General features: G+C 33.3%; 6 protein-coding genes and 1 long non-coding RNA gene across 14 annotated transcripts; 4 read left to right on the forward strand and 3 right to left on the reverse strand.

Moving 5' to 3' along the window:
• Positions 1–2,172: 2,172 nt before the first annotated feature.
• Positions 2,173–14,526, reverse strand: LOC105346449 (universal stress protein in QAH/OAS sulfhydrylase 3'region). The gene is made up of 4 exons (XM_034451428.2): positions 14,367–14,526; positions 8,312–8,389; positions 5,035–5,147; positions 2,173–2,680 (listed from the first exon to the last, which is right to left on the reverse strand). The coding sequence occupies exons 1-4, from the start codon at positions 14,428–14,430 to the stop codon at positions 2,486–2,488; spliced, it is 450 nt and encodes a 149-aa protein (XP_034307319.1). The 5' UTR covers positions 14,431–14,526; the 3' UTR covers positions 2,173–2,485.
• Positions 14,527–18,432: 3,906 nt separating this feature from the next.
• Positions 18,433–25,912, reverse strand: LOC105339575 (betaine--homocysteine S-methyltransferase 1). Of its 2 annotated transcripts, none has more exons than XM_011445161.4 (7): positions 25,754–25,912; positions 24,381–24,571; positions 23,815–24,009; positions 21,608–21,722; positions 20,240–20,415; positions 19,067–19,148; positions 18,433–18,927 (listed from the first exon to the last, which is right to left on the reverse strand). In XM_011445161.4, exons 1-7 carry the CDS (start codon positions 25,764–25,766, stop codon positions 18,665–18,667), a joined length of 1,035 nt encoding a protein of 344 aa, XP_011443463.2. In that variant the 5' UTR covers positions 25,767–25,912; the 3' UTR covers positions 18,433–18,664. The 2 variants fall into 2 exon arrangements, with proteins under 2 accessions (XP_011443463.2, XP_065938377.1); XM_066082305.1 differs by lacking the exon at positions 25,754–25,912 and adding an exon at positions 25,420–25,474.
• Positions 22,036–23,952, forward strand: LOC117682854 (uncharacterized). Its single transcript, XR_004597113.2, has 2 exons — positions 22,036–23,379; positions 23,781–23,952. It is a non-coding gene; the product is annotated as an uncharacterized lncRNA (long non-coding RNA).
• A 4,033-nt stretch (positions 25,913–29,945) lies between the features above and the next one.
• On the reverse strand, positions 29,946–44,006 carry LOC105339804 (betaine--homocysteine S-methyltransferase 1). Of its 5 annotated transcripts, XM_034451392.2 has the most exons (8): positions 39,644–39,881; positions 35,990–39,342; positions 35,449–35,639; positions 34,860–35,054; positions 33,944–34,058; positions 33,486–33,661; positions 30,588–30,669; positions 29,946–30,415 (listed from the first exon to the last, which is right to left on the reverse strand). In XM_034451392.2, exons 2-8 carry the CDS (start codon positions 36,000–36,002, stop codon positions 30,147–30,149), a joined length of 1,041 nt encoding a protein of 346 aa, XP_034307283.2. In that variant the 5' UTR covers positions 36,003–39,342; positions 39,644–39,881; the 3' UTR covers positions 29,946–30,146. The 5 variants fall into 5 exon arrangements, 3 of the variants coding, with proteins under 3 accessions (XP_034307283.2, XP_011453307.3, XP_011453306.3); XR_010713166.1 differs by lacking the exons at positions 29,946–30,415; positions 30,588–30,669; positions 33,486–33,661; ... (2 more) ...; positions 35,449–35,639; positions 39,644–39,881 and adding exons at positions 40,544–43,571; positions 43,842–44,006 and having other exon boundaries at positions 36,504–39,342; XR_010713165.1 differs by lacking the exons at positions 29,946–30,415; positions 30,588–30,669; positions 33,486–33,661; ... (2 more) ...; positions 35,449–35,639; positions 39,644–39,881 and adding an exon at positions 40,544–43,752 and having other exon boundaries at positions 36,504–39,342.
• A 2,836-nt stretch (positions 44,007–46,842) lies between these two features.
• Positions 46,843–72,981, forward strand: LOC105346447 (protein O-linked-mannose beta-1,2-N-acetylglucosaminyltransferase 1). 2 transcript variants are annotated; one of them, XM_066082313.1, is made up of 27 exons: positions 46,843–47,004; positions 48,328–48,410; positions 49,860–49,943; positions 51,884–51,949; positions 52,343–52,369; positions 54,188–54,290; positions 54,452–54,510; positions 55,405–55,455; positions 56,056–56,140; positions 56,425–56,551; positions 57,207–57,276; positions 57,922–58,090; positions 58,803–58,912; positions 59,463–59,547; positions 60,083–60,209; positions 60,705–60,774; positions 61,344–61,442; positions 61,938–62,033; positions 62,462–62,538; positions 62,846–62,939; positions 63,331–63,377; positions 63,991–64,117; positions 64,457–64,589; positions 65,133–65,276; positions 68,997–69,152; positions 69,254–69,382; positions 70,317–72,981. In XM_066082313.1, exons 2-27 carry the CDS (start codon positions 48,368–48,370, stop codon positions 70,405–70,407), a joined length of 2,469 nt encoding a protein of 822 aa, XP_065938385.1. In that variant the 5' UTR covers positions 46,843–47,004; positions 48,328–48,367; the 3' UTR covers positions 70,408–72,981. The 2 variants fall into 2 exon arrangements, with proteins under 2 accessions (XP_065938385.1, XP_065938386.1); XM_066082314.1 differs by lacking the exon at positions 52,343–52,369.
• Positions 72,982–76,428: 3,447 nt separating this feature from the next.
• On the forward strand, positions 76,429–79,896 carry LOC117682284 (E3 ubiquitin-protein ligase TRIM71-like). Of its 2 annotated transcripts, none has more exons than XM_066082306.1 (2): positions 76,429–76,527; positions 77,847–79,895. In XM_066082306.1, exons 1-2 carry the CDS (start codon positions 76,525–76,527, stop codon positions 79,545–79,547), a joined length of 1,704 nt encoding a protein of 567 aa, XP_065938378.1. In that variant the 5' UTR covers positions 76,429–76,524; the 3' UTR covers positions 79,548–79,895. The 2 variants fall into 2 exon arrangements, with proteins under 2 accessions (XP_065938378.1, XP_065938379.1); XM_066082307.1 differs by having other exon boundaries at positions 76,435–76,515; positions 77,846–79,896.
• An 11,527-nt stretch (positions 79,897–91,423) lies between these two features.
• Positions 91,424–96,643, forward strand: LOC136274736 (tripartite motif-containing protein 5-like). Its single transcript, XM_066082312.1, has 2 exons — positions 91,424–91,456; positions 94,922–96,643. The coding sequence occupies exons 1-2, from the start codon at positions 91,454–91,456 to the stop codon at positions 96,641–96,643; spliced, it is 1,725 nt and encodes a 574-aa protein (XP_065938384.1). The 5' UTR covers positions 91,424–91,453.
• The last annotated feature ends 21,152 nt before the right edge of the window (positions 96,644–117,795 follow it).

Here is a 117,795-nt window from a genome sequence, read left to right on the forward strand (position 1 = left end):
TTTATGAATTCCGTTTATTCATGAAGCATTTAGATACCATCTTACCTAGTAAAGAGTTTCTGATCCGTTTCACTACTCACAAGAGCATCTAAACCCTTGACTTGGGAACATAATATGATACAAAGCTCAATTCATCTTGGCTTGTGTGTGATGCATGGGGAAGATTTCGCCAATCTTTGATGAGACCTCTTGGTAATCCTGTATTACAGACTTAGTAATTCATAAATGATGCATGTTGCAAATACATACCATAAGTTATTTTTGCTCACCCTAGAATGATATTTTTATCTCTGCCAATTCTAGCTAATAATCATTTTTGCTAATGATCCTAAATGATATATTCCATATCTTTGCTCATCCTATGTGATATATTCCATATCTTTGCTCATCCTATATGATATATTCCATATCTTTGCTCATCCTATGTGATATATTCCATATCCTTGCTCATCCTATATGATATATTCCATATCCTTGCTCATCCTATATGATATATTCTATAGCTTTGCTCATCCTATATGATATATACCACAGCTTTGCTCATCCTAGATGATATATTCCATATCTTTGCTCATCCTAGATGATATATTCCATATCTTTGCTCATCCTATATGATATATTCCATATCTTTGCTCATCCTATATGATATATTCTATAGCTTTGCTCATCCTAGATGATATATACCATAGCTTTGCTCATCCTAGATGATATATACCATAGCTTTGCTCATCCTAGATGATATTCCGTATCTGATATATATTCCACATCTTTACTCATCCTAGATGATATTCCACATCTTTGCTTGTCCTCGCCCAAGATGATATTCATCATCAAAATGTTTTCCCTGTTTTAAGCTTCTAAAAACTATGATTAAATACAAGTAAAAGTTTTCTTAATTTGCTTTTCAATGATGTTTTAAAACATACAAGAAGTCGACACCCTTTAGCCCACCTTAACACTGAGCAACAGGTAATTAAAAAAACAACAACTGCCGGTATCTGGGACATCCTTTTATTGACTATCACCTACAAAATTTATACACCAGTGTGCTGTTCACATGTGTTTGAGATTCAAAAAAGATTCATGAAACAAAAGTTTTCGGTGTCAAGAGGAATACAGCCTTACACTTAATCAATAAGAGCTATGTGTATATAAACCTACAGTCTACAGAGAAAATACTTCTGATGGGTTGTTAAGAGAGTCCACCAGTTTATAAGGAGTGCTCATTGTGTTAATTATTGATTTAAAAAAAAAAATACGCATTAAGAAAAAATCGTTGTTATTTACTCTCAGAAGAATTAGTATTTCCCCTCTTTATTTTTTTTTTGTTTTTGTTTTCACCACATACATGATATATGAATGAGAAAACCGGAATGAAGACTTTTTATCCAAGAGTATTCTAAACTTCTACACATCCTTGTACAAAAATGGTGACAGAATGGAAATCTTTACATTTTACAAATGCAAACAAAATTTTAAAAATTCAAAAACAATGAACACAAATAGAGAAATAAAATGGCATTTGTTAATTCTTTTGTTGAAAATAAAAAAAAATATCCTGATATCCCTTCTTAGAATGACTGTTAAAATTCTAGATTAAATACCCAGTCGTTGTATTATACAGCCTGCAAAGGAAAACTAGTTTCAAACTTGTACAAGTAATGTTTAAATTTTCAAGTCTTCAATCTCATTTGAAAATGGACAGACCACATAATGATGACTTTTTCTTTCTCCTTTCTTTACAAGAAGGCTGTATAATACAATGACCAAAAAAAATGATGAAAATAATGCAACAATCAAAAATGACAAAATGGCTGACAAGTTAGTGTTACAAAAGTAACCATTGATGTTGGAAAAAAAAGTACAATTTCATAAACCAATGATTTTAATTTACCAGCAGTTGGTATGATAGACCATAATAAAGTAACTGAAAAATAACTTCCAATATACCTTTGTATACAAAAAAATGTGAGTGTATATAGATTATGTATAAAGATTGATATATAAAAGAACGGTCCAAAAATTAAGTATTTTATGAACAAAATCCCTGCACGTTGTGTTTGTTTGTTTTATTAAGCAAAACTTTGATGAAGTCTGCAATGATCCCTAATGAACATCCAAAAACATTACCTTACTAAAATTACTAAAAATTATTTTAGGGAGAAGGGGGGGGGGGGGGGGGGGGGGGGGGGGGTTAATATTTTTTTCTAGCACTAATGAAATCTACTGTTTATACAAATTATTTTTTTTTTGGTTTTACACCAATTGCACTACCATAAGAAGAAAAACTTCAAATCAATTGTTCACACTAACTTCTGACAGTGTACTAAAAAAAAAAAAAAAAGACAAAAAAACAAATAAAAAACACATTGACGTTCACGATGAAGAGAAAAAGCTCCTAGGTGATAGGACGAATCTTCTTGTACGATTTATTGCGGTATTCCTTGCTTTGTTAATCTATTTGATATATCCTAGAGTTGTCTAATCATGAACGGACTACAATCACGGGAATTCCGGCGTGGTGGACGACGTAATCGCTCACGCTTCCCATCAGCGTGCGTCGAATGGTTCCCAGTCCGCGGGTTCCCATAACGATCATGGCTGCCTTGACCTCTTCTGCCTTGGAAATGATGGCTTCTTCCGGTTTCTTGCCAGTAATGGGCACAGCCTCTCCTTTGATCTGAAAAAGCAAATAGAGAAAATTAAGAGATTTGTACAATTTCTTTATACATACCGGTACAAGAAAATAATTGATCTACAAATATGGTTCCTTTTTATGTATGCAATTCAACTACACACGTCTGTATGATTGAAATACACAGCAAGCAATGACAGTTTATTCCTTTTTTGTCTGTATTTTCAAAACAATGTGTTTTGTTTAGGAGTTTGCATGTATGTGTATTATAATTACTTAAGGAATGAATTCAATATTTATTTGTTTTATACGATATAAAATGGTTTGGGGCAGTTTACGCTTTATAAACCTCGAAGCTGTTTCAAATCATTTTATATCGTATAAATCTAATAAATATTGAATTCATTGCTTATAATTTAATTTTTTTACACTTCATTGTAGATAAAAAACGGTCATTTGACCTTTAAAATGAAGTAAAATTGTACAAAATTCAAACGTAACATCAGGGGTATCGATACATTTTTGACGTAAGTGATTAGTCTTACTATGACGTAGGCAATATTCTTTATACGATATAAAATAATTTTTTAGCCAATCAGAAAGCGCGTTACAATCAGAATTAAATTACTATGCCTTCAAAGTAAATCAGGGACGTCTGATAAACAGTCTGCTAGCCTATTGTTGTAAAGTGCCCCCAATTAAAGGTCACTTTGTAATTTATTTCTCAAAAATGATACCTACACCCTTTCAACAAAGCATTTTTCCAAAAAACAATGTCCCTGTTTTATTGTATCATTCCTCTTAAGTGTGCCCCGGATGCTTTGAAGATTGCATAAAAGGGAGTGATCGACAGTGTGTTATTCATAAGAATTTGACTTCATTCAAATCATTCTCAAATGCTTTTAAATGTGGGGGTTGTCCTTATTCTCAGGCATCAGAACAAGACTTCAGAGACTGGGTTTTGTTGGGTTTTTTTTTGGGGGGGGGGGGGGGGGGGCACTAAATATAAATATGGGAAAGTGCATCTTTAAACACAACATGTCACATTTGTGATACATGACAGCCTATATCAGTGATAGCTTGTTCTTCTTTGGATACTACAGCAAGGCTGTTTTATAGCAACTATAGAGGTACTACAGTCAATAATAGTTGTGAAGCTACTTAAAAGAGACTATATAAGTACTATTACGTGACTGCATGTTTTACAGTGCAGACAGTATAAGTACTAGTGAAATACTTATACAAGTAGCCGTAATCATGATATCATCTTCTTATTTGTATTAACGAACGGTGCTTTGACATGTACATTGTTAATATGTTAATGGCACACTGGTATACCGTATATACTCGCCTATAAGTCGGATTTTTGGGAGTAGAAAATTGAGTAAAAAGTGGGGGTCCGACTTATAGGTGAGACATAGTAAAAAAAAAATTCAAAAGAGAGAAATAAGTTATATTTCTTTTTAAATAATATAAGATAAATGCATTGAACCTTTGTTCATAAAAAGAAACTTCAAGCAGTCAGTTTTTCACACCTAAGGTGATAATAGATATAGGGGTCATGTCACCTAAAACAACACAAGCCAACACCCCAGTTCAAGGGGCTAATTACCAACCTAATCAGTCAGTAAGGAAATCAATCACTATCATCAAATTTTCAAAAGGACTCTATTTAAATACCTGGTAGTTTTGAAGCTATTACCAACTTGTAATTAATGTTATAAAAAATAATGGCATTTAAAATCAAAAGTTATTGTCATCATAGACCCATGATAGAAATAGTCTAGAAGCAATTATGGGGTGAAAAAAGGACAATTTTTTTTTAGAACTCAAAACATGTATGATAAAATGTGGTATTTTATTGAGAGTACCTATACATCAATTGTCCTGAAAAAGTAACCCGACTTATAAGGGAGTCAACAGCAAAATCTTCAAATTAAAGCTGGAAAAAGGCAATCGACTTATAGGCGAACCGTACTTATAGGCGAGTATATACGGTAAATGCATACGCAGGATTTATCCAGCTGCTGCATATTCATATTCATGTATTTAGAGGACTATTTTTTACATGAAATCTCAAACTTACGAATATCTCTCTAATAATTGTAAACATGTATGCCCTCTGGGTCCAAACTTGGAAATAAATTATCTAATTACTGTAGATTCCTTATTTTACCCACGTAATTAATTCCGCAATTGAACCGTTTTGCATCACATTGCGAGAATATAAAATTACGAATGCAGAAGAACTTTTATCATAGTTACATTTAGTTTACATCTCCTCGAAAAATAAAAGCGAGATTTTAAAATCCGCGATATTTGTTTCTCGCAATTTTATGAGGATATCAATTCCTCAATTAAATTAGGAATCTAGATATTATCTACTTTTCAGTACTTACGTTCTTCTCCCTCATCTGGGCCACGTATTTGTTGGTCAGCCCGTCCACCCTCTGTTGTTCCTTGGACATCTCATCCTGAATTTCCTTCAGCCTAGATTCAGACACCTGTCCAGCTGTCAATAGATTACACAACATTTTATCCAGGGCACACATTTGCAAATAAACACTCGGTGTTTGTTTGTTATTGTTCATCTTCTCTTTTTTTTACAAAATAAAAACGCCTTTTTAGCTCACCTGAACCGAAGGTTCAAGTGAGCTTTTCTGATCACCCGTTGTCCGTCGTCCGTCCGTCCGTCTGTCCGTCCGTCTGTAAACTTTTCACATTTTCAACTTCTTCTCAAAAACCACTGGGCCAAATTTAACCAAATTTGGTACAAAGCATCCTTATGGAAAGGGGATTATAAATTGTTAAAATAAAGGCACAGCCCTTTTCAAAAGGGAGATAATTGCGAAACAGTGAGTATAGGGTGCATGTCTTTAAAAATCTTCTTCTCAAGAACCACTGCACCAGAAATGCCAATATTTACACAAAAGCTTGTATATATAGTGAAGATTCTAAATTGTAAAAATCGTGACCCTCGGACCAAAACTGGGGCCCCAGGCGGGGTTCAAAGTTTAACATAGAAATACATAGGAAAATGTTTTAAAAATCTTCTTCTCAAGAACCACTGCACCAGGAATGCCAATATTTACACAAAAGCTTGTATACAAAGTGAAGATTATCAATTGTAAAAATCGTGACCCTCGGACCAAAACTGGGGCCCCAGGCGGGGTTCAAAGTTTAACATAGAAATACATAGGAAAATGTTTAAAAAATCTTCTTCTCAAGAACCACTGCACCAGAAATGCCAATATTTACACAAAAGCTTGTATATATAGTGAAGATTCTAAATTGTAAAAATCGTGACCCTCGGACCAAAACTGGGGCCCCAGGCGGGGTTCAAAGTTTAACATAGAAATACATAGGAAAATGTTTTAAAAATCTTCTTCTCAAGAACCACTGCACCAGAAATGCCAATATTTACACAAAAGCTTGTATGTATAATGAAGATTCTAAATTGTAAAAATCGTGACCCTCGGACCAAAACTGGGGCCCCAGGCGGGGATCAAAATTTAACATAGAAATACATAGGAAAATGTTTTAAAAATCTTCTTCTCAAGAACCACTGCACCAGGAATGCCAATATTTACACAAAAGCTTGTATACAAAGTGAAGATTATCAATTGTAAAAATCGTGACCCTCGGACCAAAACTGGGGCCCCAGGCGGGGTTCAAAGTTTAACATAGAAATACATAGGAAAATGTTTAAAAAATCTTCTTCTCAAGAACCACTGCACCAGAAATGCCAATATTTACACAAAAGCTTGTATATATAGTGAAGATTCTAAATTGTAAAAATCGTGACCCTCGGACCAAAACTGGGGCCCCAGGCGGGGTTCAAAGTTTAACATAGAAATACATAGGAAAATGTTTTAAAAATCTTCTTCTCAAGAACCACTGCACCAGAAATGCCAATATTTACACAAAAGCTTGTATGTATAATGAAGATTCTAAATTGTAAAAATCGTGACCCTCGGACCAAAACTGGGGCCCCAGGCGGGGATCAAAATTTAACATAGAACTACATATGAAAAATGTTTAAAAATTTTCTTCTCAAGAACCACTTCACCAAAAATAACAATACATACACAAAAGGTTGTATATATAGTGAAGATTGTAAAAATCGTGACCCCCGAACAAAAGTGGGGCCCCAGGAGGGGTTTAGATTTTAACATATATAGGAAAATGTTTTAAAATCTTCTCAAGAACCATCGTGCAACTGTTTGGGATATTACTATGCATACATGTACATCCTTAAATAATGTAGATTCAAAAAATTGTAACTCCCGGACAATTGATGGGCACCAAGAGGGGTTCAAAATTTAAACATTTTAAAAAACAAAGGAAAAGTTTAAAAATTTTCATCTCAAGAACTACAATGTTTTAGTTAGTGGAATATCTATGCATGCATCCTTCGCTTATGTAGATTCCTAATTCGTAAAATCGTGACCCCCGGACCAATAATGGGGCCCCAAGATGGGGTCAAAGTTTATTATAGAAATATAAAGGTAACAGGTTAAAAAATCTTCTTCTCAAGAACTACAATGCTTCAATTTGTGAGATTACTATCATGCATACAACCTTGGATAATGAAGGTTCGACAGTTTTAAAATAGTGACCCCTGGACTAATACTAGGGACCCAAGATGGGTTTAAAGTTAAATGTAGAAGTACCGGTATATATGGAAAATGTTTAAAAATCTTCTTTTCGAGAACTACAATGCATCAATTTGTCAGATAACTACGTAAGCACCCTCAAATAGTGTAGATTCGAAATTATAAAAGCCGTGACCTCAATCTAATACTGGGGCCCCAAGAGGTGTTCAAAGTTTAGCATAGAAATATAGAGGGAAAATGTTGAAAAATCTTTTTCTAGGGAACTATAATGCTTCAGCTTGTGAGATAACTATGCAAGCATCCTTAAATAATGTAGATTCCAAATAATTAAAACTTTAGCACTGGACTAATACTGTGGCCCCAAAAGGGGTTCAAAGTTTAACATAGAAAGATATATTGAAAATGTTTTTAAAAAGTTCTTCTCGAGAACTATAATGCTACAGTTTGTGAGATTACTATGCAAGGATCCTCAAATTGTGTAAACTCTAATGTAGTGGAACCAAGAGTTATCTTTCTTAATGTTCTGTACAGTCTGAGAGTTATTCCTCTTGAAGTGGAACTCTTCTACGTTCAGTTTTTCAGGTTGTGTACGTGCGGTCCCACCGCAGTGCTACACATTTTCATTCCTATGTTACTATTTATGTTGTTCAAGCCAACCATAAACCTCGGACCATTACTGGGTCCCCAGAAAGGGGGTCAATGTTTAAAATAGAAAAAGCATATGCTACGAAATGTAATGTTACAAGGAACTGCTGTTCAGGTGAGCGATGTGGCCCATGGGCCTCTTGTTTCTATTCCTATGAAATGTAAGTAAGAGTCGCGAGAGATAAACCAGCAAAGCTAGCCGAACCCACAAGGATTATGGGACAGACTGAGAGAATATGGAAAAACTTGGCTAAGTATGGAATTCAAAACCTGCTGTCTTCAATTCTCTCTGGATATTTGAATGTGTAAATGTTGTCTTCCAAATTTTAGTATTTAACTTTCAACAATAAAAAAAAAACCCCAAAAACCACAAGTAGCGCAAGAAAAGTTTTGAAAAACATATTAAGCAACTCACGCATAAAGGAAACTTTGTATTCTGCTCCAAAGACAACGATAACATGGTCGCCGGGGCGGTTAACATTCTCACAATACCCTGAAAGACAAAAGATAAAAGCATGAACACCAATGCAATGGGTTATTGATTGATTGCATTAATGCTTCAAATAAAATGGATGTCTTCACTTGTGAAATATTTTCTGCAAACATTAATTGGATACAGTAGAATGAACATGTACACTGTCAGTGAAGTAGAATGAATAAGCTTGTTTCTAATTGACTCTTCCTTTATATAACTAGAGTCCATTTGTTGTCTCCCCCCACCTCTTCCCACATTAACTAGACGGACATTAATTGAAAATCGGTGTTGATTAAAAATAAGAAATAGAGTGTTCATTATATTCTCTTTTATGCGACCACCTCAAAAACACCAAAAATTCAAAGAAAAATTTGGAAAATGTAAACAAAAAAAAAAGGTAGTTAAGGTACTGTACAATGTATTTCAACTAGAAACACTTAAAAATAATTGTTTGGAGCCACATCAAAGTAGTAATCTGAACATATTCCAAATACGCAGAAAGCCAATTTAACATTCTAATATTATCTACGAACAATGACGAATAACAAACTCTGTCAAATCCTCAACAATTATTGGACTTTTAAATGTATTGATTCTTTAAAAACTTCAGTCTAGCTCTTGGACAGAAAGACACTAGCATTAGCAGGTTGTACGTTCATATATAAACATCTAACTGCAATCAAAGTACAGTCCCTCAGGCCTGAAACATTCTACTTTCCCATTTTTCCTTGTGTTCACTGTGCCCTCAATTGTGCTCTGCTCCGATCACGCTCCCCGTTCACAAAGCACTCACCATGCGTTTACCTTGCACTCACCGTTTGTTCAGCGTTGACTTATTGTTCAGTCAGATAATATTATATTTAAGCAAATAATAATAGATAAATGTAGTTCATATGTTATTTTTTTCTGATTACTGACGAAACACAATATAAGAATAACTCTTGAAGCAATCTGCATAAATCGTTTCTCTTGCGTTCATATATTGTTCACCATGCGTTCACCGTTCACTCTGCGCTCGCGTTTTCGCTCTTCGTTGGCTCAACTTTTACCGTTCATAAGTGCTCACCAAATTCTGTTCACTCAGAGTGAGCTCACCGTTCAAGTGGGAAAGTAGAAAGTTTCTGGGACTGTACCATGAAAACACCTCAAAGCACAAAATTCTATTTCATAACATCCTATTTATCATAAATTTCTGTCTGACTGCTAATTGCTGGCTATAACTTTGATGAATATAATACCCGGTAGTTCAAAACTAATGGCTGTCTGTGTATAATGTTTGTCTATAAAAATATGTTTGACGAAGAACAGGAAAGGACTTTAAATTCAAGTTTGAAAATTTCTCAACAGGATTTGGCAGCAGCCAGAGTTGATGATTTTGGCTCTCTCAAAATTACGTCAACATGGTAGCCAGAAGAAATAAATACAAAAAAACCCAAAAAACTAAAGAACCCTTGTATACAATTCTCTGCAGTTTACATAATGATACGCCTTAATATTTGAAGAACGATATTAATTACAAACATTTAAACAGGTTTTGACTGGTGCACATCTGCAGCGCAGTGGTGTAAATGCATGCAATATTAGGTTCTGCTGCAATGGATGAATTTCATTAAAATTCTAAGAAAACCATTTTTTTGTCTCTGTACTGGTGTCTTATTTTCAAATGTTCTTAATAATGACTCAATAAGATTATGAAATTGAAATACATCCCTTCCCCCTTTTTTTTTCTTTTCACTCAGAAACAACTCTGTTGATGGATTACACTTCATAGTCAACAAACATAACAATGTCTGAAATCAATGGGAAAAAAATAATGATGTGCATGAATTCTCTGTGACTTAATTGGCCAAATTATTCATAATTCAGAACTCTAAAGCATGAATTTAAATCATTTTGTAAATATCTTCTTTTCTTTTCCTTTCTAGAGAGACTCATTATTTAAGAGACGCAATGCATCATGGTATCAAACCCCATTAAAATTCCATCCCTGTAGTGTACCCTCTGTCCAGAGGTATTCACTGAAGAACCCCCCCCCCCCCTCCCCATCCCAACCTGACCCAACCAATACAAGTCAAGTTATACTTTACCATGTACTTGAAGCATAAAGAACAGAAATTAGAATACTAATGAATGTTAAAACACCTCCTAGAGGTCGTGCTACATCGGTGCAATTATTTAGATGTGTCTGCCTTCGGGGCTCTGACAAAGTGAAAGTCAAGAAGGACATTCCGAGTGACAGTGATTTACAACGTCGCTACGACACTCTACGTTGCTCCATAAAATGTCGATTCAACTTTTTTTTTTCTTTAACAAGATAGTTAGCTCCATTTCCTAGTGAGTTTAAGAAGTGTTTAAAAACGAGGAATTTCTTGGGCGATCTCTTAAAAAATTTCACCATTCATCAATTGAAGAAGACTACGTAAGGCCATTCAATGAACAAAATAAGGCTTTAAAATAAAATAGCATTGTGACCCTTTCACCTTCAAGGTAGGCAGACTTACGAAGCATGCTTTGGAATATATATGTGTCAATGTGTTACAAATCTGGACGTACATTAAATTCACCCCGAGGGATATTTATCTAACCTGTTCCTTCACCAAGGGAGCATGAATTACAGATACACACACTCTGGTATGGTCCTGACCAGTAGAAAGTTCTGCCCTATGAAATATTATCCATAAAAATAACACAGATTCGCCATTGTTTGTGTTAAAAATTTGTACTGAATTTTATGGCCATCAAGCTACAATGTAGGTACATGTAGGTCAACTTAAGGTTACACAACTGTCTGAGTGTATATACTTCCATGTACCTGAATTTCATCAAGTTCCTTTTCCAGAAAATAAACTGTCTACATTATTACAAAACAACAACACAACAATGATTAATAATGAAGAGAAATTTCAGAATCAATATGTACAGTTACATTTTGTCTGTGTATTGGCTTATATAATACAGCTACTGTCTACTGTCTTCACCAGTAATAAATCTTAATAAACTTAGGCAAAGAGGATGGCAGACATGCCAGACAAGGTTTAAGTATCCTATTAATAGATCCTGAAGTGAAAGTATCCAAACTATGTACGGTACACCCTCAAACACAAACACTGTTAGTCTACTACAATTACTGGGTTTATATACGGCCAATTATAGATTTGTTTACTGATCATATAGTAGCAAAAGGAGACCTGTGTAACATAACAGCACAAAAGAGATTGAAAGTATTGATTTCCTACGCTTGATATGTACTACCCGGTAATCAAAAGCTTAACCTGCTGCTAAGAAAACTATGTTTGATGATCCTTAATTTAGACATGTATGGTAGTCAAAACATACACACATGTATTTATGTGGCTCCATATATATGTACTTTTGGACGTGAATGTACTACCTCTTTTATGGAAGTAAAAAAATATTTCTGTCATTATAATGCACAGAGAGAGAGAGAGAGAGAGAGAGAGAGAGAGAGAGAGAGAGAGAGAGAGAGAGAGAGAGAGAGAGAGAGAGAGAGAGAGGAAAGCCCCTGTGAGTAGATGAATTACAGGTATATGCTTAGCTTAGCGACATCTGCTTCATCCTCTCTCTCTCTCTTTTGACAACTTTGTTACCAAATTTATATCAAGGCATTATAGAAGTAAAGGAAAGAGAAATTAATTATCCACCATTTATATATATATACTTACATGAACAACATTGTATGCAGGCTACTGCTAGCTGAAGCCAGAACAATGTCAATGAACAAAACTCATAGAGACATTCAGGTCAACAACCAGAAGATAGACAGAAGATAGACAGGTGACACGATTATGGACACAATTAATCTAAATTGATTTAGGATGGGGTGGGTAAGGGACGTTTGTTAGGGAGGGGTTGGGATTAAGTGTGGGGGGGGGGGGGGGCATTTACATGTATTTGTCTGTTATCAATTATGTTTATTTTAGTTTGTATTCTAAAAGTGCATCCTTTTTTTTCATCATATGAGACGTCCTAGCTAATTGTGCTTTTAATGTTTACTGACCACAATTTAAAACCCCCTTTAATACAGAGATAATCTCAGTGTAAATAAAGGTAACAAAATGAATCAAATCTAAATCGGTCTGATGTGAATTGTTGGGCAAACTATGCAGAGTTGGCTATTGATCAAAAATCTCTCAAGGGGGTCAGCGACCTTACTTGACCCAGAGGGATCGATATCTGAGACAGTGTTCATACCACCCTATCTTTACCTGATTTAGTCACAGGTGAATTCTTTTACTAATTAAAATTCAGAATAACGATTGAATCATTTAGTGTTGTTATCTTACAAAGTATCTCTCTCAAAAATTTGTCTCTTTACAATGGTAGCGATAAAGTACACTCAAATTGAAAACTTTAAAACATTAAGTTTCATATTACATGTATTAATACTTAAAATAATGGTAAAAATGGACTAATGGGCTGCTGACAGTCACATGGTGTTACAATACACGCAACTTAACTTGCCTACACTCTCACAGTTTCCTTTCTGACCTGAGGGGATCTCTTCTACTACAACGACTCTTTGATCTTTATATAGTCTTGGCATTCTACAGGTAAATATCCAAGACCTATATAAACCCCGCTAGACATGGATACACAGGTATCAGACTGGACAGGGATTAACACCTGTGTGTTTATATGGATTACACTGATAACACTTACTGGTCAATAGGGGGCACTGTACTTGTACCTTGTACATGTATACATGCACACACTGTGTATTGTGCTAACAGGTCAAAGGAAAGGGGGGTGGGGGGGGGGTCAAACACACATCGTGTTAAGTGGTCAGTAAGTGTGTGTGTGTGTGGGGGGGGGGGGGGGGGGGGGGCAGATACACAGCGTGTGTACTGGTCAGTGGGAAAGGGGTCAGATTTACGCATTGTGATTGATTCTCCTGAACAGTGAGCACTGGGGTGTTAGCACTTTCCCCATGTCCCCACACATGTATTCTACACAGCTTGGTGGATTAAGATTGATACACAGATAATTACTGCCAATTTTCACAGATGATCAATCATTTGCCAGACTGTCCTGAGCCAGATGTAGATCATCTATGTGATTGTTGTTGTCTGTACATATGTAACAGCTGCCTTACTTATATACATTTAATACTGATTCATTTACATTCTTTGACCCCCCCCCCCCTTCAGTAATCCCTATTACCACCCTCCCCTCCCCCCTAATTATTTTCATGTTTATTGTTTCTCAAGACAATTCATTAGACGAATTAACATGTTGAGAGAGAGAGAGAGAGGAGAGAGAAAGAGAGAGAGAGAGAGATCATCTTAGACAGATACTTGTTTACTTTACAAGACCCACACTAAGCAATGACGCTGTCAAAGTTATGTTACCCTAACTGACCCAATTTCATTATCTGGGTCAAATACCGATGGGTCAACAACACTGAAAAAAAGGTTGGGCGATGACATATTTAATGTACGACGATAGTCGAAGCAGTCCCGTAGATATCTAGTCCCGGGTTACCTGCCTGAAACGCGTGAATTTTCTCCTGGTACGGCGCTATATATTATGGTTATCCAAGCCTCAAACATTTCATGTGTAAACAAACTTTTTTTTAAAAACACCCACGTTTCGTAAAAAGGTCGATCGATGAAATTTGAGAGGTAAAAAAAAAGCCCTAGAATGTTCTATTCTGTTGAAGCGCAACGCCTCCAAAAAGACCCCTGAAGGTCAAATTGACACACCTACGGAACTCGAGACTTCATCACTTCAGATAAAAGAAAGGTTAGGTTAAAATCAAAATCAGGACTAATAGATATTATTACAAGAGCTTTTTTTCTTTAGACTATACAAAACCCATTCAACCGTGGTGTATTTATTGGGAAACCCGAACGAAATACAACCCGGCGTGTATCTAACGCCATTTAACTGACAGAAACATTTCATCCATGTTGTTGCTCAAAATAAATGGGCGGATAAAACCCCACATAAATGTATAATATACAGAAAGACTTACAGTTAAAGGCTTTATCGGCCTGGTCGCTCCCATCGACTGCTACTACAACAACTCTTTCTGCCATTTCTGTTCGATGTGTAAGTCAAAATGCTCCCAAACTGAATGAACTTTACGGTCAGGACTCAACACTAGGGCAGGTAAGAAGCGACTTATAAGCTGAAACCAAACACGTGCGCAGTTTCCGGATTATATATTTGGCGTCGCATTCCAGAACAAAATCAAAGGTTACCGCTGGTGACTAGTATATTTATTAGTTGATGCCAGCAACCCCATTTAATGAAATGAATTGAATAAAACTATGAAAGTATAATTTGGTTTAAAATACATTTTGAGGATTCCTTCACTTGGTTAGGCCTATTCGTCAGTTTACATGTATCAAATATTTATTACATCATAACTATATCTACCTTTTATCTCTTTCTGAAAAATTGACGTCGATATTTAGATTTTTTTAAATTGCATATGTAGATGTATAAATTCCACGTTAACAAAACGGAACGTTTGAAATACACCGTCTCTGGCACTGTGCATTGTTAAATTATCCTGACCTTTTGGTTGAGGCCGGGTATTCTATTTTGAGAACTGGACAAACATGAATTAGAAATAAATGATTTATCTATCTATGTATATATATAGAAGGATATACCTCTCCACTTCTGAAAAAGGAATAGGTTAAATTGAGAATGGGCAGCACCCAAATGTAAATGGCAACAATTATCTACATGCAATTTTCAGTACGATTTTTCCACACTAACTTAAAAAATGGAGGTACAAGTTTTTAAAAAAATCAAAGTGATGTTGAACTTAATGAATCAGTTGGTGTCCAGCCTCTTAATTTGCTCTCTCTCTCTCTCTCTCTCTCTCTCTCTCTCTCTCTCTCTCTCTCTCTCTCTCTCTCTCTCTCTCTCTCTCTCTCCACCCCTAAACATTATGAGATTTCCTTTTGACACAATAGATTTTGATGCAAAATGCAAAATATTATAGCAACAGATGTCCAATGTCAATTGTCAATTTATTGAATCAAACTCTTGCATGTTGATTCAGCAGTTAGCACGATAACGAGCAGAGCAATAAAAAGAACACGTTTTGCAAAGAATCTGTTCATCTGTTATTTTATCAATAATAAAGGTAATGCAATTCGTTGTTGAGAGGGTGAGTGCCTCTTTGCAAAAATAGAAAAGAAAGAAAAAAACCTTATAGTGCATAGAATTCATTAATGTGAGCAATTATATATAAAGGCGTATAGCTAGCGACATAATGGAAAAGTATTTTGCAGGGTTCTCATATCATTTGAAGTGTTGCACATTGCTCAAAATTATTTACTAAATCATTTATTCAAAAAGAATTTTTTTTTAACTTTTTAAAATAACTTTTAATGCAGGATGCGGATTGAAAAACAAGGTCAAGTAATTGAAATAATCACGTTTACAGAAAGTAACTTAATAATAAATGATTTATTAAGGTCATCCCAGTGTTAAAAATTAGTAGGCCTATCATAAATCTAATATGCAAACACGAATTATATATTTCAATCAAAAGTTAAAAGCAGTTTTGATAGGCAAAATATTTTCAACTAATTGGATATTAAGAATCGGGGATGGGGGGATGGGATGAACCTTTTATCAGTTCACGGAAGGGTCAGTTAAAGGTCACTAGAGTATATTCCACTGATTATTACGTAATACAGCGGTAGCGTTCTTTGTGTACTGGCCATTCTCTGTCAATGAGTTGACAATGTATATATATAACCGGAGGGCCCATTTTAACATGTTTATAAATAACAACAGCCCATCTAGCTGATACACAGCACTAGTAGTGAGTGTATTAATGGTTTCATCTAGAACCATTTTAACAAGGCCTTGGACTTTTGGTAGGACATAACTAGAACCATTTTAATAAGACCTTGGACTTTCAGTAGGGTGTTACGATCTATTTCTTGCGTCAAAACAAGTTAAAATCACGCTGGTTTCAAGCGAAATGTACACCGATTGCGTAGTCTTCGCTCAAAATCCAGACAAATCCTGTTAATTTCAAAGAGCCATAGCTGAGTGGCCTACAATAAAATAGACAGGCCTACGACACATTGCCGCTTGACACAAGTACCCAAAGTCCAAGCTCTTGTTAAAATGGTTCTATCTATTTCTTTTGTCAAAACAAGTTAAAATTGACGCTGGCTTCAAGCGAAATATACACCAATTGTGTAGTCTTAGCTCAAAAGCCAGACAAATCTTGTTGATTTCAAAGAGCCAAGGCTGAATGGCCAGCAATGAAATAGACAGGCCTACATCACGTGATTGCTGTTTAACACAACTACCCAAAGTCCAAGCTCATGTTAAAATGGTTCTAATTAAGGACTCTGTCATATACATGCAACATATCAACTATATGCTATAGTTAGTTTTGCTTGGACGTGGTGTATATGGACACCCCCCGCCCCTTACCATATATGCTTACATATATTATATACATGTACATGCATCATGTTTGAAGTGTACGTGTACATAAACCTATGAATCTTTTTTTCTTTTCTGTTTCTTTCTTTTTTTTTGGGGGGGGGGGTGGGGGTGGGTGGGGTTAGATTGCGTTAAATCCTTTATGGAAGGAGAAAAATCCGCGTGACAAACATTTCGATAATGTTCCGTACTATAATATCTACATGTACATACATAGAACATGTACATTTTTTTCTGACGTTAATTGAATTTTAAAGAATCAACTCTACCAATAGTCTGCGATAATAGGAAAAAAATTGCACATTTATCAACCAACACTCATATGTACATGTAATTACTGCTATGACGTCAAGTATTATGGGGGAGGGGTGCATGGGGGTGGTAAGGTGGTGAAACGCTAGCTAAGAGGGTAAAGTATCATTCTTGCCCTTGTCAGCAAAAACAATTGCCAAATTCTGAATTCAGTTTTCGGAGTTTTCTGCGGAGGTTGGGGTGGGTGATACAGGGAGGGGTGGGGTGGGGGGGGGGGGGTTATTCGATAAAGAAGTAAATGTGACGTTTGGCATAAATAAATCAAACCATTGTGTTAAAGAGGACACAGCAATGACGCGTACATCGTTCAATCACCACCCTCTCTCTTACTCCTCACCCAAGATTGATAATTGTTTTACTATTAAAAAAAATGTTTGGTTTTTTTAAGGGTAAAAAATAAGCTATGTACACAATGCGGTCGTGTGACATATGTACCGGTAACTCAACCTCTAATTTATCAACGTAGAGCGAAAAATGAACTCACGGGGAAGAAGTTAATTTATTGAAGAATGCCGTCTTATGAGGAATTAAAATTTTATACAGTACACAGAGGTACGTTATATGTGTACATTCAGATTTACTTATCTTCTTATCGGGACACTGCGCAGTATCCATATGAAAAGACAAGATTGTGAGTGACCCTTGCCACGATGATATATTAGCTTTAGCTGTATAATGAGTTCAGATAACTGAATTACCGTACGTAAAATAAATTGTGTGGGGTTTTTTTGTACGTTTAATTATTGATGTCATTAGCATCGAGAAAAGATAAAGAGTGTAAGGGCTTTTCAAAATATAAATTTATTAATAATCCCTCCATTTGAACTTGACGAGAGAGAGAGAGAGAGAGAGAGAGAGAGAGAGAGAGAGAGAGAGATCTGTACTACAAGCTTTCCGGACTGTTAGCGAGAGGGAAGCTTGTGGTCATTCATAGACTTAGTACATACATGTACTGTATATATTTAGTTCAAATACTAGTATTTATCTGAATTCGGCGATGACTGTTTGATATTTCCAAAGCTTATAGAACTCGTTATCGGCTACAGCAGATACGTAAAGTATTGTTTTACAAAGGTTAGGTAAAGTGGGTGACTTAGATCTACCCTTTCAATAGTCTAACCAAAATATTTCAAGAACAATCGTTCTGTTAGCAATGCTTAAAGAACATTGAATAGTTTGTGTCATCCTCTGTTATACTGTTTAGTATTCCTTAAACAAAATTTATGTTTTAATAATTTTTTAAGATTCAATAAATATTTTGTTATCAGAGAACAAAGAAGAATAAATATAACATTATATCATAAAAGGTTCAAATTTATCTTATAAACACATAAATCAACAAAATCATTGCAAATTAAGTATACAAAAGCTACTGAAGATATACAAATAGGCGAGTTATATACACGAAATACATCAATTTAATTTAATTGGTCTAAAACGCCAGTGAAAGTCTTACGAGTACGTAAAATAATTGACGTAATATCAAATATTCAATTTCGTTTGATTAAGATGACTCTCGGTGGTTTCTGCTATCTAGTCTTGCTGGCCGGGGGTGTGATGCTTCTTCACAAACTCTTTGTTCCCAAATCTGTAGTGCTTAGACATATCTGGGGCGTATTTACTGGCGGGCGGTTTTCTACCGTATTCCTCCGCCAGTAACCGGGTGTAGTGTGAAGCGTTCCCGCAACAAAGTCCGATGTATTGGACACCTATCTCTTTGGCCTGCGCCGCGAATTCGGCAATTTGGGTCCTGCTACAGAAAAAGCGTGGGAGATCAACAGGAAAAGCTGGCATACCTGAAAAGGGAATGGAATAACACACTAATTAATTCGTACCAATGTAAATATTCAAACGCACTTAATTATAAGATTATCCAAATACTTCTGTCTATTTTCAAACTAATATTGCAATTTGAGGTCATCATGGAGGATCTACCTGTGTCCGGATCCGTCAACACCTCCATGGTTGGTTCTTCAGATGTCGTTCGAAAAGGAACCGGAAGTGCTGCTATAGGTCCCTGCAAAGAATGATGTTCACAATAAACAAGTTTAGCTTTTAAAAAAAAGCTTACCGTCTTTAGAGCAAACTCTTAACAGCAATAAGATATCAAAGACAATTTAATTATTTTTTATATACATGTCGACTTTTTCTCCATGCAATAGCGTGCCGAACTTTTTAAAAAAAAAATATGTGCCTTTTAAGCGTGCGTGCTTAAAATTGAAAATTATTTACAGCGTGTTATTTATTTGAAATCGACTGTAGTAGGTAAAAAGAGATCTTAGGAAGGGTGGTATCTCTGTAGTAAAATTAAAGTTAATACAACTGCATCCAGTATCATTCATTTTTACTGATATTAGTTTCATCGTATCTAATATACAAAGCTGTTTACTGATATTAGCCATACCGTATCAAATTTCATTGGTATTTGTATAATCAAAACAAAAAGAAAAGAACAAATTATTTCAATTGATGTTACAGAATATTGCTTTCAACTAGTTAACAGAAAAATGAAAGCCTGAATTTCACAAAGAGCCATTTTTATTGTTCTTTCGTTTTCTCACTTTTTAAGATTTGAAATCTACGAAAGTTGTTAAGTCGTACGTAAAATCGATCATCTGAAAATTATCTCCCTTGTGCCGAACAGTATATCAACCAATGAAATAAATGTAAATTTTCACATCATGTATTTTCTACTAATCACAAAGGAGAGGAAGTGCACAGCCCGGAGACTGTAAATTATTTCAACTCTTTATACCGTCTTCCAAGGAAGACGGTAAAAAAAAAATGAAAGAATGTACATTAAAATTTAAATTTGTTTTTTCCTTTTATTCATTTATAATATCCCAAGCACATAAGTATTATGCAATTTCATAACATTTTGGATGTTTCAAACTGTTAATTGATTCTCAGTACTTTGAACAATGCATACCGGTAAGCTAATCAAAGCATCATGCAATTCCTTAAATTTTCTTTTCAAACCTTATAACATAATATTCAAATGTTAAAATTAAAGTTAATAAATCGATATTCATGTAATAATAATAAAATAGAAATTGACGAAAAATACCAATATGGTACAGATATATAGTATATGTAATATATGCTCACTTTGCAAACTTTCTTTATTTCTTTCAGTAGAGGAAGCATTGTGCTGGGTCCTCTACAACAGTTCAACCCCACCACATCCGCCCCCGCCTCCTCCAAACGCTTACAGGCCTCCGGAAACGTCAAACCGTCTTTGGTTTTATCTTCTACGTGTGGTGCAATTGTCACGACTGCAGGCACTGTAATGTTAGTTAAACAAACGTATTTTATTTTAGGAAAACTGTTTAAAGATTGAACACATTTACATCATTTCACAATTGTTTTGTGTCTTAGATCACTGCATGTTCAAAATATTTGTGTATCTCTAGCTCTTGGTCCTATACCGTATATCCGGTAATTTTCGCAGTGTTCTAATTTTCACTTTTTTTCCCGATCCCTATTATAAATCGCAAAATATTCAATACGCATCAATTAAATCCGGTAAAGTTTGGTATAAGAAATTAACTTGTGAACTCGCAAAAAAAAAATGACTGACGGAAATAGAATTATGTACACATTTTCTCCTGTTTCGCAAATTTTGTGACACGCCAAACAAATTGGATATAATTATATTTTTTTTCACTTGGCTGTATATGAGTTACGGTCGACCCCTTTGGAGATGTACAAACAAACAAGATGAGTCTGCATGTGAAACAATATGAGCTAGACGATGACAAAGCGTATTGTTATACTTTCATGTTAAATACTGAAATCTGATTGGTTAAGACGCAGTTAATAATATTTTCTATTACCCTCAGCGTTAGCAACGCACTTAGCAACGGGTAACATTAAAAAATGTTACATGCGCGAAAATTATGCGCCTACGGTTCGCTGTAGAATTCACGTTATTCCTATTTAAAAGCAGTAAAATTTTCTTAAAAATTAAGACATTCAGTATAACAAAATAAATAGTGCCTGTTTGGGAGGATAACAGTTGAAATTGACACCCCTCGAAAACCATTGTCAACCTCCGCTTCGCGTCGCTTAACAATGGTTTTCTCGGGGTGTCAATTTCAACTGTTACCCTCCCAAACAGGCACTATTTATATAATGACAGCAAGTCTAACCTTTGATTTTTTTTTATCAATCACCTTCGCGAACGAACAGATGAAGAAGACAGAGACACAAGAAGAGAGACAGACAAAACATAGTTACCATAGTTACGCTAATTCCCATCCCTTCGATACAATGTATCAAAGAACAAACAAAGGATAACAACAACAACTACTGCAATGAATCATCCTCCAACAACTTCAAATTAAGGTTTTCGATCAAGTCGTAGTAGCTCTTAATAAAGGAATACACAAACGCTTTTGTACCCAGGATAATTAAAAGGTTTACTTATTATGAAAGGAGCATCATTGTCTAGTAATTAATTAACGAGCGACTTACGGCCGTTTCCGAACTGTTGGATGCACTCCAGTGCTAGTTTTGCCTCCCCAAACTCCTCGAAGCGTTCTGCGATGATGTAGTCCGCCCCACTCTGAACAGCCCACTCAATTTGCTCCTACAATTATAAGGTAAAACTTTGCCAATCTTAAAAATATAACTTAATGTTTAAAGGGACTTGGACACGATTTGACTTAAAATTTTCTAATTTCATTTTTCCATTTTCTATGTTTATACTGATAAATATAGAAGTTTATAATGCTATATCAAAATTTAAAAGTCAAATATCAAGTAACAAGCAAGATACAGAGTTCATAATTCTTTGTTTTGTAAACAAACCTCGAATATTGTCATTTTTTACACATGTAATGTATTGGAGTAAGTTTCAATCAAATGTATCTTTCTTTTGTTGATAATAGTACTAATGAAGATATTGAATTAGTTTAAATTGTTTTTTACATGTCATTTTGTCTAAGAAATAGTAATTCTCTATATTACACTTTTTGTAAACAACTATAAGACTCGAGCTTTGTTTACATTACCATCAATTCTTACCTCTGTATCTCGCTTGTAACTTGACTTTAACATTCAATATTTTGGTCAATCATTTAAAATGCACCAGTAAACCATTTTATACATAAAAAATAAAAATAGAATTTTTGATCTCAAATTGTGTCCAAGTCCCTTTAAAAACAGATACCGGTATCTCACTCACCCGTATCAACGTTAATTTTAAAAGGAATGTATGCAGTGAAAGTCATTTTAAAAGGTTCCAAACAATTTGTCTTATTAGTTCTGCCGGAATTTAGAACAAGAGGCCCATGGGCCATATCGCTCACCTGAGGAACAATAGGTATGATAAAATCAGCTTAATGGAGTCATAATACAAACAATCTGGACAATGTACAATAATACATGTAGATCCTGTATGAATAAAATCCATTTTCCCCCTGGATAATCTTATGTTTATCATCATTAGTCCCTTTCCTAACAGGATGATTTTATAGTCATATCACATGTTGAGTATTGCAGTTCTCAAAAAGATCCTTAACAATTGTTTATATATGGGATATAAAGCTACATCAAACTCTGAACATTCTTGTGAGGCCGAAGAATTGTCCTGGAGACAAAGTCTTAACAATTATAAAGAATCATCTGGCTGATTAGTTTCTGAGAAGAAGATTTTTAAAGATTTACTCTATATATTCCTATGTAAAACTTCGACCCCCATTGTGGCCCCACCCTACCCCCGGGGGTCATGAATTTCACGACTTTGAATCTACATTACCTGAGGATGCTTTCACACAAGTTTCAGCTTTCCTGGCTTTATGGTTCTTGAGAAGAAGATTTTTGAAAATTTCCCGAAATTTTTCATTAATTTCTAATTATCTCCCCTTGAAAAAGGGTGTGGCCTTTATAATTTTCACAACTTTGAATGCCCTTTGCCTAAGGATGATTTGTGCTAAGTTTGGTTAAAATTGGCCCAGTAGTTCTTGAGAAGATGTTGAAAATGTGAAAAGTTTACGGACAGACGGATGGGCAGACGGACGACAGACAAAATGTGATCACAATAGCTCACTTGAGCTTTCAGCTCAGGTGAGCTAAAAAACCTTTTCTTAATTTTTAAGGTGTATCGTCTCAAGACTACTAGCTGCGATGGTTTCTAAACGTGTAAAATGAAAAAAAAATTTAACCAGAAAGGCTTTCAATTCACTATGGAGATGCAACTCTTCTTTAATCACAGTTGATTCCTTCAACCTAGTGGTCACTTCACCGTAAGTTTGATTGGTTTCTGACTTAAATTGATATTATTACAATAAACACTGAAAATGAAAATCAAATGGAAGAAATATTGCCATTGTGCCAATGACGGGTAAAATTAAACCCACCTACAATGTCACAGGGACACAATTTTTTTTTTTTTTTTTTTTTTATATATATATTCTTTATATACTTCTATGGTAGAATTGATCATTCCAATGAAATACCCTATAAGGTAACTTTATATCTTTTTTTATTATCTTTTTAACCATAAAATGAAAAAAGAGTAAATAATTCAATGATAAAATAAGAAGTCTGAACGAATATGACGATAAGTAATGAATAATTAGCGCTCGATATCCGTATTTCATCGTATCACTGTCAATGTGCTAACCATTATGATTTTTTTTTCAAGTCGCTGACTTACACGGAATATTTCCCGGACTTACACGGAATATTTCCCGGACTTCCTCCACGGAGCTGGGATCGTCTCCGTGGTATATCGTAGTGTTACAGATGTCCCCCGCCATCAGTGTTCCGGTCTTGACCGCCACTTCTTTGGCCATTTTTAGAGCGCGTAAATTCAGCTCCATTAAATCATCCTCACGACCGATGACCTTCAGTTTTGCCCGGTGTCCGTAATACTGTAAACGAAAATATAAATCGTTTTAGACTATCCTTACCACGCAAAACAGTGTCATGCACTTACTGTTCTTTGTCAAAGCGTGATTAATAGTTGCTGAAGCTACAATACAAATACGTTTTATATTGGGATGCAATTTTTAATGTGTATGTTTTAATTAATCAAAATAATACTGACAATTTCAAATACCAAATTTATTTGTAAATTAAAAAAAAAAACCCAAATCATCTGTGTTGTGTCGCATAATTGATACCGCTATGATCTTCTTACGATCTGTAGAACTATCAGCGCAGGAACCTAACGCTGTATTACATGTAATGTTACGTACATTGTAGTGAATGTTATTTATACACCATAAAATCTCATTCTTACTGTGAAAGCTACGACAACGTCACTTCCGGCATGTACAAATTCTTCATGAAGAGCCTTGACAACTTCCGGATGTTCCAACACTACTTCCGGGATGAAAGCGCCGGCTTGTAGATGGCCTCTTCTCTCCAACTCCAGAAGATATCCTTCCGCAACAACCATGTTACCCCCATTCTTCAGCCGGTCTCTTAACCCTGTTATACAGGAATCAACGCATGCACACAATACCAAATCATAGACTCTCGATCTTTAACTAACGAGTCGGATACTATCACATAAGGTTCAAAATTAAACATGTATACATTAGGGCTAATCATTCAATTCTGGTTTATTGATCAAATTTTCGTTATTTTTAAATACTAGTACAGAGTTCCATAAACCAGTAAACAATTCGATTTACATGTATTACTAAGTAATGCGTTTATTTGGTTTGAAAAAAAAATGCAAATGCCGAATGAGGGTAGTAAAGTACACGTGTACTGAATATACCAAAAAAAAAATAAGTATTCATACAGTATGAACTAAATACACTGGTTGAGTTTCTATATTTGTGCATGATGTCTTAAAGTGGGGAGAGGCACTACATTTATAGTTGTTTCCCCTAACAAATACTAGTTTTTTCCTGCATCCATAAAATAATACCTTAAAATTTTAGATATATATGATTTTACTAGCCATTAACTAATATTATTTGGTAAAGAAAGAAGCCTCATATTTTAACTTTAAAATCTTATTACTGCTATATATTTACACAGAGGTTTTATATAGGAGATTATACATGATCTAAAATTGGCCACGACAATCTTTAGCCCTCTTAAGATTATCCCCAATGATGATTACAGATACAATGTACGTCGTGAATATCGTCAAAACTCAGATAAACTTTATCTAAAGACACTGGAAAAATCGTACATGTGTGGACGAGAATTTCGAAACAGCTCTAAATTACGTAACGTTCCCTTTAAATGATTTGGATGCTAGGATTACAGATTACATAATTTTGCCGAACTAGAACGTAAAGCTTATGCATGCGTTCACATACGTGTAGTTTGAGCCAAGTCGCAGTTGTCTATTGACCTCATCAAGTTACTGTACAGATAAGAAACAGACGTCGCCTCATTGAAAAATTCTGTTTTCTATCGATCAAAACATTTATATTGTCAGTCAAACACCCGACCTTTTCTCCATACAAAACTCTTACGTAAACAATTCAATGACCATCGGTCAAATGCTAATGGCATTGCTCATTAAAATATCCCTTGCGTGGACGACTTAGACCAAAATGTATGCACCAATTTGCAGACGTTAAAAATGCAGGCGTTTATCGCGCGGCGTTCTTTAAATGATTCTATTATACAACTACGTAAAAATTTTACCTTTCACGTCCATTGCGTTGCGTTCCGACGAATTTTCTGCAAACGGTATTATGGGACCCCGATTTTGTCAGTAGTAGTTAACATATTCATGCTTTAAGTACGTGGTTGGTGAAACTTGTACCTCGAAATGATAACTAAATATATACAATCGTTATCTACTATAGGATATTTATAGATGCATGCATTTGTTTATTGTAAATTTATAGTTTTTTTTTTCATTGCTGTGTGCGTCTATATTGATCTTGCGATAAGCTGTTGTAGGCCTACAGGGTTAGCATTTTAAAATGCTAAAGGAAGTCAGCAAGCGGAAAGTTAATCTTAACTCAAACGTGAACACACAATCTATAATTAAAATACGAGTTAAATAGTTTCTAGAGCAATAATAATATGCAAAGTGAATATTTAGTTTGCATGCTTATATTTATGACTGTATGCGCATGTGCGGAGACAAGCTTGTACATATAGCAGTGTACATACGATGTATGACTGACTGCAAACCTACTAATTACTTAAAATTGTAACTTTGAACAGATTGCTCTCTGAATTTCATGGTCCCGTCGCAAACCACTGCCAATACATTTTCTTCAATCTCACTTGTACTAATATGCGGACTCCTGCCCGTGGCAGCAAACGATACCCATGGGCAATCTTTTAAAACGACGATGCGCAGATTGACCGAGAAACTGGCCAGTTTTAGCTAGGGAATAAGGAATCATTCTTTGAGTATTATGAGGTGATAATTTCGGTCGGGGCGTGGTCAAATCAATTAAAGCCCGAAGATCTTTATGATAGATTTGACCACGCTCCCGCGACCGAAATTATCACATCATAATATTAAAAAAATAATTGCTTATTAATTACTCATATTAATATTATTTCCAATTTGAACACTTTAAAACAACATTATCTTAAAACCATTATTTTTAGCCGGGCTCTGCTGAAAGCAGAGTCCTGGCTGTAGGCAGGCAAATCGCCAATATTACTATAAATAGCACAACTTCAAAATAAACAAAAAACCAAACAGCGTCAAAGTAAAAGCTTCCGCTATACTAAATAGTTACACAAAGAGCCACGTTTTGAGGAAAGGTTGTTTCTTTTTTTTTTAATTTCGAGAGAATTGTCTATCTTTTTTAGTTTTCTTATCAATAACTTGTTTTAAAAACAAGACTATGCATTTTGGACACATACAATGCGCATGAATTTCCATGAACTACTTTGCTGCGCGTTGAAGAAATGGGGATTGAATATATAACGCATGTTGCAAAATTAAAGGCAGCAACCGTTGAACTTTTTTCTATTAGACAGACATATTTTTGTTTATAGCCGCTTACAAAATTTGGTCGCTCTCTGCCGACATTAAAAGCATGAGAGAGAGAGAGAGAGAGAGAGAGAGAGAGAGAGAGAGAGAGAGAGAGAGAGATTCCAGTCTTTATCACACAATATGCATAAAGATCCACCAAAAGAGCCCGGCTTGTCAGTACTTCAGTACTTTGATTTAAGGAAGACGCACTTGCTATGCTTTACTATGAGGCGCAGCCAATACCTTTTTTCTGTTATGATATAAAACACACCCATTTTGTGTCACTCATGTTTTATGAAGTTACTGGGTTTTAGGGGTTCAAAACTGATTCGTAATGTTATCACAGACAGTTGAAAATAAGGAATAAGGAATCATTCTTTGAGTATTATTAGGTGATAATTTTGGTCGGGGCGTGATCAAATCCAATAAAGCCCGAAGGGCTTTATGATAGATTTAATCACGCTCCGATCGAAATTATCACCTCATAATATTCAAAGAATGATTCCTTATTACTTATATTTATATAATTTTAAGCCATCGTACGATTTAATATTTAAATGTAAATAAGGTGGCAGGGTATAGTTTTTTTGGTCGAGGAAATGTGAGGCAGATAGTGCTCATATATGAGATTTAATTTTTCAGTGGGTTTTTAAATTTGCTAAAATTGGTTTGCATGCAGGGGACACATGGTCCCGACTCTTGAGAATTTCTAAACATTTCAGAATACAACAAGTACAACTTACATATAGCACTATAAAGAATAGCCTAGGACGGTCTCAAAATTTTCTGAAAAATTGCCCTTTTTTCACATTTTCACGGGTCCAGAACCACGCTCCAGTCCCGAGCAACTGCCATAAACTACCATAGGATTGGTAGCTTAATGTATACCCATGCAAATAATCATCAATTGATGGGGGGGGGGGGGGTCAATCACCTTCTTTTCGAGTGACATTTCGTGTTCTGAACCCACCCTACTTTTCAAGAACAAAACCGAAAGTGAAAATTTTGGCCACAGTTTCGCATTTTCATTCCATATCTGATGAAAAGTGCTACCAGTATTAAAGTGTCATATATCAATGAAATTGACATGAGCTCCTCTACCCACAAAATGAATGCAACAAATATTCTACCAATTTATACCCCTCAAATAACCAGCCAAACCCCAGGTTCTCCCTTTATTTCAAAATTTTGACCGATACTTTCCGTCGAAACTATCCCCTGCCACCTAAGCAAACCCCGCTGGCTTCTCAATTTGGCGTCATTTGTATTATGGGTTAAATGGTACAAAATCGATACGTAGTGTTATCACAGGCAAAGACACTGGAAAATGTAATTATATGTAAATATAACATTTTCGATTTTCTCTAACACGGTCTGTCTTATTCCTTCCCAGAATTCGCAAGCGCAGCCATATTCAGTAGTTGTATCTTGTTTAAGTCCGAAATGTCCTTGTAAAAGATAACTCAGGAATCAAAGTACCCAAATGAAAGGTCCTCGTATCTGACTGCGATAAAATTTTACCCCTGGTTTGATATTTAATTACGCTGCATGCTGTAATGTTTAACACTGGATTTTTGTGTTTTATGCCTTTAAGCGCGGATCAAGAAATTTTGGATTGGAAATTTTTTTTTACTGTTTCTCCCTTCGCCAAGCAAAAAATGTCTCCGTTATGTTAATTGTACCTTCTTTCTGTGACTCTCGTACTCATTCCTTCGAAAAAGATCTGATCAAGAGATGACCGAACTATTAATAATTATATACACAGCAATGTGTCGTTGGTAACCGTCCTTATCCCGTAAGCAAACGTTGATTACGTTGATTTGCTTTCAAGTGCACTCTTAAAATTGAATTGATCAATAACATGTATACATAATGATAGTACATAATTTACTTTTCATTTCAAGTTCACTCAGAATGCTGCATATTATAGTCTTCGTGTATAAAGATTGTTCATGCGCATATTAATTTTCGTTTTAAGGATGTTGGCACCTGAAATAATAGTAATGTCAATCATCCGAAAACCACTTGGATATAAAGATGGGTACCTAAAATGTTCATTTATTTTATTTGTGACCAATGTCACTTGCCATTTTTTGGAAATATAGACCTCAAACAGAAATAATAATTTTCCTGAAATTTTTGCTAAAATTTGACCTGGAAATTGATTATTTGAAGAAATCAAACAAATATTTACAGTTTGAACTATCAATTAGTTATGATTTTGATACAGTATGAAGTTGAACACATGTAGTGACTATAAAAGTAAATCTAAGTCAAAGTTTAAAAATTCTTGCTATACTGGTGGCTTCAAAGGCCAGTACATAATGAACACAACAACAGATGTTACAAAATTCTGGAGTAATCAAATTATAACGCAAATGAAAAAAGTTATTGTAATGTCATCTTTCCAAAACTTTGCATACAAATAGACATACATTTAATGTCTCATTTAAAAGTAAATCAAGGAGGGGTCACATCTCTATTTAAAAGTAAATCAAGGAGGGGTCACATCTCAAAAATTTGAGATATAGCATGAAATAAGCTAATTTTAAGCCAAAATTGGAGTTCATTTTTTCTTAACTTCTACGAAATATAAGCTAAATATGCCAAAATATATCGATAGAAATATCAAAATTTTCTTTAAATATGTGGGTTTTTTTTTTAGAACATCATGAATATATCGTAATACACAAACTATCTAGAAGTTTGGTGTACGCTGAAAATTAAGAAGCTATAGTAAGTCTAGAGTACTCTTAAACTAGTGAGTTATGAAAAGTGTTCACATTTCCTTCTTGGAAACCTTCCACTACAAAATATAGTCCCTTTATAAACTCTGTAAAAATGTATTTAAAAAAAAACAATTTTATTCCATAAAGTTTATTTGGCATTTAAAATATAAATATACCACTAGAATCAATGTGTGATACAGAATTTTCAGACTAGAGGTGACCCAAAATGGCTACCCAAAACCTAAGGAGTGAACCTCTTTAAGAACTTTTTACGTGTTATTTTACGGTATATGATAAAGCCCTTCCCTTTCAGAAAAAGAGAAAATACATAAAGAGAATCCAAATAATTTATTCATCAATAACTCTACATATTCGGGAGAAGTGTTGTAGCATGATATTCCTTCACGTGTGCTTTGTCCCCAAAGATAAAATGTTCCGACATGTTTGGCGAGAATTCGCTGGCTGGTGGTCGTCTGCCATATTCCTCCGCAACCACCCGGATGTAGTGAGACGCGTTTCCGCAGCACAGACCAATGTACTGGACGCCGGCTTCTTTGGCCTCTCGTGCAAATTGTGCTATTTGTGTGCGACTGCAGGCAAAAGCGGGAAGGTCGAAGGGAAATGCTTGTTTTCCTGTTAACAAACCCAACTTGAAATAATCAAACAAAAAAGGATACATTTACGTTTACAATACTCAAGCATTTCCTGAATGGATACTCTCTCTCTCTCTCTCTCTCTCTCTCTCTCTCTCTCTCTCTCTCTCTCTCTCTCTCTCTCTCTCTCTCTCTCTCGTTTAATTCCGTACCTGTCTCAGGGTCCATTAGTGACTGCATGGTGGGTTGGTCGGGCGTAGTCCGGTAAGGTACAGGCAACATGCAGATTGGTCCCTGATGATAGGCAAAAAAAAAATCCCACATATAAATAGCAATTAATATGGCATACATCAAAATATCATTTTGTAATATAGTTTTAGTAAAATAATACATCCGTTACATAGGGGCTAAAGTAACATATTGCAGTTGAAGGGGGATGGCCACGATTTTGGTCAAATTCTATTTTTCTGTTTTTATCATAAATTACAATGCTTAAGAAATTACATCTCTAATGATCAAATGAAATTTGAGAGTCATGCAGCCATTAAGTTATGGGCAAGATACAGAGCTCACAATTCTTTGTTATGTAAACAAGAACACTGTGCCGGATAATTATGCCAATGCCATGGTGGCATTTTTGCATCCGCTTAAGATAAAGTTTCGGAAATATCCATGCATACCAAATGATAGACCATTGTCTAAAGAGTATATAACCACTTTTGTTTTTAGTATGTTTCACCTGACAGGTGAGATATTTACCTCTGAAAATTAATATCCCATCGGAAAATGATAATTCCCATAGGGGAAATGATCCTCCTACAGGAAATATTGACAATCCTATAGGATTTTTTAAGTCCTATAGGAATTATATTTCCTATAGGAGAATTGTATTTCCTGTAGGAATTTGATTCAGACATGTAGTTTTCCTATAGGATATTAAGTTTTCCTATCGGATTTTATCAAATCCTATCGGAATTGAAATTCCTATAGGAAGTTCTTGTATTCCGATAGGAAAAATTACCTACAGGAATATTGTTTTTCCTATGGGAAAAATTATTTTCCTATAGGAATTTATTTTTGAAAGGTAAATATCTCACCTGACAGGTGAGATACAATGATAACAAAGGTGGTTGTTAACTCTTTAAACAATGGTCTATCATATACAGCTTAAGCGGGTGCAAAAATGCCACCTTGGCACTGGCATAATTATCAGGAACGGTGTTCAAGGCTCGTGTCCTGTTTTTGTTTACATGGGTTCAATATACAGGGAAAAGATCTTTTTCAAGCTAATTTGTCTATCTCCTTGTTCATAAGCATAAATAAACAGTTCCTTTTAACACATTCATTTAAGGTCTAAAATTGGACTTTTCACTTCAACATTCAAAATGAAAATCAAAGCTTTTTTTACATAGTAAAGAATTGTAAGCTCTGTAACTCGCTAATTACTCAACGAATGACACTCATATTTAGGTCGCATATTAAAAATGCCTTACTTAAGCATTGTAAGGTTAACATTAAAATCGGAAAAATAAATTTTGACCAAAATCGGGACCATTCCCCTTTTAAATAACATGCACTTTGTTGTGACTGAAATGACTCTTTTGTTATATAGAGAACCAGACCTTAGGTACATCTATACTACTATATTAAAATAATAGATTCGAATTTTTGGTCTTTAATACCGATAAATCGGAAGAATACTGTCTTTTGTTTTATATATTCTAAACGCCATTGGTACTTGAAGATTGCCAATATGTTTTTATTTTTTTTTTCAATTATGTTTCACTAATTAATAATCAACGAAAATTCTTTTAAAAATCCCGGAAATCATCTGGATTTTTTTGATTTTACAATCTTGCGCTTGCGCAATACATTCACGCTAACGGGATCTTTAGTTTATGCTTCCACAATATCATATTTGCATGAATAAACTCAGGAAAGATAATACAAATACGGGTTAATTTTCATTAGAAATTTGCTTTGTATTCTGTATTCTGTTTATATATATATATATATATATATATATATATATATATATATATATATATATATATATATATATATATATATATATATATATATATATATATATATATATATATATATATTAATGATTTCTTATGAGAGAAAGTACATGTATAAAATTACAAATATACATTTCAACTAAGTACATGTACTTACTTTTGTCTTCGTGATTACAAAAGATATTTGATTACATGTAATAAAATTCACATTATATTTCTTAGGAGAGTGAAGATAGAATATGTTTTATCGTAAAAATGAATAATGTCCTACAGACCCAGTTTTACGATAGAATGAGTTCCGTGTATTGTCTCTGTAGGAAAGAAAATACGTGTACGTTGGTGAAAAAGTGTTGAATTCTTCCATTAATTGGATTAAATTTTTAATTAAAAGGTATTTACAGTCTTAAAAAGGTTTATTATGATGAATTTGACTGTTATTTTCAAGGCAACCTCATTGATTTTCTCCAAAATCGTTCCAGAGCGATTCTGCAATTTTCTGCTACATTACGGGTATATGGAAGGCATTCTAACTGTGATGAAGGCCTTTTCCGAGACGCGGTTAGATTATTCAAACTAAGGAAAGTGTAGTGAAATTAATAGCATTATTTTACGCTTAAAACTTTGTTATGTAAATGTCAATAATACGGGGTGTCGATGTATCTATTTTGTAAATGTCCGATATGCAATGTCAACCCGTGCACGCACGGGTCAAAGTCTAGAACTAAGTTTTTTAGGTTGTGGGTTCGATATCACCAAAACTTGAGGTAATATTTTTTCTCTTATTATTTGTTTAAATGTTCAAAACTGAAAGTGGTTATAAATTGTGTTTTTGTAAACTTGTATGATCGTAAAAAAAGATATATGATCAATAGATTTAAATAAAAAAAATTTTAATTTGGAATTGTATTTTACGATAAAACCTATGGACATTTGCGCTACCGTATCCCCATCTTGTTTATAATTATATGGTATTGAAGATCATATTTTGCATACTAGTAAAATGCAAGAATATAATTCAATATCGTAATCTTCATTTTCAAAATGATCAAAATGGATTTAGTCAATAGACTTCAACAGAAATAATACCTTGCAGACTTTTCGGATTTCTTTAATCAGTGGCATCATGGTTTTGGGGCCTCTTCCGCAGTTTAGTCCCACCACGTCTGCTCCGGCTTCCTCCAGTCTCTTACAAGCCTCGGGGAAAGTGAGACCATCCGCCGTGGTGTCGGTGCCATGAGCAATAAAGGAAACCACTGCTGGCACTAAATGCATGAAAATACAAAACGAGTTAAATTTTCCTTCATCAATTAATAATGTAAAAGTTAAATTAACATGTTTTATTGGAACTAATGTACAATGCTTGAAAATATTGATGTGATGTGTTTAAACTTAAGTTAACTTTATATTCAATATACTCATGAACGGAGGGTTTATATAGTATTCTATCAAACTTTATCTTATTACAAAGTTTTGCTTTTTTCAAATACAATTATAGAAAATGAAAATCTCCAAAATCTGAAAAGTTTCTCATTTTGTCATCGTACATCCATTTCCATACAGTTTGATGCACTGCAGGGCCAGTTCTGCCTCCGCGTAGTCACTAAAGGTCTCCGCCACAATATAGTCCGCGCCCGATTCCACAGCCCACTCGATCTGTTCCTGAAGTTGTTCCAAGCAAACATACAAAAACTTTAGTTTACCATGTGTAGTTAAAACAATCTCACAAACCATTCTTTAATTTATAATTATTTGTAAATGTCAATTTTTGCGGTTTAAATGAAAATCTATTTCAAGGGTACTTAAATTGCTGGATAAAAATTGACCCTTTCAGTACAAAGTGTTATTAGAAATAACACTTTCATAAACATTTAATTTGGTGGATCAATATAACTAGCTATAGTATTGTGGTTTCATCAATATTCGTTGAATACCAATTTTCGTGGATTTCGTTGTTAAGTTGATCCACGAAATTTAATGTTAATTGAAGTGCATAGGGTCATTGGCCACGAATTTACGTATCCTTGAAACTGTGATGTTCACTTTATCCACGAAAATTGATACCCTTGAATATTAATGAAACCACAGTATTCAACGAACATAGGAGAAACCACACATGTATTTGTTGCATCATCTATACGTGTATTTGGAGAGACATTTTGAAGTCTTCTAAAGTTAAAATTTAGTTTTGCTAATTTTAACTCAATGGAAACTTATGAAAATTAAATATACGCTAAAACAAAACTCAAGTGACTCGACTGGTCAAAGTTATAATATTTTTCTGCATCTGGCCATGGTATGCAAATGTTTAGGTAAATTGCATTGTCGTAAACTCGAAAGCATGGGTGGAAAAGAAAAGATTCTATGTCCATGAAGTTGCTGACTGCTTACGGTCGAAGAATAGAATTAGTAAAAAAAAAAATTTCAACATAGTAAAGAAAAAGATTGCATTAGATACAGTACCTTGAACATGGCGCGTGCCGCTTCGATTGCCGTGTCGTTCCCCTTTTGAAACACCGTAGTATTGCATATGTTTCCCGCCATCAATGTTCCTGTTTTGACCGCCACTTCTTTGGCCAATTTCAGGGCTTTTAGGTTCAGTTCCTTGACTTGCTGTTCTCTGCCTATCACCTTTAGTTTCTCCCGATGACCGTAATACTTGAATAATTCAAGAAATACATAAAAGCCCTTTATTCCAGTTTAGGAATTCTTTTAGAGTACGTAATTTTTTTTTAAAGTTATTCATTTAAAGAGATGAATTTCATGGTAGTTGATCTTGACTGTAAAACCTTTTTAGAGCTAACTTGGTGTTAGGGCATACATGTATCGTTATTTTGAGGTGCTTTATTGGCAAATGGGTTGTGTGACCTTATGGGAATGGTGTCATAATGAGATAATTTTGAAAAATATGATTTTTTTATCTACCGTAACTTAGAGAAATACATGTAACTACTGTATACTACAGTATACCTAGGAGATCTTGTGGATTTTAAAGAATGAAACCGAGACTATAACTGAGAAAGATATTCCTGCTAGAACTATCCCCACTCACTGTAAATGCAAGGACAACGTCACTTCCTGCATGGACAAACTCTTCGTACAGAGATTGGACGAGTTCCGGGTGATTAAGCACGACCTCCGGTACGAAACACCCAGCGCGTAGGTAGCCTCTTCGCTCAAATTCAAACACATATCCTTCCGCTACAACAATATCCTTCTTATTCCGTAAACGCTCTCGCAATCCTGTTCGGTAAAACTATATTCTTATTAATCAATATACATCTATATTAGGTACACTCTTCTACAGTAGAATTTAAAAATATAAATCATTAATGTTTAACTTTAACGAATGTTGATAAATGATGCAATTCTCTTATAAGCTGGCAGGCCATTTGAAAAACAACGACATCTTTATTTGATAGATATTTATAAAGTTTTACTGTATGCATGTTTACCAATACTAAAATAAGTCCATAGTAGGTTCTGTCAATGCATAATAATTAAGTTATCAGTTTAGCAATATAGCAAGCTATGAGTGGATGTTAATTATAATCTAAATTAGACTACATTGTTATTTAACTGTAATTTCTTACCTTCTGCAGACATAACTTTTTGTTTGAAACTAATAAAGTGTAACGTCTTGAAGCGATGCAACTCAAGGAACTATCATATAAATGGAACGTTACGAAACGTCGTAAGGAGCATTATAAAGGAGAAGGCGATTTTTACGTTTGAACGTTTTTATATCGCTCATGTTCAATCATGATGACCATTCACTGGTACTTGATATTCAGACATTTTTTTTTTAACATGAATCTAGTAAAGTTAAGGTAAATGTATGTAATAATTATTTGATTTTTTTTATGCCCCAAGTTTGTACAAATTCTAGCATGACTAGTAACACGTTCTCATTATGTTACGATTTTATTTTAATTAGAAATGTATGTAGTAGGACTGAAAGATCACTTGTTTAAGAAATCCAAAATACCCGGCCGTTAGTAAGTACAATCATATTTTTGATTAAAAAAGAGATTTGAATAACTGTATGCAGATACAAAATACAAATTATTGATTCACTTGACTCTGGTACTGAATAGGCATACAAAGTTCAAACAAAAAGTTGTAATTTTATTTTAAAAACATGAACTATGTACATATACTTAAAATAATATAACATTTTTCGATGTTTTTCCAAAAACAGGTGATTATGACAGAAAGAGTCCACCTTCAATACTTTATCACTCATACATGTATGAAATTGGTGACATTGCATCAGTCAGAGATCTCAGGTGTATAATCAGTCCCTATAGTACTTGATTAAAATGTCATACACACGACATACTTAAGGTAGAATTGGACGAATGAAAATACAGTGCATACGAATCACAAAATACTGTAGATTCCTAATTTTTACGCAAGGAATTAATATCCACGTAAAATCGCGAGAAGCACATCAATTTTAAAACTTCGCGAAACTATGATAAAAATTCGGCATTTGCGTTTTTTTTTCTCGCGATTTGATGGAAAACGGTTGATTTCGCGGAATTAAGTACTCGCGTAAAATAAGGAATTTACAGTAAACTCACAGTGAATGAATTACAAAATATTACAAGATGTCATATGGATTAACAATGTTTTTTTTTTGGTCAAAAATTGTTCAATATATGTATATTACATCTGGGGTCAAACTCATGACGTACAGATCACAAGTTGATGCTGTAACCAACACCGCTATACTATATTACATGTAAAATACTGAATTATGAATTATATCAAATTATACAAACTCGTTTAAGTTAGAATTGATTTATGGTTTATTTTGAAGTGGGTCGAAAAAATCAAGTCTTATTCCTCTTTGATTTTTTTTGTATTTCTCCGTGCCTTCCATGTGCCTTTCAAGAAAATATGCCATCACTTATGGCTAGCAGTTAGTAGAGTGGGCATTTTCAAAATAGAACTAAAAGAATTATATTTATTTATAAATTCGAAGTACGTATATTAATAAAGGCGACAGTCGGTAAAAAATACTAATAAAAGTGTTTTTTTTTTATTTATTTCAGGCAGGCTCCCTTGTGATAGGGTGAATCAGATGGACGTGATAGGTCTGCCGTTCTTTGGTTGACACAGAAAATTTTACTTCCGTTAGACATCCTTGTTGGGTGCTATAATTTGCAGAATCAAGTAAAGGCAAATCTACAATATGTACGTTAGAAAATGTTTCATACTTCACGAAGCATCTTCATTTCAAGTGCTGTATCTGCTTAATTTTGCCTGTGCTGTCACCGATGTAAATGGTATCGTAATTGCAGACAGACACACTTAGGGGCAGATAAATGCCGTGTCCTTCGATGTTACGTAACAGTTCTCCATCCTTATCTAATACGTGCACGCGACTGTTGAAATAATCGGTCACCAGAATATGACACTGGCTATCTGTCGCTATGCCCATTGGACGAAACTCTTTCTTTCCAGACTTGTCGCTGTATTTGAACCTGACGGCCCCTAATCCGTTTAACACGATGACCACTTGCGCAGAGCTTACCGCCACGCAGACGTCCCAGTTCCTGTTCTCTGTCACGTGAAGAGCTGTGTCTCCCGTGGGAAACAATGGCCGACCTCTGAGATCATGATGGTACTCTTTCAAGGCTTTAGTGTTTCTGTACTTTACAATTTTTGCTGTTTTCTCGTCATCACTGCTCATACTGACCAGCAAATCCCCTTCCAATGTCGCACAAACGTCCCTTGGTTTCCATCCTGACAATCTTATAACTGCATGAGTCTGTGACTTCTTCAAGATGTTCACGCTTCTGTCTTCAAAATCCGTGTATACAAGTTCTCCCTCTTGTTTCAACGTTATCCCAACGTTTCCATCAAAAGACATTGTTTTGATTCTTTCTAATTTCCTGTGATTTCTGTCTATTCGCATAATCGAATTGTCTGTTCCATGGACCCACAACTCGCCGTTTTCCATGCATGACAATGAATAAACTGCGCTTAGGGCAGTTTCAATGGAACTTAACAGGGTCATTTTTTCCATAAGTTTAGGAAATGAGTGCTCCAAGAATGTTTGCACTACATGTAGTTCTCTAGAGTTTCTTCTGTCGTCATCAATGGACATCACCTTAGTTTTTAAAACTCCAAAATTTTCATGCACTATTTTGCTTTCAGCGACTTCAAATTCAGTAAACGAAGGGTTTGGAACATTGATTTCAGGAATTTTACTTCGAATATCATCAGCTTTGGTTTTGTACTTCAGAATTTTCTCGGCTTCGAATACTTTTAACATTTCTTTGTTTAACTTCACACTTCTCTCTGTGTTGTATATTAGATTAACTATTTCCATTGTTAACTGACGCAGGGTATCTTTTTCTCCAGTTTTCATCTGTTGGATTTCAGAGACGTACGTTTCTATGACCTTTTCAACGGCGTCGTGCCATTTTTTACCATGTTGGACTACAATCTCTTCTAAATCTTCATATTTTGACGAACTGGTTGAAACAAGCACTCCAAGGCGTTTGCGAATGTTTATCAGTTCAGTTTCAAGAACATTTTCCATTTCCTTTGTGTCACGTTCTATTGTTTTCTTCTTTTCATGCAGTAAGTCTTGAGTATTTTTCAGCTCGTGGTAGTTGTGATGGCCGGTTGTAATGCACTCTTGACAAACGGGAGCCTCACAGTCTTGACAAAAAAGCTCACACATTTTGTCGAAGTGAATTCTGCAGGAAACGGAAGTACTTTTAATTTCACCTTTATCGGTCAAATAGGGTGCAATATTGTGTGTTGACTCCTGCGAATGGTGTTCTTGTGAGCAAGACCTGCACAATTTGATTTGACATTCACTGCACCGGCAAAAAGTGGGTTCATCGCACAAATCACATTGCTCTGGAATATTAACCCAAGTAGTTGAGCAATCACAAGCCATCTTTGTTACTGTTTAATTCACAAACTGTCAAAAGAGAAAATAAAACGGTGTATAATGTTTATTGAACATAATCAGATAGCGGGCTCAAAATAATAGACATACATGTACCTGAAAAACGTTGTTTCAATCGAATTGCACAACATCGTGCACATCAAAAATCAAACTTCTTATAGTCATAATTTGTTTAGAAACTTAAAAGGAATCGTTCAATGCGAAACATGATACCAGTTATTATATTCTTATTAATAGAATTTGAATATACCGACATCCTGAAAAAAATCTTAACATAACAAAAATTCACTAAAAAAAACAAAAATATCTATACCTTTGAGGCAGAAAATAAAAGCAGCCAGATCCTTGACATTCCAACAGGCAAACAACAAATTTTGATGTGAATAGGAAATAAACGATGCAATGTAAGTAGGGCATGAATGTCATTAAAACACAATGTACAAGTAGGTTTGCCTCCAAAACACAACCACGTTAACAACACGTGTATGCTTTTTTTATGGGATACTTCATTAGACTCAATTCAGGCGAAATCTACTCATGCATTGAAAGACATGATGCTGATTTCTAAGACATTACTATATTTCCTTGTTTAAGATTTTGATAGGCACGCTGTTGAAAATTGAAAAAAGGAAACTTTGCATTAATTTCGTTTCCTTCCTTATTGTTTAGTTTTTAAATAGAATTATGTGACGTTATTCTTCTTCTTTCAAATCAATGTACAATCTATTCATTTTATGTGACTAAAAAAAGCCTTATCTAGAGTATGATTTAGTTGACATCATACAGATGCAAGTACACTGTACATCGATTTAAATAATTTCGTTCTTAGCGTTAAAGTGTTTAATTTCTCAGATTTTTGTATAATTTTCTGACCATTTGTATACATATTTCATATGAATTAATGAAGCATTGACTTATTTCTCAGAGCTTATATGAATACATGTAGTATTCATTTTTTTAAGGTCTTGCGTTACGTCTCACTGCATGGTGTACGTTATTTATTTATTTATTTTTTTTGTTTCAATATTTATATTTAGATATAATGCATCCCTGACTGTAAATTGCATAAGAAGTAAAGGTGGTCATTTCTTCTTTAATCTTTGGACATTTATGTCAAGTATTAAAATAGGGTTGTACATATGTACAACAAGGAGAGAAATCTTTTAATATCACAAAGAAAAATTGCTTTACTGAAACTTAATCAATTGCTTACCTTGGATGTAAAATGAGTTTGATAAACTTGAACAACTTTCATATAAACGTGAAACCAATTGCAATTGTCCAAAAAAAAGAAGAAGAAGACAACCAGTTCCCCTTTAATATTAAATGGCCTCCTTCATTGCCATTTTTACATCGAGGTCGATTTGACGCGTAGGATAATTATCAATATCGTACTTGGCGTCAACAAAATCTTCCGCTTTGACGAGCAACAGATGGTTTATCGAACATCCTTGTTCACGCAAAGTAATAATGTTTTGATTTGAAAATCATAACTTTACCAAACATTATCTTTGTGTTTATTTTTTGAAAAGAATTCAACTGAACGGGTATATCTATCTTTGATTTTTATGTGTTGATACTGTTGTGTGCAGCCTCCAATGATAAGGAAATCCATTTTTCCACGTTAATGTCCTGGTTTATTATCTTCGTAAGCACAATAGAACCATTTTAACAAGACCTTGGACTTTCGGTTGACGTAGCTATCTATTTCTTGCGTCAGACAAGTTCAAAATAAAACGGTTCAAGCGAAATGTGCACCGATAGCGAAGACTTAGCTCAAAAGCCAGACAAATCTTGCTGATTTCAAAGAGCCATGGTTGAGTGGCCAGTAATGAAATAGACAGGCCTACCTCACAATACTGTTTAATTGACACATCTACCCAAAGTCCAAGCTCTTGTTAAAATGGTTCTAATACAATAATACTACACGTAAGTTTTGAAGACAACATGTTTTATTATCATTGTTTATCATGTCAGCATTAAAATAATTTCTTTTTTAATAATTTTTTTAGTCATTCTTTAACTCTGGCAGTAATAACCTTGCTTAAGTAAGTTATTACTACCATAAAATTCAACTTTTTATATCATGGTAGATGTACCGGTATACTGTTTATATATGCCAGAACTCCATTTTCAGATTTTTAAAAAATCCACTACAGTGAAACTTGAATAACAAACTTCAATTGCATTGGACCAAAAACTGAGTTGCATGGGGGAAAAAGTACTATCTTTGTTTACAAAATAACAATGAACTCATTATCAAACATTGAATCGGAATGGACAAAAAGCAAAACTTTTTCAGGTGTTGGTTTAAATCCAAGTCTGACTTCCTTGATTCAAAGTCAATATGGAGATGTGAACCATAAGATATTGATATTATCTTTCATTCCTTTGTTGATAAACTCAATAACTAGCCAATTGGCTGTTGTTTGATATTCTTGCTTAGAGATATTGAAATCTGAAGAACAGTGGAATGATCGAGTGGAAGGAGGCCTGGCTAGTTGGCAAAAGTTTTCATATAACAAGTCTTCATTTCAAGTGCTGTATCTGCTTAATTTTACCCGTGCTGTCACCGATGTATATGGTATCGTAATTGCAGACACAGACACTCAATGGCAGATAAATACCGTGTCCTTCAATGTTACGTAATAATTTTCCATTCTTGTCGATGACTTGCACGCGACTGTTGAAATAATCGGTCACCAGAATATGGCACTGACTATCAGTGGCTAATCCCATTGGACGAAACTCTTTCTTTCCAGACTTGTCGCTGTATTTGAACCTGACAGCCCCAAGCCCGTTCAAGACCACGACCACTTGCGCGGAGGTAACCGCCACACAGACGTCCCAATTCTTGTTCTCTGTTACGTGAAGAGCTGTGTCTCCCGCGGGAAACAATGGCCGCCCCTTGAGGTCATGATGGTACTCCTGTATAGACTTCGTACCCCTATATTTCACAACTCTTGCTCTGTGTTCGTCATCGCTGCTCATACTGACCAGCAAATCCCCTTCCATTGTCACACAAACGTCCCTTGGTTTCCACCCTGACAATCTTATAACTGCATGAGTCTGTGACTTCTTCAAGATGTTCACGCTTCTGTCTTCAAAATCCGTGTATACAAGTTCTCCATCTCGGTTTAATGTTATTCCGACGTTTCCGTCAAAAGACATCGTTTTGATTCGTTCTAATTTCTTATTTCGTCTGTCGATTCGCACGATCGAATTGTCTGTTCCATGGACCCACAACTCGCTGTTTTCCATGCATGACAAGGAATACACTGCACTTAAGCCAGTTTCAATAGTTCTCAGCTGGGTCAGTTTCTCCACCAGTTTAGGAACGGTTGGTTGATCAACATACATTTGGACCATCTCTCTAGATTTCCTCCTTTCGTCATCAATAGACATCACCTTAGTTTTTAAAACTCCAAAATTTTCGTGCACTATTTTGCTTTCAGTGACTTCAAATTCAGTAAATGAAGGGTTTGGAACATTGATTTCAGGTATTTTACTTCGAATACCTTCAGATTTTGTTTTGTAACCCAGAATTTTCTCAGCTTCAAATGCTTCAATCATTTCTTTGTTCAATTTCATATTGTTTTCGGTGTTGCAAATGAGATTCACTACGTCTTGTGTTAACTTATTCAGGATATCTTTTTCTCCGTTTTTCATTCTTTGAATCTCAGAAACAAACGTTTTCACAACTTTTTCAACGGCATCGTGCCATTTCTTACCATGTTGAAGGACAGCCTCTTCTAAATCTTCATATTTGGATTGACTTGTACAAGCAAGGACATCCAGGCGTTTCTGAATATTTACCAGTTGAGTTTCTAGAATATTTTCCATTTCTTTCGTGTCAAGATTGATAATTGTTTTTTTTTCTTGAAGTAGATCTTGAGTATTCTTCAGATCGTGGTAGCCATGGTGACCAGTTGTGATGCATTGTTCACAAACCGGAACATCGCAGTCTTGGCAATATAACCCACACATCCGGTCCACATGGATTTTGCAGAGGACGGAAATGCTTTTAAGTTCACTTTTATCGCTCACGTAAGATTTGATGTCGTGTTTCGACTCATGTAAATGGTGTTCGTTTGCACAAGAACTGCACAATTTGATTCGACATTCGCCGCATTGGAAGAGGATTGGTTCGTCACACAAATCGCACTGCTCTTGTACATTTATCAAAATAGTAGGGCCCTCAGAAGCCATCTTGATTTGTTTTGTTTTGCTTTTTGACAACACTGTCAAAAGAGAAAATGAAACTAGTTATACTAACGATCAATGGTTCATGAATCCATGTTAAAAATTCAGCAGACGTTTCCATTGGACAGGCATGAATATATACTACATTTTTGAACGCACAAAATGTACTTGTCTTTAGATTGACAACCTTCGAATCAATGACCTACATTCAATGTACGTGACGTTTAGCAGTATCTAAAACAGTAATGTTTGATAACTCTTGCATCGAGAAAAATAACGAAAAATCATCAACATACAAAATTAAGTACCTTTTTGGTTGCGGATAAAATCACTGAGTCCTTGATTTGGGATAATTATTTACGCACAAATTTCCGGTTTATATTGACGATTTGGGAAGAAATATATTATGCAACGCGTGTTGCGCAGTTTGTCGAACACATGCAATGTGCCACGGTGTCCTTTAAAAAAAAATGTAAAGACACTTTATTTCTGCCAAGTTAGCATGCGGCTTGCGTGTGCCATATGTTATATATCGCGTCTTGGTTCTCCTAACTGTGTGTGTACTAGTCTGATTTCATTAGTGTATAGGCTTTCCGAGTATATAAAGTTTGATAAATGTTTATAAAATAATTGAGTTTGCTTAGTCGTGTCAGAAATAAAATGTTAAATTAATTCCGTCCCAAATATATTAACATGCCATGCTGTTTTAAATTTGCGTTTAATAAACTGTGCTGTGTGATTTGTTTTGGCTACAGAAAATTATATATTTCCTACTAAGTAGAAAATCGGTCAATGAAATGCCGCAGAAAAATTGTGTCATCTAGGCTATTTTTAGCAAAAGAATGTAACCAAATTACGTTATATATAATAAGGGGCACTCATCACTGGGCAAACAAAATGATGTTGTGTGCTCTAATTTAACAGGATTTGTTCAGGATTCAGGGCAGATGGTTTTTAGTATCGTGAAATAAACTATATATATAAGGTCGGATAGATGCAAAGAATCATGGCAATGAATTTTAAGTATGTTTAAAAACTTTATGTACTCACTGTGAGCAAAAAATAATGAAGTTTAATTCACCGGCATTTGAGGAAGAAAATCAGGTTGAAAACATAAATAAACATAAATGTAAAACCTTCCTCTCTGTAATGGGATTCATAACATTTATGCTTGAATTTCAGTATTATGCATGTAATATTGTTAACACGACAATGTTTGTCAATTTAAACTATCTCGAGCTAACATGTATTAAATAGATTATTTATTAAATTGAATTTCACTCCCCAAATGCATTTACATAAATCCTTATAGTCGTATGGAACTTAAATAAATTGAAACAAAAAATCAAAATAAAAAAAACAAACAAACAAAGAAACAAAAACTTTATATAAGCATTACGACTGAATACTTATTCTATGTACACAAATTATTATTAATTATTCTTCTCATGGATAATTTTAAATAAAATCAAGAAAAGTTGAACTTTTTTAAAGAAAGAACCTCGGACATGGACTATGGACCAATCTCTCTCTCTCTCTCTCTCTCTCTCTCTCTCTCTCTCTCCCCCCCCCTTCCCCCGTCCGTCTTCCTTCGTCTCCTTGAGCCAACTATCCACGTTTAATTCATTATATGTATACCACAAATAAACAACTGCCAGTATTATTAAAACATATGCACAATGTTAAGGGCGCGGATCCAGAAATTTAGGAACGGGGGGTGGGGGTGGACGGGAAAAATTGTTTGTGGCACATGATTACGGGGCACTCAACATAGCCTGTGTGGGGAGGGGAAGGGAGGACCATACTTCCCCAAAAATTGTTGAAAAGCGTTTTGTTAATTCATAGATTATTTAAAACTATCAACTTTGGGTACAAACTTTGATAAATAAAATTTGCCGACTTGCATTATTTGATATTTTCCGAGTCCTTATACTAATTATTATATAAAACAGGAAGGTATCGAGAGATTTTCAACGAATTATGAAGCATGTAATATTAACATTAATATCTTTGTTTTATTCCCATAGCTAAAATTAAAAAATAAAAAAAAATCACTTTAAAGAAAAAGTTATGTAAAAAACAACAAGACTTTTGTATATATGAAAAAAATAGGGATTTTTATTTTTTTAAAAACCATTGATGTTTAACACGTTACAAAATTTTATTAATTGTCAACTTTCAATCTTTAAATGAAGAGGAGAACGAAATTGGTTTAGGAATTCAAACGTGTTTCCTTTTACATGTAAATATTATAGGTCAAAACTGGCCAAAATGTAACTGGATCTGTGTGTTACTTGTAATACAGTATATATCATAAAGTTCTCTTGGTCACATTGAAATCGCAATGGATCACATCGAAATCGCAATGGATGACATTGAAATCGCAATGGATCTCATTAAAATCGTAAAATATCAAATACCAACTTAAAGGGACCTAGACACGATTTTAATTAGATTAACATTTTCAATTTTTTTTTCCATTTTTAATGTTTGGAATGAAAATGTAGAAATTTATAATGCTGTCAAAATTAGAATGTTACAAGCAAGATACAGAGTTCAGAATTCTTTGTTTTGTAAACAAAGCTTGAGTCTTGTTATTGTTTACATATAGGTTGTATTGGTATAAGTTTCAATCAAATATTGCTCTTTTTGTTAATGATGGTATTTATGAACATATTGAATTAATTATTCTATATTGTTTTCCACGAGTCATTTTGTCAAAGAAATAGTAATTCTCTACATTACATTATTTGTAAACAAACATAAGACTCGAGATTTGTTTACAATACAATGATATCTTACATCAGTAACTCGCTTATAACTTGACTTTCAACATTTTGACATTTTAACATTCAAACATTTTGGTCAAGCATTCAAAATGCACAAGCTAGTAAACCAATTTATAAATAAAAAAATAAAAAATAAAAATTTTGATCTCAAATCGTATCTAATTCTCTTTAAAACTATCATATACATGTATTGTCAGGTAAATCCTGTTGCTTTTTTAAGTATGTAAACTGTGATGATTCCCAAAGTTATCATCACTACTTACTTATCATCTCCGAGCCCAGTTTATCGATTGAAAAAATATTCTCAGATGATTTTTTAAATATTTTTTTCGAAAGTTTGACTTCATGCTACCCAAAAATGGGGGAGGGTCAGCTTTAACAATTAACTTTTTTAAATTGTAAACATAATACAAAAAAATTGTCTATTTGGAAAAAAAAAATGCAACGTGACTGAGACCAACGCAAAATGTTCCTTTAGTCTCCGGATTATTACGGTCTCATCGTTACATTTCCTTCTTTTTCGCTTCATCCCATCATTTCCGATGCAGGAGGCGGATAATTTTGGACTCCCCGTGTTTAGATTTTTCGATCGGTTTAAAACTATAAAAGAAAATCGATATCTTCCTTAAACTCTTCATTGTTATCTACAAACAGTCGTCAATTGTTGAATTTTACAGCTGAGGTAAGGCATATCAATTTCTCTAGAGAACAAATTTGTTAAAAGTAGTTTGTGTCTACTCTACATATAGATCAGACCCGTGAATTTTACTTCCCTTTATTATATAAATATTTAATTCCAAAGTTTGCAAAATAATTTTTATTGATTCCTTCAAGTCAATGTTTGTGTTTTTTATAAAGATTTTTATGAATTTTTTCCACTTCTGGAGAATGGCAAGGGATTATCATAATGCACCAGTGTACATGTAAAAATAAGAAAAAAGAAATTGCATACATGTATGCCTTCTACATGTTCTATAACACGTGTATATAACTACGGCAAGTGTCTATACTTTACATGTATTTACATGTAGTGAATGTAAGCAAACAATTACTTACCTCTTTTCGTTCTTTTGTGATAGTAAATGTAAGTGTATCAACCATGTCAACATCAATGGTATCTATATTTACATCCACTGAGAATTATTCCCTCTATTTTTTATGGAAATTAATTGTAAATCAGAGCAGTGCAGAAACTGACAGGACTGGAATCTCCATGATCTAGTTCTAACCAAATTATCAATCTGCAGAGACCTTTTGGCAATCTTAGAAAAATCATTGACTGCATGAAATAATCATGATGATGTCAGACTCAAATTCTTATATGAAACGATTTTGTTATTTCTTTTATTCAATGTACTGAATCACGTATATATTAATTATAACTTTACTCTTTCCTACTTTTTCTGACCAATTCATTAATTTTATAAAAAGAAAGATGTAAATATAAACAACAAAATGCTCTCTTTGATTATTCATGAAAGTTTAGAAGGTAGGGATGCAGAATACCCACTAACGGTTAAGCATTTTATTGTTTAAGTTTTTGCAGTCTGATTTGATGATATGACATTGCCAGACAAAACTGTTATGTTATCATTGCCAAAAAAGAGTTTTGCTATCTAAGACCTCCTAAGAAAAAAATTGTTTGTTTGCCCTATAGCTCTCACAGCAACCTGACAAAGAAGTACCCAACCCAAGATTTTCACAATCTAAGCTTATCTTCCTTGTTAAAATCTAGGTCACCATATGATTCATAGCATATGTATCCTCTTTCTGTTTCATTTTCGTGTAATCCTCTTTCTATTTCATTTTTGTGCATCTTGAAAAAAATATCTTTACCCTATTCCAAATCAAAGGTTTAATTACCACTAAATCAGAAAAGGACAAACAAACTTTTATTTTTGAATTTTTTTCATGTTTAAAGGTGACCAAGGGAAGTGTAAAATGCAATGTTAGATAAAAAAGTACCGGTAGATTTGATTTAAATGTAATTTCTACTTGATTGCAGGGAAATGTTGGATTACTGCAGCTGACTTTTGTTTACTGGAATGTGGAGAAAGAGTAAAAGATTTGTCACAGCCAATTTTGGAGGTATTTCTCAGAGAGAGAGAGAGAAAGAAAGAGAGAGAGAGAAGAGAGAGAGATTCCATAACAATTAATTTTAAACCAACTGGGTTTGTTCAGAGTCTTAGGGTAGTATTTCTATAGGTAACATCACCTGTTTGCAGCAAATGGTAACAATTGGACTTGTGTCTACTCTGAACTGCTTTTTGGGTGCAATTGATAGGAAATTCACGATTATTAACAAATTGCACCATTGTTATACCATTGTTGACATTGGCTGATTATTTAGTAAAAAAAAATGTCAAACCAAGAAGTGATTATTGCTATATGCATCATTTTGGAGCTAGAGGATGGGTTAAGAAATACATTTTCTCCTACAGTAAAGTACTTTTCCATCATAGATTATTTTCTCCTGCATAATGTGCTTAGATCATAGGAGGAAATGGCTTGAGAGAGTCGTTATTGTTAGATAACTATACCAACATATTCACTTGATGATTTTAATACCCATTTCCGTTTGTCCAGGGATAAGTGAAGTATATATATGCTAGAGATTGTCTACAGTCTGTCAATACCTAAAATAATCTAAACTGAGTAAAGGGCCCCTATATCCCTAATACTGAAGGCTCCTTATTTTACGCGAGTACTTAATTCCATGCTTCCACTGTTTTGTATCAAATCGCAAGAATATAAAATCGTGTGAGCCCAATTTTTTGTTATAAATAATTTCCAATTGTTCAAAACTGCCTGAAAAATAAAACACGAGATTTGAAAATCTGCGAGAGTTGCTTAATTCCTTGCATTTGATTTAGAATCTCTACCCCTAGAATATTGCAATGCTATTGAGAGGGCTTGATTGTCATGGCCGTATTTGGACTGTATTGGTCTCCTTTAAAAGGAGAGCTCTATATACCAGAATATAGAACTCTCAAGTACAGCAATATTTTAAGGGGGAAAAATGTGAGGAAAAAGTTCTGTTGCCTTCAATGCATATGCAGTACCCGGCAATTTTTTGATGTCCTAAAATTAAAAAAGTTACCATCTCTAACAGAACTCTTGTTCATCTCCAGAAATGTCTACCTATGGTAAATTTTGTCAGCAAACATTGGTACCTTTGGCATACCAATGATAAAAAAAAATTTACTTGTGGTACACTGTAAGTTTTGTCTGCCAATGGTAGTACTCTGAACACACCCACTATATATAATCGTGTTTAATTTTTTTGGGGTGAAAATTGAAGGCCACAATGTAGCTGGTACATGCGTGTACCTGTACTTAAAACACGTGCTTGAGCATAGTTTGTATATAGCGTTACATGTAACTATATACTAGACAAATTATTTGTAAGGGAAAGAAATTTTGGAAAAATTGAGATTGATATACAAATCATTACTTATTAATATTATACATGTATAATTAAAAATCTCACTTTTAGAATACTTTAAACATTTTAAATCAGATTTGACTCTCTTGCAGGTTGGAAACCTCTAGCGATATGGATTCTTATTGCTTTAGGCATATCCTTTCTCTTGCTGCGAATAAACCAAAAAGACTCAAAAGGTATTGTGCACATGTTGTGTTTACCTAAGGAAGAATATTTTTAAATACCATTTCATCCCTCACACCATTTTCTCTAAGTTGATTTTGTGTTTAGAGATTCCTGTATTACATGTTCTATGGTAATTATACCCCCCGCAAACAAAGTTTAGGGGGGTATATAGGAATCACCTTGTCCGTCCGTCCGTCTGTCCGTCCGTCCGTCCGTCTGTCCGTCTGTCTGTTCGATTCGACTCCGGTCCATATCTTTCTTATGGAGAAACATTAGAAGTTCTTACTTCACACAAATATTGCTTATGACCTAAGGGTGTGTCATGACCTTGAACCAAGGTCATTCGGGCAAGGTCAAGGTCACTGGCAGAAAAAGTGCAAAATTCGTGTCCGGTCCATATCTTTCTTATGGAAAAACATTAGAAGTTCTTACTTCACACAAAGATTGCTTATAACCTAAGGGTGTGTCATGACCTTGAACCATGGTCATTCGGGCAAGGTCAAGGTCACCAACAGAAAAAGTGCAAAATTCGTGTCTGGTCCATATTGTTCTTATGAAGAAACATTGGAAGTTTTTACTTCACACAAAGATTGCTTATGACCTAAGGGTGTGTCTTGACCTTAACCCAAGGTCATTTGGGCAAGGTCAAGGTCACTGACAGAAAAAGTGCAAAATTTGTGTCCGGTCCATATCTTTTTAATGGAGAAACATTGGAAGTTCTTACTTCACATAAAGATTGCTTATGACCTAAGAGTGTGTCATGACCTTGACCCAAGGTCAATTGGACAAGGTCAAGGTCAATTGCAGAAAAAGTGCAAAATTCTTTTCCGGTCCATATCTTTCTTATGGAGAAACATTGGAAGTTCTCAGTTCACACAAAGATTGCCTATGAGCTAAGGGTTTATCATGACCTTGACCCAAGGTCATTTGGGCAAGGCCAAGGTCACTGGCAGAAAAGTGTAAAACTCGTGTCCAGTCCATAACTTTCTAATGGACAAATATTGGAAGTTCTTAATTCACATCTAGAATGCTTATAACCTGAGAGTGTGTCATGACCTTGACCAAAGGTCAATTGAGGAAGTCCAAGGTCATTGTTAAAAAAAAATCGGGCTCAGTTTACCAATAATTCAAAATGTTTATATTAAGTGGCTGCTTGACATGTGGAATTTCGTTTGATTCGAGTCATGTTTGTTAACATAAGGATGCAAATGTCCTCATGCATTAACAGTTAACTTGAACTAAAATGGAATTTAAAGAATAGAAATTGGTTTGTGTACTCATATAAGCATTAACAGTTTTAAAAAATAGAGCAGTTGTTATTTATAGAAAATGGACGATGAAATAGATTCATCCAATATTTTCTATAATAGAAAAAATACATGAGTTATGATTTTTTCTTAGCGGGGGGTATCAATTGTGAGCTTGCTCACAGTACCTCTAGTTGTAATTAACATTAAAGATACTCGTATACATGTAGTGCAAATTTCAAAAAAATCATTTCTAAGTTATGTATATTGTTGGACTAGTAAAAGAAGAGATTTGTTTTTATAAAAAAAATCAAATTTAGGATTTCAGGTGAAAAAATGGCCCTTTCTATACCCATTCCCCTGGAAAAAATAGAAGAAATAATTAAATCAAAGCACATGTACTGCAGTTGAAAAAATGGCTTTTAGTATACTTTGCCATCTTGACTAATCAATATTTTCAATTACACTTACAAAAAATTAAAAATACCCACAAACCAGTTGATGACATACAGCTTTTATAGAGGCAATTAAAAGGAGCTAGCTGTTATGAATTAGTCTCCGGTCTGTTCGATTACAATGTATGAATTTTTAATTCTCCATAACGCACCACCAATTAAACACCAGCTAGCTCTTCAATCTCTCTCTCTCTCTCTTTCTCTCTCTCTCTCTATATATACATGTATATATATTTTTTTCGTTTCTAGATGATCTAAATGGAAATTTAAGAGTATGGGATGCCAGCGGTAGGAGAGATAAGGCCATACATAAAGGTGAGAAAACCAAAATGAATGCACGAAAACCAAAATGTACGCAGATTTTTAAAATTCTTTTCAGATTTCAAATGAAATCCATCCAACTGCCTTAGAGTGTGCCTTTTCAGTAATATAATGTATGTTCTGTAAACGTATTACATATGGCTGTGTACATGTATTCTCTTTAGGGTTTTTGGACAAAAGCCCATTTGCTAAATTAAGTTCATTGCTTAAATGTCGTTCATACATGTATAAATTTTAGAATAGGTGCATTCAGAAATACAGTGAATTAGATTCACTCCAACTTGTTGAAAAATCAATTTCCTTAATTACCATCATCGTACTTGCTTATTATAATAGTTTTTCAGTAATTCAGAATAAAATCTGAAAAATTTATGTGTTTTGGTATAGAAATTCAAACATATATTCCTGAAGCCGGTGAGTATTATAATTTGATGAATTCACTTAGCATTTGATAAACCCTAAAAGAGGCAGTATTTGTCAAATTGTGTGAAATTCAATGTAGTACCTTAGATGTGTGCATATATAGAGATATATATATATATATATATATATATATATATATTTTCAAAATGCAATTAGAATGAAGTGTAGTTCTAATGTAATAAGAATTACATGTACTCGTGCATCACATCAAAATTATCAAAACAACTTTTAAATCAACCAATTTGAATGTCTAAAATCTGTCTTGGCTTCTTTAAAAATAGTCATTTTTTAGCTGCTTATATTCACACTTAAATATAGATGAAGCATCATTGATACAGAAATCCAGGAACAAAGGAATTAATTTGTCGAACATATATAGACCAGCTTGTGTATTTTTATTTGGATAATACTGTGGAATCATTTCAATTTCGTGGGGGCCAATTTTTGTGGAATGTACTAGGTATTTTGCATATTTGTGGGAATGTTATTCTGTGGATGCGTCGGGTTTTAGTAGGGAAGCTAAATCTTTTATAAATAGTTTTCGTGGAGGATGTAAGTTCGTGGGTGAGGGCTATACCTGCAAATACCTCGAAAATTGAGCCACCACGAATTCTAATGATTCCATGTATATATTCAGCACAATTATTAGATTTTTCTAGCTGGCTTTTCATTTCTTTCAATGCCACATGACAAAGTAAACTAATGCTAATTTTCTAAATGCAGACAAGTATGAGATAGATAAAATAAATATATTTGCATGTTAACAAAACTAGAAATAAAAAAAATATAAACAATCTTCCATTTCATGATTGGCAGCAGATTTGAAAAAAAAGTATTTATTTCAGTAAATGGAGGGAGAAAGCTGTACAGAGATAGACATTCTTGAAAGTTTTTAAAATTGATCGTAGATTCAAGACACTATTTTCATTTTAATCAAATGATAATTATTAATAGATTGTTTATTTAATCATGTCAGGACCGGTAGTCACAAATATACCTGCAATGTGCCTGAAGTTTTAAATATACGACAGTATAAAGACAATAAAGTCGTAGGCTTTACCACAGAGCATAATATCTGGTATAAAAAGGCTGACATTTTTAGAACTTTGCAAAATTTTAATAATTTTCTATGCTTCAGTTGTTACAAAACAAACGGTACCTGAAAAAAGTGAGTACTGGTGTGAAAAATAGGTGTGAATTTTTCGGAATCATCATTTAGCAGCTAGCAGTAGATTGAGGTGTGCCCCTTTAGTTGAATACCCGGGGGGGGGGGGGGGGGGGGGGGGTGATGATGTGTGAAATCCATGTTTCTTTGGATCTTCCATTGTAATTGCTTACGTAAGATGTGTGCCCAGTCATGCATTCACCTTCTTGCTTTTAATTGGTATATTTGCTTAACTTTAAAAATTGAAATTCTCTAGGTTTGGATTTTCTGAGGTTTCAAAACTAGGAAATTGTCAATTGGAAAGCATGCAGTTTATGAATATATGCATACTTATGAATCATAAACATACATGTATTTGGCTAGATTTTATTTTTTTACAAATTGATGTCAAGAATCCAATCAGATAAGACTGACATGATCGAATTATTCATATAAAGAAACTCAGCAAATTGGGCAAATGTCAATAGTCTAAAGGTAGGCAAATCTGCTAGGACCCATGCAAGTTCAATAAGGGTATGCAATATTAGCGATGGATTTGTGACATTGTTTAGATGCAGGCATGGTTTAGGTTTGGGCTTTCGTTCCTGCAATTTTTATTGATTTCAATATGCTAAATGTATGACATGAGTTTGTTTTTGTTGTAGATTCCGTCTGTGGTACTTCCTGCCTGTCTGGACAGAAATCATTCTACGTGAAGACAGGAAGCGGTAAAGATGTGGGTCCGACCATATGTTATGAAGGGAAGATGTACGAATATGAAAATAATTTTCGATACTAACATTGTATAATAGTGTATCTAAATGTTTAGGAAATTAAAAAAAATCGAGATTAAAAGATCTTAAAAGACACACAAGCAGTTGCAAAGAATTTTTTGAAGAATTGAATTAAAATTGCGTAAACTTTTCCAGCTACATGAGTGATAAAGAAAAGAATGTGGGGAGAGGGCTCAACATGCTGGTTATTGATGGTAAGCAATGATCGAGGAATATGCTGATTATAGAGATGTTAAGATTTCAAATGAGTATGTGTACTAGGGGAATCACCTAAATTCTTCAGGTATTATGTCATCAGTTTTTGTGACGACATAGTATGTACTCTTTCTCTAAACTTGTAGAGTGTCGTCTACACGTAAGTACAAACGTGTAGCTTTTTACAGCAAATAAAATCTTATTGATGAGTGAATATATTTTTGTGATACATTATATAGATTTTTAAACTTCATTTGCATGAAAATTGATAAGAAATTCACAATTTATGTGGAATTCATGTCACAAAACTGTGTCAATTTACATACACGTTTACATCCTACAAGTTAAGAAATCTCCACTGATAAATTACAAAATCATGTACATGTATGTGTTGTTTTAACACACATACGCGTACCCGTACACATTTTCTAATCATAGAAAACATGCTATCTGTGCTAGTGCAGTCTTTTTTCTCACCTGGGTCAATATACAAGTTAGAATACATATTCTGTATTTTGATAAATTATGTTTCTTGCAATTAATATCAAGTTCTGTCCAAGTGAATTTCATGTGAAAATCATGTGTAGGTTTTTTCATGTCAAATTTTCATGTTAAATTCATTTGAGGCATACCTGCCTAGCAGATAGTACAATTATGTTTATTTACATGTAATTAATAACTGAAAGATTTAAAAATATATATTAATAATTTATCATTATTCATATAAGTATCATTGTTATATTCTTGTTGAAAAATAATTGCATGTGTTCTCAATAAAAAAAAAAGTAATTGTTTGTAATTTTATGAATATTATGTGTATAATCATCATAATAATTGAATGTGACAGTCACATATATAATAGATTAAATTTATTTTATCTGATCTCTTAATAGGTGATACACACAATGTTAGAGACATGAAAACGTTTGACACATACACTAGTGGTAAGCTTTAGAGTGTACTTATTTTGTTAAATAATTTTGAAAATTGCTCAAGTTTTGTTAATCAAAACCAGCATCTTCGCAAGCCATGTATCTAATCTGTGTGAGATATATTATATTATAACATTATATGTTTGTTATTACAAAATTATATGTAATTTGAAATGCTTGTGTTTTTACCTCTAGCTGGTTTTTAATGTATAGAGATTTGACATACCAAGTACATGTATATCCAATGAAATAGCATATCGTACAATTAAACTATGTTTGGTTGCAGTAATGCCAATTACATCGAATCAATTTGTACCATCGTCATTCTCCTTGTTTATCTCTTAATCTGTAGAGTGGTTATTTACGCATGGGGGGGGGGGGGGGGGGGAATTTACTCTAGTTAGAATAAACGGTAAGCCTTAAACAGCATAAATACCCCCTTGCGTAGGGTACAAAAATCCAAAATTTTGAGTGGTAAATCACGCATCCGAGTTTTTAATACCCAGGCATATTGTTTGACTATAGAATAGTCGTACTTAATCACCAGCGTAAATAACCACTTCACAGTAAAACATGACTGCTTATAATCATTGTTAAATCTTATATACACAGACCAGTCCTTTCGACAGTATGCGCAGATGGAAATGAAAGAAAAAACAGTTGTTATTATAGCCAGTTTTGATGAGATATCCTTTTCGTAAGTTTCTGAGCAATTTATTGTATTTATCCAATTTTTTGTCCACCCTATATAAACTTATTTAGAAATTGTGGAAGATTTTATTTCTGCTCAAACAAATTATTTCTGAGGATTTTATTAATTTTACAAATGATGTGTGCTGGTATACTGTGCCCAATATTTATAAGCAACTCATCACTTGTGGAAGATTTTATATTCTGAATATTCTCCAAAAAATTTATTTTTAGGTTCATCAGTTTGTATTTCCGTTAGATGCATTTGCTAGTTTTTCTTATATTCTTCAGATTGAGAGATGAAGCCAAGACGTGGCTGAAGGTGATGGGGGCGAGTCAGATTGACAAAGTCGCATTCCGTGATTCCTATGTTCTGATTGGTCAACGAGGCCTCAAACAGGGGCATGCAGTAGAATTTGTACGTCAATCCCTCTTGTGAAGTTTTTCGTGAGCTGTATTTCGGATTTTTGTGCTTGCATTGTTTTTGTGTTTTTAGGTTTATAAAACTGTCTTGGAGACATTTTCACTGGGTAATTAAATCATAAAAAATACCCCAATTCTAGTTACCCTGTGGTGTATTTAATGTAATACCATATATTACGATTTTAGTAAAAGATGCTTACAATCATTTCTAACATCATTATCATCATATACACTTTTATGTACAAAAAGAAATTAAAGTGAAGTCATGAAATTAATGACAACAAACTTTGCATGTTCATTAAGTAATTAAAATGAACCCTAATAAAAGGGGATTGTTATGCTCTTGATGTATGAAGTGAAATTGTTAAACTCAATTATTTTAAACATGTATGATTATGATGATTTATGTAATAACATAACTTTACTAGTTACTAATATTTCTGAGTATATTGGTAAAGGGAAGTAATTTATATACAAGTGTAATGATTTTCCAAACATTTAATCCTCAAAATATGGTGAATTTCCCCGATTTTAAACCCCAATACTAATGAATGGTCTGAGAGCCCTGAATATTTTTATACGTGACACTGTTTAGTATTACATGACCGACCTTTGTTAATGTGTTGTAACAGTTATTTTCTGAATTTTAGATAAATTCTATGAAAGAAAATGAAGAATATGCAGCGCCTTTAGAAAAGAAAGGATGCTTCCCTATTCCAGGTTTGTAACAAAGAAATGAGGACTCCAATTTGTGCTGAATTTAATAATTCTATTTCGTTAATGAAGAAGAATCTACCTAATTTTACATGTATGTGCTTATTTATGTACATGTACATTTAATACATGGAGACTTCTCAACATCAAGAACCTTGTTGATTTAATATTAAAATTTGCATGGACTTGTAGGTTGTCAGATTTGACACAGTTCTTGTCAAAGTGAATTAAAAGAATATATATCTCTGAACTGAAATTTTAATTGATATTGACAGTGAAAGGTTTTACACCACACTGTGCTTGGATTTAGCATGCATGTTTAATTGCTCTGCATGAGCATACACGGGTGCTTATTTTTTCCAATAAAAGCTCACACTATAGTATATTAATGAGTGAATTACATGTACATTGTATATCAATATACGAAGGGGTAAAATTTATCTAAGAAACAATAGCCTGTGGGAAAACATGTATATGGTATTTTCAAAATGTTAAAATCTCTTTCTCAGAGTACATGCATGTTCCATTTAATACATATCAAGCAAGATAGCCCTCTACCTCCCCCCCCCCCCCCCTTTGTTATCAACACTACCTTACGTAATTAAGACGTAAAAAATGCACATGAAATATCCATGTACATCCATATTGTAGTGGGTCCATTGGAAGACTCCTCCAAACTACTGGCCTCCCTGAAGGATATAAAGATGGGGTCAGAGCTAAAGAACTGTGGGCTGGAGACTGCGTGTGAGGGGACCCCCATACAGGTGTTCACAGGTGACACGGACAGCGTCATGCCACACATCTGTGTGGGCGGAAAAATGTAAGTGTGTAATTATAGTCTAATTATAGTTCTCTGGCTTATTTTTATGAACATATTTTCCAGTTCAGTATGTGGTGTGTGGTTCTTTTGATACTTCTAATTATTTCCTACAAGCAAAGAAGTGCCTTGTTTTTAATAGCATACTTTAAAGCTTTTAAGTGAATAAACCTTATTTTTAAGCACCAAACTTATGGAAAGGAACTTATAAGTTTAAGATTGTGACATCAAAAATAAAATCTTGGGTCTTCTGAGCCAGTGTGATATGAAAATATCAATTATTATTCAAGAGGGACAACTCTTGGAAGAAATTTGATACATTCAGATATACATGTATATTTTTTTGTAAGAGTTTAATATATATATTTCAAGATACTGTAGAATCATTAAATTTGTGGGGGCCAATTTTCGTGGATTACTTAAATTCTAGTGGATCGTGGGAATGTAATTTCGTGTGTTATATTATACTTACAAAGGGATATATGACTCTAAAACCCTTCCTTATGAATTGGTGGAGAATGTTAATTCGTGGATGAGAGGTACCCACTAATACAACGAAAATTGAGCTACCACGAAATCTAATGATTCCACAGTACTGGTATTATTATAATTAGCTGTGCAGAGGGTTTTAATGCTTTGATTAAAATTTTAGACTATTTATGATGTAAAATTAACTGTAAAACACATTACCCATTGTACCTGGTTTTTTTATAAGGGTGATGGAAAAAGATGTGAACAATGCAGGGAGAGGCTTCAATGTTGTGGTTCTGGATAATGAATCCAGGATACCCAAGTTTGTGAACAGATTTGACACCTATGCAGCAGGTCAATATGATAAAACATTTTAATGCAGCAGGTCAATTTGATAAAACATTTTAATGCAATAGGTCAATATGATAAAACATTTTGATGCAATAGGTCAATATGATAAAACATTTTGATGCAATAGGTCAATATGATAAAACATTTTAATGCAGCAGGTCAATATGATAAAACATTTTGATGCAATAGGTCAATATGATAAAACATTTTGATGCAATAGGTCAATATGATAAAACATTTTAATGCAATAGGTCAATATGATAGAACATTTTAATACTATAGGTCAATATGATAAAACATTTAAATGACCCAGCAATCTTGAAATTTGTTATACATACTTCATTTGAATTTTAAACTCCTATTGTAGGAAGAAAAATAAGGGAATTCAGAAAAAGAAAATTAACAAACTAGTCTTAAGATTTAACCTGATTTTTAAGCTAATAAACTTGATATGAAATCAATAAATGAATCTAAATAAAGTTAATTAATTTTTTTATTTAAGATTTAATGATGAAATAAACATGAGTTTATCATTTGGGTACATGTTTTACAGACAGCATAGATATGGAGGAGTTCCTCAAGGGGTTACACGAGGGAGACATTGTGATAGCGGTCATCAATGATGATGCATCCAAACAGTAAGATCATAATGATGAAAGACAAAGAATTTGGGTTCAAATGTTCTGCCTGTGTACACTATTATATGGAAACTTGTTGGAAAGAAAAAATATTATGAGGTGATAATTTCAGTCGGGGCTTGATCAAATCCAATAAAGCCCAAAGGACTTAATGATAAATTTAGTAACACCCCGACCGAAATTATCACCTCATTATATTCAAAGAATGATTTCGTATTACTTTTGTTTATATAATTTTCAGCAATTGTACGATTAAATATTTGAATACATATTAATAAGGAAACCCTGCTTGTGCCCCAATTATACGTTATATTTGAATTTATTGGACTGTAAAGTACAAAATCAATATGTAGTGTTATCACAGGCAAAGACACAGCAAAATGTAAATATTGTAGGTTAAAGGTCAAATATTCTATTTTTGTTTCCTTGATTATATTAGGGGAAAAAATCTCCAAAGAGTTACTGTAATGATATTGAATAAAAATATATCAATATCAGGTTTAACTTTTGATTTTTTGGTTTTTTGTGTTTTTAGATTGAAGCAAGGTGCCATAAAAGAAATGAATTCATTGGGCAGCAGTGCAATACAGAACCTAGGGTTCAGAGATATTTGGTATTTCATTGGCCAGAAAGGAATTAAGGGATATAGTGAGTTTGAGGAGGTATGGTACACCCTGTAATAGAAGTTGTAGAGGGGGGGGTATACAAGTGTGACATGCTTTATATTATTGATGGACTTTATTCACAACCAACACTGCAAGATATTGGAAATAAAAGCTAAATCAAATGAAATATGTCGAGAGGGACACTGATCTACTTTGAAAGATTCCTAACCTTGATAATAGAGGTTTAAATATAAATTTGAAAGTCAGCTTTCTTGTGATACATTTAGTTATATGTACAAAGCATTGTATAGACATAAAGAAAGACTTTGAGGGATCAAGTACTTTGATAAATAAAAGTTTGAGAGCCACTGGGTATCACCTGTAAAATGTACTTCAAATTTCACAAATATTTGTGAAAATCCTTGTTATGCATACAATTATTGCAAGAAGATTTTGAATAGAACCACGGAGTAATTAAACAAATAAAAAAGTTACTTTTTTCCTGTATGAAAATAATTATTCTCCTAAATTTGATCAAATTTTGAATTGTAGATCAGTTTTGCCTCCTATGATGGAGAGTGGCCAAAGCAAATCAAGAAATCACTCTGTCTTCCAAGAACTTGTAAGTCTTACAAACATGGGTCATTAAAATCTTTCAGCTGCTCATTGACAAATGAAATTAAATTTAAATTACCAGGTAACATATACCATGCTGTACAGATGATTTTGTTTAAAGTTTTATCATATGATATTCATATTTTGAATGTAAGGTTAATCTGATACTATTAACCATGCTATTGGCATTTAGTTAGTGTAAGAATAATTTGTAAGAACTGTGGAATATGTAAAAGTCTTCTTTTCCTCTCTTTTTTCCAATTTATTATTTTTCACATAGATATAAATATGCACATTCATACAATATAATAATATCATACATATTAAGTAAAGTCTTGGTTTACGCAAAGAATTAATCATTTCTGATGCTCCCATTAAGAAAAAAAACTAAATACATGCACTGGTAAATAACAAATTACATAAACAAAACATAACAAAAAAAAACCACTTAGATTATTTCCTGCCTGATGAGAAAGATTAATGATATTTAAATCATTAAGTGTATCGGAGGGCAATGACAAAAAATTACACACTCTGGTAAAATGAAATGTTGACCTGGCTCTTGTCTTATTTCAGTGAGGAGCCTGAAGGTAGCCCCGAAACTTGGAGGCAAACGTAACTTGGAGAAACGAGAGTTCTGCAAGCTAAACGACGGGTATAGCGAGTTCTGTGACAGTGAGTTTCATTGGATGATATTTTTAGAATTGTTTCCTATTTCTACCTAGCTGCAGGTCTGAAAAAATTTGAATGGATGACCTGCTGGATGCTTCTGTTCCGTACCTGTTAAAATGTTGCAATTTACGGCGCAATAAAACCTCCCAGGTCATCCATCCAAATTTTTTCAGACCGGGAGCAACAGACCTAAAGCTAATTTCAACCATGCTATGAATTTTAGTAAAAACCAGAGGCTTGCTCAACAAAGCAAGCGCTTGCTTAAATTTGTATTGCAAATATAGGGAATTTTGCGAGCTCCTCGAGTGCTAGCTCTGTTGAACACACATTGGATTACACTTTGCATTTTATGCAAGATTAAGTTCAAATTTTTAGAGTAAGACCAGGATTAAAAGAATCAGTAATTGCCAAGAATCCACCGATTAGATTTATTTTTCATTTTATTTAAGTGCATAAACCAACTACCGAAACAAATTTTATTTGATGTTAAAATTTTAGCTCAGAGAGTTGATGACAAGCTGGAACCGGCTCCCCTCGAGGATAAGGGGACAGAAAACGACGAAATCTACAAAACGCCAATTCTTATCATTCCAGGTATGGAACAATTAAAATCCCTACAGTAATTATAATACGAAAAATAATAATAATCTATATCCAAATTGGATACTTGTGTGACCCATCTTGCTCTCTGTTCTGGTAAGTGATCATGTGTACTCAAACTGTCTAGTTTCATGGTGTTACATTTTTACAAGCTATATTTCAACAATCTGTCTTAATCCCGAATGCTTGTTAATTTTTACATATTTCTCTTACTAAGATTCTATCAGCAGTGTAAATATTTGCAATTTTGTGATTAGAAAAAAATTACCGCTTTAGAGATTATTATTATCATATAAACAGGTTGTGTGTCTGTTAGCAACTAACTACATGTATGAATGGTGTAAACAATTCATAGTTTTGAAAAAAATCTTCCTGATCTATTAAGAATGAAATTTGAGCTGATTGTATTTGATGTATTCCAGGATTAGATCACAACGCCCTGGCGAGGACACTAGAGACAACCCTTATTCAGCCGGGGATTAAACCGGAGCTCGTCACCGTAAGGACGTTAACATGTACAATGTCATGTATTTGCATGTAATTGCACCAATAGCATCTGTTGCTTGTTTTTTTTTCCTTATTGAAAATTAACGTGACTGTATCATGCTGTTTTCTTTGTACAAAAGTTTTTGAAAATGAGCATCTTACTTTTGAATTAGCTACTGGGATACCAAATCAAATGTTATGCTTAACTCAAAATACAAAGCATGAATTATAAAAAAAAGTTATTAATTATGACTCCTGTTTCATGATCAGGTATGCCTGTACTCTATTTATACATGTAATAGATATCATACCTGTTTCAGGTAGCAGTTGATGAGCAGACGCCGGATCATGGGCAGCTGGCCACGTTATTCAAATTCCAGAATATAAGTCTGGCCAGTGTAGCTAGATATGAAGGTAATCATGAAAGTCTTGGACTACATGCTTATTTCAAACCTACAGTAATTTGTTAGGCACAGAATTTCTACCCAATCTAATTCAAAATTAGATGTTCTGATTTCGCTACCAATTCTTTACATTTGAGAAGTGATAGCTGAACCTAATTAAAATTGGATGTTCTGAATTTGGATCCACTTTTCTACACTATAGAAGTGGTAGCGGATTAAGAATATCAAATTTTAATCAGATTGCCCTGATATCTGGACGAAACACGCTTAGTCCTACTACATGTACTCTCATCTTAATAGAATGCTACTGAATTGCTTTTTTGTTGTAACAACTTTTTGAAATCTTATAAACATGATTGTATACAGTCATGTACAATTGATGCGCTTTCTTTTTTTGACAGATAAGATGAACAGTGCCATAGAGAAATTCTTCTCTCAGACTAACAGTGTAAGTATTTTAATTTAATGTAACATAGAAAATATCTAATGATACCAGTATTTATTTATTTATTTAGGCACTGAACTCTTATATTTGGATGTCATTGTTGTTACATCAAAGCTACAAACTTAAAAGAAAACACAATACATTTTGTCTGATTTTGCAATAATTTTGTTAATCTCAGCGAAGAGACGTCCGTCAAAAAAATTTCAGTCTCGACGAATCTCGCTGAGATTTTAATTTTGTATCTCCAGTATGGACCAGTAACTAGACCATTTAAATCCTGTCAATATTTAAGAAATTAACATACATATGGTGATTTTATGACATATCACTAAAATCTACTTTTATATGCATTCTGATAAACAAGGTAATAAAATAGATTATAATTTATATACAAGTATACTTTTGTCTTTATTAAATATTTGTTACATCATAGCATCTAATGTCGTGAATTTTGAAAATTTCTTAGTTTCAAAATTACTTACCTGTAAATTCATAGACAATATATTTCTAGTTTCTACCAATTGGAGTTTTGTCATGTTTCAGAATCATATTTGATGTGATTTCAAAGATAAATCCACAGGTCTTTATAGTGTATGAATTCTTGATTTTGTCGCAGAAATACGTGATTGTGATAGAGGAGGAGATCGTGCTGACCCCGGACTTCTTGCACTTCCTGTCTCAGTGTCTGCCCGCGCTAGAGGCGGACGACAGCTTGTTTGGTGTATCTGCATTTAATTATAATGGTATGTTATGGGAGAAAATGTTTCATACATTGTACTGGTATTTTGAATTATTGTGCTCCAGAACATGCATTAATGTACTGTATATAAATTTTAGTAAGGATAGATTATTAGAATAAATGATATAGCAAGTGTTTTCATAATATCATCTTTTGGTTTAAAACAATTATTTAAGTCTGTATTTAACAGAATCCTTAAGGGAGCTTGGGATAATAATTCAACATTTATTTCTCTAAGACTTGTCAGATTAAGAAAAAACTTGAAAAAAAAATGTGTTTAAGATTGCGAGAATTTATTATTTTTTAAGTCAGTATATGTACCTTAACACCTTTTTGAATTTAGGGTTTGAAACAACGTCGGGCGACAAGACCCGAGTAAATAGAATGGAAGATTTCCCCGGCCTAGCATTCCTACTGAAACGTTCCGTGTACGAATCCCAGATGAAATCCAAGATGGACAAATGTTGTCAGCAGAGGTAATATTCATACCGGTAATAAATTAATGAAGTCATTTTTAAAAAAGTCAGGATTAATTAAATTGATCAACGCTGTTAGATTGTTATTTACAGGGTTATCAGTAATTGATTCCTTTGTTGGGAAGTAATGGATGATTAAGGTTAGGGAGTGAAAAGGGTGGTGGTTATACATTGAGCATAACGTTAGATTCTGTAGATTTCTTATTTTACGCAACTGTTTAATTCCGTGATCCCACTGTTTTCTATCAGAATGCAAGAATTTAAAATCGTGAATGGAAAACTTAAGTTCTAATCTCTTATAGTTTTCAACTCTCAGAAAATAAAAGCTAGATTTTAAAATCAGTGAGGAGTGCTTCTTGCAATTTTTAGTGCTGGGTATTAATTCCTCATGTTTAATTAGGAATCCATAGTTCTGAATATCTCTGTCTCTTTACATGTGATAGGTATATATTATATGCATTTGATCTTGATAGATTTAAGTGTGAAATAATACATTATGAAATAATCTTCGATAAATGAGTGAGTATGTGTCTTGATTTTGAGGTCTTGGGATTCGTGGACATTGAAACAGTCCGGTGAGATGCTCGTCCCTGACGTATCCCGAGTGTTCAGACTGCCGTATCAATCGGCCAGTGACGACGACAGCTACCTAGAGAACCTGTTCTACCAGCCCAGATTGACCATTACGTAAGTATTTATATATCTGCATGTATCTATTAATGTAAGAATGATATCTAGCTGAAATTACTTTATTGTGTAACTATTTTATCTGTACAGACCTAACTAAAGAGTGATAACAATCACAGCTCATACCAAATCTCTGTCTTAGGATATTTATGCTGAGTGCAAAGTTTGCAAGATTTGTTTCTGAGCACACTTTAAACCAGAATACAGAGTCTAAGAATCCAATTAGTTCAATATATTTTGGAGAGACAATGTAAAAAAATGCATCAACATGAAAAGAAAACGGATACACATTGTATTTGTGACACATTAGTATGTATTATGGATATTTGAGTACATTTATTTTGTGACCTTGTATTGGTTGTATAGACAGTACATGTAAAATCAAAGTACTGAAGTACTGACGGGAGTTGATTTTATCGATCATTATTAATTTTAAGATCAACGATATGTTATTTTGCACGGCAAGTAGTTTCGAAACTGTATTTTAATTCCGCTAATTTTTGTAATATGAATTCTCAAACTTTTCCGACAAGAATTTCTAGAAAACCTCATATGAATCATGTTGTGTTAATTTCATCAAACTATGTACATGTAGCAGTATAATCGAAATATTTCTAAAAATTGTACACATGTCTGGATCCAAACAATATTAAACTCTCTCCGTTAATCTCCGACTACCAAGATACTCTGTTTGTCGGAGGTTAACGGATACAGCCGAACGTATGGTTGAACGAGACTAAATTGAACTGTGGCGTAGGAATACATACGACTACAAAAAATATCTAAATTGTTCGTACTATTTAAAATCTGACTATTTTCAAGATATATATAAATACGTTTCTTTGAAAATTTATGGTTCAGCGTACAGTACACTGAATTTATCTGTTATTTTCAAGATCTAATTCTTGTCAGCGGTGATGATTTGTGCTTAGGTCCAAACACTGTTTCACTTTCGGTTTGCCAGAGTAACTGCATAAGAGAGTTGATTTAAGGTACTTCACTACGCCGAGACTTATACTCTTTAAGACACTATGTCATAAGATGGCGTTTTAAATGTTTTGTTAAAGTGTTTGTATCAATCGATTCAGATGTATATTTTAATAGCTCAGTGGTTAAAGTATCAGGCTTGTGAACCGCATGTCATGAGTTCGAATCCGCCCGGGGGTTTTGTTCATGTTTACTAAAGGAAGTTTTGAAAACATCATTTTATATCTAAAATTGCACATTTTTTCGCCTATTTGATACATATATTTCTTTTCCATCATGCTATCTATCATAATCAAGTAATTTTCTGCTGATTTGAGAAACTATATCAAGGTGTAGTGAGGCACCTTAAATCGACCCCCAAAAATGTATCAACATGAAAAGAAAACTGATACACATTGTATTTGTGACACATTAGTATGTATTATGGATATTTTAGTACTGTAACATTTGTTTTGTGACATTGTAATGCTTGTATTGACAGTACATGTGAGTGTACTTTAAAAATAAAAGTGATAGATTTACCTGGATAAATTTTATAATATACTAATTATAATTTGTGTTATCTAAAAAACCTTAAAGTTCCCCTCTTTCTTTCAAAAGTGAATATTTTTATCAAGTTAAACAAATGAGGGATTTTTAGAAAAAATGATTTTGAAGGGTATTACTATTGTACTATATAAATTTCACATTTATCCATGATACAGGTCTGCATGCACAAAAGGAAATCACAAAATATGGTCTTAAATACTCTTATTTTGGATAGAGACTGGATTACATCATCCTCTCAAGTTTCATCTTAGCCAAGTAGATTACATTGTACAGGGTGAGAACCATTTTAACAAGACCTTGGACTTTCAGCTTTCTATTTCTTTCATCAAATCAAGTTAAAAATGACGCTGTTTCAAGCAAAATATGCACCAATTGCATAGCCTTAGCTCTATAGCCAGACAAATCTTATTGATTTTAAAGAGCCATGTCTGAGGGGCTTGCAATAAAATAGACAGGCCTAAGTCACATTTCTGTTTGACACCAACTACCTTAAGTCCAAGCTCTTGTTAAAATGGTTCTTATTTTTCCCTGGCTGTGTAATTTTTGCCCTTCTACATTCGCAAACAGTTTCCCCCTCTTGAATTTGGCGGGCGCCTGTAAAGTGCGAAACGAAATCGAAACGAAACGAAACGAAACGAAATCGAACGAAACGAAACGAAACCAATCGAAACGAAACGAAACCAATCGAAACAAAACGAAATCAAACGAAACGAAACCAAAAATCGAAACGAAACGAAACGGAATTTAAACAAAACTTATATCAATTTTGACTACATAAAAGGGGAAATAAATTCATTGAAATAAATTTTTAACCATAAAATATAACTACCTGTATGTTTCAGATTGTCGCTGTAAGTTTTTAAGCCGATTATCCGAAAGAAGATGGGGGAACAAGATAGCGCAAATGCCCATTTGGTTGAGTCGTAAAATACAATTTCAAATTAAAATTTTTTCCAACTAAATATACTTAAAATGTTATAATTACAAAAGCCCAATTTCTAACTATATTCATATTTGAATATTTTAATAAACGATATCCGACTTCATCCACAAATTTACGGACTTGTATTATTTTTCTAAAACGTTAAAATGTTGCGATACAAAATGACATTTTTAAAGTATAGTGGGTCATCTCTCCACGTTTTTGTTGATTGAAATCGGTTTGATTTCCTTTAAACCTTATATAGACTATGACAAAAATTTGGAGCTCAGACCCACTCTTTAAAACAAAAGGAATTGAAGTTCTAAAAATGACACTTGTGAAATTGTATTTTACGACTCAACCAAATGGGCATTTGCGCTATCTTGTTCCCCCATCTTCCCCCATTTGTTTCACCAAAATTGATAGCCAGGTTTATATAACCAGCTAGTGTACTGGTGCCAATTTTTGAATAATTTTCAGATTTAAGTTTTTGAAATACCAACGAAATATTAAATGGTTAACTAGCATTAATCTAGCGCTAGGAGGCCAAGACAGCCCATGAAATTGAATTTAAATTAATCGGGATGAAAGAGAATTTTAAAAATAATACTGAAAAAAAGAGATTTCAAAACGAGGAGGTGGATAAGTTTAATAACACCAATATATTACCTCCTAATTGGTTTTCTCTCATTTATTTTGATTCTTGGGGCATGTGATTTGACACTTGTAGGAGCGAAGTAAGCTTATGTCAAGTGTGATACGTAACCATGGTAACCTAGAGTATTCCAAACATCCTTTGATTGAAGGAGATTCGTATTTTAATGACAATAATGGAGGTTCAGAGTAGACCAGGAAGTTCTTTCGAAATTAATCCTCAAAATTTATGAGTTCATTTTTTAATGCGACGCAGAACATCGCCAGTATATTCACTGGAAAGGAAATGCCAAATAAGGATTGTTGTTGCTGAATATTAAAAATTCAAAGACAATTAAAAATTGATTAGAGATTTTAGTTATTGATTAATGAAACCGGCACTCAACAGCAGTCTATAGGTCTAAAGTGTTTGCAACTATAGAAAAATAATAACACAACAATTTAAAAAACTTATTATAGTCTTTTACCTCAAATAGAGTTGTCTTTCTTATCTCTTCATATTTTTCAGAGTTATGAATGCGACTAATGGTCGTAAGAAATACTGGATGAGAGTGCAAAACGTTATGCAAATATCTCATTAGAGATAATTTTGGGGTTTTATTTTTCAGGGAATATGGTGCAAAGATAAAAAATGTCAATTCCCTCAAGTCTTCGTTGTATGAAGATGAACTGAAAAAGGAAATAAAGGCAAGCAAACCGTTCCCCCTAAAAGAGCTTGAGAAGTGTTCAAGTAAAACAGAAACAGTGGAGCTGCAATCTAAAGGGTGAGACATTTTAAAAAATGGGTTCTCAGGGGGAAGCTCAAATACTCAATACTCAAATTTCTTACAGATAAAATTGATATACAAAGACTTTTTACTTTCAGCTCAACTTTCACCTTATATTTTTCGGATAAAGACAAAGACAGAAAAGTGTTTCGTAAATTATGCAAGTGTTTTGAACTCTACTCATCTGCAGGCAAACCTTTGAAAGGTCTTCACAAAAATTCACTGAGGTAAGTTTCAAAACAAAATTAGCCAAAAAAAGCCAATCAAGATTTGATTGGATTACTATTAAAAGAGATTTTGATTCATATGTAGACTTTAAAACATTTATTAATTTACAGTAATTTAATATTTTAAATTTCAATTAAATTTTGAATATTTATGGAATTCCAAAAAATGAAAAAGATACTCAGTTATTCCTAAATGAATCAATTAGACCAATGGTACCTACTCTGCTAAGCTCAATTCTTTATGAGGACAGTACCAGGTAAATCAATTTTCAAAAAAATGTATAGTGATAAATGAAATTTGTCAATGCCAGAATCTTTGATTTTCTAATTTATGGGACAGGGTGCTTACTCAATTGAAAACTAAAGATAGTATTTTAAACTTTTTCAATGGACAAATGTTCAAGGAAACTGCTTACTGAATTTTGGGTACTTTAGGGTAATTTTGTGATAACCATTTACAACCTAATGCCATAATAAATTAATATAATTATATAAATTGGTTGCTAATGTGTGCATTTCAGTACTTTCATTACTTTAATTTCTATTAATTAATCAGCCAATCAGAATATTTTTTATCAATATCTAACTGAGCAATTCAGATATCTCAATGTATTGTATTTACATGTAGATTCAACGAATGTTCCTTGATTGAAAAAGAAATTCTAACAGAATATAATAAGGAACATGAATTTCTCTTTAAAAAACCAAACTTTCAACAATTGAACGGAAGGTATTGACAGACGTCTTTTTTTAAAACCCAATAAACACAACTATTACATCAAACTAATAAGCTAAGAAAGTCCCTCTGGCTTAGGTTAAACGAATTTTGCTAGGCAATCACCTTGATACCGCAAAAAGTCAGCAATAACAAATGGTTTTTTTTAGTGAACAAGATCCATGATTTATTTAAATCATTTTTTATTATCATTTTCAGGTTTTACTACAAAGAAAATACTATTTTCCTAATTGCATCTACATCTCCCTATTTTGAAATAAGAAGTGAGGATATTGCAGTGTACGAATGACACCCACGCCATCTTTGGTGAGGTCACAAAGGTCTTTCAGCAAATAAACAACCAAGCAACTCAAAATTGGCCACGTCTACGCACCACAGAGTTATGGAGGGTAATCGTGTAAAAAAAATCCACCTGTTAATTCGTATATACAATCGTGTTCATGGGGTCTAGATTTTTTAACAGAATTACCCTTCATACAGTATACGATATATTTGTTTGTTACAGTGTTAATTTCAATGGCAAAACAAAAAATGTTATTGTTATGCTGGCAAATATTGTTAAATTGTCGATATTAAAGAAAACTAGAAGTATCTTGAATGGAATATTAAACATAGAAATGTATTTTCAGTGAAATGCTTCTTAGATGCATGCTCAGTGCACTGCAAATTCAGTATATTGCATTTGGTATATGACATATCTATTTTACCGGTATAAGTCAACTACTAACATGTTAATGTATATAATATGTTTATCTGTTGAGTTGTTGATTGTAGAAGAGAGGGACCATATACTTTTAACACTGCTACCAACACTTTTACAAGTAGAAAATAAAATGAATTTATCTAATTTAAGGGAAACGTAAGTTTTATTTCATACTCCATTAATTTCACTTTACACAGCATCAACGTTAATTTCAATTTAATATAATTAAGGTATTGTTACTCTCCTCAAATTAAAATATTTCTGATATAAAAATCCCTGCTTAACTTTGTTGATAAAAAAAATTATGATGCAGTTTACATTTTGTTAAAATATCAGAAAATTGAGTGAATTGATTTATATCAGATGTTAATACTATGTAGTTAACACTGATGTGAGATACATGTACTTATCCCAGAATTGATTTTATTTTACATACAGTATGTATTTTTTAGGCATGAGGCGTTAAAACAAGTGATCTCAAAACTCTAATCTATAATTTATTTGTTTTATAATTAACATTAATTTATTCCCTTTTGTTGTACATGTAATAAAGTTGTTTTGGTTCTTTTCTAAAGCATGTATTTACCAGTATATGATTTTTAGTTATAAATCACAAAATCAAAAATAAATTGTTGACTATAGGAGGACTACTTATAAATAAGTTATGTACTACTGCATCTAGGCAATTCTTACACATACAACAGTATTAAAAACTGCCATATATTTAACATTTATTCAGACACAATAATGTTTGTGCCATAAACAGACAACTTTCATTCACTCAATAAGTTCTTGGCTGTTCGACCTATTTAAACGTGTAGTAAACGACACAATTCCGGACCCACCCCCGCCCACCCCAATCCACAGTCCCTAGATATGACATATGGATAGATTCATACACATTATTACATATATTAGACTGAGTATGTATTTTATTATAAATCGTATATGTCTTGATTCCTACAGTTGGGTTTCCTTCTTGATCGCTCTTGGTTAAGGCGTAGCTTAAAGAACAAGTTCTGAACAATTTTTTTTCCCTGAGGACTTTGAATAAAAAACAAAAAGAATAATTACTAATAATATATGTATATTCATATTATTTTGTGTTCAATAGAATGTCAACTTCAAGCATAACATTCCCAAGAACCATGACCACTGTGACTGTTTTAAGACTGATAATTTTTTATCAAGAATTGGCCAGAACGTATCTTTTGGTGCAATTTTTATGCCTAATATTGATTAAGTTAATGCAATAGAATATCAGGAAAAACTACAATAATATGTAGTGTAAAGTTGTTAAAAATTGTTTCTCTGTCCTTGGATTCATTTATGTTCCCAAACTTTGAACTGTACGCGTACAGGATTAAAACTGTGTACTAGGTTCAAAGTTAGCCGGTGCCATTTTGTTCAAAGTTCAAAGGTGGATTTAACTTAATCATTTCATATTTTGTGACCTTTGAATTAATATGTCAAGGTAATTTCAAATTGTTAAATTCAAGGTTGATATTATACGTGGCAATATGTATTGTGATTAAAAAATCATGTGTTTTTTTGTTCCTGTTCATATTAAGAATTACTTTTAATTTATAGTTTTCACATTGTGGGTTCTTTTTTGGTATTTTTGGTATTAGTTAATTAGATGCGTTATGATTATGTTAATATTTATTTAACTAAGCTTTAATTTATTTAAGCTTGTAGTCTTAGAATTTTAGCATGTGAATGAGGAATCATTTTGAAGTTCGTATTTAATGTACACCCAAATTTTAAGGCTTTAGTCCCCATAAATCAGAAATCCGTTTAATTAGCAGTCATTATGAGATATGCATTTTTATAGAGTTTATTTTTTTAAAGATTTTTTTCTTCAAAATACAACCAAAAATAGGTATTTTGACATGATTTTAATTTACCTACGTTTATATATATCAGCTAAGATGACAATACTATATTCTTGTGAAGATGATATCCCTACAAAGAAATCCTATCTGATTCGTTAAAGATGTACTTTTATCTCTGTTATATAACCAAAGGAGTTTAACATTTGGATGGTCATGTGTTAATTCATTGTATCCTGTACACTTAAATGTTACAGAGAGAGAGAATGAGAGAGAGAGAGAGAGAGAGAGAGAGAGAGAGAGAGAGAGAGAGAGAGAGAGAGAGATTCCATGTATAACAATTAAAAGTGATTAGAAAGTTCATTCCTGATATAGTGATATTAAAAGTTGTTTTTTTTTTGTAAAAGAATTTGTTTTGAGAATATGAAATGATGGATAAATCTACGAAATTTCACCTTCCTGGAATCTGCAATACTTCTTCTGTTAACAGTTTCTAATTCTCTTGTTGTTTTATACCTGTACTTATAAATGACATTTCTTCTATAAAATGGAATGTTAAAATAACTTTATGATCCATTTGCTATTTTACTAGCTGCTCTTGAACATTAACTACTTAGAAATTACACTTTGTAAAAAGCAAATGTAGCCAAACTGCATTTATATACTTCTTAACAGAACTATGTTATATTTGATATAGTACATACATGTATGTGATTGTTACACAAACATTCCATGAACAAACTTTCTCTTATTTACGCCATCCTTTTCAGTTCTGAGATGTTATGCAGTACATACACATGTACATGTTTATGAAATATGTTAATGAACAGTTAAGTGTACCATTGACACTCTCATAAACTCTTTGATGTCTAGTTAATGTAATTATTTTTATGTGTGAGACTTATTTCTGATGTTGATAAAAATAAAATTGAACAGTTAAAAAGAGTGTTTTTCTTTTGTGCATGTACATGCATACTGGTAATAATCAGATTTATAAAAAATCATCTTCAGATTTTTTTTATCCAATTTTCATCAAATCATATTAAATGTACACATTCTGTCTGCGAAATTTTTTTCCATATCGTATATTTTTACAATCTAAGTTTAATCTCTCCCCCCCCTCAACTCTTCCCAGTGTGGCCTTTAAATGGCATCTATAAAAAATCTCTGAAATGATAATATAAGAAAATTCAAGTAATTCTCTCCTTACTTTTTAATACGTTTTTTAACGACAAGAATCGAGTAAGTAAAAAAATTAACTAAATGATGTCACCCTTGTGAACAAAAGTACCTCCGCCCCTGAATCATTACTCTTTTCGAACTTCCAGACCTAAAGGAGTAATCGTTCTTGTTCATGATAATGATAGATATATGCTTGCTTTTGCAGATATTTTACAATTACCAGATAAAAGCCTCACTTTTCTTTAACATATTTTTCTTTGTAAAATAAAAGCTTCTAACACTTGGTCATGGTTTGAAAAAAATACCATATACAAGCAAGTCTATATTATAAAAGTTTTAGATAAACGAAATCACTAGCTTCTTGTTTTATTTTGATTATAAAACAAAAATCAAAATATATTTCTTATCAATTTTCTTATTATTCCCATTGAAATGGATCTTTGTCTTTAATGAGAATCAGACACCCAAAAATGATTGGCTGAAATTTGTTCTGTGGTTGACAAGGAAAAGATGGCAATTCCTAAAGAACAGGAAAAGGTCATATATTAGAACAGATTCTATAGTCTTATATACTGATAATTAAACAGGAAAATACTGTATCAGAAGCTGATATTAAACCCATAATATATATGTTATGCATCTGGGGCTGTTATGGATCGTATGCCTAAATAACTCTCTATGATATATAATAAATTTATCAGTATTTGTATTAATAAATACCCAAGTATTTACGAAATTCCATGTATCTTCATTCAGATGTACACATGTATACTACCACATCAAGGCCATTTGAATTATATAAATGTTAATTTGAATCGAAGACTTGCGGATAAAGGTATAATTGCCGTCAACAAGTGTCAGTAAATTCTGAATCCGCCGAGAATGCAAAAAAAAAAGAGTAAGGTGGCAAAAACCACATTTCTAGGACCTATCAGGCTTGATAAAGAATTCTCGAGTTAAAACCCAGTTTTAGAAATCCTATTGAATGGCTCTTACATTCAAATTAACCCAGCATAACAAGCATGAGTAAATTTAAAATGCTAGTAAAATCATAAGATGAATAGACCGTCTTTAAAAAATTCATCAAAGATATTGATTATCTCATCCATGCAGAAAAAAATGAATTCGCGCATAGCATCCCTCATCCGAATCTAATTTGCATTTGATCATGAGGTGGTTGAAAATCATTCTACACTCTCACATTTAATTCTAGTAAAAGTATCATGGGTATTTTTTCATTTGCACTTAAATATGTACATAAATAAACACTATATACATTCTATATATAGTTATATGTATCCGAGGCAATATTTACCGGACCTTATTTATGAATACTTGTACTTACACTCTCTACCCCCTTTTTGTATTTCTGTATTACAAAACGGTAATTTATTTTATAACCATTATATTCATGACATTTTTTCTTGCATGATCAACACACTGTTTACAAATATCATTTTGCTCTAGTTGTATAATGCCCCTATATATAAAAAAATAGTTATCCTCCATGCGAATAAATTGTTTTGTTTGTTCAAGGTCTGTAGCCAGGAGATTTAAATCCTTTAAACTCTACAACAAGGAAGTAGGTATTCTCTTTTGAGAAGTGGACAGGCATAGCCTACATCCACTTCTCTTCGCAAGCCCTCATGTTTTGATTCTGGAAAACGTGTAAATGTCGGAACCAAAGACGGTTTACACTTCGAGCCATGTTTTGACTCCAGTTTCACTGAGTTTTCGTAACAGACCTATTATTTCTATATTTTAAACATAAATGCATCCATATATCACAAAAAAATCACCACTAACCCGCTGTCAAATCATTTTCGCAACTTCTACATCCCGGGTTTAAATTTTGTGTATCACATTGTTTATCTAGGTCAGCGCAGATTAAATGTTTATGTTTCGGATAAAATTGGAAACCTATTTAAGACAATAATGTCAAAAACGTAACTGAATCAACTTAATCTTACAACATACAAACAAATATTGAGTCAAATAATTACAAAGTGGTATATCTTCCCTTTTTAACCATCTTCTATGGTGACAAAATTTGGTCTACATCTATTATTAACAATAAAACGAACATTGTTTAATATAGCATACAAGAAAGATTAAAATAAAGAGTTTTCATTGTTTTATGTGACAAAGTTACGTATTTTATCGTATGCATTTTGTTAACTTGTCTTAAATTGTAAAACCGTTCTATATGGCTCTGTAAATTTTAAGAAAAATACCTTTAATCTAAAGTGTACAATCTGAACACTATTTTCCGTTTTTTCCGACTCTAAAATTTCTACTTTTTAAACCACCTAATAGCGAGTGATCTCATAATTTAAACCCGGAATGTAGAGGTTGAGAAAATGATTTGAAAGCGGGTTAGTGGTGATTTGTTTGTGATATATGGATGCATTTATGTTTAAAATATAGAAATAATAGGTCTGTTACGAAAATTCAGTGAAACTGGAGTCGAAACACGGCTCGAAGTGTAAACCGTCTTTGGTTCTGACATTTACACGTTTTCCAGAATCAAAATATGAGGGCTTGCGAAGAGAAGTGGATGTAGGCTATGCCTGTCCACTTCTCAAAAGAGAATAGGAAGTAGGATACACAAGTCTCGTACGTATTCTCTCAGGTGTCATCGACGCCATTCCGAACGAAATACTTTTAAGGTCACATTGATCAGCTGTTGATGGTAAGTAAGAATAATTGTATCTGATGATCAAAATATTTCCTAAGCGTGATATTGATTTAGTTCAATATCATTGATATGGATTAAGTCCAGATTATTTGATCGCTTAACGTTGGGTAATTCTATATTGAAGTTCTTATACTAAACCGAAAGTAGTGGCCATTTTGAACAAAATGACTTGCGTTTTAAAATTCTCTACCATCGGCTCATACATTCACTAATGTTTAATTTGTTTACATATAAATTGTACGTGTTCTTATATAATTGTATATTGTAAACCAATGGCGGATTAAGAGGGTGGCGCACCCGGCGCGCGCCCCTTCTATAAAATTGTCAAAACAAAGTTATACTCCTTCGATGAAAGAAAATATACAACTTCCGAGTCTTGATTATGAACTTTTTGGGAAATCATGGGATTTCTCTACATTAAATTGATTTCAACGTGTTGTAATAAATAAAAAAACCGTGTGTAACGTACATAGAAAGTCCATTTCCTATTTTAATTAACGTCTCCTTGGGTTCAAATGTGGCCAGTCATTCGATTTTAGATACATGTAGTTTGTTATACTAGGTACATGTTGTGTCTCAACCGACCCTTCCATGTTTATCATACATCGTCCCATTGAACTTAATTTTTTTTAACTGATTAATTTATAGCCATTCGTAAGGAAAAAGCATGGCAGAGGGTTTTGATAGGATTTTATAGGTCTTATATTTACAAATGTATAAAAAAGTTAAATCGTTATCTGGGCCCCCACCAGGGCTGCCCAGACCCCTTGCCTAAATCTGGCGCCCCCTCTAAATTCAAACCCTGTTGAACCAAATGATCTGGTTAACAAACAAATGAGACTCGCTCTGTTTCATTTTGATCAATAGTCTAAAACTGATTAGTAAGGAAAGCTACCATGCTCGGATCTGAACGGAGGGGGAGGGGGTGGGTCCCTAGAAACTCAAAGATTATTACATTCACATTGTAAAATTATCCCCCCAAAACCGGCAGACCCCTTTGACACCCCCCCCCCCCTTTGCAAAAAAATGTCTGAATCCGCGATTGACTGTACCTTAATGTAATTATTATTATTAGAGATGCCTAGATAGAAATTGGTATAGACATCCAAAAAGTTGATAATAATATGGAATGGACAAAATCAAACACCTCTATCTAATAAACTATTCTAGATGTCAAAATGCTTATACATACATGTATGTGTGCGTGTGTGTGGAAGAGGGGGGTTGGTAGAAATGATTGACTTCATGCGATTTTTAATGGCAAAATTAAAGTTACAGATTTCATAAAAATACTTGCACATTTCTCATTTCAGATGGCATTATCTGAATCCCAAATACCACCCGACGCCCAGCATTATTTGGTGTGTGGCACTGAAGGCTGTGAGAGGAACTGCCAGTTTTACTGCAATGACTGTCACCAACAAATGTGTGAACAATGCAGAGATGAACATCAGAAGAATAAAAAAACTAAGAGCCATGAAGTAGTCCCTTATAAACAACGCAAACGACAACTACCTGTCGAGAAATGCCAGATCCACCCAACAAAAGAAATGGTTCTTCTCTGCGAGGAATGCCAAATTCCCATTTGTTACAAATGCACAGCTACAGAAGAACATCGCGGCCATGCGTTTACTGACCTAGAAATATACTTTGATGAAAATATTTCCCTATGTCATGAAGAAATTGCAAAAATTAGAAATAATTTTGAGCCAACTTCTCAAGTTTTGAAAAAAGAAATTGCTGGCGATGTCAAAGAAATAAAGAAGATTATGGACGGCATAAGAACGTCCATGAAGGCTGAAGCTGAGTCTATGAAAAAGCTCGTAGACACAGTCACATCAGAAAATAGAAAACAAGTCGACAAAATTGAACAGTCATTATTAGAAACATTTAACGATCAAACTCAAAAAATAGATGACTACATCACCTATCTAGATGAATCATCTACAGACATAGAACAAATAACATATGCTCTCAAATCAGAAAGCTTTATCATTCGGCCTTTACCAGAGACATCCAAACCAGTTCCACCCATCTTTACTGCCGGTAATTTTAGCAAGGAAGATATCGCCAAACTACTGGGTAGAATAACTATTCAAAACACTAAACCAGAGAACAGAAAAATAAAACCCATGGAGACTGCCTCAACACAGTTGAAACCTACAGGGAAACAAAGTAAACAAGGGAGAGAGAAATCTGACGTGAAACGAACACTGTCTCTGTCTTCCTCCGTCACCAAGGTCAGGGAGTACACAGTACTAGTTGTTGATAATGTATTTCATATATCACTGGGTAAATCAGGCAGACTCTGGGTCAGTGATAGTAATGGCAACTTTGTCCAAATAGATCTTCAAAGGAATCAGCTACAGAAGATACAAACCAGTGGTGGATCAGGAAGCTACCGGCACACAGTCACACAGGACGGGGATCTAATCTATACAGACAGAAACAACGTCATCAATAGGATAACACAGAATAATACAATCACTGAATTCATAAAAACAGGAGACTGGAAACCACTCAGTATACACTCCTCCCACATCAACGGGGACATACTGGTGGGGATGGAGACAGATGAAGAGGGTAAAGTCACCAGGTACAACAAGACAGGGATAGAAATACAGAACATACAGAGAGACAACAAAGGACAGAAATTGTACAAGTATCCACAATACATCACAGAAAACATCAATGGTGATGTCTGTGTATCAGACTATGGCAATGATACTGTAGTGGTGGTGGATAAATCAGAACAACATAGGTTCTCCTACACAGGTCAGGGGTCAGGGTTTCATCCCTGTGGAATATGTACCGATGTACTCGGTCACATCCTGGTGTGTGATAGTTATAGCAACACAGTTCATCTCCTGGATCAGAATGGTCGGTTCTTGACTCTACTATTCACAGAACAACAAGGGGTAGATTATCCCCGTAGTGTGTGTGTGGATGATGAGAACAATCTCTGGATGGGACAACTCACCAACAAAGTGACAGTGTACACGTATCTACAGTGAACATTATATATGTACATTTATGTCCATACAATAATTAGGTACTGTGCGCATGTTGTAAGACAATGTAACAACAACACTGTGACAGTGTACAGTTACTTGTATCCACAGTATACATTGACGTACATATACATCATTCATGTAAACCTGTGTATCTTTTTTAATACATTGTATCGGTTTTTATTAATGATTATTTTCCATTGCTGTCGATATGATAATAAATATGTAACTATGTATTAACAATATCAAATTGTTCTGAGTTATAAGTTATATTAGAAACTACTAGTTTGAATCTTGTCTATTAAAGTTAGCAAAAAGACTTAATTTACAAACGGATCAATATGTCTAGTATGGTCGACGGAATATGGTATTTAAAAAAACCCAGATGCATTAATTAAAACGTTGTCCTAAATAAAAAAAATAAAAGAATAACTTATCTTTTTTAAGCATCACATATGAGATGGATACGATCGGAGAGAGAGAGAGAGAGAGAGAGAGAGAGAGAGAGAGAGAGAGAGAGAGAGAGAGAGAGAGAGAGAGGGGAGGAAGAGAACGTGCTAGGCGGACTTGTTCTGTAAGCAATATAACTGCATGTAGCTACATATACCTTGTATGATTATATGATTAAGTAAATACTGAATTCTCTGATTAGCTGATATCCAACAACCTTGAAAAAAATGAAATTTTACACTTTCTCGTATCCTAGGAGGTCACTTCGAAAAATTACTAATATCAATATCACAAAAGCAACACAATACCGGTAGTTATTGTGGACAAATGCCAGTATACCTCAGTGTTTTACGCCAACTGCAGCCAAAACATTACTTGCAAATTGAAAATCCAAACGTACATCATTCTCGTAAAACATACAAAATAATGGTACAAATGTATATGTCACTTTTTTGCGATAACAATCGCTCGTCAAAATTCGGAATTGAATTTAATGAAAAATACTATAAACACATTATACAGTTGTAGGCTGTAGCATGATGGGATACCATCACCTGAAAAGTCAGATACATGTACAAGAATGTATCAAATACAAAGGATCCATTTATCTTTAAATCAACAATTTAAGCAATCTTTAAAGGACTGATATCGTGGTTTTTTTTTTTAAAAATCGAGATTTGTTTTAAAATCATGTCTCTAAAGTAGAGTATATAATCTAACGTTATGTAAAGAAACCCCAAGTTCGGCGATATGCATATTTTAGTTCCGATACGATCCAAGAGAGGTTAATCTGATAAGGAAGTAGACCAACTTATTAATGGAATATGCAAAACAATAGGTAATACGTAGAAATTTAGTCTTAAAAAGCAAATGCTACGTCAACAAAATTCTACGATTACTAAAACAGCCCGATTATAAAGGGTTTTTTTTTTTAAAAACCTGACATTTTTAAACACTGGAACAGTTTGGAACACTGTTTGCAAATTGATATTCATCAACAAACCAGTAATTTGCCATCGTAAATACAAAAACATATGAGCGAAATGATAATTTAATCACGCTTATAAAACCTTAAGCTTAAGACTTGTAACTAATGGGGGGCTCTGATAATGTAATGGTTGCCATTCAGAACAAACAAAAAGAATCACGTTTCCCTTTTAAAAAAACGCCGAAACACTCTGCTTTAATAGTTACATTTTTCTTCTTCATAACTTAAAATAAATGATAAAAGAAAAAAAGAATAATAAATGGTTAACGTATTGCTAATGAATTAATCATGTTAGTTGATTTACTGTGAAATTATGTAGCATTTTGAAATCTATGCAAATATATTACGTCGATCATTAAGATATCAAAATAGGTAAAGCAAGTTATCTAGAGTGTCGGGTCCTATTAAATGTACACAAGTGTGGTTGATTGATAACCTTTTTTAAATTCTATTTTGTTAAGAGGGTATATAGAGCTTAAAGTCCTTAAAAAGACTGCCTATATTTAACAATATATTTCTAAAAACACGAAATAAACAAAAACCTTTCCTCGCCACACGCTTAAAAATACAGCAATAACGTTAACAACACATGGCAACAAATAATAGATAAACATTAATGATGAAAAACTTCCAATACAAATATCATAAATATCTTACCACTCCATATAACCCCTAGTGGACTTTTACAATATAGTACTGGAGTCGTTATGATACAAACGTGCGAAAGAATCGAATCTTAAAAAAGGAAGGTTATTTTTGATGCAGTGTAATCCAAGTATACGGGTTAGTACTGACCTCTCTCGGTCATTTACGTAAAGACGGTAACGAAAAAGACGTGGTGATCCGAATGACTGCATACTCACTGCACAGATTACAGAATTATGGCTCTTTTCACACAGATCAGCGTGGATGGAATTGTGGGAATATTCTCAGAAAAGGTGGCATGTGCTTCGATGATGGGTGATGACTGAAATTTCTCGTGTCTTGGTGACGGTTTCGTTTCAATCACACCGACACTTAGCAAGAACAATTCCTAAATTTTTTATCTCTGGTGAATCGAGAATTGTCTCAATTTTTTCACGGATAATGAGGACATCCTTTTAAAAATTTCCCAAATGAATAAAAGACAATAGAAAATATTGGGAAAATATTTTTTCTGTAAATTTGTCATTCTTCTGTTCAAGTGCTTCATCGTTGTTTAAAAGATGAATGATTCGGATCAACATTTATAAATATATTTGTAAATTTGGTTTTCTGTTTTCCACAGAAAAAGAAAAACAGTTGTTTAGCGGAACTTACAACAAATTAAGTATAAACTTTCTTAATTTTAATTACATACCGTTAACTATGAATCTGTCAGTCATGAGTTCGACCCCGCGGAGGCTATAATAATTATTACCATTCCAGAAAATTTTCAAAACAATATTTTAGGGGGGAACATATTTCAAATTTTAAAAATTCTACACTGGTGAAAGTATTTGAGTATATATATGGAGACACAAGTCACCCTGTGACTGTTTTGCACTGCCATTTTTTCATGTCAACGTGTTCTTATCATAAAGCTATACAGAGAACAAGAGAACTGCACGGCATGTTTAAAAAAATGTCAAATAGACATTTTTTTTAAGATTTAGATTTGATTGAACTCGCATTAATTTCTTTAATGATTTTTACCATTCTTCCATTCCGGGGGGGGGGGAGGTATTTCAAAATTCGAAAATTCTACACTGATGAAAGTATTTTGATTTTTTTTTTTTAAATCCATATTAATATAGACAGGTACCCCATACTACCTTAACGTCGAAAAGTGTGAGCATTACATTTATACACAAGCAACCCCTGTGACTGTTTTTCATGTCAACGTGTACTTTTCATAGAGCTATACAGAGACCAAGAGAATCGCACGCCATGTTTAAAAAAAATTATCGTCATATAAACGTTTAACATTTTTGTTTTAGATTTAGATTTGATTGAAGTCGCATTATTTTCTCTGGAGATCATTTCACTCTTATTAAGACGGTGCGATTACAAAAAAAAAGATTGAAAGAATCAGAGGGCTGATGAAAAATGGCCATTGGAGAGTCCTAATCGTAGCAACACTTTATTTCAACATGCGAAACCTTATTTTTAAGGTTTCTTATCATATTTTTGACAGTAAATCAGAACAAAGATATTTTTAAAAATCAGTCGTACAATCTTTGGGAATCTGACTACTGATATCGAGGTACAGTTTACACACTCAGTGCTTACAAAACATGCATATATGTTTGTTACGTCGAATTCAGATTGTCGGAAACAACGCCTCTGAAGTGGTTTTCATGTTTCAGAAAAATCTAAGCCAGCATATCACAATTTGATTGATTTATTTCTGCCACGACAATATTTTATCCACAAAGAGATCATCAACTTGATAAGTTTTGTAGTCCCTTTTCGGCTTTTAGGTAACCGTTTATATTTTGAATTGGTACATCATGTTTGTTTCAAAAGTTGTTCAAACGTCTAAGATATTGATTTAGAATGAACTTCACCAAATGGATGGAGGGGAGATAAAACTAACACATACAATCAATTACTAAGTATTCTTTTTTTTCTTAATCGCCGTCATCTCCTTCAAAGTTAAAGTAACCCATAATGTTTCCCCTATATCAGGCAGGACGAGCATTGTGTTCCAAAGTTGGGCACCCCCGTCCTCTTCCAACCCCCGATTTCAACACGCTAATTAATAACAATGTTGAGATTACATGTATACTTTTAAAAATACAGATCATACATGTACATCTGAATACATCAACGGTGTATGTAATTGCATGCGGTTATGGGACGGGTGAGATGAAAACTAGAAGTGATGTTGCTCATGCGCAAAAATTGTAAACAAGGTACAATTTTTGCGCATGCGCCAAAAACTCGTTATTTTCTTCTTTGTGGTATGGTTTTTATGTAAACAACCAATGATGATTCATACAACAATTTCATTTTTTGCGGCCCATTTGACGCTTGCGTCAATATGTTTTTTGGTCATTGTTGACCAACATCTAATCGCGAAATTTAAAGCTGCTTGGTCCGATTTTTCTGTTATTACAGTATCGAAATTTTTTCCATACAGATCATTTATCTTAGAAAGTTATGGACTTTCTCCTATTTACACCAGCAGAATCAGTCTCCTTTCAAAATTAAAAATATTCAAAGTAAATAGAAATAATTTCTTTTTGGGCAAACGAAAAAACAAACCAAAATGCATCACGGGAATGTTTAGAAAATGAAACCGCTTGGTTTCGTCCCCCGAATGATTGGGGTTATTCAACCCGCATGCTATGCATCGATTGTAAAGAAAGCAGACTTCAGAAATATTCGCGAAATTTAACATGAGGCGAAATAACGCGGTACCTTTCAATGTCGTTTGTTTTGTTAGCAAATTTTGTACGTATTTTTCTTCATTGAAATTTGGCTTAAATGAGGGGTAAAACTACTGCAATGTCTATCATTATACATATACTAAGCATAGCCATTGTTTAAAAGCGTGCATACAATTCGATATAAAATCGGACCAAGTAGCTTTAATCGCGTGTGAGGAAACTTTACGAAGTTCGCCGCAAATCAGAATATATTTAATCTAATGCCATAATGTTTTAAAGATATTAAACATAAGCTAGATATTGCGAACGCCTGTCGTCGCGAACTATTTGTCATTTAATTGTCAGTCACGAATCATGGTTACCCACCTTTCGCGAAAGCAAAAAAAAAAAACCATGTTTGTAAAACGTTTTCACGTAAGACCAATTTTTGGAAGCCCTAGATCATGCTATATTGTAACAGTACAAACTCAATGTCTGGCCATGGTTCCATGGAGAGCCCTCGGCTGAAGCCGGTCATCTAATATCACACATAGTCTGTCCAAGATGAAAGATCACGTGTACCTGTACAGTGAAAGAACCAATGGCATCTAGGGGAGAAGAAGGTAGTATGAATTTCACAGACACGTCTTGTTTGATTAAGGATCATCTTAATACTTTGATTAATCAAATCGGTTCTGCTGGGATTGATATAATGTTCATCATGATTACATTATCTAGTAGTAGTTTCACGTCAAGTTCATTTTTTTTACATCAATGAATTACTTGGTTACAAAAAATTACCAACCCCAGCATTATTAATTAACGACATTAAAAGTCAGGTAACATTAACTTGAAACAGGATTATTTGGCTTATATCATGTTATATTGTAAGTTCTTAATTTACCGGAAATTCCTTACTGACTTTCGGGTATTTTAGGTTAATTTTTGTTGTTGTGAAAATTTACTCCTGAATTAACTAAATGTTCTTTATGCCCAAAAATGTTAAAAGGTGAATAGAGCTTCCGTAAGGGCATGAAATGGTCGTTAATGTGTGATTTCAATACTTTGTGTAATTTTTGTTCATCACTGGCGAATCAGAATATTTTGTTTCAACAATCTTAATAACCAAGCAACGTCAAATATCACAAGCAACACATATCTATTACCGGTATTTGTCAAATACATGTTTATATCCGTTGAGTTGTTGATTTTAAAAATGAAATTTGTTAGTCTTTAAATTTGATTTTGTGGAAGAGATGGTCCATATACATTTAACACTGCTAGAAAAATTTTCTTAAGTACAAATGAATTTATCTGATTTAAGGGAAACTAAAGTAGTATTTCAAACTCCATTACTTTCATTTTACACGGCATCAACATTAGTTTCAATTTAATATAATAAAGTAATTATAACTCTCCTCAAATTAAAATATTTCTGATGCATGAATAACCATTTAACTTTGAAAAAAATATGATACAGTTTACATTTTGTTAAATTATGAGAAGTTAAGTGAATTGATTGATTTATATCAGATGTAAATACTACGCAGTTAACATTGATGTGAGATACGTGTATTTATCCCAGAATTAACTTTATTATTTAACATACTGTATGTGTTGTATTTTAAATCATGAAGAGTTAAAACAAGTGATCTCAAAATCTGATCTATAGTTTATTTGTTATACAATTAACATTAATTTATTTAATTATGTTGTACGAGGGTCAATCAAAAAATACGAAGACTTTTGTCATAGCTATATTACTTAACGTCATATCATTACTAAATTTGGTAGACATAATTTAGCAATAGTTTCAGACAATTCGCAAGAAAAAAAGTTAATATATTTCGTTATTTCTAAGAATTATTTAGAATTTTATCCTGCAAAAATGAGGTCACGGCACACGGTCAAAATTTGTGTTATGTCAACAATAAACCATATAATGTTGAAAGTATTATCTCTATAAATTTGGCTTGAAACCAAATAATATTGAAACTTCAAATTTAGTATAGTCATGGTATTCTATGTACCAAATAATGACGGGATATATAGTTTTGTCGAACAGATATTAGTAACTTAAGTCGGATAGTCCTCTTTAGAATTGACTAAAAACATCGACGTCGCCTGACGTCAAGGCGCAACGAGAAGTACAAATAAAATGGATTTAACTCAGGAAAAAGCCGATACAAGCTGTGAAAATGCTCAATGGTGCAAAAAATAAGTCAACAATTATTTGCAAGTTTGTGTTTAACTGTAATAAATTTTGTGGGGGTGGTGGTCATTGTATTTTGAATATAAAACAGTCCGAAAGAGAGTAGAATATCTGTAAATATTTGGTCATAAAAGAAGTAAAGTCAACCGACGTTCAGGCTTATCCTTACTGTAAACTAAGATACACACGGTTAGAAAATGAAAACATTGAAGAACTAACTTATGATTCTCGAGCAAATGTGTGCAAATAAGATGTTAAGTGGTTCAGTTCCATTTTAAATTGTAAGAAAAAAGGCACAAGAGACTAAGCGTGATATAAAGATGGGGTATATCTATAGATATAAATTACACGCAGAGTTTATAGCTATAAACTCTGCGTGTTTAATTTAGACGTCATATTTTGAACGTTACCGTGCGCCGTGGTGACAAAACATGTTGGTTTTAAAAAGGGGTAACAAAAACACCCTTTCATCAAATGGACTAAAACTTCGCATATCAATAACAGAAGTGTTGGTGCACAGATTAATCTGTTAAGTATGACTTTCATGAAACATATATGATAGACAGCCGCATTGTCTTCGTATTTTTTGATTGACCCTCGTACATGTAATCATTGAGTTTTTTTTGTTCTTTTCTAAAGCATGCATATAAATGATTTCTAGCAATAAATCTCAAAGTCAAAAATAAACTGCTGACTATAGGAGACCAATTAATATTTATCGAAAGTTATGTACTTCTGCATCTAGGCAATTCTTATATAGACAACAGTATTAAAAACTGCCATATATTTAAATTTAAAATTTATTCAGACACAAAAAATGTTTGTGCCATAAACAGACAACTTGCATTCACTCAATAAGTTCTCGGCTAATTGACCCACTTAAACGTGTAGTAAACGACACACACAATTCCCAAACCTACCGCCGCCCACCCCAATCCACAGTCCCTAGATATGACATATTGATAGATCCATACACATTATTACATATATTAGACTGAGTATGTATTTTATTATCAATCGTTTATGTCTTGATTCCTACAGTTAGGTTTCCTTCTTGATCGCTCTTGGTAATGGCGTACTTAGTAGTTTAAAGAACAAGTTCTGAACAATTTTTTTCTGAGGACTTTGAATCAAAAACAAAAAGAATAATTACTAATAATATACTTTATTAAATATATTTTGTGTTCAATAGAATGTCAACGCCAAGAATAACACTCCCAAGAATCATGACCATTGTGACTGAATTTGTTTCAAGACTGATATTTTTGTTCATCAGGAATTGGCCAAAACACATCTTTTGGTGCAATTTTTATGTCTAATACTGATTAAGTTTATGAGATATAAGATCAGGGAAAATAACAATAACATGTAGTGTAAAGTTGGAAAAAAAAATTTCTCTGTCCTTTGATTCATTTATTTTCCCAAACTTTGAACTGTACGCATACATGATCAAAACCGTGTACTAGGTTTAAAGTTAGCCAGTGCCATTTTGTTCAAAGTTCAAAGGTGGATTTCACTCAATCATTTCATATTTTGTGACCTTTAAATTAGTATGTCAAGGTAATTTCAAATTGTTAAATTCGAGGTTGATATTATACGTGGCAATATGTATTGTGATTAAAAATCATGTTTTTCCTGTTCATATTTAGAATTAATTTAAAATTATAGTTTGCACATTGTGGGTTCTGTTATGGTATTAGTTAATTAGATGCGTTATGATTATGTCAATACTTATTTCACTAATCTTTAATTTGTAGTCTTAGAATTTTAGCATGTGAATGAGGAATCATTTTGAAGTTTGTATTTAATGTACACCCAACTGTTAAGGCTTTAGTCCCCATAAATCAGAAATCCGTTTGAATATCAGTCATTATTGAGATATGCATTTTTATTGAGTTTATTTTTTTTTTTAAATTTTTTCCTTCAAAATACAACCAAAGATAGTTATTTTGACATGATTTTTATTTAACTACGTTTATATATATCAGCTAAGATGACAATACTATATTCTTGTGAAGATGATATCCGTACAAGGAAATCCTATCTGATTTGTTAAAGATGTACTTTTATCTCTGTTATATAACCAAAGGAGTTTAACATTTGGATGGTCCTGTGTTAATTCATTGTATCCTGTACACTTAAATGTTACAGAGAGAGAGAGAGAGAGAGAGAGAGAGAGAGAGAGAGAGAGAGAGAGAGAGAGAGAGAGAGATTCCATGTATGACAATTAAAAGTGATTAGAAAGTTCATTCCTTATATAGTGATTTTAAAAAGTTTTTTTTTGTAAAAGAATTTGTTTTAAGAATTGGAAATGATGGATAAATCTACGAAATTTTAAGTTCCCGTAATCTGCAATATTTCCTCTGTTAACAGTTTCTAATTCTCTTGTTCTTTTATACCTGTAGTTATAAATGACATTTCTTTTATGAAATGAAATGTTATAATAACTTTATGATCCATTTACTCTTTTACTAGCTGCTCTTGAACATAAACTACTTAGAAATTACACTTTGTAAACAGCAAATGTAGCCAAACTGCATTTATATATTTCTTAACAGAACTATGTTATATTTGATATAGTATATACATGTATGTGATTGTTACACTAACATTCCATGAACAAACTTTCTCTTAATTTCGCCATCCTTTTCCGTTTTGAGATGTTATGCAGTACATGCAGATGTACATGTATATATGACATGTTTAATGAACAGTTAAGTGTACAATTGACACTATCATTAGCTTTTTGATGTCTAGTTAATGTAATTATTCTTATGTGTAAAAGTTATTTCCGATGTTGATAAAAATAAAACTGAACAGTTAAAAAAAGAGTTTTTTCTTTTGTGGATGTATACTGGTAATAATCACATTTATCAAAATCATCTTCAGATTTTTTTTTTATCAAATTTTCATCAAATCACATTACACATCCTTTCTGAGAAATTTGTTTTCATATCGAGTATTCTTACAAACTAAGTGTAATCTTTCACCTCCTTAACACATCCCAGTGTGGCCTTAAAATGACCCCTATAAAAAAATTTTGGAATGATTATAAAAGAGAAATTTTCCTTTACTTTTTAATTCGTTTTTGTAAAAGTTAAAGAAGTAAGAAGTACGTTAAAGTTAACAAAATAAAGTCAACTCTGTGGACAGAAATACCTCCGCCTCTGGATCATCACTCTTTTCGAACTCCCAGACCTCAAGGGGTAATTATTCATATTCATGATAATGATTTATATGTGCTTGCTTTTGCAGTTATTTTACAATTATCAGGTAAAGGCGCCTCATTTTTTTTCAACATATTTTGAAGGTTTAATTCTTTTTATTATAAAACCTTCCAACACTTGGTCATGGTTTGAAATAATTACCATGATATACAAACAAGTATATACATGTATTATGAAAGTTTTAGATAAACGAAATCACTAGCTACTTGTTTTATATGAATTATAAAACAAAAATCAAACACAATATCATTTGTTATCATTTTTCTTATTTTTCCCTTTGAAAGGGATCTTTGTTTTGAATGCGAATCAGACACCCAAAAATGCTGCATGCCAAGAAATTGGCTGAAATTGTGGTTCTGTGGTTGACAAGGAAAGGATGGCAAGTCCTGAACAACAGGAAAATGTCATATATTAGAAAAGATTCTTATACACTGATAATTACCGGTAGATATGATAATACTGTACAGTAACTGATATTAGGCCCATACATAGATGTTATGCATCCAGATTCTTTGCATCTGGGGCTATTATGGACCGGGTACCTAAATAACTCTCTATGATATATGATAAATTAAACAGTATCTGTATTCATAAATACCCAAGTATTTACGAATGTATCTTCATTCAGATGTACACATGTATACTACCACATCAAATCCATTTAAATCATTCAATTGGTAATTTGAATCGAAAACTTGTGGATGAAGGTATAATTGCCGTCAACAAGTTTCAGTAAATTCTGAATCCGCCGAGAATGCAAAAGACAGAGTAAAGTGTCAAAACTACAGTATGTATATGACCTATCAGGCATGATAAAGAATTCTCGATTTTAGAAATCCTATTAACTTAGTAGGTGGCATTCTCCTTTCACTTTAATAATGAATTATTGAAACGGTATATCATTATAAAATAAAAATGGACAAGAGAGAAATGCATGTTATTTATACATATATGCATGTAGATGTATCTTAATGAACAAGGAATATACAATCAGTTTACATTCTTGCACTTTCTGAAGGCCTTGTAACCACTAACCACTCTAATAATTCACGAAATTCCCACACGAATTAATGTGATGATGTAGACGGTGGTCTTGGAACACTTCATAATTATCTCATCAGAAAAAAATGGATTCGCGCCGCGCATAGCATCCCTCAACCAAATCTATTTTGCATTTCAAGTGGTTCAAAATTATTCTACACTCTAACATTTAATTCTAGTTAAAGGTATCATGAGTATTTTTCTATTTGTACTTTAATATGTACACGAATAAAAAATATATTCCTCTTATATATAATTACATGTATCAATATTTACAATTTACCGGACCTTATTTAATGGATACTTACTTACTTACCCCCCCCCCCTTCGAAATTTCTGTTAAATTTCTGTATTAAGAACAAACCTTTAATTTATTTTATAAGCATTACATTTATTAACATTTGTTACATGCATGATCTACATACTGTTTACAAATAACATTTTGCTTTAGTTTTACGGATTTCTTTTATCTTACAATGTATATATAATTCCCATATATATATAAAAAAAACTCCTTATCTTCTATGCGAATAGATTGTTTTGTTTATTCAAGGTACATGTAGGTAGCCAGGAGATTTAAACCCTTATCTCTACAAAATGGAAGTTAGATACACAAGTCTCGTATTCTCACTGAATGAAATACTTTTAAGGTCACATTGATGGTAAGTAAGAATAATTCTATCTGATGATGAAAATATTTCCTCAGCGTGATATTGATTTAGTTCAATATCATTGATATGGATTAAGTCAAGATTATTTGGTCGCTCAACGTTGGGTAATTCTATATTGAAGTTCTTATTACTAAACCGAAAGTAGTGGCCATTTTGATCAAAATGACTTGCGTTTTAAAATTCTCAACCATCGGCTCATACATTCACTAAAGTTTTTGTTTTTAAATTGTACGTGTTCTTATATAATTGTATATTGTAAACCAGTGGCGGATTCAGAGGGATGTGCACCCGGCGCGCACCCCTTTCTTAAATTGTCAAAACAAAGTTAAATTATACTCCTTCGAAGAAAAAAGATATACCACTTGCGAGTCTATGAATTATGAATTCTTTTTGAAACTCATTGGGTTTCTTTACATAAAATTGATTTCAACGGTGTAGTATAAAATAAAAATACCCGTGTGGAACGTACATATAAAGTGCATTTTAATTACCCTCTTCTTGTGTTCAAATATGACCGGTTATTCTCTAGTCAGGTGCTCTACCAACTGAGCTATCTGGCGCCGGTATTTGAACCGGTCTGATCGTCACACGATTTTAAGTTATTTGTTATACTAGGTACATGTAGTGTCTAGAACGACTCTTCCATGTTTATTGTACAATACAAGCTGGCATGGTTTTTTCAACTTCATAAACATCCTCCCATTGAACTTAATTTTTTTAATCTGAATGATTTACATAATGTACATAATATACAGCCATTTGTAAGAAAAAAGAAATGTTTCTTAAATTTCTGCATGGCAGGGCGGTTTGATGTGGTTTTGTAGGTCTTTTATTTACAAATGTTTAAAAATTAAAAAAGTAAAAAAAATGTTATTATGAAATCCAAAACTGGAAAATCCCCTGGTGTTGATGAAATTCCATATGAAGTGCTTAAATACGATTGTGTTCTTCATCGTCTTTTTATGTTATGTTTTGAATCCCATATAATTCCCTCTGTTTGTTGACCAGCTATTATGTGTCCTATTTTTAAAGATTCTAACATTGATCCAAGAGTACCGCTTTACTATCGAGGAATCAGTCTATTATCAACTATTTATAAAATGTACATTTCCATTTTAAATCATATATTGGTACCTTATTTAGAAGATAACAACCTGCTTGTTGATGAGCAAAATGGATTTCGACGTGAACGCTCTTGCACTGACCACGTTTCTACACTTAACAGTATTATACAGAATAGAAAAGAAACATTCGTGGCGTTCATCGATCTACAAAAAGCTTTCGATAAAGTTGACAGTGATCTTTTAAAATTCTCCCTCTTACATAATGGAATCGACGGGGATTCTTACTTTTATGAAAACACAGTATCGTGTGTAAGAGTCAGTGAGTTGTGTACTGACTGATTCTCTACTTTAGCTGGTGTACGACAAGGAGACAACTTATCACCGACCCTCTTTTGCTCTTTTCATCAACGATCTCGCAAAAGAAATTAAAGAACTGAGGAAAGGTATCACGTTGGGCGAAACCAATTTAAGAATTTTATTGTATGCTGATATTGCTCTTTTATCCGACTAAAAAGAAAATTTGCAAAAGATACTGTGTCTGACTGAAGTGCAAAATGGCGTCTTAAACTAAATATGAAAACATCAGGTAAAAAGGATCTCGAAGCGATTTTCAGTTCCAAATTAACAACAATATTCTCCAGTACAATACAGATTATAAATTATATTTTGGTGTGATATTTCATGAAAAACTGAATTCCAAAACAACGCCGATACGTTATCAAAAGCTGGTGGACGCGCTCTCGAAGGCATGGTTTCCAAAATTCGTCCATATAAAGAAATAGGAATTTCAACTCTGAAAAATTGTTCTTAAATTGTGTAGCACAAGTTTTGGATTCTTGTAGTGAAGTGTGGGGCCTCCAGAATTATCATTCTATTGAAATAGTACAGAATCGAGCCCTACGTTTTTACTTAAGCGTTCACAGATTTACACCTTTACCAGCGCTACACGGGGAAGTTGGATGGAAACTCTCTTATTATAGACACTGTATTAACGCCGTGCGTTTATGGAATCGATTGCTGACAATGGAAGACAATCGAATAACAAAGTGTGTTTTCTTGTGGGACTTTAATCAAACTGGTATATCTAGATGGACATCACGCATTAAATTACTATTTAAATCTATGAATCTGTTACATATTTATGATAATTTATCAGTCTGTGATGTTAATGAATTTGAAAACAAGCTGTTTCTTATGAAAATGAATGGTTAGGAAAGATAAACCAACTACCAAAATTGCAATTATATAAAAGCATTAAACGAATTTTAAAACTGAAATTTACCTTGAAATGAACATTTCAAAATATCAAAGATCTAGTTTTGGCACAATTCAGATGTGAGATATTCCCAATTAGAATTGAAACAGGGCGATATAAGGGGGAATCTCTCGAGGAAAACATATGTAATTTTTGTGTATTAAATGAAATAGAAGACGAGAGTCATTTTCTGTTGAATTGTGCAGTGTATTCCGACTTTAGAAGAGAATTATTTAATAGTGTAAGATATAATCCAACAGTAGTAAAGTCAAATTTAGAGTGTATTATTTTCTACTGTCAAATTTTCCGAGACAAACCTCTAAATATTTACTTGAATGTTACCTTTACAGACAATCATTATTGTATAAAAAAGCAATACGCAATATATGTATATGTTATAATTGTATTGCAGTGACATATAGGCCCATTGGGCCGAGTGGTTCATTATCTATCTTGTATAACATTTTGTAATTTGTTATAACACATGTCACTATAATAAATTATTTACTTGCTTACTTACTTCAAATCCTGGATCCGCCCCTGTTGTAAAATAAATGATCTGGTCAGCAAACAAATTAGAATTACTTTGTTTTTATTTTAATCATAAGTCAAAAACTGATTCGTAAGAGAAGCCACTATGCTCGGATCTGGACAGGGGGGAGGGGGGGGGCTGGGTCCCTAGAAACTTAAAGCTTATTCGTCCACATTGTATAATTATTACACACCCCCATCCCACTGGCAAACCCCTTAGACACCCCCTTGGCAAAGAAATGTCTGGGTCCGCGCATGATTATGTACATGTAGCTTAGTATAATTATTGTTATTAGAAATGCCTAGCTAGAAATTCAAAAATTGGTATAAAAATACAAAAAGTTGATAATGATAAGGAATGGACAAAATCAAATATCTCATCTATTTGATTTATCAAATAAATATCTCATAATCTATTCTAGATGTCAATATGCTTATACATTTGCTTGCATACATGTTTGTGTGTGTGTGTGTGTGTGTGTGTGTGTGTGTGTGTGTGTGTGTGTGTGTGTGTGTGTGTGTGTGTGGAGGAGGGGGGTTGGTAGAATTGATTGACTTCTTGCTGATTTGTCATGGCTTAATTTACTTGCACATTTCTCATTTCAGATGGCATTATCTGAATCCCAAGTACCACCCGACGCCCAGCATTATTTGGTGTGTGGCACTGAAGACTGTGAGAGGAACTGCCAGTTTTACTGCAATGACTGTTACCAACCAATGTGTGAACAATGCAGAGATGAACATCAGAAGAATACGAAAACCAAGAGCCATGAAGTGGTTCCTTATAAACAACGTAAACGACCGCTTCCTGTTGAGCAATGCAAGATCCACCCCACAAAAGAAATGGTTCTTCTCTGCGAGGAATGCCAATTTCCCATTTGTTACAAATGCACAGCCACAAAAGAACATCGCGGCCATGCGTTTACTGACCTAGAAATAGACTTTGATGAAAAAGTTTCCCTATGTCATGAAGAAATTGCAAAAGTTAGAAATTATTTTGAGCCAACTTCTCAAGATTTGAAAAAAGAAATTGCTGGCGATGTCACAGAAATAAAGAAGATTATGGACGGTATAAGAACGTCCATGAAGACTGAAGCTGAGGCTGTGAAAAAGCTGGTAGACACAGTCACATCAGAAAATATAAAACAAGTCGGCAAAATTGAACAGTCATTATTAGAAACATTAAACGGCCAAAACCAAGAAATTGATGATTACATCACCTATCTAAATGATTTAATAAAAACGTTTTATGGTTACCTATGTCCTTCAAACATCGAACAAATAACATCTGCTCTCAAATCAGAAAGCTTCATCATTCGACCCATACCAGAGACATCCAAACCAGTCCCACCCGTTTTTACTGCTGGTCAACACAGCAAGGAAGATGTCGCCAAACTACTGGGTATGATAACTGTTCCCAATAATAAACAAGAAAACAGAAAAATAAAACCTATGGAGAATGTCTCCACACAATTGAAACCTACAGAGAAACAGAGAAAACAAGACAGAGAGAAATCTTATGTGAAACAAACACTGTCTCTGTCTTCCTCTGTCACCAAGGTCAGGGAGTACACAGTACCAGGTGTTGGCAGTGTATTTTATATATCAATGGGTAAATCAGGCAGACTCTGGGGCAGTGATAATAGTGGTAACCTTGTCCAAACAGATTTACAGGGGAATCAGCTACAGAAGATACAAACCAGTGGTGGATCTCAAGGCTACCACACAGTCACACAGGACGGGGATCTGATCTTTACAGACAGAGACAACAAAGTCATCAATAGGATAACACCGGATAATACAATCACTGAATTCATTAAAACAGGAAACTGGGAACCACTCAGTATACACTCCTCCCACATCAACGGGGACATACTGGTGGGGATGAAAAAGGATGGAAAGAGTAAAATCACCAGGTACAACAAGACAGGGACAGAAATACAGAACATACAGAGACACAAAGGACAGGGACTGTATAGTGATCCACACTACATCACAGAAAACATCAATGGTGATGTCTGTGTATCAGACTATGGAAAATCTGCTGTAGTGGTGGTGGATAAATCAGGACAACATAGGTTCTCCTACACAGGTCAGGTGTTAGGGTTTGCTCCCTATGGAATATGCACTGATGTACTCGGTCACACCCTGGTGTGTGATTTTTTAACAGTTCATCTTCTGGACCAGGACGGTCAGTTCTTGTCTCTACTACTCACACCACAACAAGGGGTAAAGTATCCCTATAGTGCGTGTGTGGATAATGAGAACAATCTGTGGGTTGGACAATACAGCACCAACACAATGACAGTGTACAAGTATATACAGTGAACATTTTATATCTACAGTGTATACAATTATTCTTAGGTACTGTGTGTATGTTGTGAGACAATGTAACAACAACACTGATAGCTTACAATTACCAGTATCTACAGTGTATATTAGAATGCATATACATCATTCATGTAAACCTGTGTATTTTCTTTTAATACATTGTATCGGTTTTTATCAATAAGTATCTTCCATTGCTGACAAATAGACAATAAATATGTAACTGTGTATCAACAATATCAAATTGTTCTGAGTTATAAGTTATATTAGAAACTGCTAGTTTGAGAATCTTGTCGATTATTTTTAAACAGCGCTATCTAGTATAGTTGGCGTACGGAATATGAGATATTAAAAAAAAGAGATGCATGTATTGAAACATTGTCCTAAATAGTAAAATATATTAAAAAAGAATATTTTTTCTTTTTTAAGCATCACATATTGGCAAATACGATTGGGAAGAGAGAGAGAGAGAGAGAGAGAGAGAGAGAGAGAGAGAGAGCTCTGGGTGGACTTGTTCTGTAAGCAATGGAACTGCATGTAGCTACGTATACCCTGTATGATTATGTAATTGATGGCTCATTTCCAACAACCTCGAAAAAATAAAATGTTACATTAACATTCACGTGACCTAGGAAGTCAATTCTAAAAAATACTAATGTCGTAATCACAAAAGCAGCAACAGTTATTATGGACAAATACCAGTATACCCCAATGCGTTGCGCCAATATCTATCAAAACATTACTAGCAAGTTGAAAAACCAGACTTACATCATTTTCGTAAAATATACAAAATAATGTTATAAATCATAATTCGGTCAGAAATACCTGCTCCCTAAGACATACAACTCCAAGATGCATTAATGATAGGACAGTGCAGCATTAGACTGCTACCATCTTTTGCTCAATTATTTCACCGTGTGATAAACCAACATTCGACATATCAAAACGCTGATAAACCACAAAGAGACTTCACTTATCCAAATGCTAACTATCTAATCTTCTTACTAACGTGTAGACTAGAAAGCAATTACTTTGAATTCAATGAAAAATACTACAAACACATTATAGGCTGTAGTGTAAAATGGTGGGATACCATCACCAAAAAATGTCAGATACAAAGAATGTATCAAATACAAGGAGTCCATTTATTTTTAAATCAACAATTGAAGCAATCTTTAAACAGGTCGGGTACACTACCTTATATGGATACCATTATTCAACATCTGACAATATTTACGTCAAACAGATTCTTCAATCCAGTAAATGAGTTGCAAAGCATGATGGTCTACAACGTGTTTTCGATTCAACAAACACACGTGGTGTTTGTCTGTTTTATACACAATATTTAATTACTTGCCGAAATATTTTACATCTTGATTTTTACTTTAGAAGGTTGAAGTTGAAAGATTACGAACTATTAACTTTGTTCCATGCTCCCATCTTAAAATACTGTTGATTTAGTTGATCAATTGTTGCTTAAAAAATGATCAGTATCAAAGGACTGGCAAACATACGCATACAAGTACAAACAGATTTTGATAAGAAAAAACTGCATTATTGTTTATTGGTGACTTTATCATTGTGCACTAGAAATGAATACAGATAAATGTACATATTCAACTTCAATTCATTCACCTGATTGGTTTGTCGATATTAAAAGTAAACAGATGGCTTATTTAGAATGCAAATTTAGGCCGACGTCAAAAAATCTAGCGGTCTAGACCTGTTAAAGGACTGATCTTGTTTTTTTTTAAATTGAGATTTGTTTTAAAATCATGTCTCTAAAGTAGAGTATATAATCTAACGTTATGAAAACGAACTCAAAGTTCGGCAATATGCATATTTTAGTTCCGACACGATCCAAGAGAGGTTACTCTAAAAAGGAAGTAGACCCAATTATTAATGGAATAGCAAAACAAAAGGTAATACGTAGTAATTTAGTCTTAAGAAGCTATCATAATGTCCACTCCTATATCATAACTCCTCCAGTCTATTTTATGAAAGTCGACTTGAGGTTATATGAAGTGTTATGATATTTAATTTATTTAGATCCTCAAAATCTTTGTTCCAACATCCCCACACTTGGCGGGTGCCCTAGCCAATGTGTTTCCGGAATGTCTCCTCCTCTACATGGGGAGTAGCCCGTGTCCCAGTCTGTATAAAAGAGGAGGCAGAAAGACAGTTTCCAGATGACAACTCTTTTATTAATTTAATATAACATTTTAACAATAAATATCAATATTAATTACAATGGAATTTATCAACATAAATATTTATTACAAAAATCTCTGAAAATAAAATATTAGCTGAACCCTCTGAATCTATTAACTTTTTCTTTTGAGAATGCGCGCAAGCGTTATAATTTATCTTACCTGTATAAAAAGAGGAGGCAGAAAGACAGCTTCCAGATGACTACTGGAGAGCTGTGTTTCCCGCACCCCCATTTTATACGCACGGACACTGCGCTACAACATTCACAGGATGAATGACCATCTTTAAGTCCTCCTTAAAGATAGCTTAAAGGTGTTTAAAGGTAGCTTAAAGACGATCTTTAAGCCACCTTTAAGCTACCTTTAAGCTATATGTATTGCTTAAAGGTGGCTTAAAGAAAGCGTAAAGATGGCTTAAAGGCAGCTTAAAGACTATCTTTAAGTCACCTTTAAGCCACCTTTAAGGACAACTTATAGGTCCTTAATGTCCAAACTTATTTAAGCCACCTTTAAGCCACCTTTAAGCTACCTTTAAGCCACCTTTAAGCCATTAAAAAAATTTAATTCAATGTTGTGCTTAATTTCCAACAAAATGTATTAACTTTATGAAAGAAAAGGTATTAAAACGGTTTTTGTTCTAGAAAGAAAAATGAAAAAAAAAAACAAAAAAAAAAAAACGGCCACTGCGAGAATTGAACCCGGGACCCTTAGTTTACTAGCATCACCACACATCCTCTGCGCCACGGCAACTTACATATATACGAGCGTTTTTATATCCTATATATCAGTGGATATTGAATCACTGTATTGAATGTGTTTACTTGAAAAGATTTTGACAAACCATTCAGTTTGTAACAATCAATTATATCTAATTTATAAATTACATGCATGCATGTATTTAGAATGAAATACGGAACTTGGTCTTCAGTGAACAAAAATATATTATACCTAAATGGAAACCGTTAGGTTCACTGTAGTAGGCTTTCTGACATGTAGTTAATAAATTTAAACCGAGTAGATATACGTTCATCTTATTTATAGCTATAAAAATGTAAGAAAGAAAATGAAATCATTTCTTTTATTAAATGCATTGATACTATTAGGGTATTTGTTCAATTTCCCGCAATTTCCAGGTTTTCATGATCGCGGCGCCGTTCCAATATGTTTAAATATTTACATGTAATTGTATGTACATGATTTATAAACTATCAATTCTATAACAAACAAAATTACCAATTACCGGTGACGTATTTACTGCATGTGGAAATTGCAAATGACTTGTACATACAATTGTAAAATGTGCCAGGCCGGGTATATTTGACATATTTACCCTTATACATATATTAAAATAATCAACCCCTATTTATGATCACCGGTACATTAATTAATTAGCCTCAATATTTTACTCTTACATACATGTATCGTTCATTTGTAGACGTAACATCTTTGAAACCCAGAGCTAGGAAATAATACTTTGAAAATGAATTACAAATGTAAATTAACTTTTATTCACTAGACTTATCGTATACTCGTACATACTAAAATTCAACGCCTTTAGAAACCCTGACGTGCACCTGGGCACACGACACACCTGTTGTGTATATCTTGTATATTCTGTGTTAGTTCCAGGGGGTTTCTTAAGTTGGACAAACAATAGACTTTAATTAGATATACACAAACATGCACCTGGGCACACGACACAACTGTTGTGTATATCTTGTATATTCTGTGTTAGTTCCAGGGGTTTTCTTAAGTTATACAAACAATAGACTCTAATTAGATATACACAAACTAACAAAACGATGTCTAGACAAACAAAGCAGTAATATCCTGCCCGATATAACAGAGGCAGTTGAGAGTCTTTTCATCTTTAACATGTATCTAGCAGATCTAGAGTTAGAAATAATGAAAATTGAAAAAAAAATACCTTAAACCGATTAACAAATTAAATCATGCATTTTTGGTTCATTATCTCTATTTTGTTTAATAACCGGATGAACTGAGAGAGAGAGAGAGAGAGAGAGAGAGAGAGAGAGAGAGAGAGAGAGAGAGAGAGAGAGAGAGAGAGAATTTTTCACCGATTAATTTATAATAGGAAACAAACATACTATAATTAGTTTTATGCACATATTAAGATACAGAGACTGCGCTCATCCCTACAATAATTTTGAAACCCCCAAAAAATTATAAAGAATTTTATAACGGCAATCTGTGTCCATCGGAGCGGTGCTGATGATAGCGATCTGTGTTTAATGGAGCGACGATTAAAACCGCCTGGAACACCCCCCCCCTCTTCCTTGGAAATTATATTATCACTCGGATGACCCCCTTCCATCTCTATAAAAGAGCTTTTGCATGTAATATATGTGTTTATTGTTCAGCTTGATCAATATTGACTTAAAGGCAACTTAAAGACAGTGTAAAGGCAGTGTAAAGAGAGCGTAAATGCCACTTAAAGATGCTTAAAGGTGGCTTAAAGGTGGCTTAAAGGTGGCTTAAAGAAGTTTGGACATTAAGGACCTATAAGCACTTGCTTAAAGGTGACTTAAAGGCGGCTTAAAGGTCGTATAGCCTTTAAGCTCCTTTAAGTCACCTTTAAGCCACCTTTAAGGACTTGCTTAAAGGTGGTTTTTCGTCCTGTGATTCTCCTCCTAATAAGTAAATGCGATCAAGTGCATACTAATGATCTGACGCACCGTGGTCAGTCAGGAGTTTATTTAGATTTCTGACCCGGCGTCGACATGCTCATCACTGGACTTCATAATACATTTTTCCATGAATATAAATAAACATACGTTATCTATTTAATGCATGTACTTTAACCAATTTCTATAGAATTTCCGTTATGATAAAGCAAACGACGTCAATCAAATGATACGATTACTAAAACAGCCAAAATAATAAGTTAAAAAACCATACATTTTCAAACACTGGAACAGTTTGGAAACAAACACACTTTGCCGACAGATATTCATCAACGAACCAGTAATTTGCCATAGTAAATGCAAAAACTTAATCACGCTTATAAAACCTTAAGCTTAACACTTATAACTAAGGGGGACTCTGGTAATGCAATGGTTTTCAAAACAAATGATAAAAGAAAAAGAGACTAATAAATGGTTAACGTTTTGCTAGTGATTTAATCATGTTAGTTGATTTATTGTGAAATTATGTAGCATTTTGAAATATATGCAAATATATTACGTCGATCATTAAGATATCAAAATAGGTAAAGTAAGTTATCGAGAGTGTCGGGTCATATTAAATCTACACAAGTGTGGTTGATTGATGACCTTTTTGAAATCATATTTTGTTAAGAGGATATAGAGCTTAAAGTCTTTAATAAGACTGCCTAATATTCAACAATATATTTCTAAAAACACAAAATAAACAAAAACCCTTCCTCGCCACACGCTTAAAAATACAGCAATAACGTTAACAACACAAGACAACAAATCATAGATAAACATTAATGATGAAAAACCTCCAATATAAATATCATAAATATCATAACACTCCATATAACTCCTAGTGGACTTTTATAAAATAGTACTGGAGTCGTTATGATACAAACGTGCGAAAGAATCGAATCTTCAAAAAGGAACGCTATTTTTGCTACAGTGTAATCCAACTATGCGGGCTAGTACTGACCTCTCTCGGTCATTTACGTACAGACGGTAACGAAAAGACAGAGTGATTCAAATGACTGCATGCACACTGAAATATGGTGCTTTTTACACAGATCAGCGTGAATGGAATTGTGAGAAAATTCTCAGATGAAGTGGCATGTGCTTTGATGATGGATGATGACTGAAATTTCTCGTGTTTTGGTGACGGTTTCGTTTCAATCACACTGACACTCAGCAAGAACAATTCCTAAAATTTTCATCTTTTGTGAATCGAGAATTGTCTCTATTTTTTAAGGATACTGAGGACATCCTTTTAAAAAAATTTCCCAGATGAATAAAAGACAATAGAAAATATTGGAAAACGTATTTTTTTCTGTAAATTTGATTTTTTGTCATTTTTCTGTTCAAGTGCTTAATCGTTGTTTAAAAGATGAATGTTTCGGATCAACTTTAATGAAAATATTTGCAATTTGGTCGAATATCCACAGGAAAACAAAAACAGTTGTTTAACAGAATTGACAACAAATAAAGTAAAACTTCCTTAATTTAAAATACATGATATTATTCAAAATGGATTTGACCGTTAACTATGAATCTGTAAGTCAATAGTCGAAACCCCGCGGCATCTTCGCTAGCCAAGGGTGTTCGGTCACCTTTGCTCCCCGCGGAGGCTTTGATGATTTTTATCGTTCCAAATTTTTTTTTTTGGGGGGGGGGGGATTAATAAATATTTCAAAGCTCGAAAATTAAACACTGGTGAAAAAATTTTGATTATTATGTCTTTTTTCACATTGAGATAGACAGGTGCCCCATACCACCTTAACATCGAAAAGTGTGAGTATATATATGGAGACACTGCCTTTCTTTGATGTCAACGTGTTCTTATCATAGAGCTATACACAGAACAAGAGATTCGCACACCATGTTAAAAAAAAATCATCGTCATATAGAATTTTTTTTTAGATTTAGATTTGATTGAAGTCACGTTATTTTCTCTGGAGATCATTTCACTCTTATTAAGACGATGCAATTACAAATAAAAGATTGAACGAATCAGAGGGCTGTTTAAAAGCGGCCATCGGGGAGTCTTAATCGTAGCAGCACTTTATTTCGACATGCGAAACCTTAATCAGAACAAAAATATTCAAAACAACTTGATCAGTTTTACAATCGGAATGCCTCGCGAGGTTGACTACTCATTTACGGGGTACAGTTCACACACTCAGTGCTTACAAAACATGTTTGTTACGTCGAATTAAGGTTGTCGGAAACAAAGTTTCTGAAGTGGTTTACATGTTTTGGAAAAGTCTAAGCATGTAAATCAAAATTTGATTGAATTATTTCTGCCACGACAAATTTTTATCCACAAAGAGAGGTCATCAAATTCATTAGTTTTGTAGTCCCTTTTTCGGCTTTTAGGTAACCGTTTATATTTTGAATTGTTACATTATGTATGTTTCAAAAGTTGTTCAAACGTCTAAGATATAATGGATTTAGAACGAACTTCACCAAATGGATGAAAGGAGGATAAGACTAACATATACAATCAATTACTAAGTATTCTTTTTTTTTCTTAATCGCCGTCATCTCCTTCAAAGTAAAAGTAATCATAAAATGTCCCCTATATCAGGCAGGACGAGCATTGTGTTCCAAAGTTGGGCACTCCCGTCCTCTCCCCACCCCCGGTTACAACGCGCCAATTAATAACAATGTTGAGATTACATGTATAAGTGTAAAAATACAGATCATACTCGTGCATCTGTATACATCGACGGTGTACTAAATTGAGTGCGGTTAGGCGACGGGTGTGTTTAAAACCGGTAGTGATGTTTCTCATGCGCAAAAAATTGTAAACAGGGAACAAATTTTGTGCATGTTTTAAACTCGTTATTTTCTTCTTTATTGTGAGGGTTTTATGTAAACAACAAATGATGAATCATACAATAATTACATTTTTTGCGGATCATTTGACGCTTGCGTCAATATGGTTTTTTTTGTCATTGTTGACCAACTCAGGACTAATCGCGAAATTTAATCGCGTGTGAGAAAACTTTACGAAGTTCGCCGCGAATCAGCATATATTTTATTAAATGCCATAATGTGTTAAAGATATTAAACATAAACTAGATATTGCGAACGCTTGTCGACGCGAACTATTTGTCACTTAATTGTCAGTCGTGAGCCATGGTTACCCTCCTTTCGCGAAAGCAAAAAAAAAAAAATGTTTGTTAAACGTTTACACGCTCATGCTTTATTGTAACAGTACAAACTCAAAGTGTGGCCATGGTAACCGTTCCATGGAAAACCACGGTCATCAAATATTACACATAGTCTGTGTATATTAATCTGAGGATAGCCATTATTTAATTTCAGGTCAAAAGTTCAAAGACCACGTGCACCTATACTACAGTCAAAGAACCAATGGCATCTAGGGGAGAAGAAGGGAGTATGAATTTCACAGACATGTCTTGTTTGATTAAGGATCTTCTCAATACTTTGATTTATCAAATCGGTTCTACTAGGATCAAGTTAATGTTCATCACGATTACATTATTTACTGGTAGTTTCGCATCAGTTTTTTTCCTCCCGTGAATTACTGGGTTAAAAAAAGTTACCAACCCCAGCATTAATGATTAACGACATTAAATGTCAGGTAAAATAAGTGAACAAATAATGCAATCATAATAAAGGGTATAAATGGTCCATTCTCTGTGATGTTTTTGAGGCACCAGGGACGCAAACTACATGTATCATCGATAACAGGAATGCTTGGATTGGAGAATTATACACTCATTGTTCATGGTAGCTGCATACCGTATATCTACATGTAGCCTAGAACTCGTATTTTCTTTATGGGGAAATGTATGGTGATGAAGTAATGTGAGGGGAAGAAGGGCCTTGCTTCCCCTACTTTTTGTCAACCTTTTACTTAAAACTAAATTTTGAAAAGGCTAATCTGGAAAAGCTAAACAAAATGTTAAAATATTACCCCACCCAGTCTATCCACAAATAAAGGATAAATTTAGAAGATATTTTGTATTAATATGTTTGGCAAGATTTTCAGGTAGTTATGCCACAAACCCCAACTAGTTATCTAACGGGTTCTCATGTTCTCTTGTTCTTGCACTTCGCTCATGTTCCATCCAGGTCTGTGGCATTATAAGTTGATAATAAAACGGAAAGAAAACGCTTGTATGTCGCGCAATAAAAGCCAAAAAGACTGGTTGTTTTCCCCCGATAAAAACTTAGCCTACAATAAAACAGGGATAATATAATTCCATTTTTTTTTAAATTCAAGAGTATTTCGTTTTCCTTATCTTTTACAATCCTGTGGGAGTGATCTTTCTTCTCCAGGGGATATTGAACCTAGTTTTAAAAGGGCATAGTCACGATTTTGATCAAAACTTATTTTTCAGATTTTAATGTTTACAATGCTTTAGTAAGGCATTGTTAATAGGCAACCAACATTTGAGTGTCATTCGTTGAGTTATTAGCGAGTTAGATAGCTCACAATTCTTAACTATGTAAACAAAGCTTTTGATTACATTTTGAATGTTAAAAATTCCAGTTATAGACTTAAAATGAATGTGTTAAACGTTAGGAACTGTTTATTTATGCTTAAAATGAACAAGGAAATAAACAAATCAGATTGAACCATGCCCCTTACGTATGTCTTGTTGTAATTTCTGAATTACCGGATAGAATAAAATACAAAATTTACATTAGATTTTTCAGGTTTCGCTTTAACAGGAGATTTTGCTAGAATTTTCGACAAAAAGTATCGATATGCATTTGACTTTTTTTGCCCCACCCCCCCCCGCCTTAACAGTCAGTAAAATACATACTATTTATAGTGTAGAGTTTATTTTTAAGGGGAAGAGACATAGGCTTCTTAAGCTTCCCATAAAAAGTGCTTTTTATTCTTTAAATAATGAAGCAAAATATAAACACATTTATTTTTTTTTTATTGAGCAACTATAGATATATTAACATGTATCCAGATTTATCCGTCAATATAATCTTTGAACATCATAGAAGATTGGATACAATGAAATGGTTGATATGTTTCCAATTTTTTATACAATATTGTTCCTATAAAAGTTCATTTTCCATTTTTCATTTTCTCGGAACAGACATTTCGTTTTCCCATAAGGAAAATAACTGTAACGTTTTCCCAGAAGGAAATCACTGTAACTTTGTCCCATAAGGAAATCACTGTAACGTTTTCCTATTAGGAAAACGCCATAGCGTTTTCTGGGGAAAATCTTTTTTCAAGGAATTCCGAAAAACGTTTTTGGATATTATTTCGTTTTCCTAGAAATTCTGAATATCTTTTATCTTTTTTATTTGCTTTCTGAGAAACTCTGAATTACTTTTAATTTGCCACGATGCTTGCCAAGAAATTTCGCAAAAAACGTTGGTAATCCGCGCTTCCCGAGGGAGTCCAAATACCTTTTCCCAAGAAATCGGAGCACTTTTTAGATCTCGTATGTTCTGTAGGATTTTTGACATTTCTTAGGTATCATTATCATCTTATTCTATGCTATAATCTTTAAAAACTGGTGAGTGAATGGAATCCGATCAATTTTTGTCCAAAGCATTTTGTAATTCAAGATGATAAGAATAAAAATTTCCGGCGTTTTCCAAGACTCCTCCTCTGATGTTAAGTGGAAAGTGAGCTTCTAATGGATTGTCTTGTATACCAATGCTTGTTTCTGTCAATCTTCTAAATGCAGAGCTAAGAAGATTCTCCTGATCGGACTCGCCGGAAAAAAGTAAAACAAGAAAAGGATTTATTCATTTTTTCACTGGAATTCAATTTCAAAAGACGATTTTAGTGGTCATCTTGCTTAGTTGGGTCATTTGACAGAGATGTTTCATTAAATACAGCTTATCTCCCCTTTTTTATGTCGATTGAAAATACAGCTTGAAGATAAAAAAAAGTTTATTGTGAGAATAATATAATGTTTTATCATTGAAAATATGTAAAGTTAATTCCAAAATGTTAAAATTATCAATCGAATATACATCATAATAGATTCGGACTCACTCCCCTTCGAATATTCAAATTTCTTTAATTTACATAGAAAAATTACCAAAAATATATCTGGGACTCACTTGACAAAATAAAATATCTCTCAGAAAATAAATATGATTCAAAGCATGACATGTTATGTGCATACATGTACAAGAGTACTGCATACTCTGTATATAAAGTACGTGTGTAATTATTGGAAACAAAAATTAAAGAATTAAAAAAAACAACAAGAAAAACAAGTCTTCTATTATTAGGAGTTTGATGGAAGAAACAATAAACAAATGAAATATCATTTTCTTTCGTTAAAGAAGGACATGTAGTATCATTTCATCACCTCTAAAAAAAAGATTGTTTTTTTTTTAATCAAAACCAAGGTCACTTCAGAAAGTTGCATACAACCTTTTTGTGTGTCACATATTTGACTCTACAGTCTATATTTACATTCTGTACTATATATTTTATACATGCTCACATGTGCAATACAATTTCTGTGAACATGCATGAAGCGCCGTTAACTCGCTTCTCAACGAACCTCTTTTTTTAAAATCAGCTATTATTTGTTACTTATTAACTATCACAGTACTGCACAACACAAAATTTTAAATCAATCAGTTTTAGGAACTTCAATTTATTCACAAGCAATACTTTGATGTTTCAATAAAGATCGTTGGAAACTTATGGTCGATTTCGCTTCTGTTAGCTAACGAAAGAAAAGCGAGGCCATCTGAGGGGTTCTGACTGTTTCGAAAACAATTATTATTATATCGTTTGGATAACAGTCAGTTTTATATACCTGACACAAGTAAATACATTTGACGAAATATCTATATACAGGTTAAACAATTTAAAGAGATAATTTAGAGTTTTAGCGTTTGTCTGTTTTAATATGTTCTAATCATGTGATGGTGTGCAAAATGCATTATCTTATGGAATAGGAGACGGGCTTGAATGTTGTATTGAAGTTTAACATGCTTTTTATTTCATATTGTGTTTCATAATCAAAATTTTCTCACAATTTGTTGAAATAAAGCTAGTTTAGATGATAGTTTGTTTACCAACTTTATATAGTATAACGTGAGAGTCAATGTCTCCAATTAACATATTCATCATATAATTGATATATACATCAGCAATTTTAAATAACAGCATATTATCTTCTACTTGTAAAACTAATAACCATATTTTATTTCATAGCAATTATGATAGAAACATAATTCATAATCTTATATATTACATTTATGAACGATGAGATAGGTCATCTTAATATAAATTTCAAAAGTTGGCTAATTATAGTCGATTCTTTCGAATAATCCCTAATGGATATACTGGTACGGATAAAAAGCAATATGATTATCCCAAATAATAGTTCCCACCTTCTCAAGCAACGGTTTGTATATACGTGTACCGTATGCAAGTATTGGAAGGTCACGTGTCAAACGTACATTCTAAGTACCACCTGCTCCGATCAATTTCCATTTATAGTAGAAACTGAAAACGTATAATTGACTTTTTTTAAAAATAAAATTGGCAAATATAATATAAAGCTGTTACTATCAGTTCAACCTCATCATATATTTTTTATTTGGACAGTGACAAAGAGAGCACAGTACATCTTAAATTATGCAAATGTTTTTAATTTACGATTTACATTTGAATGCCACAAAATGTTCTCTTCGCCATAAAAATACATTTAAAAAAGTAAATCAATCTCTCTTAAGAGCAAGAAACTGGTTGTTAATGTGTGCATTTGAGTACCTTTAGTACTTGGGTTTTTTTTATTCATCAGCAAATCAGAATATTTTGTTTCAGTATCTAATTATAGAAATGCATAATTCAGTTTACTCAATTAATTTATATTCAATCAATGTTCTTTGATTGAAGAAGGAGTTCCAATAGAAGATATTTATCAATATTAATGTTGTTTTTTTGGCTGAAAACCAGAGTACATGTATATGTTTACACGGAGAACAATTGACCTGAAGGTATTGAACGACATTTTAAAACCAAATAAACATAACTATTGCACCAAACTAATGAGCTAGAAAAGTCATTTTGGCTGAGGTTAAACAGATTTTCTTTCATTTGAAAAGCAATTACCTTCATACCGCAAAATATCAGCACTAAGAATTGTTTCCTTTATAAGTGAAAAAAATCGATTATAATCTTTTCATTTTTTTTTTCTTCAGGTTTTACAACAAAGAAAACACTAATTTTAAAATTTGTTTGTTAAAGTGTTAATTTTAACGGCAAGGCAAACATGTTTAATTTTTTGTTACTGTATATTCCCTATTTTACGCGAGTTTTCAATTTTGCAATTCTATCGTTTTGCATCAATTCGCGAGAATATAAAAACGCAAACACCTATTTCTCATGATCGTATTTCCGAACAGTTTACATCTGTCCGAAAAATTAAGCGAGATTTTAAAATCCGCGATATGTGCTTCCCTCGATTTTACGCGGATATTAATTCCTCGCGTTTAATTAGGAATTTAAAGTATTTTTGCAATTATCCTTAAATTATGTATATCAAAGAAAATTAGAAGCATTGAAAGGAATATTAGACAGAGAAGAGTATTACCAGTGACATGATAATCAGGTGCATGCTCAGTGCACTCAAAATATATTGTATTTGATATGTGACATGTTTATTAACCGGTATTTGTCAAATACTTGTACATATTTAGTCATGTATATCTGTTGCATTGTTGATTTTAAAATGAAATGAAATGATTTGTGAAAGAGTTGGTCGATATACTTTTAAAACTGCTAGAAATACTTTTACAAGTACAAATGATATTATCCGATTAAAGAAAAAGTTTTATTTCATACTCCATTTATTCAATATTACACTGTGCCAGCATTAATCTCAATTTAAAGTAATCAAGGTATTGCCGTTCCCTTCAAATTTTGAAATTTTTAATACATTTATAAAAATAACTGATCTACTTTCTTGCAAAGAAATGATGCAATGATACATTTTGTTAAAGTATAAGAAATTTATAGTGAATTGATTTATATCGGATGTTATTAGTTTGTTGTTGACATTGATCTTGGATGCACGTATTCATTCCAGAATAAAGTTTTTTAAACGTATATATTTTTTGTGAGACATGAAAATTTAAAGGAATAATCTCAAAACTATTATCTATAGTTTTATAATAAACATTTATATATCTAATTACGATGAATTTAAAGTTTTTGGTCCTTTCTAGCGTATGTACAAGTATTCATATGAGGTAAAAAAATGTTGACTTTAGGAGACCAATTAATAACTACCGAAAGTGGTGTACTATTTGTATATTACATGAGTACTGTTAACACAATTTTCACAAATAAGTATTAAACAATTAATTATGTACTGCTGCATCGAGGCAATTCTTTTATAGACAACAGTATTAAAAACTGCCATATATTTTAACATTTATTCAGACACAATTAATAATATTTATGCCATAAACAGGCAACTTGCTTCACTCTATTAGTTCTTGGCTGATTGACCTATTTAAACGTGTAGTAAACGGCACACACAATTCCCGCCTCACCCCTGCCCACCTAAATCCACAGTCCCTAGATATGACATATTGAAAGATCCATACACATTATTACATATACTAGACTGAGTATGTATCTTATTATAAATCGTATATGTCTTGATTCCTACAGTTAGGTTTCCTTCTTGATCACTCTTGGTTAAGGCCTAGTTTAGAGAACAAGTTCTGAACAATTTTTTTTCTGAGGACTTTGAATAAAAAGCAAAAAGAATAATTACTAATAATATATGTATATTCATATTATTTTGTGTTCAATAGAATGTCAACTTCAAGCATAACATTCCCAAGAACCATGACCGCTGTGACTATATATGTTTTAAGAATGATATTTTTATTTATCAAGAATTGGCCAAAACATACCTTTTGGTACAATTTTATGTATAATATTGATTAAGTTTATGCAATAGAAGATCAGGAAAAACTAAGATAACATGTAGTGTAAAGTTGTTAAAAATATTTTCTCTGTCCTTCGATTCATTTATTTTGAACTGTACAGGTACAGGATTAAAACTGTGTACTAGGTTCAAGGTCATCCAATACCATTTTGTTCAAAGTTCAAAAGTGGATTTAACTTAATCATTAAATTCAACATTTCATATTTTGTGACCTCAGAATTAATATGTCAAGGTAATTTCAAATTGTTAAATTCAAGGTTGATATTATACAAGGCAATATGTATTGTTATTAAGGTCAGACGACACGCTCCTCGAGAATCTTCTTTGTATCTCCCCGTAATAAAGAGTTTCAAAAAAAAAATAATTTTACAGTTATTTCAAAGATGATTAAAATTTAATTGGATGGGGTTATGTGTCTAGATGACCGAGTGATTAGAACAGCGGCCGCTCACTGCCAGAAGCGTATAGGTTCTAGAGGTCGTGAGTTCAAATCCCCACCCCGGCCGAGATAGAGTTCCAATATAGTGAATTTTACTGTGCTGTATATGTATTTATTTTTATGTCAGCAATTCAAGTGTATTTTCAAGAAGATTGTATAGGAAATTGCATACTCTAGTATCTTGCAGAAATGCCTGGTAAGGTATCATAATTTTTTTGCAAGAAAGCTTGTCAAAATAGTAGTAAACCATCAACAAATTCCTGCAAAAAGTTATATAAAATTGAGGAACGTGTCGTCTGACCTTAAAAAATCATGGTTTTTTTGTTCCTGTTCATATTTAGAATTAATTTAAAATTATAGTTTGCACATTGTGGGTTCTTTTATGGTATTAGTTAATTAGGTGCGTTATGATTATGTCAATATTTATTTCACTAAGCTTTAATTTATTTAAGCTTGTAGTCTTAGAATTTTAGCATGTGAATTAGGAATCATTTTGAAGTTTGTATTTAATGTACACCCAACTTTTAAGGATTTAGTCCCCATAAATCAGAAATCCGTTTGATTAGCAGTCATTATTGAGAAATGCATTTTTATAGAGTTTATTTTTTTAAAGAATAGGTATTTTGACATGATTTTAATTTACCTACGTTTATATATATCAGCTAAGATGACAATACTATATTCTTGTGAAGATGATATCCCTACAAGGAAATCCTATGTGATTTGTTGAAGATGTACTTTTATCTCTGTTATATAACCAAAGGAGTTTAACATTTGGATGGTCATGTGTTAATTCATTGTATCCTGTACACTTAAATGTTACAGAGAGAGAAAAGAGAGAGAGAGGGAGAGAGAGAAAGAGAGAGAGAGAGAGAGAGATTCCATGTGTGACAATTAATAGTGATTAGAAAGTTCATTCCTTATATAGTGGTATTGAAAGTTTTATTTTGTAAAAGAATTTGTTTTAAAAATTGAAAATGATGGATAAATCTACGAAATATCACCTTCCTTCCTGGAATCTGCAATATTTCCTCTGTTTACAGTTTTTAATTTTCTTGTTGTTTTATTTACCTGTACTTATAAATGACATTTCTTCTATCAAATGAAATGTTTTAATAACTTTAGATCCACTTGCTATTTTACTAGCTGCTCTTGAACATTAAATTCTCAGAAATTACACCTAATAAACAACAAATGTAGCCAAACTGCATTTTATATATTTTATATCCGAACTATGTTATATTTGATAAAGTACATACCTGTATGTGATTGTTGCACAAACATTCCATGTGGTTTTTTTTATGTGTAAAACTTATTTCCGATGTTTATAAAAATAAAAATAGTTTTGTTTTTCTTTTGTGCATGTATACTGGTAGTAATCAGATTTATTCAAAATCATCTTCAGATTTTTTCATCAAATCACATTACACATTCTTTCTTAGAATTATTTTTTTCCGTATGGTGTATTCATACTTACAAAGTGTGATCTTTCACCTCCTTAATACATCCAAGTGTGGTCTTAAAATGACCCCTTTAAAACATTTCCGACAAAAAATAAAAGAGTACTCTAGTAATCCTGCCATACTTTTTAATACGTTTTTGTAAAAGACAAGAAGTCAGTAAGTTAAGATTAACAAAAGGACGTCACCCTTGTGAAAAAAAGAACTTCCGCCCCTGGATCATTACTCTTTTCGAACTCCCAGTCCTCAAGGAAAAATTGTTCATATTCATGATAATGATTTATATATGCTTGCTTTTGCAGTTATTCTAGAGTTACCATCTGAATGCCCCTAATATTTTTTCAACATATTTTGAGGGTTTAAAGGGGCATGGTCACGATTTTGGTCAAATTCTATTTTTCTGTTTTTATTATTTACAATGCTTTAAAAATGCATTTCTAATGATCAAAAAAACATTGAGAGTCGTTCGTAGAGTTACAAGCAAGATACAGGGCTCACAATTCTTTGTCATGTAAACAAGGCTCGTGTCCTGTTTTTGTTTACATAGGTTCAATTTCCCAGTAAAAAAAATCTTTTTCCAGCTTATTTGACTTATCTTTTCATAAAGTTTATGCATAGATAAACAATTCCTAACGTTTAACACATTCGTTTTAAATTTAAACCTAAGTTTTTACTTCAACGTTCAAAATGTAAACAAACGCTTTGTTTACATAGCGAAGGATTTCAAGCTCTGAAAGTCGTTTATAAATAACTCAACTATAAATAAAAATAAAAAAAAGTCTGTCCCAAGTTATTGCTTCCATCAATTTTTGATGATTTTTAATAAAAATACACATACCTGTAAAAGAAATACAATTAAAATCGATGAAGGGGAATATATCCAAGATATCTTCATTGAACAATTATCCCTTTTCACTCATAAAATATCACAGGAACGAAAACAATTTTCTTACGGAGATTTGTAATGGGAAATGTTTACATCTTTTCTCCATTCGGAATACACTCGGAATATATCGCGCAATATTTTAACATTATCACCCGGGCTTATTTATGGCTGATGCAATGCAAAATCTCCGTAGACTTTCAATTTTTGGATGTGTATTGAAACCTGAAGCGGTAGAGGGGGCGTTTCAAAACAGATAATCTGGACATTTTTTATATTAGTGGATGAACGTAGGTCGAGCACAATGGTATTTACTATTATTGAAATATCAAGCAAAAAGTGGTGGAAGCAAAAACTCGGGACAGAGTATAATGACACTCAAATTCCGGTTGCCTATTAAAACTGCCATTCTGAAGCATTGTAAATATTAAAATCGGAAAATTAATTTTTGACCAAAATGGTGACCATGTCCCTTTAATTCTTTTCAAATAAAACCTTCTAACACTTGGTCATGGTTTGAAAATTTTTTTTACCCTATACAAGTATATATTATTAAAGTTTTAGATAAACGAAATCACTATATACCTACTTGTTTTATTTGAATTATAAAAAAAAAATAAAAAAAAAATGTCATTTGTTATCACTTTTCTTATCATTCCCCTAGAAAAGGAAATTTGTCTTCAATGATAATCAGACACCCAAAAATGCTCCATGCCAAGTAATTGGCTGAAATTGGTTCTGTGGTTGACAAGGAAAAGATGGCAAGTCCTCAAGGACAGGAAAATGTCATGTATTCGAACAGATTCTGCAGTAACGCACTGATAATTAAACATGAAAATAGTGTAACCGTAGCTGATATTAAGCACATACATATATGTTATGCATCTAGATTCTTTGCATTTGGTGCTATTGAAAGTAAAAAACATAATTTATTTATTTTAATATAAAAGTGGTGTAAATTATCACATGTGATCATGCTGTTTTGAATATAAAATACGTTATTAAGCTTTAATGAACGTTTAAAGTTAAAGCAATCGTATTTACTGGAGGCTGACATGATGTAGAACTCTTTTGTATTAAAAACCAAAAAAATTTGTTATTTTGACGTCACACCATCTATTCCAGTTTGGTTTACATTGTAGTAGGAAAGGAGGAATGAGTAAATAAATACATGAAAACATATGGCTGGACCGGGAATCGAACCCGGGACCCCTGCAACTCTAGTCAGCTCTACCACTGAGCTACCCAGGCCGATATCCACGGTCCATATAGCCCAACTACTACATTCCTCCCTCCTTAAATAGTCTTCGACCCCGAAGACCCAACACAAGTTCACCTTGTCAGGACTTATATATATATTTATATGCCTGAACAAGGAAGGTCACGGCACCATCTGTAGTAGGAAAGGAGGAATGAATATATAAATACAACGACAACATATGGCTGGACCGGGAATCGAACCCGGGACCCCTGCAACTCTAATCAGAAACTCTACCACTGAGCTACCCAGACCGATATCCACGGTCCATATAGCCCCAACTACTACAACATATAGAAATGAATGTACACAGTGCTCTGAATATAATTAACGCTGGTTTATGCCTTTCTTTTACTCAAATAATCGACTAAACAAAATTGATAATGTTTGAGTTCACACGTCAATTTAAAGAACAAATACATGTATCATTGTATGCATAAATGTATGCATTTGCATAAGTAAATGAAAGCTTTAATCTGCTATCATTTAAAGTTGAAAACGACCTCGATTAAATTTTTTATTCCAAGTCAGGTTCTTCGCTAACTGAATAAATGTTATAATAGTAATCGGGATGTTTAAAATTCATTCTTTAAAGTCGGAATTACCATGTCAAATAACGACGGCAGACATTTTCTATGATACTTGGCATCTGTTGACAATTTCTACATTTACGCGAAGATTTCTCCGACACTAACCTCCGCTTTTAGATTTCAACGAACATGCTCCATTTGACGTTAGTTTGTAGTTTGCAAAGGTAAAAGAACGGTCTCAAAACAATATTGTTTTAGATCTTCCAGAACTTGTCATTTAGAGCAAATATCGTGATTTACTAATACTGTTATGTTGATAAGACAAACCGGAATAGACGGTGTGACGTCATATATTAAAGATGTTCGTTCCTCTGTTTTTGGGTAGCCATTTTGGGTCACCTCTATTGTAAAAACTCTGCATCATGTATTGATTCTACCCATAAATTCAAATTTTATAATGCCAATTAAACTATTTTAAATAAAATAGTAATGGAAAAATTACATATTAACAGAATTTAGTATGGGACTATATTTTGTGGCGGAAGGTTTTTAAGAAGAAAATAAACATTTTTCATAACTCGGTTGTTTTATAGTACCGTCACTTTAGCTTCATAATTTTCAGTCCAAACAAAATTTCAAGATAGTTTGTGCATTAGGATATCTTCAATTTGTTACGGAAATTATAATTTTACAATTTTTTAATATTTCTATCGACACATATTGGCAAATTTAACTTATATTTCATCAAAGTAAAAAAAAAATGAATCCCAATTTTTGCCTAAAATCAGCTTATTTCGGGCCATATCTCAAATTTTACATAATAGATCCATACTCTTTGTTTTATTTTCTGAAATTATAAGATATTTTTGACAAGTTTATCATAATTCGAGAAAAAAGTTTGAGACTTTAAAAAAATGTCATTACATGTTGAATTGGTAATGGATAAAAATATCGTTTTATCAGTGCAAAAAGGTCAAAATATCAATTAGGTACAGGAATTGTAACATTTTTCTTTATGATAATTTTAATTTTATTTATTTCAAATAGTATAAATTTGTATTTGGTTAGTTCATTCCAATAATAAAATATAGAGGGAAAAGCGATTTATGTGCAATCTGCACTTTCAGTGCAGAAAGGTCATATTAAATGCACCGTCTGCGCCAAATGAAGCATATAGACCCCAAATTTTGTTTTGAATTTTGGTTAAGCTAGGTGTGTAGATTTTTAAAAAATACTTTAGGAAAAAACTTTAAGACTTTTGATCGCAGGATCCAACGTCCTTAAAGTTCAATGGCAGCCCCCATGGCGGCGGGAAATTTAAATTAAGCGATCGATTTTCTTGATTTATTCATTGTTCCGGGGTTTTTAATGAAAATAAAAACAATTTACAATTATAGTAGGTGATAATTAATTGATTTATTGTACAACATATTTTTAGATACCTTCCCCTTTAATAACTCTCTAAGTATAAAAATTAAAAAGTATTTGCATTCAGAAATACACGTCAAGTATTTAAGAATTATCTTCATCTATAAGCCCTTTATAAAAGGTATAATTGCCGTCAACAAGTTTTAGTGAATTCTGAATCCACCAAGAATGCAAAAGACAGAGTAAGGTGTCCAAACCACATTATGTCTAGGACCTGTCAGGCATGATAAAGAATTCTCGAGTTAAAACCCAGTTTTAGAAATCCTATTGAATGGCTGTTACATTTAAATTAAGTATGTGCAATTTTTTTTTAAAATGCTAGTAGGAAAAC

The sequence above is a fragment of the Magallana gigas genome, chromosome 4, assembly GCF_963853765.1.
Source record: "Magallana gigas chromosome 4, xbMagGiga1.1, whole genome shotgun sequence".
Taxonomy (NCBI): domain Eukaryota; kingdom Metazoa; phylum Mollusca; class Bivalvia; order Ostreida; family Ostreidae; genus Magallana; species Magallana gigas.

What these genes read in the sequence shown, in the direction of transcription:
- LOC105346449 (XM_034451428.2), bottom strand. Translation starts at nt 14,430, where the DNA reads ATGGCAGAAAGAGTTGTTGTAGTAGCAGTCGATGGGAGCGACCAGGCC. An exon ending in GGCCGATAAAGCCTTTAACT is followed by an intron (nt 8,390 to 14,366) that starts GTAAGTCTTTCT and finishes TTTGTCTTTCAG; the next exon opens with GGTATTGTGAGAATGTTAAC. An exon ending in CCCAGATGAGGGAGAAGAAC is followed by an intron (nt 2,681 to 5,034) that starts GTAAGTACTGAA and finishes TTGCTTTTTCAG; the next exon opens with ATCAAAGGAGAGGCTGTGCC.
- LOC105339575 (XM_066082305.1), bottom strand. Translation starts at nt 25,459, where the DNA reads ATGAGGTCAATAGACAACTGCGACTTGGCTCAAACTACAC. An exon ending in ACGTTGTCGTAGCTTTCACA is followed by an intron (nt 24,010 to 24,380) that starts GTAAGAATGAGA and finishes TTTCGTTTACAG; the next exon opens with TATTACGGACACCGGGCAAA. An exon ending in GTTGACGGATCCGGACACAG is followed by an intron (nt 18,928 to 19,066) that starts GTAGATCCTCCA and finishes TTCCCTTTTCAG; the next exon opens with GTATGCCAGCTTTTCCTGTT.
- LOC105339804 (XM_011455005.4), bottom strand. Translation starts at nt 39,318, where the DNA reads ATGGCTTGTGATTGCTCAACTACTTGGGTTAATATTCCAGAGCAATGT.
- LOC105346447 (XM_066082313.1), top strand. Translation starts at nt 48,368, where the DNA reads ATGTGGAGAAAGAGTAAAAGATTTGTCACAGCCAATTTTGGAG. An exon ending in ATATGTTATGAAGGGAAGAT is followed by an intron (nt 54,291 to 54,451) that starts GTACGAATATGA and finishes AAACTTTTCCAG; the next exon opens with CTACATGAGTGATAAAGAAA. An exon ending in GATATAGTGAGTTTGAGGAG is followed by an intron (nt 60,210 to 60,704) that starts GTATGGTACACC and finishes TTTGAATTGTAG; the next exon opens with ATCAGTTTTGCCTCCTATGA.